At 46.4% G+C, this 122,128-nt stretch overlaps 1 protein-coding gene across 1 annotated transcript; it reads right to left on the bottom strand.

The window, feature by feature from the left end:
* Positions 1 to 4,140: 4,140 nt before the first annotated feature.
* ddah1 (dimethylarginine dimethylaminohydrolase 1) lies at positions 4,141 to 46,178 on the bottom strand. The gene is made up of 6 exons (XM_078561888.1): positions 46,113 to 46,178; positions 42,754 to 42,853; positions 39,633 to 39,706; positions 32,818 to 32,937; positions 8,182 to 8,325; positions 4,141 to 5,080 (listed from the first exon to the last, which is right to left on the bottom strand). Exons 1-6 carry the CDS (start codon positions 46,176 to 46,178, stop codon positions 4,970 to 4,972), a joined length of 615 nt encoding a protein of 204 aa, XP_078418014.1. The 3' UTR covers positions 4,141 to 4,969.
* Positions 46,179 to 122,128: the final 75,950 nt, after the last annotated feature.

Genomic DNA, 122,128 nt, shown 5'->3' with positions numbered 1-122,128 from the left:
AGCTGGGCTCAAAAGGCAGGGAGCAGTAAGGAGGGAATTCCAGGGTTTAGGGCCTAGGCAACTGAGGGGACGGCCACCAATGGTGGAGCAATTAAAATCAAGGATGATAAAGAGGCCAGAATTAGATGAGCACAGATATCTCAAAAGGCTGTGGGGCTGGAAGAGATTAAAGAAAGAGAGGGGAAAAATCATGGCGGGATTTGAAAACAAGGACAAGTATTCCAAAATCAAGATGTTGCTTGATTGGGAGCCAATAATGTAGGTCAGTGAGCGGAGGGGCAAGAGGTGAATGGGACTTGGTGTGAGTTAGAACCACAGGCAGCAGAGGGTTCGATCACCTCAGGTTTACGGAGGCTAGAATGAGGGACACCAGCCAGGAGTAGGTTGGAATAGTCAAGTCTAGAGGTAACAAAGACAGGAATGAGGGTTTCTGCAGTGGATAGGCTAAGGCAAGTGTGAGGCTGGCGAAATTACAGAGGTGGGAATAGGTGGAAATGACAGGTTTCAATGTAAGGCGCATTTGACAAAGTTGTGAAATGTCCCTAAGCATTTTTCCAGATGAAGGTTAATAGACACCGAGTTAGAGCTGGAAGATTGGCAAAGCTCTTCAAATAGAGGTTTGGGCAGGGCCTTTAGGTCAGCAAGCGGGGGGCGGGGCCTGCTCACCAACACGTAAAATGGGGCGGGATGAAGTTGGGTGGAACTCCCAACGTCACCCCGCGTCATTTCAGTTTTCCGGTCGGCTGGGGGGGGGCAGCCGAATCAGCTGTGCATCTGCCGACCTGTCAACGGCCTATTGAGGCCATTGACGAAGTACTTAACGTAATTAATGGACCTGCCCGTCCAACCTTAAGGACAGCAGGCAGCCAGGCCGGGAGCCCTGGCGGGCTTAAGAAAAAGCATGAAACCTCATCCACGGGTGGGATGAGGTTTCATGAGGGTTTTCAAATTTTTTATAAAGGGTGGACTGAAAGTGATGGACATGTCCCAACTCAGGTGGCAGTATCACATGAGGGGACATGTCAGGGAAATTTTGTATTTGTCTCTGTAGCATTTTTAAATTTGGAGCCGATCTCCCTGAGGCAGCACTTAGCCTCAGGGAGACCAGTGCGCTCTTTCAGGTGCATGTGCAAAAGGGCACACTCCTGGCTGAAGGAATCCTCCCCCTGCCCACACAGGGAGCGCACAGCACTTCCTGGCGGACGTCACGCTGGGCGGGCCTTAATTGGCCCGCTCATGTAAAATGGTAGCGCGCCCCCGATTAGGGGCGCCGATCGGGGGTGTGCCTGCCCGCACCCACTCCTGCAATTCCACCCCCGACGGGGGGGAAAATTCTTCCCTATGAGTAATATTTCTACGAAAATACAAAATTGATGGGAACGAAAAGAGCAGATGATCCATAAAACTAAGGCAATGGCACTAGGTCATAATGCTCAACTGGGGAGCCTGTGCAGGCACGATGGGCCCAATGGCCTCCTTCTGTGCCATTAAGATTCTGTGATTCTGAAAACCTTTCAACCACAGGGTGTGCCCAAACCACATGGCCAAAATCCTGGAACTCCCTCCCTAACAGCACTGTGGGTGTACCTACACCACATGGACTGAAACAGTTCAGAAAGGCAGCTCACCACCACCTTCTCAAAGGCAACTAATGCTGACCCAGCCAGCGACACCCATGTCCTGTGAAAGAAAAAGTTTAAAAATACCATCATGGCTGGAACCTCATGATTAGACACACCCCACCCCACCCCCATTAGTCACACACCCACAACACCCCCCATTCCCCAATAGACACCCCCCCACCCCACCCCCATTCCCCATTAGTCACACCCCCACAACACCCCCCATTCGCCAGTAGACACCCCCCACCACAACCCCTATTCCCATTAGACACACCCCTTTCCCACCCCCATTCCCCATTAGACACATCCCCCCACAACCCCTATTCCCCATTAGACACACCCCTATCCCACCCCCATTCCCCATTAGACACACCCCCCACAACCCCTATTCCCCATTAGACACACCCCTATCCCACCCCCCATTAGACACACCCCTATCCCACCCCCATTCCCCATTAGACACCCCCCACCACAACCCCTATTCCCCATTAGACACACCCCTTTCCCACCCCCATTAGACACATCCCCCCACAACCCCTATTCCCCATTAGACACACCCCTTTCCCACCCCCATTCCCCATTAGACACATCCCCCCACAACCCCTATTCCCCATTAGACACACCCCTATCCCACCCCCATTCCCCATTAGACACACCCCCCACAACCCCTATTCCCATTAGACACACCCCTATCCCACCCCCCATTCCCCATTAGACACACCCCTATCCCACCCCCATTAGACACACCCCCCACAACCCCTATTCCCATTAGACACACCCCTATCCCACCCCCTATTCCCCATTAGACACACCCCTATCCCACCCCCATTCCCCATTAGACACACCCCCCACAACCCCTATACCCCATTAGACACACCCCTATCCCACCCCCATTCCCGATTAGACACACCCCCCACAACCCCTATTCCCATTAGACACACCCCTATCCCACCCCCCATTAGACACACCCCTATCCCACCCCCATTCCCCATTAGACACACCCCCCACAACCCCTATTCCCATTAGACACACCCCTATCCCACCCCCTATTCCCCATTAGACACACCCCTATCCCACCCCCATTCCCCATTAGACACACCCCCCACAACCCCTATTCCCATTAGACACACCCCTATCCTACCCCCAATTCCCCATTAGACACACCCCTATCCCACCCCCATTCTCCATTAGACACATCCCCCCACAACCCCTATTCCCCATTAGACACACCCCTATCCCACCCCACCATTCCCCATTAGACACATCCCCCCCACAACCCCTATTCCCATTAGACACACCCCTATCCCACCCCCATTTCCCATTAGACACACCCCTATCCCACCCCCATTCCCCATTAGACACACCCCTATCCCACCCCCCCCATTCCCCATTAGACACACCCTACTTGCCAACCAATCAGCATTCTCTTCATATACAGTATAAATTGCTGTTTTCCCCTTATATTGGTATATCTTGTGAAGTGTCCTGATGAGTGCAAGGCGTAAAGCTTCAACATGTCTCTTTCTTCAGCAATATGTTAACTATATAGAAATTTGGCTGTACATTTTCACCACAAACAACCTTTGAAACAATCAGTGACACCACCCGACATGTAGAAAGTGTCCAAAAATGCCTGCAAAGAAATTGCAAGATATAGCTGATTGACAAAGGAAAGCTGCTTCAATATCATTCACAACTTATGGGGAGATTACAGCTGAGAACCTCATCAAATGGCCATAGAACAAATAACTGCAAAGAGCAAATTCTACTTTATGATATTTGAACATTTGAAGAAATTACATCAAATCTCACATTCTTCAATGTAAACAGATTATTGTTAATAAAGCACCTCTGTTAAAATATCTGAGGGAGGAATTTGGTCCAGTCATCTAGTGGATACATCAGCAACAATAATTTCTGCCTTGCTTCTATGGAATTCATTGGTTTGCAGAGCAGTAATACAAGTACTTCTGATTTTTAAAATTTATACCTGTTTTTCTTTCTCCCTTAAAATATATCAAAACGGTGTGGTTTCTCTCTCATTAAAAACTGACGTCTGAAATTAAAAGTACGAGACCTTTTTATTTAAGATTGGTTGAGCAGAAACCTGTTGATTGTCACATGAAATAAACATGAAATTCAGTAAAAGGTTATTACAGAAAAAGCCCATACAAAAGCTGTGCATCTTCTTTGATAATTTTCCTTGGCAATATTTGAAGTATTTAAATGCCTTTTAAAATATATTAAAATGCAGCAATAAGTTCACTGTTAAAAGGGTGTTTGAAGAATCTGAAGCGATTGCTGTACATGGAAGGTAAAAGTGGCTAACAGAGGTGTTAAATGCATGGATGTGATGTCAAAGTCATTAGAAAACGCAACACAATTTGAAGGGTTTTCCTTGTAAAATGGCAGCACGTTTGCAATGATGCGTTGAAAGTATATTTGTTTGAAATTATGAATATGGCACAAGGTTTAAATACTGATTGTTGCAAGTAAAATGGACTAAACACATTGGATGTAGCATTGATAATGACTTTTATTTAATTTATATGAAGCAGATGAAAAACACATCAAGCAATCAAGTTTGGTAAGAGTACTGATAATGCTTTGTGGTGATTTTTTTTTTTGAGACCAAACTGAATGCACTGATGCCTTTGGCACAAACGCCTGGGCAAATAAGCTAGACTAACTTAAGCAAAACCATCATCCCAAGAAAAGTCTAAAGCAAATGGAACTGAGTCATTTAGGATTATTCAACAATGCAGGTCGACGCAACTTCAAAGCATGTGCTGCTGTGGAATGGGGGAAAAGGAGGCACTCTTAGGCATGCAGGTGCCAAAGCGTTGTATTACAATATTGATGCTACTAAATATTAACTAGCAATTGTGTCGCTCAATGGAAAGAGAGGTTAAGGAAGCTGCCTACAGAACCAACAATAAAAGAAAACTAACCCACACTTATAAAACAATTAACTGCTGGATCTAAATAAAAATTGCATTAATTCTTATATGATTAAATTCACCCTTTTAACACCTGAATATATAAACACAGACACAAACACATATATATATATTTATATCTATATATATATATATCCTGCTTGTCAGAGTTCTACAGCAGTTCACCACAGTAAAGAAAGTTATACATGGTTTGAATCACAAGGTGGCAATATAGGACTGTCTGATCTCTGTCTTAATAAAAATAGGATCCATAGCACAGTGGAAGTTAAGGGTCTAGGACCAACATAAAGATAGGGTAGCTTTTCAGAATAGGCTCAGTTACGTAATAATCACATTATTGCCAATCAAAAGAAATATTTTTTTTTTAAAAAAAACGAGCCTCATATTTCAAGCCCTTTTGTTAAGAAGAACAGAGCAGCAGGTAAGACCTCCGTCAACTTTGGCCAGTTCAGAGTTGGAAACTGGAATCAGCATGTAGTCCTTGAGTTTTTCAAACACCTGGGAGAGAGAAAGAGGTTATTACAATTGCCTGTTTAAAGTCTGCTCTAAATCACGCACCTGCTAGTTATATTGCTGAAAAGAGAATCATGTTGCCAAAGCTTTTTGTCTCGCACTCATCAGGCCAAACACAGGAAGTCAACTTGCCAACCAATCAGCCCCCTTTTCTCCTGCAGTATAAATTGTTTGAAGTTTGGCGTTTTATGTTTGTCCTGGTGAGTCCAAGGTGAAAAACTTCAGCAACATGCCTCTCTTTTCAATAATATTCAAGTTCTGTATTGCCAGTTATTCTCTTGATATTTTTTTTTTAAATCACCGCCTAGCAATGACTTGTTTGAGAACTCTCAAGGCTGAAACAGGAACATGTTTCTTGGCCCCCCCCAAGTGATTTTAGACATTATCAAGTCTGCTTCAGTGAATACAATGAAACATTTCAGTCACACTGCCTCAAAATCGTTCTTGAATTCCCTGCCCCCACCCAAAAATTCTCACCTATTAGTTGTGTTTAACTCTGATCAATAGTCAGTTCGACCACATCACCTGCAGATTTCACACGGCCATCACTTCTTGTGGGTATTTCCAAATGACCTCTCAGCTGAGAAAGAACGGGCATTTTACACAGAGCCTTCACAACGAGAGGACACCTCAAAGCATTTTTGAAGTGTGGTCACTGTTGTAATGTAGGTAACATTGCAGCCAATTTGCACACAGCAAGCTCCCACAAATAGCAGTGAGATAATGAATTATAATCTGCTTTAGGTGACATTGATTATGGGATTGGCCAGGACACCAGGGAGAACTCCCCTGCTCTGCTTCAACATGGTGCCCATTTGATCTTTTACATCCACCCCAGTGGGCAGATGTGGCCTCGATTTAACATCTCGTCCGAAAGATGGCACCTCTGACAGTGCAGTGCTCCCTCAGTGCTAGGCTGGGCGTGTCTGCCTAGATCACGTACTCAATTCTCTGGACTGGGACTCTAATCGACACCTTATAAAAGCAAAATACTGCGGGTGCTGGAAATCTGAAATAAAAACAGAAAATGCTGGAAAAACTTGGCCGGTCTGGCAGCATCTGTGGCGAGAGAAACGGAGGGCAGGATTTTGCCGTTAGTGAGCAGGGGGCGGGGCCCGCTCGCTGATGCGTAAAATGACGTGGGATGAGGTCAGGTGGAACCCCCGGTGTCACCGCGCCCCATTTAAATTTTCAGGAAGGCGGGGGTGCAGCAAAATCAGCTGTGGGGCCCACCGACCTGTCAGTGGCCAATTGAGGCCATTGACAGGATCATTTAAACAATTAAAGGACCTGCCCGTCCAACCTTAAGGTTGGCGCGTCGGCCAGGAGCCCCGGCAGGGAATAGAAAAAACATGAAACCCCATCCAGCGACAGGATGAGGTTTCATGCAGGGTTTTAAACAGTTTAATAAAGTTATTCTGTAAATTATGAACATGCCCCAGCTCATGTGACATGTTAGGGAATTTTTTTTTCTATTTTTAATCTTTTTAAAAGTGTCAGCGATCTCCCTGAGGCTGCACTTAGCCTCAGGGAGACGTGCGCTCTTTCGTGCACATGTGTGAAAGAGCACACTCTTGCTTTTGGGGAATCCCTCCCGCCTGCACAGGGAGCGCATAGCGCTTCCCGCCGGACGTCACGCTGAGCGGGCCTTAATTGGCCCACCCACGTAAAATGGTGGCGGGGTCCGTTTCTCCAGCGGGGATCGGCTCCCCGCCCGCCGGAGATTGGGTCGGGCCCGCCCGCCCGACAGACAGAAAATTCTGCCCAGAGTTAACATTTCAAGTCGAGTGCCTTTTATTCTGTTTCTTTCCACAGACGCTGCCTGACAACTGAGTTTTTCCAGCATTTTTTTAATTTTGTTTTTATTTCTAATCAACACCTTGTTAGTCAAGGGGTGAGGACACTACCAACTGAGCCTGGGCTGACGTGTATGAAATAGGACGAGGGTGCAAGTGGAAATTACCAAAGAGTAAATCTGCAACAGATCTGAAGAAAAACATGTTTATTCACGGTGGTAAATGATTAATAACCTCCTAAACAATTCAATCGAAATGAAAAGCACTTGAGTGATTCAAAATGGCATGGCTGGTTGGACGGGCGATTTTTAAACAGCTAAATGGCTGCTCTCCCTCGCTAACTTTCATTTATGTTTGCAAGAATCACATCTCGGCTTCTGACTTTGTAATTAAAAATTAAATTATAATTCCACACATCTATATTTGTGTTCCATGGCGCTGGAGCAGCGATGTGTTAATAACGTTCCTGTTACCCCGTGGGCTTTGATTTTCAGGACATGTTTATTCACAAAGAAAAATTGACCCAATTCTCCTGATTCTTACATTAACAAAACAGGATTTCAGCATTACTCAAAGCTGCCACCATTTAAGTTGAAATCAAAATATTAAATGCAGAAAATAAACTGCGCAATCTCCAGTATTTGAACAGGAGGAGAAAAATGTTCACTTCATCCAAAATTCCCCAATTCTGAAGGGTGTCATCCAAAGACTTTACTGGCTGTGTAGTTTTAGTATTTTTTTTTGCATTTATACCAAGCATTTGAAGCATTTTTTCTTATTACTGAATTCATGGGCCATCAGCCATCCTCCAAGGTTAGGGTGTGGGTTTCAGTTGGATAGTTCTTTCAAAGAGGGGCTGAGAGGACTCTTTCTGCGCTGCAAGACTCTATGATTCTAAGTGCTGGATAAACTTAATCGCTGCTTCGTAACTTAATTAAACTTCACTGTCTCTCAGTGGTGCAAACAGGCTATAATAGCAACTTTCAAAAGGGAATTGGATAAACCCTTGAAAGGGGGAATGTGCAGGGCTCCGAGGAAAGAGCACGGGGAGTGGGACTAATTGGATAGGTCTTTCAAAGAGCCAGCACAGCTATGATGGGCTGAATGACCTTCCTCTGTGCTGTGCGATTTCATGATTTCAATTTGGCAGTGTCTGCGCCATGGGCTTGTCCCTAGACTTTAGGTTCTTAATAATAAGGACAATAAAGAACAGCAAGTCAAAGTTCCTTGCATGAAAAAAAAATTGCTGTAAAATGAAGCTCACTCAAATAAAGCCAGTGCCTGGTTTACCTTTGCACTCTCGGGGAACTCCTCAGGGGGCCGATGCAGCAGAACATGCCCCTTATTTGGTATGTTGAGGTAAACACAGTTTGCAGCTTGATCATCTGGCAGTGTAAGCTTGTCGTAACGATGCTCACTCATCTCCTGCATGATCTGTTGTGTAAAAGAAGTTAAATCAAACTCAACTATCTAACCCAACAGAACCACAGTTAATTGGCTCGATTAGCAGTGATGCCATTTCCTTTATTTGCATCATCTGACAGGATCAGGATAAGATCTTCCAGTCTGCTCAGCAATTTAATGAGATCATGGTCGATCATATATCCAACTGGCGACAATCGGACACATTTCTCTTTTCCTCATACAGAGAGAAAAATGATAATGATATATGCATGTTTGTCATAAATGTAAGGCAGAGATTACAAAGTATTTACAGCACAGAAACAGGCCATTCAGCCCAACTGGTCCGTGCTGGTGCTTATTCTCCACACAATTCTCCTCCCACCCCCTTTCAGCTCACCCTATCGACATATCCTTCTATCCCTTTCTCCCTCATGTGTTTATCCAGTTTCCCCTTAAATATATCTATACTAATTCACATCAACCACTCCCTGTGGTAGCGAGTTCCACATTCTCACCACTCTCTGGGTAAAGATGTTTCTCCTGAGTTCCCTAATGGGTTTAGTAGTAGCTCCTAGCGCTGGTCTCACTTTACATTTAAGAATGTAACAGAGCTCTTGAGAGTCACAATTCAGTAAGGTTTGATATTTCATTACGATATATAGCATCCATTTTTACGTTCTCTACCCTTCTTACTACAACACTGCCATTCTGCTATCTGAATGGCTATTCTGCTATCTCACACTGCTATTATTTAGACACTTAGAAGCTTTTATTTATGGAGATACACCTTACAAACATGCGCCTCCAAACCCAGCTCCTGCAATTTCAGTAATATAAAAGCAACATGCTTTTGGATGCTTGAAATCCAAAATAAAAACAGAAAATGTTGGAAATACTCATCTGTGGAGAGAGAAACAGAGTTAAAGTTTCAAGTCAAATATGACCCTTCTTCAGAACAGGAGGGTAGAAATGTTGAAATGGGGTAGAAAGCAGGAAGATCAAAAGAGAAAGCCTGGAATAGGGTAAAGGGTGGGAGAGGTTAAGTGACAAAGATGTCATGGAACAAAAGGCAAAGGGAGTGGTAATGGTTGTAGTAAAGAAACAAAGCATTTGTCCAGAGTGAGTGTGAATGCCAGAATAATGAACAGCTCTGTCCGAAAGCAAAGACGTGAAAAACATGATTCAAACTGATGCATGGCAAAACAAAACAGAATCAAAACAGAGGACAGAGTTCATGATCTGAAACTGTTGAGTCCTGTTGGCTGGAAAGTGCTGAATCAGAAGATGAGGTGCTGTTCCTCATGCTTGTGTTCAGCTTCACTGGAACATTGCAGCAGACCGAGGACAGAGATGCCAGCATGAGAGTGAAATAAAAGGGCAAACAACCGGAAGCTAGGGGTCACGCTTACAGACTGGAACCCACAGTTTCTGTCTGCGCCTATTTATTGGAGCACAAGTTAATGCCCACCACCAAAATACAATTAAATACAATTCAGCCATGACAATGAACAGAATAACCATGTTGATAATTATTTGACCTGCTGGGATTATTTTATGCCTCCATTGAATCTCTCATTTTGAATAAGCAAAATTGCTATTTTCTTTTAATATACAAAAAGACCACAATAAATGGTTGTCGTCTCCATGCCAAGTTATTCTTTTTTGAGTAAATATTATACTCAGTATTACTTTTCTTGTCTATCGTAGCGCTGTGGGAGCTTTACAAACCCAAACTGCATCTTTTGGAAGTTTCAAATGACTGGAGAAGCTGGGGTTGCTCTCTTTAGGTTAAGGGGTGATTTAATAAAGGCAAACAAAATCCTGAAGGGCCTTGACAAGCGTAGGTAAGGAAAATTGTTTCCAGGGGGCACAGATTTAAGATGATCATTGAAAGAACCAGTGGGAGATGACGAGTAATTATGCAGCAAGTTGCTGTGATCTGGAACGCGCTGCCTGAAAGGATGGTAGAAACAGATTCAATAATAACTTTCAAAAGAGAATTGGATAAAGATTTTAAAAGGAAAGAATCATCTGCAGGACCCTGGGGAAAGAGCAGGGTATGGGACTGATTGGATAACTCTTTCAAAGAGCTGGCACAGACACAATGGGCCGAATGACCTCCTTCTGTGCTGTCTCATTTAATGATTCTATAACCACTGTGATAAAACAGCAGAGAGAAGACTTTCAGTTGAAACACTCTAGGTTGTTGATAATTCCCAAAATCCTACATTCCAATTTCAGGATTACTCTGCTTGCTAATTGGTTATTTTCTATTTTTGTTACCTCACCAACCATATTGCAGCCCCTAAATATTCACCACCATCACATGGCACCCAAATAATTCACAGCTCTTATATATATCAGAAAGAATGCAATCAGCCAGGGTTCCTGATTCTATTCAGATCATATTTTGTGCGGAGAGATATCAGGTGAAAAGATGATAACTTCAGTTTCTTTGCTTTTAGCCAATTTGTAGCTTGATAATTATCTAGGCCCATGTGAAAGGGAACTAGATAAATGCTTGAAGGGGAAAAAGTGCAGGTCCATGGGGAAAGGGCAGGGGAGTGGGACTAAATGGATAGTTTTGTCAAAGAGCGAGCAGACGCACAATGGGCACTATGGCCCCCCTTTGTATGGTACCGTTCTTTGATTCTTTGAGGAGTAATTGCTTGGCAAAAGGATGGAATGAAAGAATGAAAAGGAGTGAAAACAGAAGAACATAATGCACCGAAAGATGAGCAAAACATAGGCTGGCATTTTCTGCGCCTGATCTGTTTGGTGGCGAGATTGGAGATACTCACGAGAAGGCCCTGGGCGCGTTTCCCAGTGATGTGAATCCAGGAAATGATTGTCCCCCTCCCCTCGTCAACGCTGGGCCCTGTTTCCTGCCCTCGAATGCCAGGAACTTGATTTGAAAGTGTTTACGTCTCATTATTGTGGCCACATGCCGGAAGCCCCTACCCAGGCGTCAAATTTAAAGCCCGCGTCGGCGTGATTTTGCGATGGCGTGCACCTGGCGACCTGAGCTTCGAGGGGGACTCAGAATTGAGCGCACACGACTTTGCACAGCACTCGCGATGATCCCAATGCGAGGAAGCGGCTCCACGGATTCGGTGGGTCGCAGGCAAGTCTCCAATAGCAGCCTCTTTGTGGCTGGCTTGTGGTGCCAAGGCAAGGGTGACAGTGCCGGGGGGGCGGAGGGGGGGGTGGGGGGGGAGAGAAACTTGGGGCAAGGGCATGAGTGAAAGGGGGTGCCATGGCAGCACAGACTGAAGTTTGAGCACAAACACAGGCTGGGGAATGGAGGGGGAATGAAAACAGCCGGGCAAGTGCCAAAACATGTCAAAGATAGCACTCCTTCACAGCTGAGTGCATTTAGCTTGAGCTCAGTTGACATGCTCGGAGTCAGCCTAGGCAAGCAACTGTGCCCACACAAGCAGCACTAATTCCTGACAGGGCCAATGATTTGCTCCAGTACTGTTAACCCCTCGTGCGCGCACTTCAAGCTCGAATGATGGTGCTGCAGAACCAGTGGGCAACTGGGCAAACTTGAGGATGCCCTTGGGAAAGGTGCCCATCGAACACTGACGGAGGGGGGCGCTCCTGGTCCCTTGCATTATCTTCCAGTTGACATTGAAAAGTGCCCTCGTGGTCCAAGTAAAACCGTGAAGCCTTGGAGTCCAGATTAGGACAATGCCTGCCCCTGAGGTGAGAGTTCAGGATGCGGTCAAGTGGCTGAAGCTGTCACCAGTTGGTCATGTGGTGTGAGGGGGGGGGGGGGGGGGGGTGGCGCTGGGTGTGGGCACGGTGACCCAGCATGGGCACTAAATACTGGGCATCCATGTGGCTGCCTGGACTCTCTGGCATGTGTGAAGGGGCCCCGAGAGGCAGCCACAGGTGATGACTTGACCAAGAGCGGCCCTTAGGAGACAATTACTGACCCTGGTGCCTCTCTCTTTGATACTGCAGTGAGGAGACCATCAGGAACATGGAGCCCAGTGATCTTGCTGTCTGCCTCATTGCTTATAGGCAGGAGAGAAGAAGGAGAAGAATGAAACAGAGGCACCTGGCTCACCAAAGGAGGAGCAGAACCCTGAAGACCAAGGGACAACTTGGCCTTCTCTGCACACAGAGGATGAACCCCGGAGAGCCGTCATTCATAGGCGGATCACTGGACCCAGGGTCTAAAGATGGTGAATGTACTATCTGCAGATGAGCGAGAACCACTGACACCTGCACATGTCAAGGGAACTGGTCATTCACATATGCCACCTTCTGCAGGATTTGGCACCACGGGGACGCAGAGGGCATCCATTGCCATTGGCAGTTACAGTTATCGCCGCGCTCAATTTCTACAGCAGTGGCTCCTTCCAGAGATCCACTGAGGACCTTTGCGTGATCTCGAAAGCCTCCACCCACAAACGTACCCAGGAGGTCACAGACGCCATTTTTTCCAAGGCACACACCTTTGTCAACTTCGACAGGGATCAGGTGAGCCAGGAAGCGAGAGCGCTGGGATTTGCTGAGATTTCCGATTCCCACAGGTGCAGGGTACTATCCACTGCACTCGTGGCTCTTAAATCTCCCCGGCAACAAGCAGTCCAGACTGTGAACCGCAAAGGCTTCCACTGTCTCAATGTTGAGCTGGTCTGTGACCATAACAAACGGATCATGCAGGCGTGTGCAAGATACCCCAGAGGCATCAACGACTCAAACATACTCAGCAGGTCTCAGACCCCTGACATCCTCCAGGGGTCACACAGGCAGCAGGGCTGGCTCCTCGGGGGTAAGGGAATCCCTGCGAAGGACGTGGCTGATGATGCCCGTGTGCCGGCCTCAGACTCTTGGTGAGAGAAGGTACGATGAGGCTCATGCCACAACCCGGAGTTTGGTTGAGCACACCACTGGCATCCTGAAAATGAGGTTCAGGCGCTTGGGCAGATCTGGCACCCCAGAGGGTGTCACGCATCACAGTGGCTTACTGCGCACTACACAACCCGGCGATGCAAAGTGGGGGGACAATCTGGATGATGAGGAGATGCAAGAGCTGCATGTCTCCTCCGATTAGGAAGAAGTCGAAGGGGATGAGGGTGAAGAGGTCCTGGAAGGTGAGGGTGCAGGTGATGAGGCCACTGCGCTGGCCAGACGAGGCAGGCATGCTCGTGAGGCCCTCATTGCCACAAGATTCCAGGAGGATGATGGTAAGATGCAGCGAGGACATCCCTGAGTTCTTCACATTGCATCTGGAAACAGCTGTCTGACTGAGTGCAGTGCGCATACGCTCTGTGAAGAGGCTCACATCATCGAGACGCTGCGGAGATACAGCGGCCACATGGGCTTTAAGACAGGCTTCATCACCTGTTCCCTTCAGCACCACACTTTCACCTGTCAGGAATGGTGTTGAGATGGGGGGGCAGCCCTGCCTCTAAGATGCTGAGAGCACACAGAGAACATCCCGGAGCCCAGACATTCCTGCAGCAAACACAGGCCACATGGAGGTGCCGGCATCACTAATCTGGAGAGTGACTTTGCAGCCGGACAATCACTGTGCTCAAAGGATTACACACTGCACTGGGGAGAGGCCCTGGACTGTGACACTAGCCTTCATTTTGTGCAGGAAGCAAGATTTCACATCTGAGTGACATGAACACTACTCATCATAACAAGGAGCCATAGGCAAGGAGACATTCTTGGGAGTTAATGTACAATAGTGAACATTAGGTACAGGTGATTAACACCCATGCCCATGTTATGCAGCGAAATCTTCTTGACCTTCCTAACCCTGCCGCTACGTCTTGATGCTCCCCCTGACGGTGGAGGTGGAGGTGGCCTGCTGATGGCCAAGTCTTGTTGTCTGTGAGGACCTTGGCAGGCGTCCTCTGGAGGGCCGAGACCTGGAGGACCCAGCCTCTTTTTTGGGGTCTTGTTGTGTGGCTGTGTCACCCTCCTTGGCCTGAGGAGCTGGAGCTGCTGAGGTCACAGGAAGCGGGGACTTGGATGGGCCGGACACTCCGAGAGTCACCTGGATGGATGGGCTGTGCACCTGCTGATCCTCCTCCCGCTGGGTGCCCAAAGGCCTCTGGCTGACTCCTTGAGTGGAAGGGGCAGCTGGAGTGAGCTCGAGATCCTCCCCTGCCCCCACGTTGACACTGATGTACGCCAGCAAGTGCATCAGCCCGTGCAGCGGTGCAGGACTGATGTCCTAGGCCAGGGTCTCCATGGCGGCCGCCATCCTGCCAGTATTGACCTTGGTGCGTTGGCAATGCCGGCGCTATCACCTCAGACCGAAGGCAGACTGACTCCTCCATCGTGCCTTGCAATCTGAGGAGTGCAGCGGATATCCCTTCCTGATGTCCCCGAACTTGTCTTTACAGCTCCAGAAACTGAGGTATGACCGAGTCTAGAGGCTCCTCATCTGACTGAGACTCAGCAAATTTCTGGTCTCCAGCAGTTATCTGAGTGCCGGGGACCTGGGAAGTCCCTGCCTCCGCCTGCTGTGGATCAGACTGTGCGATCTGCTCACCAGATTGTGACCCCGAGGCTACTCTAGAATTAGGTCCCACCAAGGTGTGTGTCTCTGTGCTGGTGGGGGGTGTGGGTGAGTGCCGTGATGGGTCTTCAATGTTGGTGTCTGTGGGTTACTCTTCTGTAGTGTCCTCAGGGCTGGCGTCGAGGGCCTGGCTCATGCACCCCCTTGGCTGCTTCCCAGATGTGCCTGCAAAAGCCAGGAGAAATAATGAGTGCATGGCAGGGGACTGTGAAACAGGGGAACTGACCCTCACTTGGTTGAGCACTGCTGACATCACCGTCAGCACAGGAACGGTCCAGATCATCATTGGCTCTGTTTTCAAAGTCTGTAGGGACAATGATGTCAGGCATTCCTCTATCAGTCTGTGACCTCTCCCTTTCATTGTGTGCCAGCTTATCCTGCATGAATACAGATGGAGTGTGTATTAGCAGGACGCCTGCCAGGCCAGATCATAAGGTTGCCTGGCAAGTGCGAGTGGTGGGTGGTGCCATGGGCAGGATGAGGATATGATCTGCAGGACAGATAAAAGTGTGTGAGAGAGAGTGAATGGTAATGCCTCTTTAATAAAAGTTACAATAGTCCCAGAGGCTGCTCTCTCATTAGAGAGACGATTGGTGGTGAGTTGAATCTGGGGGTCAGCACACCTCAGGCGAGGAGCAAGGTTAAGAAGGCCTCGGATGGTACAGGAATTGAACCCGCACTGTTGGCATCACTCTGCATCACCAACCAACTGTCCAGCCAACTGAGCTAACTTGAACTGGCAGTGAGTGAGATCCCTGTGGGTGTGTGGTGGGTGTGCGAGTTGAGAGGGATGAAGAAAGTGACTTACCCTGGGGGAACGGAGGAGAATCATCCATCCTCTTTCGGCACTGGGTGGCTGCCCTCTTTCACAGGGCGTTGGTGCTGCCACCACCTCCCATGCTGGATTTTTCACCTTGGATGAGGTTCTTCACCCAAAGCGGGGGGTAGAACACATCGGGGCAGGCCTCCACTGCATCGAGTGGGCACCCGAGGGAGGCATCACTAAACCTGGGGGAGGGCAGCACGTTTCCTCCCTTTGGCAGCCATCAGTTCCCAGCAGCTTCCTAACCCTTGAAGAGAGCTCGTTCTGTGCAATGGCGGCATTTAAATACGTCGCCCAGGTTACTGAAGCTCCGAGGTCATGGCGGGACGGGCGAATCAGAGGCCACCCCCTGTCCCCGCCCCCCCTCCACTCCTCTCCCAGCGACCTGGCCTAAAACCCGGGCATCTCAACGTTTTAAAAAACCTGGTGCAAGATACGGCGGGTAAAACAGCCACTGCCATTGGCTGCTCAGATGCCGATTCCCCCACTCGATATCTGTCTTGGCCGATTTCAGGGGCCATTCCGCCCATAGACAAAGGGCTGTATCCTCCTGTGGGCTTCAGGACCCCGACATTGGGACCAAATGGAGGTCCCAAGCCTCCACTTGCTGGCAAAGCGTGGCACAGGGACATTCTCGGAGTTCGTTGCTTCCGGCCTCGCTGTCCAATCCAGGAGGTGGGCGCCAACGAGGCAGGACAGGAGCCAAGAGGACATTTCATCACGGAGGCTCCCTCGGAAACAAGTATAAAATTAAAAACCAAAAGGGGCCAAGCAGTCAGGCCCCTCTGGGTGGGGCAATGGGGCCACGGGCAAGGCTTCCCTGCCAATGGCCCAGCGCCATCGGGAGGCCGTGTCCATGAAGCTGGTAGCCTCCCCCATGTGACGTGGGGCCTGCAGCACGGACAAAATGTCGGCAGGCCAGGAGAAACTGCCCTTTAATTATTTAAACTGGCTGCTGATCCACACCCTGGGCCTGTCGATGGGAACTTCCCTGGCAACGGGACTGTTGCGGGATGGCTCTCTGGTATTTTCCCAAAGCCCCTGGGTTGGGAAATTTCAGTCCCGAGATTCTCATTGGGGGTAATAGCCCTTTGCTGTCACTGTCCACAGCCACACTTGGTAAATACTGAACTGGTTAATGTTATTTTCATTGACAGGAACTGATAAATGTTGTCATAAAGGAGTTTCCCATTATTTGAAAGGAGATAATTTATCAAGATATGAACAAGGAGCAGGTGTAGGCCATTCAGCCCCTCGAGCCTGCTCCGCCATTTAATAGGATCATGGCTGATCTGATAATAACCAGAAATCTGCATCCCACCTGCCCCCGATAACCTATCATCCCCTTGCTTACCAAGAATCTATCCACCTATGCCTTAAAAATACTCAAAGACTCTGCTTCCACCGCCTTTACAGGAAGAGAGTTCCAAAGACTCATGACTCTGTGTGAAAAAAATTCTCCTCATCTCCGTCTTAAATGGAAGACCCCTTATTTTTAAACAGCGACCCCTAGTTCTAGATTCTCCTACAGGAGAAAACATCTTCTCCACATCCATCCTGTCAAGACCCCCTCAAAAGTAAGGAAGGCTAATTTTTATCAAACTAATTTAAAATTTCAGTTAGACAAGGGGTATTCAGGACTCCAGAGCCAACCATGGCTAAATGCAGTTAAGATACAGATCTTATCAAGATTGAACTGAATGGTGGAACAGGCAGGGGGGCTGAATATCCTCCCCTTGCCCTTTACAAAAGGACAGACTACTGGTTCCCCTATATCTATCCGACTAGCTACATCCTCAAAAAACAAATTTGTCAAGCAGGATTTCCATTTTGTAAAGCCATATTGACTTTGCTTGATCATACTGCACTTTTCTAAGTGCATTGTTAAGACTTCCTTAGTCACAGATCCCAGCATTTTCCCCATGACGGATACCAGGGTAACTGACCTGTTCTCTCTCTCCCTCCTTTCTTGAAAAGCGGTGTTCCATTTGTTAACTTCCAATCCACTGGGGCTGTTCTACAATCTAGGGAATTTTGGAAAATCATAGCCAGAGCATCCATTGTCTCTGCAGTTATCTCCTTTCGAACCCGAGGACGTAAACCATCAGGTCCTGAGGGTTTGCCAGATTTTAGTCCTTTAAGTTTCTCCAGTACGTTTTCTCTGCTAATATTAATTACCTTAAGCTCCTCACTCTTATTAGCTTCTTGGTTTCCTCTCTATTTCTGGTATATAACTTGTATCTTTTACTGTGTCTCTGCCATTGAAGGAAGTGAGAGTAGAAATTGCAGGGGCACTGGCCATAATATTTCAGTCTTCCCTAGACTCAGGGGAGGTGCCAGAGGTCTGGAGAATTGCAAACATTACGTCCTTGTTCAAAAAAAGGTTGTAAGGATAAGCCCAGCAATTACAGGCCAGTCAGTTTAACTTCAGTGGTGGGGAAGCTTCTAGAAACAATTATTTGGGATAGAGTTAGTAGTCACATGGAAAAATGTAGGTTGATTAGGAAGAGCCAGCATAGATTTCTAAAGGGGGAATTGTGTTTAACTAACTTGCTGGAGTTTTTTGAAGATGTAACAGAGAGTGTAGATGAGGGTAAAGCTGTTGATGTGGTGTACATGGACTTTCAAAAGGCCTCCGCTGCAGTGCCACACAACTTACTTGTGAGAAAAGTTCTAGCTCATGGAATAAAAGGGACAATATCAACCTGGATAAAAAATTGGCTGAGTAATAGGAGACAGTGGGTAATGGTTAATGGATATTTTTCAGGCTGGAGGAAGGTTTGTGGTGGAGTTCCCCAGGGGTCGGTATTGGGCACTTGCTTTTCCTGATAGTATATTAATGATCTAGATCTTGATGCTCCGGGGACAATTTCAAAGTTTGCGGATGATATGAAACTTGGAAACATTGTAAACTGTGAGGAGGACAGTCTAGAACTTCAAAAGGACATAGGGAAGTTGGGCAAATAGGTAGCAGATGAAGTTCAATGTGGAGAAGTGTGAGGTGATACATTTTAGTAGGAAGAACATGGACAGACAATATAAAATAAGGGGTACAATTCTTAAGGGTATGCAGGAGCAGAAAGACCTGGATGTATATGTGCATAGATCATAGAGGTGGCAGGACAGGTGGAGAGAGCAGTTAATAAAGCATTTGGTATGCTAAGCTTTATTAATAGGGGCATTTATAAAAGACACTTGTTAGACTTCAGCTGGAATATTGTCATAGTCATAGAGGCATAGAGGTCTACAGCATAGAAAAAGGCCCTTTGGCCCATCGAGTCTGCACCGGTCAAACAAGTACCTAACTATTCTAATCCCATTTTCCAGCACTAGGCCCATAGCCTTGTATGCCATGGCATCGCAAGTGCACATCCAAATACTTCTTAAATGTTATGAGGGTTTCTGCTTCTACCACCCTTTCAGGATACTATAGAAAGGATGTGAACGCACTGGAGAGAGTGCAGAAAGGATTACGAGAATGGTTCAGGGATGAGAAACTTCAGTTACAAAGATAGATTGGAGAGGTTGGAACTGTTCTCCTCGGAGAGAAGAAAGCTAAGAGGAGATTTGATAGAGGTGTTCAAAATCATGAGGAGGCTGGACAGAGTACAGTCATAGAGTTTTACAGCACAGAAAGAGGCCCTTCAGCCAGTCATCAAGCCCCTATTTACTCCAATCCCATTGTCCAACACTTAGCCCATAGCCTTGTATGCTATGGCTTGTAGATGGGGAGAAATTGTTCCTGCTCGTCAAGGGATTAAGAACGAGAGGGCACAGGTTTAAAATGATTTGCAAAAGAAGCAAATGCGATGTGAGAAAAAACTTTTCCACATAGCAAATGGTTTGAGTCTGGAATGCACTGCCTGGAAGTGTGGTGGAGGCAGGTTCAATTGAGGCATTCAAGAGGGCATTAGATGATTATGTGAATAGAAACAATGTGCAGGGATACGGTGAATAGGCAGGAGAATGGTGCTAAGTCATAATGCCCAGTTGAAGAGCTGGTGCAGACATGATGGGCTGAATGGCCTCCTGCGTCATAACAATTCTGCGATTTCCTCATTCCCTTTGATGATTTCTTTGTCTCTTGCCTCAAAGGGACCAATGGCTCCCTCAATTTTTGTTTAATCAGTACATTGGGGGTGCTATTCTGGGTGCTTCCCATTCTGGGAATGAAGGAAGGCAGGTGCATAAAGGCTAAAAAATTGATGGGGGGAAAATTCTCCCAGGAAGTTTGCTTGCGTGCTTATAAGCTGCTCCAATATTCCACCAGCCTGTTCATACAGCAGGAACCTTTGCTGACCCCCTCCAATGGAATACACAGGGACACTGGCCACACCCCCAGCTTAAAATTGCAAGATTTCAGCAATTGCACAGGTTAGGGAATTTGTGGTAGCGTTTTCTTAAAAATTTACTCATTGATTCATGGGGTCTGAGCATCGCTGGCAAGGCCAACATTATTGTCCCTTTTTAATTGCCCTGGAGAAGGTGGGGTGAGCCACCAAGTTGAATACAGCCAAGTAGTTTGCTCGGCCATTTCAGAGGGCAGTTAACAGTCAACCACGCTGTTGTGGGTCTGGAGTCACAAGTAGGCCAGACCAGGTAAGGAGGGCAGATTTCCTTCCCTAAAGGACACTAGTGAACCAGATGGGTTTTTACAACAATCAATGATAGTTTCAAGGTGACCATTACTGAGACTACTTTTTATTCCAGTTTTTATTTCATTAAAATTAGGGATGGACAATAAATGCCGGCCTAGACAGTGATGCCCACATCCTGTGAAAGAATTAAGAAAACTGAATTTCAATTCCCCAGTTGCTATGGTGGGATTTGGACTCACATCTTTGGACCATTACTCCAGGCCTCTGGATTACCAGAGCAGCAACTACGCTACCATACTCACACTGTTAGGTGCTCAACACGTCTTAAAAGCTCCCACATATCACAAAATATTTAATTTGCTAAGAAACCGACCAGGCATTTAAATAGTCCAGTGTGGTTTTAATTACTCACAGCTGGCAGACTGGACACTCTTATTGAAATTTCCTATTTTCTGATGATAAACCCATTTTCATCTTTACTATTAACATTTCACCAGGAATTGAGCTGGTACATGAAAGGTTTTGGGCTGGATGTTCACCGAGTCAGGATCACTAGGGAGCCCTTTAAAAATACCGACCCGGACCCGATTTCGAGATTCCTGTGGTTTCCGATTTTCGTGAGTGCCTCTCTAGGGGGTGGGCTGGCTCAGGTCAAAAGCCCACACCCTGTACTCCTGACCTGGCTGGTTCCATTGTCGGGATAGGCATGTTCCAGTGCTCACCGCTTTTCATGGAGTTGGGCGAGGTTTCAATGAGTCGTGGTTCACAGCACCTCAGAGATGTCATGAACCTTAGACTGCATGAGGGGACCTTTTAAAAGGTAAGTTCCAAAGGTCCCTCTCATGCCTCCCCATGCCAAGGTATGTCCACCGCCCACCCACCCCTTCTTTATCTTGTGTAAATAAACATTGCGACATTGACAGCAGTGATAAGAGGACCAGAGCTCGCAATCAAACAAGGTTTTCACTGGGGCTCAGGTGTTTTAGCAGAGTAATGGATTTCTGGGCTCTCAGCCAAGCTTCATTATGTATTGTAATAAAAGCAGAAGATGCTGGAAAAACTCAGCAGGTCTGGCAGCATTTGTGGAGAGAGGAACAGAGTTAATGTTTCGAGTCCATACGATTCTCCTTCAGAGCTGAAGAGAGGTAGAAATGTAATGGGTTTTATATTGTTGGGGAGAGCAGGTGGAGAAAGATAGAAGGCCAGGGATAGGTGGGAGCTCAGGAGAGATTTGACAAAGATGTCATGCACACGAGACAAAAGGAGTGTTAATGGTAGTGCTAAAGACTAAAGAAGGTGCTAATAGTGGCATAAAGCTAAGATAGCAGAATGTTTTCCTGGCTGAGAGCCCAGACACCTTACAATCATTGAAAGTTGATGGACATGCAGAATTGTACTCGAACACAATCTGTAACCTCATGGCCTGGCATATCCCTCACTCTACCATTACCATCAAACCAGGGGATCAACCCTGGTTCAATGAAGAGTGCAGGAGGGCATGCCAGGAGCAACACCAGGCATACCTAAAAATGAGGTGTCAATCTGGTGAAGCTATAATGCAGGATTACTTGCGTGTCAAACAGCATGAGCATCAAGTGATAATCAGGGCTAACAACCAACGGATCAGATCTAAGCTCTGCAGTGCTGCCACATCCAGTCACGAATGGTGGTGGACAATTGAACAACTCACTGGTGGAGGAGGCTCCAAAAATATTCCCATCCTCAATGACAGAGGAGCCCAGCACATCAGTGCAAAAGACAAGGCTGAAGCATTTGCAACAATATTCAGCCAGAAGTGCTGAGTGGATGATCCATCTCGGCCTCCTCTGGAGTTCCCCAGCATCACAGATGCCAGTCTCCAGCTAATTCGATTCACTCCACGTGATATCAAAAAATGGCTGAAGGCACTGAATACTGCAAATGCTATGGGCCCTGACAATACTCCGGCAATAGTGCTGAAGACTTGTGCTCCAGAACTTACTGCACCCCTAGCCAAGCTGTTTCAGTACAGCTACAACACTGGCATCTACCCAGCTATGTGGAAAATTGCCCAGGTATGCCCAGTACACAAAAAGCAGGACAAATCCAACCCGGCCAATTACCGCCCCATCAGTCTACTCTCAATCATCAGTAAAGTAATGGAAGGGGTCATCCACAGTGCTATCAAGCGGCACTTGCTTAGCAATAACCTGCTCACTGACACCCAATTTGGGTTCCGCCAGGGCCACTCAGCTCCTGACCTCATTACAGCCCAAGTTAACATACATGGACAAAAGAGCTGAACTTCCGAGGTGAGGTGTGAGTGACTGCCCTTGACATCAAGGCTGCATTTGACATCAAGGAGCCCTCGCAAAACTGGAGTCAATGGTAATCAAGGGGAAAACTCTCTGCTGATTGGAGTCATACCTGGCACAAAGGAAGATGGTTGTGGTTGTTGGAGGTCAGTCATCTCAGCTCCAGGACATCACTGCAGAAGTTCCTCAGGGGAGTGTCCTCGGCCCAATCATCTTCAGCTGCTTCATCAATGACCTTCCTTCCATCATAAGGTCAGAAGTGGGGATGTTCGCTGATGATTGTACAATGTTCAGCACCATTTGCAACTCCTCAAATACTGAAGCAGTCCATGTCCAAATGCAGAAAGACCTGGACAACATTCAGGCTTGGGCTGACAAGTGGCAAGTAACATTCATGCCACACAAGTGCCAGGTAATGACCATCTCCAACAAGAGAGAATCCAACCATCGTCACTTGATGTTCAATGGCATTACCATCACTGAATCCTCCACTATCAACATCCTGCGGGTTACCATCAACCAGAAACTGAACTGGACTAGCCATATAAATACTGTGGCCAGAAGGGCAGGTCAGAAGCTAGGAATCATGCAATGAGTAACTCACCTTTTCACTCCCCAAAGCCTGTCCACCATCTACAAGGCATAAGTCAGGGTTGTGATGGAATATTCTTCACTTGACTGGATGAGTGCAGCTCCAACAACACTCAAGAAACTCAACACCATCCAGAACAAAGCAGTCCACTTGATTGGCACCCCATCCACAAACATTCACTCCCTCCACTACCTACGCACAGTGTCAGCAGTGTGTACCACCTACTAGATGCACTGCAGGAACTCACCAAGGCTCCTTAGGCAGCACCTTCCAAACCCATGACCACTTACATCTGGAAGGACAAGGGCAGCATATAGATGGGGACACCACTAAGTTCTCCTCCAAGTCAATCACCATCCTGACTTGGAAATATATTGCCATTTCTTTACTGTCGCTGGGTCAAAATCCTGGAACTCCCTCCCTAACAGCACTGTGGGTGTACCTACACCACTTGGACCACGGTTCAAAAAGGCAGCTCACCACCACCTTCTGAAGGGCAACTAGGGATGGGCAATAAATGCTGGCCCAGCCAGGGAAGCCCACATCCTGAGGATGAATAAAAAAAAAAATCTAGTTCAGATGGGGTGTTTTCACATGGCGTAGTCGTGTGGATGGACTTGACAGGCAGGTTCTGGCAAATGTGCCACACATGAAGATACCAGGTGTTGTTGTTTTTGGTGTTGGCATCCGCTGCCAAGCCGCTGTAACCACTGGTCATTGCAGTGGTGCTCACCAGCCCACAGGAGCCTCACCAGCATAGATTTCAAGCGCATCTTAGATGCGATTACTCAATTGCCACAAAACAGTAACTTTATTCATGATCCCCCCCGCCCCACCCCCCCAACCCATCCCCCACCCCGGAAATAGACAAAGAAGATGTCAGATTCTTAAGTTACTCTTTTTGGTGGGGAGGTGATGGTGATGGAATGAGGGAAGTGGCCAGGCTGAGCCAAGGGAAATCTGGTCACCTTATATCAGGTTTCCACTTCTTAGTCTATTGGTGTGAACTGTACTGCCTGATATCTGAGAGTGTTTGACCTGACGGTAATGATTAAGAACAAAGGCATGTACATTTCTACCGAATCTTTTCACACATCTGAGAAGTGTGCATCAGGTACAACGAATAAACTGCTTTCAACCTTTTTGGGAAATAAATTGCTTCCCCCTCACCCCCCCGCCCCCCTCCTCCTCACCCACCCCCTGCCACCCCTCCAAGTGCAGTTGCTGTTATTTAGGTAAAGCAAGGTAGAGTAAATCTTTTCCACAGGTTACACTGCTGACTTCAATGATTTACTAGCAGATGGATTGAAGATGACAGCTGGTGATGAGGTTTACATACCAATCATGTTTTAATATGTTGTGGAGCAGGAGGAGGTAAGAGCTGCGACAGAATTGGGAAGTGGAAAATTCAAGCAGATAAATAGGAACGAGGCCGAATTTATGTTTTTCACCTGGTCCCTACTGGCTTAATTTGTCTGTAATTCCTGCTATCTCTTTACCACAAGTAGTGACTGCATCTCTGTCTGAAGCACAGCTGTACTCACAGGTCCCCTCTCAAACTGTGTGCAATAGGAACAGGAGAAGGGCATTCAGCCCCTTAAACCCATTCTGTCATTCAGTTTGCTCATGGTTGATCCATATCTTAACTCCGCCTACCCGCCTTAGACTCTGTGACTTCTAAAACCTTATCCTAACAAAAATCTATAAATCTCAACTTTCATTTGATCCCCAGCATCAGCAGTTTTTTGAGGGAGAGAGTTCCAGATTTCCGCTCCCCTGTACTTCCTGACATCATCCTCGAATGGACCGGCTCTCATTTTAACATTCTGCCCCCTTGTTCTGGACTCCACCCACCGCCCCCCAACCCACCACCCCCACCAACCCCCAACCACCAACCACCCCACCACCAGAGGAAATAGTTTCTCTCCATCGACCCTATCAAATCCTTCAATTGTCTTAAACGCTTCAATTGGATCACCCCTGAATCTTCCATATTCAGGGAAATACAATCCTAATCTAAAATTGATCCTCATAATTTAATCCTTTTAGTCAATCATGGTGAATCTGCTCTGCACTCCCTTCACTACCAGTATCTCCTTCTGGTATCAGTGCGGTGAACAGAACTGAACCCAGTTACTCCAGATGGGGTCTGACCAGAGTTCTATATAAATGTAACTTCCACCTCTTTGTTTTCCTGCCCTCTTAAGGTAAAGGCCAACATTTCATTCGCCATTTTAATTGTTGTAATTATTGTAAGTTTCCCTCTGTGACTTTCTTATCAGTTATCTCATCGAAACCTACAAAATACTTAAAGGAATAGACAGCGTAGATGCAGGTAAGACATTTCCCCTGGTTGGGGAGTCTAGAACCAGGAGACACAATTTCAAAACAAGGGGAAGCCACTGAGGACCGAGATGAGGAGAAATTTCTTCACTCAGAGGTTGTGAATCTTTGGGATTCTCTACCCCAGGGGCTGTGGAAGCTCAGTCATTGAGTGTGTTTAAAGCAGAGTTTGACAGATTTCTAAATCCCAATAACATTAAGGGATATGGGGATAGTGTGGGGAAAAGGCATTGAAGTGGATTGATTTTTTTATTCTTTCATGGGATGTGGGCGTCACTGGCTGGGCCAGCATTTGTTCCCCATCTCTAGTTGCCCTTGAGAAGGTGGTGGTGAGCTGCCTTCTTGAACTGCGGCAGTCCACGTGGTGTAGGTGCACCCACAGTGCTGTTAGGGAGGGAGTCCCAGGATTTTGACCCAGCGACAGTGAAGGAACGGCGATATATTTCCAGGTCAGGGTGGTGAGTGGCTTGGAGGGGAACTTGCAGGTGGTGGTGTCCCCATCTATCTGCTGCCCTTGTCCTTTTAGATGGTAGTGGTCGTGGGTTTGGAAGGTGCTGTTTAAGGAGCCTTGGTGAATTCCTGCATGATTGTATTGAATGGTGTAGCAGGCTCGACAGGCTGAATGGCCTACTCCTGCTCCTATGTTCCTATACACAGGGTGAGGTAACTCTCAGATTCATCCTTCTTGTTGCTTCCCTGAACTCACAGCTGTGCATCAACTAAGAAGAATAATGAGGAGATAAAAGCAAAATACTGCGGATGCTGGAAATCTGAAATGAAAACAGAAAATGTTGGAAAATCTCAGCAGCTCTAACAGCATCCGATGTTTCTGTTTTTAAGGAGGTGTTGGTCATGGGAAACTGTTACAGCAAAGGACCCATGCTGTTAGAGTACTTAGCCTTTATTTATCTTTAATTGCAAAGCTAGGTGAAGGTTCATAGTGCAGGCTAATACTACAACTGGAAGGAGCTGAGGAGAAGGTAGGATGAATTAACAGTGGTTAAAAGTGAATAAGTTAATGTTGGTTAAACCACACCAAATTTCTGTTTAAAAAGTTGTGTAGGTTTTTAAGAGAGATTCTGAGGGAGGAGCCTCAATGGGCTGAATGGCCTCCTTCTATGCCATAATGATTCTGTAGTGACTGCCTGGTCCCATTCTAGAAAACTTCCTCCGCATCCTTTCCAAGCCCTTGACATCCTTCCTAAAGTGTGGTGCTCAGAATTGGACACAATAATGTGTTGGGAGGCTGGGGATTGGGGCTGGGGGGGGGAGTGAAAAAGTGGAATACAATAATATTTAATTATATTGGTTAAATTAATTAATATTAAATTATGTGGCTAATACAAAATCTAAATCTCACATTAGCTTCTCAGTTAGATTGGGATGTATTCATTAAGAGTTCCAAAGAAACTATTTGTGCTAATCTTTCTTGATATGTTGTGATTTTTGTTTGTGGAGTCTCAACAGTTCCTCAATGACAGACAGTAGACGTGACAATATCTCTAGAAAGATTTTTCCATGGCTTAATTGACTTTAACGGAGGTGGTAGAGGTTACAGAATGTGAAGGGAGCTGGTCTGAACTAGAGTCTGGGTCCAAATTAATCAAAAGCATGAGATGATGACCAAAGTTCCAATTTTTACATCCCATACACCATCAATATTCTCAGAAAATGCTGGAAAAACTCAACAGGTCGAACAGCATCTGTGGAGAGAGAAACAGAGTTAACGTTTTGAGCCTATATGACTCTTCTTCAGAGCTGAAGAGAAGTAAAAATGTGATGAAATTTATGCTGTTTAAATAGGGGGGGAGGGTGGTGGAACAGGTGAAGCTGGATAGAAGGCCAGTGATAGGTGAGGGCAAAGGAGAGATTGACAAAGACGTTCATGACATCTGAAGGCTCGAAACATTAACTCTGTTTCTCTCTCCACAGAGTTTTTCCAACATTTTCTCTTTTTGTTTCAGGTTTCCAGCATCCACAATATTTTGCCTTTAGCATCAATATTCTGTCAGCAAATCTGTCAATGCCACCATTATGCTGAAGCTTTGACTTTTCATTCATAATCTACCAGAACCGGGGTATTGTTCTGACACCTGCAAAAATGAAACAGAAAAGCTAAGGATCCTTGAGTGAATTTCGGAGTTAAAGCCCGCAAATTAAATTTAGAAATGGCTAGCTGCCTTACCATTTCCAGGAACAAGCGGACTTCTAGGCAGCTCACATGAATGGCACCTGTTAATCGTGTGCGCCAAGTGGGTCATCTCCTTTTAGGCAGCAGTAGAGTTTAAAAATAAATCAAGAGCAAGCAAGTCACCAATATGCTGAGGGGCTTTGCAGTGGTCAATTATATGTTGGCAAAGCAAAAACAAAAATACCTGGAAAAACTCAGCAGGTCTGGCAGCATCGGCGGAGAAGAGCAAAGTTGACATTTCGAGTCCTCATGACCCTTCAACAGAACTAAGTAGAAATAGGAAAGGGGTGAAATATAAACTGGCTTAAGGTGAGGGGGGGTGGTGTTGTTGGGACAAGCAGCCAGTGATAGGAGGAGATAACCAAAAGATGTCACAGACAAAAGAACAAAGAGGTGTTGAAGGTGGTGATATTATCTAAAAGAATGTGCTAATTAAGAGTGGGGAGCAGGATAAGCAAGGTAGCTCTAATGGGGGTGGGGTGAAATTAACCATGAGTGGAATACATTTAAAAATAATGGAAATAGGTGGGAAAAGAAAAATCTATATAAATTATTGGAAAAAACAAAAGGGAGGGGGAAGAAACGGAAAGGGGGTGGGGATGGAGGAGGGATTTCAAGATCTAAAGTTGTTGAACTCAATATTCAGTCCGGAAGGCTGTAAAGTGCCTAGTCGGAAGATGAGGTGCTCTTCCTCCAGTTTGCGTTGAGCTTCACTGGAACAATGCAGCAAGCCAAGGACAGACATGTGGGCAAGACAGCAGGGTGGAGTGTTAAAATGGCAAGCAACAGGGAGGTTTGGGTCATGTTTGCGGACAGACCGAAGGTGTTCTGCAAAGCGGTCACCCAGTCTGCGTTTGGTCTCTCCAATGTAGAGGAAACCGCATTGGGAGCAATGAATGCAGTAGACTAAGTTAGGGGAAATGCAAGTGAAATGCTGCTTCACTTGAAAGGAGTGTTTGGGCCCTTGGATGGTGAGGAGAGAGGAAGTGAAGGGGCAGGTGTTGCATATTTTGCGTTTGCATGGGGAGGTGCTGTAGGTGGGGGTTGAGGAGTAGGGGGTGATGGAGGAGTGGACCAGGGTGTCACGGAGGGAACGATCCCTACGGAATGCCGCCGGGGGGGGTGAAGGGAAGATGTGTTTGTATATTGGCAAAGGCCTGGAGCAGGTCTGCTTTTCCACAGCTGAATAGTGGTATGAGTAATTAAACATGAAAAGGAAAAAATAATTATCATTATAATACACAGCAAATGTCTATGTTTGGGTCTGGATTAACAACAACAACGTAACATAATAAAGGCTTGAGGGGCCATATGGCCTGCTCCTGCTTGTCAATCCAATTCTAGGCCTGATGGTGAAGCATGAAACTAGACACTAATACTTTTCATGATAGTTTGTTTATTTACAGAATCTAGTATTACATATGTCTGCTTCCTACCTATGACCCCAGTTCCCAGCAGTCTCTCTTTATACTTGCTCCAGGTACTTAATTAACCCACGCCCTTCACCTGTGCATCTTAACAATATAACCAACAAAACCATTAACACTTCTCCTGCTTCTTATGTTTTTAAAATATTCCCCTAGGAGCGCTATAAAACAAAATTCAACATCGAGCCACATAAGGAGGTAGCAGGGCAGGTGACCAAAAGCTTGTAGACCAAAGCCTGTACTTTTCTTTGTCTGTACTTTTCTTTGTCTGTACTTTACTTTGTTCTTTCAAGTTTTTTACGCAGAGGGTAGTGAGTGTCTGGAATTCGCTGCCAGAGGAGGTGGTGGAAGCAGGAACGATAGTGGTGTTTAAGAGGCAGCTTGACAAATACATGAGTTGGATGGGAATAGAGGGATACGGACCCCGGAACTGCAAAATGTTTTAGTTGACGGGCAATATGATCGGCGCAGGCTTGGAGGGCCGAAGGGCCTGTTACTGTGCTGTACTTTTCTTTGTTCTTTGTTCTCTTGGTTCTTAAAAGAGGTAGGTTTTGAGGAGCATCTTTAAGGAGGAGAGCAAGATGGAGGGCTTTCCATTCCCCCCTCCCTGAAGCTGGATCCCTCGATCAGGCACGAGCAACAAGGATCCCCTCCCTGGAAGGCCACAAACAAACACGACAGGGTTTATTTTCAGTCCCCTGGGTGGCCGCCCACCCACTGTTGGGCGATTACCAGCGGTGGTGGGATGAGGCCATTAATTGGACCTAAATTGGTGGAGGGGCGGGAACTCCGTCCATGTGTCTTCCCACCACGGACTTAATCGGGTGGATGCAGGAAGGCAATGGGGTCCCCACCCACCACCCTGACTAAATGCTCCTGCACCACCTAACCTGCCAAGGGAGAGGGTATTAAATTCCACCCTACCTAATTTCTTCCCATCTCAACTAATTGAATTGTTGGCGGGTTATTGCCACCTGATCCAGCAAATGTGTGTCAGTGCATTAGTGAACTGTCTAAGGCTTTAAGCTAAGCCTGATCCCATCTTCACCTGATGCTCAAACATCTGTACTTCCAACTGGGATTACTGTGATCAATGATGAGGAACGGGAGCCCTGGCTGATTTCCCTCTCTCTGCTGAACAGGGGCACGAACCATTGGGTCTAAACTGAAGTCAATGAACTCCGCAGCCACTCCAAATGAACTGGGGAACATTCTGGGGTCAATCGCTGGCTAAGTTGCACACTATCTTTAACAGCTGACATTGGGATTCTGACAAATTTGCGGGGCTGAAAGAGAGGGGAAAAATTCCCGCAACTAGTTAGACTTTCTATTCTCAAGCTGCCATGTTTCAGAGTCAGGAGATTAACAGAGGATTCTGCTTCCTGTAGGCTGAAACATTTCCAGCACAGATACAGCAGCTGAGCGCATATCTAACAAGCACTCTTGGGAGCTTAATTGCGTCACACATCAATATTCAGTGCCTCCGTGGTGCTGTTGGGAAGGTCCATTAACTAAGAGTAAAAAATCGACACAAGAAAAAAAAAACGCAGCCCAAAACGAATTAAGAATCGATAGGACCTCATTAGTATGGCCCCAGATACATTAACAAAATCACAGAAGACAAGTGCACTACACCTGCCCAGTCCCATTAGGTTCAAAATTGTAGCATTATCAATTTATATTCCAAGCCAAGCCTAGCCGCCGACTGCTAGTACAATTTTCTAATTGTGGTTTCAGCTGACTTTTCACGCAACAAAGACTCGTGTAAGATGTTGCTTCATTGCACAGCTGCTCAAAGCGCTTTCCTTATTTAAAACCAGTTTTTTCCCGTCGTTGGATAAAACATTGTCCTACTTACAGTCACTTGGTCGTACACTACATGAATGTCACTGGAAAGAGAGAGATATGTTGCTGAAGCTTTTCATCTTGCACTCATCAGGACAAATGCAAGAATGCCAAATTTCAAAAATCAAATCACATCTAAACAGTGGCGTGTGCCTTTGGTTATTCGTAACAGGTGGACTACAGACTGTGCTCAACCAGCCAGCTCTTGCAAAACCCAAAATAAAACGCCTACTGTTAGTTGTGATTCCGTGATTGGGCTGCACTTGCTGAACAATTCTAAGTGCGCTAATAGCCACGCGAACAACCAATTTAAGCTAAGCACGTGCTCAAAGTGACATACATTCATTCACAGTGACCCATTCTCTGCAAACAAAAGAAATAGTTTCAATCCTTGTGCCTTTTTTTGAATTATTGGGGATCTTGGCGGGGGGCCCCAAGTTCTCTGCTGATTTTACTATGGCAACGCCTCAGCCAGAGTCAAATTGCCAACCAATCAGCACCCTGTAGTATAAATTGGTGTGATTGTTTAAAATTTGGTATTCTTATGTTTGTCCTGATGAGTCCAAATGGAATGCTTTGGCAACATGTCTCTCTTTTCAGCAATATTGTCATTTTTATTTTTCTACCTATATTGTATTTGTCTTTGTTCCTTTGCATGATACATTGCTGTACCCCTGAGCTGAATCTTACCAGGTCTCTAGGGACAGGCTCAGTAGTGGGATGGGGCGAGCATGTAAAATGGTGAGGGAAGGCAAGGGGTGCAGTGTTCATCGTCTTCCTTTTGCCATGGCGTTTTACCAATGATGGGGGATAATGGAGGATGCCTCCCAATCAGAGCCCAATTGTGCCACTTAAGTAGCCATTTAATAGCCCGTTCCTGCCACCACTGGATGTTACTTGTGGGGTTGAGGCCTCCACTGTGTGGGGAGACTGCCTGGTGAACCCTCCCTGCAGGGCTCATGGGCAGGTGCTCCTAATCGGGCACTCTATGGCCCACAAAAGAGTTCCTCTGGGGGCAGTGGTTTTCCCTACAGCAACAGACCCCCCCCCAGCCCCCCCTCCTCTGGCTGCCCCCGGCCCACCTGACTGGCCCTAGATACCTCAGACCTCACTTACCTCTATGCAGGGGCAGCAACCTTCCATGTTGTCCTCTCAGCTGAGCGCAGTTCCAGTCATGGCCACCATTCCTGGTGGCACTGCTGAGCTCCCGGCCCTCCGACTGGTTGACAGCTCTTGAGGGCGGGTCACCATCCTTTAGAGGGAGGGGAGTCCCTGTGATAACTAATTAGTTGGACCAGAAATGCGGCTGGGAGTCCCACAAAAGGTCAAAGTGGGGTTGCCCCTGGCTTTTGGGCCTGTTGTCAGGCTCCCTGATGCCCTGAGTAAATTCTGGCCCAGTTGTGCAAGATTCAAATTTGTTGGGGACTCTCAATTATCTGCCACTGTCCTTAGTGAAGGAAACATCCTTATTGTGGCACAGAATCCAAGTGCCTCTGCAGTTTATTAGACAGAAGGAATGATCTTACATTTATATTGCGTCTTTCCTGGCCCCAGGATCGTCCATGGTGATTATGGCCAATGAAATACCTTTGAATTGTTGTCACTATTACAAAACTGGAAAATCAGAGCCAGTCCATTCAGGGGAGAAGTTAGGAAATGCTTCTTCACACAAGGGGTGTTAGAAGTGCAGATCTTTCTCCCATAATTAATAACTGTAAACTCTAGATTTTGGCTGCACCTGGGGAATTAAGGGACATGGAGGCAAGGTTTGTAAATGGGTTAGGGTCAGCACTGATCTCAATGAATGACCATATAGGCTAAAGGGGCTGAATGGAGTCTTGCTGTTCCTTGCTACGTACCTTCAGTGCTTTCTGAGCATGCTCGCTGGAGCCAATAGCGATCAGCCCGGGACCAGCCATAGTGCAGTAACTCTTCAAGTGCAAAGTACCTGTGACAGTGACTTTGGAAACAGCATAGTCCTGCATGGAAGAAAATAACAATGGAGTTTATATTGTATAGAATGCTGAGTCAAATCCTCCAAAACTATAGCTAATTGTGTATAAGCAGGTTTATTTTCACCAACTGCTTTAAGATAGATTTTTGCCTCCAATTTTCTCTTCAATGTGTTGATTTTTCTTTCTTTGCTATGGGTGACTTCAATCTTCTGGTGCTGTATCCTTTCTTTCATCATGGCTCAGAGAGTGAGGGTGTCAGCAGAGTAGTTAGTGTAGGGGAAAGTGGGGAAATATCACAGCCAACACCCACACACTAACACACAGACCCACACACCAACCCATACACCCACACACCAACACACAGACCCACACACCAACACACAGACCCACACACCAACACACAGACCCACACACCAACCCATACACCCACACACCAACCCATACACCCACACACCAACCCATACACCCACACACCAACACACAGACCCACACACCAACCCATACACCCACACACCAACCCATACACCCACACACCAACACACAGACCCACACACCAACCCATACACCCACACACCAACCCATACACCCACACACCAATACACAGAACTACACACCAACACACAGACCCACACACCAACACACAGACCCACACACCAACCCATACACCCACACACCAACACACAGACCCACACACCAACCCATACACCCACACACCAACCCATACACCCACGCACCAACACACAGACCCACACACCAACCCATACACCCACACACCAACCCATACACCCACACAAAAACACACAGACCCACACACCAACACACAGACTCACACACCAACACACAGACCCACACACCAACCCATACACCCACACACCAACCCATACACCCACACACTAACACACTGACCCACACACCAACCCATACACCCACACACTAACACACAGACCCACACACCAACCCATACACCCACACACCAACACACAGGCCCACACACCAACCCATACACCCACATACCAACACACAGACCCACACACCAACACACAGGCCCACACACCATCACACAGACCCACACCCCAACCCATACACCCACACACACACACACACACGCACAGACCCACACACACACCCACCCACACACCAACCCATATACCCACACACACAGACACACAAACACACATCCAACCACACACCAACCCATATACCCACACACACAGACACACACACACACACCCACACACCAACACATACACCCACACACCAACACACAGACCCACACACCAACACATACACCCACACACCAACACACAGACCCACACACCAACCCATACACCCACACACCAACACACAGACCCACACACCAACCCATACACCCACACACCAACACATACACCCACACACCAACACACAGACCCACACACCAACCCATACACCCACACACCAACACACAGACCCACACACCAACCCATACACCCACACACCAACACATACACCCACACACCAACACACAGACCCACACACCAACCCATACACCCACACACTAACACACAGACCCACACCAACACACAGACCCACACGCCAACTCATACACCCACAAAGCAACACGCAGACCCACACACCAACCCATACACACACACACCAACACACAGACCCACACACCAACCCATACACCCACACACCAACACACAGACCCACACACCAACCCATACACCCACACACCAACACACAGACCCACACACCAACACACAGACCCACACACCAATCCATACACCCACACACCAACACATAGGCCCACACACCAACCCACCCACACACACACAGCCCCACACACACAGCCCCACACACCAACCCACAGATCCACACACCAACCCATATAGCCACACACCAACCCACACACCGACCCACATGCCAAGACACACACCAACACACACACCAACACGCCCACAAATCAACACACACACCCACACACACATCAACTCACATACACCCACACACCAATACGCACACACACCCACATTAACTCACACACACCCATGCAAGCATCAACTCACACACTCCCACACACCAACATGCACACACACACCCACCCACCCACACACCAACATACACTAACCAACACACGCACAGGTAACCACACACTCAACAACACCATTCCACCCCCCACACCATTCCTCCCCACACCAACATATCAACCCACACACACACACCAATCCACAACGCCCTTCCTAACCAACACGCACAAACTAACACAAGCTAACTCACCACATATGCCAACAAACCTAATCACTCCCACACAAGCACCCAGGCACCAGCAGGAATTATTGGATAGTTACCAACAGTGGGAATGATTGTTGAATTTGGCTGTGGAATTATCCCATGTGACCCCCCCACCTGCCACATCAAAGTGCCAACCTGGACAGTGAACATCAGCGGACAGGTCAACACTGAGAAAGGAAGCGGAACCACAGCCAAGAATCTGTGCCCAACTGACCTGGAGAGGGTTTTGATAGAGTAGATCGGGAGAAATTATTTCCACAGACAGAGGACCCAGATTGGAGGGAAGTGGCAAAGGAGCTGGAGGGATCGGGAAGGCGCTGCCTGAAAGGGCGGCGGAAGCAGATTCAATAATAACTTTCAAAATTGGATAACTGCTAGAATAGAAAAGCGATATCTGCAGGGCTAAGGTGGGGGGAAGAGGAGGGGTAGTGGGACTAACTGGAGAGTGCTTTCAAAAAGTCAGCACAAGGATGAATGAGCTCCTTCTGTACTATAAGATTCTATGATGATAGAGAAACTGACTGGATTCATGTGTACCTGACGGCAGGTCACTGAATTGTTATAGTGAGCGTGAAAACTGGTTGACTCATCCTTAACAGGACAACTGCTGACCCTGGTCTGAGAATTGAATCTCTGGCTGGGGTATTGCTTTATGTGACACTGGGCTGTGCCTTCAAACCATTGAGCCATCAAGAAAGCTTATGCCACTTTCAAATAATAGAAGCGCAGAATCACAGAATTGTTACAGGGTGGGAACCTCTCTGAACTCCGCGTAGCCCTGCACATTCTCCCTTTTCAAATAATAATCCAATTCCTGTTTGCAATGCTCCAATTGAACCTGCTTCCACCGCACTCTCAGGCAGTGCATTCCAGACCTTAACCATTCGCGGCGTGAAAAAGCTTTTTCTCACGTCGATTGTTTCACCAGTGGGAACAGGTTCTCCCTATCTGCTCTGCCCAGACCCCTCGTGATTTTGACAACCTCTATCAAATCTCCTCCCAGCCTTCTTTTCTCCAAGGAAAATACTCCCAACCTCTCCAATCTATCCTCATAACTGAAGTTCCCTGCAACCGTTCTTGTGAATCTTTTCTGCACTGCACTTAAATTCGACCTTTTCCTACATGCTTCACCATATCCATATATAGTATTACACAGGACAAATGGCACAGAAACAGGTCCCTTGGCCTAACAGGTCCATGCCAGTGTTTATACTCCACATGAGCCTCCTCCCATCCCTCTTCATCTCACCATATCAGCATATCCTTCTGTTCCTTTCTCTTGCATGTTCTCATCCAAATTCCACTTAAATGTGGACCCTCTCAGCAGCCTCCAGTATTCTCCCTCCACCTGGACCCCTCCCTCTGGATTCTTACCTGCTCTTGATCTTTTCATTGAGAACTGTCAGCGTGACATCAGTCGTCTCAATTTCTTTGCTCCTCTCATTCACTCTAATCTGTCTCTCTCTGAACTTGCTGCACTCCGTTCTCTCAGATCCAACCCTGACTTTATCCTCAAACCCGCTGACAAGGGTGGTGCTGTTGTTGTCTGGCGCACTGGCCTCTACCTCGCAGAGGCTGAGCGTCAACTCGCAGACACTTCTTCCTTTCCCCCATGGACCATGACCCCACCACTGAACATCAAGCCATTGTTTCCAGGACTGTCACTGACTTCATCTCCTCTGGAGATCTTCCCTCCACAGCTTCCAACCTCACAGTCTCCCAACCTCGGACGGCCCACTTCTACCTCCTACCCAAAATCCACAAACAGGACTGTCCCAGTACACCCACCGTGTCAGCCTGTTCCTGCCCCACGGAACTCATTTCTTCCTATCTTGACTCCGTTCTCTCTCCCCTTGTCCAGTCTCTTCCCACCTACATCCGTGATTCTTCTGATTCCCTACGTCATATCAACAATTTCCAGTTCCCTGGCCCTAACTCCTTTTCACCACGGACATCCAATCCCTCTACACCTCCATCCCCCACCGGGATGGTCTGAGGGCTCTCCGCTTCTTCCTTGAACAGAGGCCCGAACAATCCCCATCCACCACTACTCTCCTCCGCCTGGCTGAACTTGTTCTCACACTGAATAATTTCTCCTTAAACTTGTCTCACTTCCTTTAAATAAAAGGTGTGGCTATGGGTACCCGCATGGGCACCAGCTATGCCTGTCTCTTTATGGGGTATGTGGAACAATCCTTGTTCCAGTCCTACTCCAGCCCCCTCCCACAACTCTTTCTCTGGTACATCAGTGACTATTTCAGTGCTGCTTCATGCTCTCGTCTGGACCTGGAAAAATTCATCAGTTTTGCTTCCAATTTCCACATCTCCATCACCTTCACATGGTCTATCTCTGACATGTCTCTCTCCTTCCTTGACCTCTCTGTCTCCATTTCTGGTGATAGACTGTCCACCAGTATTCATTACAAGCCCACCGACTTCCACAGCTACCTCGACTACAGCTCCTCACACCCCGCTTCCTGTAAGGACTCCATCCCATTCTCTCAGTTCCTTCGCCTCCGTCGCATCTGTTCTGATGATGCCACTTTCAAAAACAGTTCCTCTGACATGTCTTCCTTTTTCCTTAACCGAAGTTTCCCACCCACTGTAGTTGACAGAGCCCTCAACTGTGTCTGACCCATCTCCCCCACCTTTGCCCTCACACCTTCCCCTCCCCCCCACAGAACCATGATAGGGACCCCTTTGTCCTCAGTTTTCACCCCTCCAGCCTCCGCATTCAAAGGATCATCCTCCGCCATTTCCACCAACTCCAGCATGATACCACCACCAAACACATCTTCCCCTCAACCCCCTGTCAGCATTCCATAGGGACCATTCCCTCTGTGACACCTGGTCCACTCCTCCAACACCTCCAACTGCTCATCCCCTTCCCACGGCACGTTCCCATGTAATCGCAGAAGGTGCAACACCTGCCCCTTTACCTCCTCCCTCCTCATCATCCAAGGGCCCAAACACTCCTTTCAGGTGAAGCAGCACTGCACTTGCACCTCCTCCAATTTAGTCTACTACATTCGTTGCTCCCAATGCGGTTTCCTCTACATTGGAGAGACCAAACGCAGACTGGGTGACTGCTTTGCAGAACACCTTCGGTCTGTCCGCAAGCATGACCCAGACCTCCCTGTCGCTTGCCATTTCAACACACCACCCTGCTCTCATTCCCACATGTCCATCCTTGGCCTGCTGCAATGTTCCAGTGAAGCCTAATGCAAACTGGAGGAACAGCACCTCATCTTCCGACTAGGCACTTTACAGCCTTCTGGATTTAACAAATTTTGTCTCTCAGAGGGTTGTGCGACTTTGGAACTCTCTGCCTCAGAAGGTGGCGGAGGCGGGGTCATTGAATATTTTTTAAGGCGGAGGTAGATAGGTTCTTGTTAGGCAAGGGAATCAAAGGTTATCAGGATTAGATGGGAATGCGGAAATCGAAACACAAACAGATCAGCCATGATCTTATTGAGTGGCGGAGCAGGCTCGAGGGGCCGAATAGTCTACTCCTGTTCCTATTTCTTATGTTCTTAACATTGAGTTCAACAACTTCAGACCATGAACCCTGTTCTCCATTTTGATCTTTTTTTCTAAGCCTGTCGTGAAGCTATTAATGTATATTATTGGAAATTATTTTTCTTTTAAAAATAGAGGTTTAGTCTGTGGGTGTGTCTTAATTGGATTAAAGACAGCTAGACTGGGTGCTTTGATGTGTACTAGTTTTGATATGTAAGAGAGGTAGGGAACATTTGCATTTTGTTGAATAGAACATTTAAGAAGGCGAGTGAAATCTGGCACCTAGCTAGCGGAGACCAAGCAATATGTTTATGTTACTAATAAAATTGGTACTATGAAAGGGGTTTTATTGTTAGAAGAGGTGGAGTTCAAAGGGGTGGTGTAGTGGTAACGTCGCTGGACTAGTAATCCAGAGACCCAGCTAATTTATTTTCTTATTATTCATTCAAGGGACGTGGGCTTCGCTGGCTGGGCCAGCATTTATTGCCCATCCCTAATTGCCCTTGAGAAGGTGATGGGTTCAAATCCCACCATGGCAGCTGGTGGAATTTAAACCCAGTTAATAAATCTGGAATATAAAGCTGACCTCAATGATAATGAGCATGAAACTATCTTTGACTGTTGTAAAAACTGTTGTGGTTCACTAATGCCCTTTAGGGAAGGAAATCTGCCATCCTTACCTGGTCTGGCCTATATGTGACCCCAGACCTACTGGCAATGTGGTTGTCTCTTAACTGCAAGGTCAGTTCAAGGACAATTAGGGATGAACAACAGCGACGCCCACATCCCATAAAAGAACTTAAAAAAGCAAAAAAAATCTTCTTTACATCTACCCTCCCCTTCATAACGTGAACACCTCTATCAGGTCAGCCTCCTCTTATGTAGACGCATCATAAATTTATATGAAAAAAAAAATTCACACTCACCTTAAAAACATCAGCCAGAATTTCAGCACCACGTTGATTGGTTCTCTTTGAAAGACCCACAAAGAATTCTTTACCTGAGTGCAAATAAGGCCAAAAAATATTTTGTTGGAATTGTATCGGTCACAGTCGAATATGGCATTGTTACAGCAGGAATGGTACTGTTCCTTCTGCCGCTGGTACTAACAAGCTCCACACTGTGTTGCCCTCTTCCTACCCTCCAAATAGCCTTTACCGCAAGGGGGTCGGACTATAAAAGTAGGGAAGTCTTGCCACAACTATACAGGGCATTGGTGAGACCACACCTGGAGTGCTGTGTACGGTTTTGGTCACCTTACTTAAGGTGGGATATACTTGCATTGGAAGCAGTTCAGTGAAGGTTCACTCAGCTGATTCCCGGGATGAAGGGGTTGTCCTATGAGGAAAGGTTGAGCACATTGGGCCTAAACGCATTGGTGTTTAAAAGAATGAGAGGTGATCTTATTGAAATTTGTAAGATTCTGAGTGGGGCTTGACAGGTGGATGTGAGAGGACGTTTCCTCTCCTAGGGGATCCAGAACTAGGGGTCACTGTTTAAAAATGAGGAGCACCCCCCCCCATTTAAGACGGCGATGAGGAGGAATTTCTTATCTCAGAGGGTGGTCAGTCTGTGGAATTCTCTTGCTCAGAGAGCAGTGGAGGCCGGGTCATTGAATATATTCAAGGCCGAGTTAGACAGATTTTTGACAAGGGAGTCAAGGATAATGGGGGGCAGGCAGGAAAGTGGAGTTAAGGCCACATCAGATCAGCCATGATCTTGGTGAATGGTGGAGCAGGCCCGAGGGGTCGAATGGCCTACTCCTGCCCCTATTTCTTAGGTTCTTATGCTTTTATAATCTTAAATCTCTACCATCTGGGTGGATTTGCCAACTCTCTAGGATTGTCCTGGAGTCCCAGGAATTGAAGGTTCATCTTCAGGACACATTGTGAGCAAATACGGAAGAAAATTTATCAGAGAATTCAAAGAAAATTGATTCCCCCCTCCCTCCCCCATTTTCTTTGAACACTTTTGTTTATTGGTTGGGGATGGGGTGAGGGGGTGGGCAGAGGCAGGACACTCTTTGATTGAGTCAATAATCAGCCAATCGGGTAATGAATATGTTTACCAATTAGCCATGGGAAGGTTGGACTTTGCGAAGGCAGAAGTGTCTGGCGACCAATGGTGGGAGTGTTTGGAGGCTGGCTGCTTGGTGACAGGAGGTCATGTGATGAAACCCCCAAGAATGCGTCCAGCCAGAGTTGACGATCCTAACCACCAATAATATCAAAGATCTGATTTTTGGGGGAGGGGAGGGAAGTGGGGTGGTGGGGGTGGGGTGGGCGGGGTGTGGGGAGAGATTGCCCAAGGACAGCAGTTAGAGGGGGTGGGAAAAGCTCATCAATTTGTTCGTGGTCTTCCAATGCGCTAAGCAAGTGCGTATCAGAGGCAGAGGGAAAATGCAAGGAGAGGAAATCCTGGGGCAATGGCTCTTCCAAAACTCAATCGTCTGCAGCACCCTGCCCAATTTGTAGCAGAACCTTCCGGGTGCAGATCGGCCTTAACTGTCTCCTACATACCCACCGCAACCCTACCAGTCACCCCCGATGATGAACACGGTCATCTTCACCTCAAAAAACTGCACAAGGTCTTCCAATGGGCGCATTGATTAAAAATAAACTGGGAGAGCTTTGCTTGGCAGTTACACGTCTTCGCCCCAGGATCAATATGAAAGCACCTCATCATTAACAGAATTATAGCCAAGTATGTAGCAACTTATTACAGTAATGAGATTCATAAAGATAGCTAGATCAAGCAAACTGCAAACTGTCAAGAGTCTGTAAAGATAAAGTTGTCAGATTACTTAAATACGTGTGAAAACAATGTTCCAGGCTATATCACAGTAATTAACAAATGCTTCCCTCAATACTATTCACAGAATAACAACATTACATTTGGTGCAGTTGTTAAACCTAACACATGGCAATAATGAGCTAATGCACTTGATACGCTTTTCAAGTACAGGTTAAAGGTTAATGCCGGTGTTTAACAAAAAAGGTTCCCTCTTGTCACCTTTGGTTCTTTTGCCAATCATCTTAAATCTGTGGTTCCTGGTTATCATCCTCTCAGCCACTGGAAACACTTTTGAATAACTAAACTCTACTCTTGAATAACTGTACTACAACGATGATCATTTACAGAACTGCCCCATTTAATTACATCCTTGTAACTCAAACCCGAGTTGTTAATGACCTTTTTTATCGAGCTGCATTTGAGTTTTCTCAGGGCGATGGGTCCTTTTATATATATAGAATAATGATAAAAACACACAGACACACACACACACACACACACGCACACAGGATATATATATCCTCCCACTCTGTCACCATTAGCACCTCCTTTAGCCAGTACCGCCATTATTAACAACCCTTTGACCTTTTGTTTATGACATCTTTGTCAATCTCTCCTTTGCCTCCACCTATCGCTGGCCCTCTATCCAGCTTCACCTATCCCACTCCCCCTTAAAAGTATATAATTTCTACTTCCCTTTAGCTCTGAAGAAGAGTCATATGGACTCGAAACATTAGCTCTGTCTTTCTCTCCACAGATGCTGTCAGACCTGCTGAGTTTTCCCACCATTTTTTGTTTTTGTTTCAGATTTCCAGTATTTTGCCTGTAAGCAGGCTGTTTCACCAGCCTGGAGGGTCTTAGAACTAGGGAGCATTGTCTCAGGGTAAAGGGAAGGCTGTTTAAGACTGAGATGAGAAGTTATTTCTTCACTTAGAAGGTTATGAATCTTTGAAGTTCTCTACCCCAGAGAGCAGTGGGCTGTCGGTCATTGATAATATTTAAGATTAAGATCAGTAGATGTTTGGATACTGAGGGAATGAAGGGACATGGGGTTTGGGCAGGAAGGTGGTATAGAAGGTCAACCATTATTGGATGGCAGAGCAGGTTCTGTATGGCCTACTCCTGCTCCTATTTCTTATTCTCTTATGTAATAGTACCAGCAACTGACACAGTATTTAGTGACAGACACTGCGAGTGTTCATGCCAATTGCTCACTGCTTGACAACTATCTGAATATATAAGACACGCATGTACCTGTAAAGAGGATATCGCCACCATCAAGAGTTGCTGCCTCATCTGTCATTTCAACGACATTAAGCTGAAGGTCTTCCAGAGTCTTCTTTACAGCTTCCACCTATTAAGAAAACAAAATGTTGGGTCTCAAATGACATCGAAGATAGAATGCAGAAACAGGCTGACTGGTCCATGCTAGTGTTCATACTCCACATGAGCCTCCTCCCATCCCTCTTCATCTAACCCTATAAACATAACATTTCACTCTCATGTACTTGTCCTGTTTCCCCTTAAATCTGTACTGTTTGCCTCAACCATGTTCGAATCCAGAAAGCCAGTTGGTGACAGATAGAACTGGAACCAACTATTACTCAGTCTAACAATTATTTGCAGAGTGAAACGATGCAAGCGTGCATCTCCTAATGCAACCACATCACAGTTTCGGTAAGTATCTCTTTATGTGTTCAAGTGAAACCCCCAATTGATGCCCTCTATACCCATATAATTAAACACAATTGATACGCTATTAACAAATTACTTCCTGTGGTAGTGCTTTCCTTCCGCTTTCTCACCGCTCTCTGAGTAAAGAAGATTCTCATGAATTCCCTACTGGATTTACAAGTGATGCTCTTATACTTATAATCCTTTCCATCCATATCAATCAAGATAGATGAAGGAGAGCTACAGAAAAGCTGTGATGGTGGAACTGCTCGATGAGCTGCATGACCGACTCCTCTGCCTAATGTTCCAATGAAGGATTCAATTACAATGAATTCTGACCAAAAAAAAAAAGCAACAAAATAAAATAGAAGTGCAATGATTTGTGGAAGTTGTCAAGGACAAATTTAACACGGATGAGTGGAGTTATTTTAGCTCGCTCACCAGGAAATCCTTTGCACCACCACTTACCAAAAGCACACCTGTCAGGTGAATTGCCCCTGTGTGTAACAGGCAGATTCAGTGCCTCGTAATCAATCTGCTCCTAACTATTATGTGCGGCTCGCTTGGCCTGGCCGCCCAATGAATGTTCTTTGTGTTCAAAGACATGATCACATTCTTGCTTTGTTTTTGCCAACATCTGCTACAATACGAAGGCTTTATAGTGGCTGTATTTCTGCTAAAATTTTGATGGCTATCATTGTTCACTCTGCTTGAAAGCTGACTAAATTGTGTTATAGCGAGTTAATGTACATTGCTGCTTCACAGATAGACCTCCTTGCTTTTTTTTAATTCATTTATGGTATGTAGGCGTCACTGGCTAGACCAGCATTTATTGCTCATCCCTAAATGCCCTTGAGAAGGTGGTGGTGAGCTGCCTTCTTGAACCGCTGCAGTCCCTGTGGTGTAGGTACACCCACAGCGCTGTTAGGGAGGGATTTCCAGGATTTCAACCCAGAGACAGTGAAGGAACGGCCGATATATTTCCAAGTCAGGATGGTGAGTGACTTGGAGGGGAACTTCCAGGTGGTGGTGTTCCCATGTGTCTGTTGCCCTTGTTCTTCTAGATGGTAGTGGTCGTGGGTTTGGAAAGTGCTGTCTAAGGAGACTTGGTGAATTTCTGCGGTGCATCTTGTAGATGGTACACACTGCTGCTACTGTGCGTCGGTGGTGGAGGGAGTGAATGTTTGTGGATGTGGTGCCAAACAAGCGGGCTGCTTTGTCCTGGATGGTGTCGAGCTTCTTGAGTGTTGTAGGAGCTGCACTCATCCAGGCAAGTGGGGAGTATTCCATCACACTCTTGACTTGTGCCTTGTCGATGGTGGACAGGCTTCGGGGAGTCAGGAAGTGAGTTACTCGCTGCAGGATTCCTAGCCTCTGACCTAACATCTGGCCCTACTGAGCTTCACTCATTAAACTTTCTTCGGCAGCACCTTCCAAGCCTGCGGACTCTACAATTACTGACTTCTACCACTAGAAGAACAAGGCCACCAGACGCATGGGAACACCACCGCCTGGAGGTTCCCCTCCAAGCCACGCACCATCCTGACTTGGAAATATATCGCCGTTCCTTCACTATCACTGGGTCGAAATCCTGGAACTCCCTCCCTAACAGCAATGTGGGTGTACCTACACCGTATGGACTACAGCGGAACAAGGCAGCAATTGCACTACTAACTTTTCATAGGGCAATTAGGAATGGGCACCAAATACTGGCCTAGCCAGCGACGTCTACAAACAGAGTAAATTATGTTGTAATGAGGGGCAAGTTGGCTAAGGTAGATTGGGAAAAGATATGATGGTACATAAGCAATGGCAAACAGTTAAAGAATTAATTCATAATTTGTAACAAATATACAATCCCTTAAGGATTATAAACCCCACAGGAAATGTGATCCAACCACAGCAAACAAGAGAAGTTAGAGATAGTATTAGATTAAAGCAGAGCTTCACAGAATCACAGTGCAGAAGAGGCCCCTCGGCCCATCGAGTCTGCACCTGCCACACATTTTTCCTGTTGTGACTCAATTTTAATGCTTCGCGCTTAGTGTGACCCCAGAGTGAAAACTGGGGCAGACTGGGGGTGGGTGGGGGGTGCGGGGGGAGAATTGTTGAGCGGGTGTTCAACAGCAGGGAAACAGGCACAATAAAAACAACAAAGACACCTAATAATTCTATTGGGTTGGCGTCAGCGATTGGACCTCAGAGCTCGTTGGATTAGGCCACACCCACAGGCAAAAAAACAAAACCGCGCATATTTAAAGGGGCCTCGCAGCTGATCACAGGACAGTCAAATCTGAGTCTCCGATTGCTGCCATTGCTGCCTCCGAGTTCACGATCCCAATTGCTCATCCTACAGCACCACTGGGGGGGGTCATGACCCACAGTTTGGGAACCCCTAGATTGTTGGAAGACCCTTACAACATTGCCAGAAAGAATAGTGGACCCGAGGGTTGGGAGAGTTTTATAATTCAGCGACAGACAACCAAGAAATTAATAAAGAAAGAAAAGAGACCAAGAGTAAACTCTCAAGAGACATAAAAACAAATTATAAAAGCTGCTATAGGTTTGTAAATAGGAGGAGATTAAAATGTACATGGGCTCCTTAGAATCAGCAATGGAAGAAATAATAATTGTGAGTAAGAAATTGGCAGAGACATTAAACAAATGCTTTAGGGCTTTGCGGTAGAAGACACAAATACATTTTGGAAATAATGGCAAGCCAACAGCCTAGTGGGAATGAGGAACTTGGAGAAATTAGCATTAGTAAGGAAATAGAACCGGAGAAATTAATGGGACTAAAGGTGGACAAATCCCCTGGAACTGATGGCCTACACCCGAGGCTTTTTAAAAGAGGCGGCTGCAAAGATGGTGGATGCACTGGGTTTAGTCTTCCAGAATTCCCGAGGGCAGGATTTTACATCCCGCGGGCGGGTGGGTACGTGCTCGAACCGATCGGGCGTAAAATAGTTTGCGATGACGTCGTCGGGCGAGTGTCCCAACGTCATCTCGTACTTGCGCAATATTTCGGTTAGCGGGCGTGCGCGAGAGACGGCAGTGAGTCCGCCAACAATTAAGACCATAAGACATAGGAGCAGAAATTAGGCCATTCGGCCCATCAAGTCTGCTCCGCCATTCAATCTTGGCTGATAAGTTTCTCAACCCCATTCTCCTGCCTTCTCCCCGTAACCTTTGATCCCCTTACCAATCAAGAACCTATCTATCTCAGTCTTAAATACACTCAATGACCTGGCCTCCACAGCCTTCTGTGGCAATGAATTCCATAGATTCACCATACTTTTTTGGTCCCCTCTTTTATCAAGGACCCAGATGCCCTGTTGCTCTTGCTGGTCTGTTATTGGCTCGCACTTACAGGAAGTTACAGGGAAAAATATTTTGACTTGAAAGTTGCTGGAAAAAGTCTAACAGGGCACACCGTGACGTGCAAATTCTGGCCCTTTATTTTTGCCACATAATTATAACCACTCTCCAAAAATCTGTGTACAGTTCTGGCCACCAAATTACAGGAAGGATGCGATCGCATTAGAGAGAGTACAGAAGCGATTTATAAGAGGGGAGACTAGAACTAGGGTCACTGTTTAAAAATAAGGGGTCTCCCATTTACGACAGAGATGAGAGGAATTTTTTTTCTCTCAGCAGGTCGCGAATCTTTGGAACTCTTTTCCCCGGAGAGTGGTGGTGACAGACAGGGTCGTTGAATATTTTTAAGGCAGAGGTAGATAGATTCTTGACTAAAAAAGGAGTCTAAAGGTTATCGGGGGGTAGGCGGAATGTGGATTTGAGGCCACAATCAGGTTAGCCATGATCTTATTGAATGGCAGAGCAGGCTTGAGGGGCTGAATGGCCCACTCCTGTTCCAAATTCTTATGTTCGTGTGTCTTTAGGAATGGAGAATTTTAGGCCTGAGGAAAGATTGGATAGGCCGAGATAAAAGCTAAATACTGCGGATGCTGGAAAACCGAAATAAAAACAGAAAATGCTGGAAATATTCAGCAGGTCTAACAGCCTCTGTGGAGGGAGAAACGAGAGTTAACATTTCGCTTCTTCAGAGCTAAAGAGACTCTCTCCGCAGATGCTGTCAGACCAGCTGGGTTTTTCCCGGCATTTTCTGTTTTTATTTTGGATAGGCTGGGTTTGCTTCCCTTGTCGGAGAGGAGGCCGAGGGCAGACTTAGCTGAGCTGCAGAAAATTAAGATGGGCCTAGATAGAGTGGATTGGAAGGGCCTATTTCCCTTAGCAGAGATGTCAATAGCCAAAGGGGATAGATTTAAAGTAAAAGCAAAATACTGCGGATGCTGGAAATCTGAAATAAAAACAGAAGGTGCTGAAGAAGGGTCATACAAGACTCGAAATGTTAACAATAGGTTTAAAATAATTGACAGGATTATAGGACATTTGAGGAGTAATTGTTTTCACCCAGAGGGTGGTGGGGATCGGGAGCTCGCTGCCTGAAAGGGTGGGAGAGGCAGAAACCCTCGTTACATTAAAAAAAAACCCACTAAGTTCCGTAACCTACAGGAGTACGGACCAAGAGCTAGAACGTGGGATAATGGCGCATAACCCATTTTCATCCAGCACAGAGATGATGGGCCGAAGGGTCTCCTCCTGTGCCTTAATTTCTTTTCTATGTTTCTGATTAAAAAGCGCCCCTGGATCGTCCATCTCACCTAGAGAACATTAAATACCTCACTCGCGGAAGCTCAGTGAGTGGTTAAATTTAAGTGAATAACCCAATTTACAGAAACAGGGGTGGAGGTGATGGGCTGAGGTTGGAGAGGGCTGACAAGGGTGTTACCTCGGAGGGGTCAGCCAGATTCGGGATAGATACAGGGAATGAAGTGATTAAGAAAATGGCAAATCTTTTCCCGGGTATCTTTTAAGCTGAGCGCCCACCGTGACTCAGATATTCACCCACAATGAATTCTGTGTTGCTTTTCTTTTCTTGAGCAGCTCTCATTAAACTGCTGACTTCCGGCCCATAAAGAAGGTTAATTAACCACAAACTGGAAACGCATCCTGCTCCCCCAGCCCTCCAGCCTGCCCCCACCAGCCCATGGCCTCAATGTGTCAGATAATGTAGGATAACGTGTGGGTGGCTGACATGACTCACGAACCGAAGATTACGAACTGATTGCTCGGAGGGTATTTCTGCTCAGCATATGGGTCGCTGTTCTGTGCCATTTGAAACTGCAATGTTGCCAGGCCTTCCAACATTGCAACCACGTACACTGCACACACGGGCCAGGATATAACTCTCGTCGGGTGGGCGCAGGCCTGACCCGAACGAGCGTAAAATGGCGTCATCGCGCGCCCGCGCAATATTCCGGTCAGCGGGCACGCGTGTGGGAGTTGGCAGGGCGCCCGCCGACAAAAAACAGGCCTAGTAAGGTTTAATCGAACGTTATTTCTCGCTGCCCATCCAACCTTAGGGTCGGCGGGTGGGGGGGGCAGGTGAAAAGGCCAAGCGGCCTTTGCACTTTTTAGGAAACCTCACCCACGGGCGGGATGAGGTTTCCAACAGCGATTAAAAAAATGAAAGGTAAATTTTAACATTTCGCTTTTTTAATACCTTAGAACTCTTTATTTTTAATTTTCAAAGCTCCTCATCTCCCTGAGGCACTGGGCTTTTCCAGTGCGCCCCCCAACCGTGTGAAGTTAGCGATTGACCTCCTCCCCCACCCCCTCCCCCCTCCAACACAGGCAGCGCTGAAGCGCGCGTTTCACGCCGGGCAGGCAGTCATTGACCCACCAGCGTGAAATCGCAGTCCGGTCCCGATGGTGGGCAGTGGTCGTCTTTCTGGCCCCGCCCACTCGCCACCACTGAGCCCGCCCGACGAGGGGGAACTCCTGGCCACGGGCTTTTTCATGCTTTTCGGCAAATACTTTGATACAATTTACAAAACTATACCACATCTTTAACACAGTCCTCGAGATGGTGCAGAGGAGATTTTACAGAACGGTTCGAGGGATTTTAGCTACAAGGCTCGGTTGGAGGAAGCTGGGGCTGGTCTCCTTGGAACAAAGGGGATCGAGGGGAGATTTGATACCAGGTTATGGGCAAAATACTGCGGATGCTGGAAAACTGAAGCAAAAACAGAAAATGCTGGGAAAACTCAGCAGGTCTGACAGCATCTGTGGAGAGAAAGACAAAATTAACGTTTTGAGTCCGAATGACTCTTCTTCAGAGCTCTGAAGAAGGATCATATGGACTCGAAACGTTAACTCTATCTTTCTCCCTTGATACCAGCTTATGATAGGTTTAGACAAGGGGGACAAAGGAAGGCGCTTCCCATTAGCTGATAGTACAAGGACTCGGGGACCCAGATTTAAGGTTTTGGGCAAAAGATACAGAGAGAATGTGAGGAAGAACTTTTCTTTACGTAGTGAGTGGTAATGACCTGGAACCCACTGCCCATGAGGGTGGTGGAGGAGGAGAGGATTAATAATTTCAGAAGGGAATTGGATGGGTGCTTGAGGGGAATAAACGTGTAGGGCTACGGGGGTAGAGCAGGGCAATGGGGCTGTGGGGATCACTATATAGACAGCTGGCATGGACTTGATGGGCCGAGTGACCTCCTTCTGTGCCGTAATGGCTCAGTGGGCTGGATTTTTGTGGTGTTGGGGAGGACTCGCAGAGCTTTAGCAGTGGCAGGCGAGAGGGACCCGGATGCAGAAGTTCCACCTCCATTTCCAACAGATCCAATTTTTGGCAGCAGGGGACGGGCAGGGTGTAATTCACACAGGCGAGAAACCCAAACTCAGCAGGGTCAATTGAACTTAGTGCTGCATTCTGGGAGACATAGTGGGAGTCACAAATTGATGGAGTAGGCACAAACACCTTTGGAGGGTGGATAAAGTCGGTTTAAGTGTCATGATCTGAAGGCTTTTTCAAAAATCTTGTTAGCTTGAAAAAAAAAACATATTTAAACATCTATAAGGGAGGGTTGCCTGGAAAGTATACTTGTGGGTTTGACCAAGTAGAGAGTTTATGGGGGAGTATTTTGAAAGACTAACATTAATTGTATAACTGTAATCTTGTGTGCTTAAGGTTTCTTTTTTTTGTTTTTAAAACTTTTACTTTTAATTTTTAAAAATCTAAAAGTGTTACTAGACCTCTTACTGCTGAGATTGGTACGTCTTCCTCTTGTCTTCAGAATACAAAAAAAAGGTTGTGGCCCATAAGCCAAGTTTCCCTCTGGGATTTTGTTTGCGCGGCAATTAACATTGACTGTGGTCACACCACTGTGCTGGTGCCAGTGTGACAGTGCTGGTGCTAATGTGACAGTGCTGGTGCCAGTGTGACAGTGCTAGTGCCAGTGTGACAGTGCTGGTGCCAGTGTGACAGTGCTGGTGCCAGTGTGACAGTGCTGGTGCCAGTGTGACAGTGCTAGTGCCAGTGTGACAGTGCTGGTGCCAGTGTGACAGTGCTGGTGCCAGTGTGTAACTGCACAATGGTCTTGATTCAGGTAAAGGACAGAGGACTGACGGATTGCCAGCACTTGATGAGTCTCTCGTAAACTGTGGAGAATAAAAGCTATTTGATTCCAATCAATCAGACCTGACCAGTTACACAGCAAAGCAATGTTCATTTCCGTGTGAAGCAGCTGCAGAGTGTAGAATTATTGGCCCAGATCTTCCAGGTTCCAGACTGTTGGAGACCGGACATACCCTAACGATACCAATGGGACCCCTCGGAAGTCTGAACGCGCCAAGTCCATGGGAATCGCCTAGGAAGTCTGAACTTCCAATGGGCAATTTCCCTGCTCCCCGGGACTTTCTGAAAAAACCTCCAACTTTAAGTTAGAGTCAGAGACTTCGGGTGGTTCCAACTTAAATTACCTGGATAGTTACCCAGGAAATCTTAGACAGAAAATAACCTAGTCAAACTCCTGGGTAACTATACAACTGATCCCCCAATCACTCACTGCCCCACCCTCAACTCCCCCCTCAAACTCCTGACTCTCCTGACCCAACCTGACTAGCCCCCCGCCAGCTGACTACCCCTGACCCCTCCCACACCCCCTGATCCTTGCTTACCTTCTTTCCGCAGCTATTCGAAGAAGCTTTGGTACATTTAAGCTCTTTACTTAGCAGAAAAAGGCAGCTAGTGCCATTAAAAGTGGGTGTGGCTTGTCTCTTCCCCCCCCACCACCCCCCCCGACAATCCAACACTAGAATGAGCAGATCCATTTCAGGGATGCTCCATGTTTCTGGAGAAGCCGGGATCGGAGGTCTTGGCCAGAAATGTGGCGCTTGGGCGTGGTGCAGAAAAGTAGGAGTGGATTGACAATCCGATGGTGATTACCACTCCTTGGAAAATTCCGGCCATAGAATTATACAGCACAGGAGGAGGCCATTCGGCCCATTGAGTCTGTGCAGGGTTTTTTTTTTGAAGAGTAATCCAATTTTTCCCACTAACCCCCACCTCTTTCCCCATATCCCTACAATATTTCCTCCTTGAAGTAGTTATCCAATTCCTTTTTGAGGTCTGCTAATAAATCTGCATCCTCTACCTTATCAGGCAGTGGATTCTAAATCCTAACCACTTGTTGTTTAAAATCATTTTTCCTTGTGTCACCTCTGGTTCTTCTGCCAATCATCACAAATCTGTGCTGCTGAGAAAGAGAACTTTTCATCTTGCATTTATCAGGACACTTTGCAAGAATACCGGTATAAGTGACCTTGCAAAGTGTCCTGATGAGTGCAAGACGAAAATCTTCAACATGTCCCTTTTTTCAGCAAATACTCAAGTTCTGTCCTACCAAACGACTATAAATCTGTGCCTTCTGGTTATCAAAATATCAATCATTGGAAACAGTTCCTCCTTATTCACTCTATCTAAATCCTTCATGATTTTGAACACCTCTATCAAATCTCCTCTTAACCTCCTCTGCTCTAAGGGGAACAATCCCAGCTTCTCCAGTCTCCCCACAGAACTCTAGTCCCTCATCTTATAACCATTCTCTTCTGTTCCCTCTCTCAAAAGCCTTCACAATCTTCCTCCATTACATACGAACATAACGAACATATGAACAAGGAGCAGGAGTAGGCCATTCAGCCCCTCGAGCCTGCTCCGCCATTTAATAAGATCATGGCTGATCTGATAGTAACCTGAAATCTGCATCCCACCTACCCCTGATAACCGATCGCCCCCTTGCTTACCAAGAATCTATCCAACTCTGCCTTAAAAATATTCAAAGACTCTGCTTCCACCGCCTTTTCAGGAAGAGAGTTCCAAAGACTCAAGACCCTCTGAGTGAAAAAATTTCACCTCATCTCTGTTTTAAATTTCCGAGCCCTTATTCTTAAACAGTTACCCCTAGTTCTAGATTCCTCCACAAGAAGAAACATCTTCTCCACGTCTACCCTGTCAAGACCCCTCAGGATCTTATATGTTTCAATTAAGTTGCCTCTTACTCTTCTAAACTCCAACAAATACAAGCCTAATCTGTCCAACCTTTCCTCATAAGACAACTCACCCATTCCAGGTATTAATCTGGTAAACCTTCTCTGAGCTGTTTCCAATGCATTTGCATCCTTCCTTAAATAAGGTGACCAATACTGTACACAGTACTCCAGATGTGGTCGCCCAAGTGCCCTGTACAACTGAAGCATAACCTCCCTACTTTTGTATTCAATTCCCCTCATAATAAATGATAACATTCTATTAGCTTTCCTAATTACATACAGGCCTTTTGTGATTCATGCACTAGGACACCCAGATCCCTCTGCACCTCAGAGCTCTGCAATCTCTCATCATTTAGATAATTTATTCTTCCTGCCAAAATGGACAATTTCACATTTTCTCACATTATGCTCCATTTGCCAGATCTTTGCCCACTCACTTAACCTATATATATATATGTTTGTAACCTCCTTATGTCCTCTTCACAACTTACTTTCCTACCTATCTTTGTGTCATCAGCAAATTTGGTAACCATCCCTTCAATCCCTTCATCCAAGTCACTTATATAGATTATAAACAGTTGAGGTCCCAGCATTGATCCCTGTGGCACACCACTCGTTACATCTTGCCAACCTGAAAAAGACGCATTTATGCCTACTCTCTGCTTCCTGTTAGCCAGCCAGTCTTCTATCTATACCTATTATGTGGCATTATGTGCACCAGTGTGCAATGATACAGCCTACCCAAATCTGAGTTTAAGAACCCACGAAGAGAACATTGGAACTTGGGAGTATAGTGTAAGAATAAGAGGTCTCCTTTTTAAGACGGAGATGAGGAGATTTTTTTTCTCAGAGGGTCATTAGTCTGTGGAATTCTGTTCCCCAGAAATCAGGGGAGGCTGGATCATTGAATGCATTCAAGGCTGAGTTAGAGAGATTTTTGATAGACAAAGGAGTTAAGGTTTATAGGGGTCGGACAGGAAAGTGGAATTGAGACCACAACCAAATCAGCCATGATCTTATGGAATGGCGGAGTGGGCTTGAAGGGCTGAATGATCTATCCCTGCTCCTAAGACCTATGTTCTAATGTTCCTAAGTTCCTATGTAGGACCATTGCAGTCCACCTGGCCATGTACCAGTGTCTACAAAATGTTATATCCCACAACGCCTGTCATACTTCTCCACACCATTTCTCAGGGGCTTATCCAATTCTCTTTTGGCCTCATTGATGCGCTTAGCTTCTGAGAGGTGGGGAAAGAGAAAAACAAACTTGTCTTATTTTGAAGAGGCACAAACTTGTGCATCACCCCTCCTCAGTCCCTCACTGTGAGAGTATCTTCACCGCACAGGCTGCAGCGGTTCAGGAAGGTCCACCTTTTCAAGGGATGGGCAACAAATGCTGGCCTCACTCACATCCCCAGAATGAAAAGAAGATCAAAGGAAGACTCATCGAGCGAGCTTGATTATTAAGGAGACCAAGTGATGTAATGAGTGAATGAATAAAGAAAATACTCCTGAGTTACTGGCCGAAGCTTATACCTACTCATTTCAGAGAGTAATACAGTACCGACTGTAGCCTTAAGCTAGTACATGAAACAATCTAAAATGAGAGTGTAATGCTAAATTCACTAAAAAAAAACTAATTCTCAATTACCCGAGGTGATAATTACCAATAAGTAGAAAGCTGACAAATGTATGCACAGCATGGTAGAAGCAAAGACTATTGGAAGTAACTGTGTGCAGATTGGGGATTGATTATCTGCAGAGAGCAGGAGAACATCTTTATCTCCATTAATCTAGACAAGCCTAAGATCCAGATAAGCTTAAAATGTTCCTGCATAGATTTTCAGCTAGGGTTTTCCATGCACAAGCTCACTGAGTCGTTTTGGAAGCGGTCTCTTTACAAATACAGGATGATCAACTGAAAGGTAGCACTTGGGTCTCTTCTATTTATCTGAGCATGCACACTTAGGCCAGGAATCAACTCCACTTATTATCATTCAAACTGTGCAATGTCCCAGAATATAACAGACAAAATGGTTGCTGTTTGTTGCTTCCATCGCTGGCTTCACTCAGAATTGCTTTGAAAATATGATAAAAAAGCAATGAAAATCTTCTTGGGCCTTTTTCTTAATAAGATCATAATAGGAGCAGCAGGAGGCCATTCAGCCCCTCGAGCCCGTTCCACCATTCGACAAAGTCATGGCCGATCTGACTGTGGCCTTAACTTCTCACACTGGATATTCTTCTTATTCTGTTGGAGCCAATATTTATCCCTCACATCACATCTGCTCACTCATTATGCTGTTTGTGGGAGCTTGCTGTGTGCAAATTGGTTTCCCACATTCCTACACTTCAAAGGCACTTCCTTGACTGTAAAGCATTTTAGGAGATCAAGAGGTTAATGCAACAATGCCATCGTCTAGAGATGAACAATCAATGCCAGCCTTGCCAACAGTCCCCACATCCAGAAAACGAATGAACAAAAATGTAAAGGACGTTAATCCCAGAATGTCGCGTGATGACGTGCGGGTTTCTTCAGAGCAAGACAATTTGCAAATCGCAGAGTCAAACTGCTGCGCAATCTATTTTGCTGCGACCTGCAAACAGCTGATCTGTTTGTTATTAATAGCTTCCCATCTGACGAAAGGTCATCGACCTGAAACGCTGGGCTGAACTTTACCGTTTTCGGTGGGGTGAGGGAGATAGAGCGGAAAGTGAGCGGTCTGCTCGCTCCTGACCGCACCCTCGCCGTCTCAGTACGGCGGGTCAAGCAATCGGGTGGCCAATTAGCAGCGTGACTGAGGGGAGGGGGGCTCCGTGCCCAATCAGGAGTCTAGGCCGGGACGTCATGTGGGAGAGGGGTTACGCTGTGAACAGGAAGTCAGTCACGGCCACCAGTTTAAAGGCCCCCCTTGCCCTCTCAATCTCTCCTTATTTCTTATGGCGGGCCCCCCGTCAGTGAGAACTGAAGTCGAAGAACATACAAACACCGCCGCCCTCACCAGCAGACTCTGCTGCTATGTGCAGCCCATGGTCTCATTGACAGACCCTTTCCTTCTGCCCTTGTACCCACCTCCCCCCCATCCCTGCGGAATAGCACTCCCAAACATTTTCCCATCTGATGGTGGGGGAGATGGTAGCGTAGTGGCAATATCGCTGAACTAAAAATCCAGAGGTCCGGGGTAAATGTTCTGGGGGCAAGGGTTCAAATCCCACCACAGCAGCTGGTGGAATTTAAATTCGATTAATAAAATCTGGATTATAAAGCTGGTCTTGGTAATGGTGACCAATAAACTAGCATCAATTGTTGTAAAAACCCATCTGGTTCACTAATGCCCCTTTAAGGGAAGGAAATCTGCTGTCCTTACCTGGTCTGGCCTACTTGTGACTCCAGTCCCACAGCAATGTGGTTGACTCCTAACTGCCCCCTGAAATGGCCGAGCAAGCCACTCGGTTGCGTCAAATTGTGGGTTCAAATCCTATCATGGCAGCCAATAGAATTTAAACTCAGTTAATAAATCTGGAATGGAAAGCTAGCCTTGGTGATGGTGACCATGAAACCATTGGTTGTTAAAAACCCATCTGGTTCATCCCCTTTAGATGGAAATCTGCTGGCCTGGCCTGGCCTGGCCTGGCCTACATGTGACTCCAGACCCACAGCAATGTGGTTGACCTTTAAGTGCCCCCTCTGAAATGGCCTAGCGAGCCACTCAAGGGCAATTAGGGATGGACAACAAATGCTGGCCTTGCCAGCGGTGCCCACGCCCTATGAAAAAATAAAGGAAAAAACGTCCAAAAAATGGAACAGGCAACAAAAAAAATCGCAGACAACTGGGTCATTGAGAAGCTCAGCGGCTTGTTAATCACAAATTTCAAAATGGCGGGCAGGCTTCTGATTTCCGCACGCGCTCTCCGTCTGTAATATCAGAGACTGGCGCGATGACGTGGATAGCCAAACTGAAGTCATCACCACATATTTTACATACTTGTGGGGGGGCGGGGTGTGGCCCACCCAATCTCTGGCAGCAAATCCCAGCCCATTTCTCTCTTCACAGATGCTGCCAGATCTGCTGAGTATTTCCAGCATTTTCCGTCTTTATTTCATATTTGTGGTGCCTGCTGTTTGAGAGAGAAATGAAATGTGGACCATATCACATTGATTTAATTTAAATTTAATCTCCTCAGGTCCCGCATGATTTGCTGGGAGGCATCTTTTGTTGTTTCGAGTTCCTGCATCAAATTTGAATTAGTCACAGGCACTTGGTACGATTAGTACAGCAAATTTAAGTTCAATAGGCCAGTCTACCGGTCCGTGGCTAGTTCCTCTTGGAGCTGTTCAAAGATCAATGGAGAAAGTGGGGAGCTGAAAGGACATTTTTTCCCTTGCTTCAGACAGCTAAGGAAGGCAGCTCTCAGCTAACAACAGCCATTTGCAATTAGTTTTTTTTTTATTCGTTTATGGGATGTGGGCATCACCAGCCAGGCCAGCATTTATTACCCATCCTTAGTTGCCCCTAGTTCACAGGGTATTTAAGAGTCAACCACATTGCTGTGGGTATGGAGCCACATGTAGGCCAGACCAGGTAAGGACAGCAGAGTTCCTTCCCTAAAGGACATTAGTGAACGAGATGGGTTTTCCCAACAACCAACAATGGTTTCAAGGTCATCATTAGACTTTTAATTGCAGATTTTTTGTAGAATTCAAATTCAAATTCCACCATCTGTCGTGGCAGGATTCAAACCCAGGACCCCAGAACATTACCATTCCTAATCCAGTGACAATACCACTATGCCATTGCCTCCCTGAAGCTCCCTTAGCACCCTTAGCACAGTAAAACATTCCAAGGTGCTTCAGGGAAGTATAATCAGACAAATTCCGAGGCACAAAAAGAGTTATTAGGTCTAGAGGTAGGCTTTAAGGAGTGGTTCAAAGGGGGGGAATGAGACAAAGAGGCTTAGATTTATCTCTGCATTGTTCCGACAGAATCTCTTGCGCCTTCACAATTTTAATTGTCCGACCATTGGAGGCCCTGCCTTCAGTGGCCCAGGCCCTAAGCTCTGGAATTCCCGCCGTTAAACCACACCCTCTCTCTACCTTTCTCTCTTCTTTTAAGATATTCCTTAAAACTTACCTCCTTCACTAAGCTTTTGGACATCTGCCCTATCATCTTATGGGGCTGGGTGTACGTAAATTTGCATGATAATGCTCCTGTGAAAGGCCCTGGGATGTTTTATTACAATAAAGGCGTTACATAGATAAAAGTTATTGTTGGGCAGGAGGTACAGGTTGCCACATCCCAGTTTCCCAACATCCCCACAGAACGAAGAACAAAGAAAGAACAAAGAAAAGTACAGCACAGGAACAGGCCCTTCGGCCCTCCAAACCTGCGCCGATCATATTGCCCGTCAACTAAAACATTTTGCACTTCCGGGGTCCGTATCCCTCTATTCCCATCCTATTCTTGTATTTGTCAAGCTGCCTCTTAAACCCCACTATCGTACCTGCTTCCACCACCTCCTCTGGCAGCGAATTCCAGACACTCACTACCCTCTGCGTAAAAAACTTGCCCCGCACATCTCCTCTATAGTTTTCTCCTCTCACCCTAAATCTATGTCCCCTAGTAATTGACTCTTCCACCCTGGGAAAAAGCTTCTGACTATCTACTCTGTCCATGAAACAATGGTATCTCCTCTGAAGTGGGGGCTGATATTAAAACCTCCACTAGAGAATTTTTATTCTATCGTACACACTTCTTTTAGTGCGGTGCTTAATTTTAGGTGAACTCATTAACCCCTTCAAAACAAATGGATCGAGCACTTTTCTACATAAGCGTGCAGAAGAATCTGATACCAATGTCTTAACCAATGGATTAAATATTCATACAGATAATGTTCAAACCCTTCACGTTTTTAAGGGCACTAGGTGCTAAACTTGATGGGGGGCACAGGAAAATAGCAGATCATTGACAGACTCTGCAGGCTCTCTGGCTGGAGACAACAATTAATACTTTACAATTGCTCATTTGAATATTGCTGAAAAGAGAGACATGTTGCCAAAGTTTTGCATCCAGCACTCACCAGGACAAATACAAGAGTGTCAAATTACAAACAATCACAACAATTTATACTAGAGGAGAAAAGGGTGTTGATTGGTTTGCCAATTGACTCTGATTGGCTGAGGCGTTGTCATGGAGAAAGCAACTGGGAAGTATAGGGTCTCAAAGCTCCCAGATAATTTGAAAAAGGTGCAAAGCTTGAATATATTCCTTTTGTTTGCAGAGAACGGGTCCCTACATAAGAAAGCAGAAATTGATTGGCACCCCATCCACAAACATTCACTCCCTCCATCACTGACGCACAATAGCAGCAGTGTGTACCATGTACAAGGTGCACTGCAGGGAGTCACCAAGGGTCCATAGACATACCTTCCAAACCCACGACGACTACCGTCTAGGGGGACAAGGGCAGCAGATACATGAAAAAACCACCACCTGGAAGCTCCCCTCCAAGCCATTCACCATCCTGACTTGCAAATATATCACCTTTCCTTCACTATCACTGGGTCAGAATCCTGAAACTCCCTCCCTGACAGCACTCTGGGTGTACCTACACCATCTGGACTGCAGTGGTTCAAGAAGGTAGCTCACCACATCAAGGTCAATTTGGAATGGGCAATAAATGCAGGCCTAGCCAGTGATGCCCACTCCCCATGAATGAATAAAAAAAAATGAGCCACTCTATGAGCTTAACTGGTTATCTTAAATTGGTTGTTAGTGTAGCTATTAGCGCACTCGGGATTGATCTGCAAGTGCTGCCCAATCACGGAATCACATCTATCAGCAGACATTTTCTTTTGGATTTTGCAAGCACAGGCTGGTTGAGTACAATCTGTACTCTGCCCATTATGAGCAACTGAGGGAACATGTTGGTTGATTTGATCAGTCAATCACTGGGACATACGGCCTACCTGCCTGGCATCACACCAGCACTGAAATTCATTTCCTCATTTCTCCAAATATCGATCCAACTGTCCCTTAAATGTTCCAACACTATATGCCAGCACTTTCGCTTCAGGCAGTCTATTTCACTCACTCGTCACTCTTTGTGCAAAGCATTTAGATCTAAGACTCAGGGTTATTAGAAAAACTTGATATAGCACATTTTATAACCTCAGAGTATCCAGAAGTTACCACAAATAGTAGTTGCTGTGAACAGTACAGATACATTTAAGGGAAAGCTAGAGAAATGCATGAGGGAGAAATTAATGGAAGGATATGTTGATAAAGTAATTTGTAGAGGGGTTGGAGGAGGTACATACAAACATACGCACAAGGAGCAGGAGTAAGCCATTCAGCCCATCGTGCCTGCACCGCCATTTAATAAGATCTGATCAGATAGTCACCTGAAATCTGCATCCCACCTACTGCCAATAACCTATCACTCCCTTGTTTACCAAGAATCTATCCACCTCTGCCATAAAAATATTCGAAGACTCTGCTTCCACCACCTTTTCAGGAAGAGAGTTTCAAAGACTAACGACCCTGTGAGAGAAAAAAATTCACCTCATCTCTGTTTTAAATGAGTGACCCCTTATTTTTAAACAGTGACCTCTAGTTCTAGATTGTTCCACAAGAAGAAACATCCTCTCCACATCCACCCTGTCAAGACCCCTCAGGATCTTATATGATGCAATCAAGTCACCTCTTACTCTTCTAAGCTCCAACAAATACAAGCCTAGCCTGTCCAACCTTTCCTCATAAGACAACCCACCCATTCCAGGTGTTTGTCTGATAAACCTTCTCTGAACTGCTTCCAACTCAGCTTATCCCACACCCCTGCCTTTCATAAGAATATGAGAAATAGGAGCAGGAGTAGACCATACGGCCCATCGAGCCTGTTCCACCATTCAATATAATCATGGCTGATCTTGGGCTTCAATTCTACTTTCCTGATCAATCCGCATATCCCTTAATTCCCTGAGAGACCAAAACTCTGTCTACCCCAGCCTTAAATGTATTCAACGATGGAGCATCTACAACCCTCTGGGTTAGAGAATTCCAAAGATTCACAGCACTTTGAGTGAAGTAATTTCTGCTCATCTCAGCCCTAAATAATCATCCCCTTGCCCTCAGACCGTGCCCCCATGTTTTAGATTCCCCAACCAGTGGAAACAATCCCTCAGCGTCCGCCCTATCAAGCCCTTTCAGAATTTTGTATGTTTCAATGCAATCACCCCTTTATTCTGCTAAGCTGCAGAGGGTATATGCCCAACTTACTCAGCCTCTCATCATGAGACAACCCCCTCATCCCGGGACCAATTGAGTGAAACTTCACTGTACCGCCTCCAATGCAAGTATATCCTTTCTTAAGCATGGAGACCAAAACTGTGCAGAGTATTCCAGATGTGGCCTCACCGAAACCCTGTGTAATTGTAGCAAGACTTCTTTATCCCTCTACTCCAATCCTCTTGCAATAAAGGTCACCATGCCATTTGCCTTCCTAATTGCTCGCTGCACCTGCATGCGAACTTTCTGCATTCCTTGAACAAGCACACCCGAGTCTCTTTAAACATCAATGCTTACAAGTTTAACATCTTTTAAAAAGTATTTGACTTTTCTATCCCCACCACCCCCCCCAGCCCTACAACTCTTTTCTCTTCAGATAATTATCCTTTTGAAGCCACGATTGAATCTGCCTCCACTGCAGGTTATGCTGATGGACTGAGAAGAGAGCTGGGAGGAGGCTCATGTGGAATGCCCGCCAGTCAGGCTAATAGCCTATTTCTGAGCTGTAAAATTCTGTTCTCAAAGGGACAAAACTCTCACTGATCAGGCAGGGTTCTGACAGTTCTGTCATGGCTGTCTCCTATTGCCTTTCACATACATAAAAGAATCCATGGAGATTAGTGTCACTGGGGCCTTTTTTTCCTTATCTGTTAGTACCCGGGCCATTGTAGTCTCTTAAGCATGTCTAAATGACCCACACATTACTCATAGCTCTTAAGTGTTTTTTCTGATGCTTTAAGTATTGATCCCCTAAGTAGTGTGACTATCAGTTTCAGTGACAGGTCATTATTTTAGAATTTGAAAGGAGCACATATAGGTCCAAGAAGACTGATTTATGGAAATTAATTCATTTTCTTCAGAGGGAAAAAAAATCATAAATGAGGCATGTCCAGCATAAAATCAGTTTCTGAAAATGCAATCGCTTTTGAAAAATTCTTTCATGGGACATGGGCACCGCTGGCAAGGCCAGCACTTGTTGCCCATCCCTAATTGCTCTTGAGTGGCTTGCTAGGCTATTTCAGAGAAGAGTCAACCACATTGCTGAGCATCTGGAGCCACATGTTGGCCTAGACCAAGAAAGGATGGCAGATCTCCTTCTCTAAAGGACATCAGTGAACCAGGAGAGGTTTTACAACAATTGACAATGGTTTCATGGTCACCAATACTGAGAACTAGCTTTATATCCAGATCTGTTAATTGAATTCAAATTCCCCCAGTTTCCATGGTGGGATTTGAACCCATGTCCCCAGAGCATTAGACTGAGCCTCTGGATTACTACTATGTCACCATCTCCCCCTAAATTTCAAATGTGGTTGTTTGGGGGGGGGGCTACCTTTCTGTTTTTTTTGTAGAATGTTTCTGATAACATCAGGAACAACAGTTCTGATGTTAAAGCCATGTTGTCTATCGTAGTGGCGAGCTATACTATGGCAGCGCAACCTCTCATTCTGCGCCCGTGGATATCAAGATCATAACTTCCATGGTATGTGTGAAAAGCAAACAGCAGATGCTGAAGATCTGAAGTAGAAATAGAAGCTGTCAGATATCTTAAACAGGAATAAGTATTTAAGCAATTTCCTTTTCAAAGTTGCTGTTGAATCTATTTCCACCACCCTTTCAGGCAGGGCATTCCAGATCACAATACATGGCAGTGTCAAAAAAAAATCATGTTGCCTCTGATTCTTTTACCAGTTGCCTTAAATCCATATCCTCCAGTTAAAAACCCTTCTGCCACACGAAACAGTTCCTCCATATTTACTCTATCAAAACCCTTCTTTTTACTGTGAACACCTCTATTAAATCTCCCCTTAACCTTCTCTGCTCTAAGGAGAGCGATCCCAGCTTCTCCAGTTTCTCCACATTATCTGGAGTCCCTCACCCCTGGTCCCATTCTAACAAACCTCCAAGGCCCTGACATCCATCCCAAAGTGTAGGGCCTGGATTTGGACACAGTCCTCCAGCTGGTGTCTAACCAGTAATTTATAAAGGTTTATCATTACTTTTTTTGCCTTTGTGTTCTATGGCGTCTATTAATAAAACCAACATGCTTTTTGTTAAAAACAAAAACAAAATTACCTGGAAATACTCAGCAGTCAATGAGGACTCGAAACGTCAACTCTTTTCTTCTCCGCCGATGCTGCCAGACCTGCTGAGTTTTTCCAGGTAATTCTGCTTTTGTTTTGGATTTCCAGCATCCGCAGTAGTTTTTTGTTTTTATGCTTTTTGTTAAACTGTCTTTGCAACTTTTCCTGCCACCCTCAAAGATTATCTACATCCAACCCCAGTTGCAAAGGAACAAGTGATGTGCCCCGTCCAACTGATGAGCTGAAGCACAAAAATACAGACAATTGATATCCCAGAAGAGTCATACGGACTCGAAACGTTGGCTGTGTTCCTCTCCGGCAATGCTGCCAGACCCGCTGAGTTTTTCCAGGTGTTTTTATTTTTGTTTTGGATATCTCACACACCGTTGGGTTTGATATCCAAGAATGTGCTGTTCAAGTTAGATGAACAGGGGTGGACGGAGGCTGGTGCAGCACAGACCATTTGGGCTGAATGGCCTGTTTCTATGACGTAGCCTTAGCGTAACTATGTAACAGTGTACCCTGCTGGCATTATCTTCACACAAGGCCTTCATTCCCTAGAATTTAGGAGAATGTGAGGCGGCCTAATTGGAACGTATAAAATTCTTAAGGTGATTGACAGGGTAGGTACTGAGAAAACGTTTCCCCAGTCTGAGGAATCTCGAACACAGGGGCACAGCTTCAGAATGAGGGGTCGGCCATTCAGGACTGGGAAGAAAAACTGCTTCACTCATACGGTTGTGGACCTTTGGAATTCTCCCTCCTGTGAGAGCTGCGGGTGCTCTGTCATTGAGTATATCCAAGACAGAGGTGGGGAGATTTTTTGGCACTAAGAGAATTAAGGGAAATGAAGAGCGGGTGAGAAAGTGGAGTTTTTGAGGTAGAAAATCAGGTATGATCTTATTATTATGGTAGGAGCAGGCTCGAAGGGCCAAATGGCCTGTTCCAGTGCCTATTTCTAACGCTGTTATGTTTATAGGGGAGCAGGGCTGAAGCTGAGTTTGAATTGAAAAGCACTGGTGCACAATCGGGGCTGTGCACACAGGCTTATGTAAAATACAATCCTTCTCTTCTAGGGTGGGTGTTAATATTGTAACTCAGTGCAAAATGTACTCCGGAATTTCCTCACTGCTTTTCCCAAACTGTCACCACAGCATCACTGGAAACCAATGTTTCCTGGCTTCTGCTGAAGTTATGGCATCAGTTTGGAAGAATTCCTGAGGAAACTGCCGGCAAAAATATTTAATTCCTAACATACTTTTATGACATTCGTTTTACTGTATAGTATACAAAGGGTTAAAGTAGTTCTAACTCTTTTCCACTTGACACAACAGAGCCACACATTCTTTTGAGACACTGGCCCTCATACATTACACTTTTGTGAACATGATATTCCATTGTTGTGTGTGCTGGACCAGGAGTTAAAGTGTTTACACTAACTTATCATGGCTCTAAATTGTGAAGGGCCAAGATACGATGGGACAGAATTTGCAGTGGAAGTAAATCAGATTGTACTGGCCGTTATTTTGATGTACCCATGCCTGTTTAATCTCAAATGATATTTTCTACTGTGGGCGAATGACATTTTGACCTGTTAACAGGGCAGTGAGGATAACCGGGCATCTGGGACGCGAGTGAAGAGGGCACAGAAACCTCCTTAACCTCAGTTTTGTTTAATTAATTTGTTTAATTTAAATGGTATTTACCACTTTTCAGAGCAGACAGGCAGCCAGAAGGGGGATGCCATGGAAAGCAGCCCCTGAGGTCTGGATTATATTCTGGGACGGATGGGATTACTGTGGTTTACTATCCCATTGAAGGAAGTACATAGCAATCCAACATTCCGCTGTCTTTCTTGCTGTGATCACAAGAGTTTAGCAAGTTGAGAGAAAGCCCAAATTGCCGTGGGTACAAGCCTAAGGCACTCCAAGGGAGTTTATCATCTGCTGTTAAACGACATCTGTGGTTTTCCAGCTCTTCTGAGTCAGAGCACATCTTGCTTCATGTTGGGGAAATAAAACTATGCCCAGCTTCGATTTTGGAGCTTACGCATTCTTTAATAATAGAACCCAGATAAGTTAGTCAATTCGCTATTGAAGAAATAAAGAGTTACAGAACAGAGCAGAGTTACATCCCCTCCTACGGGGAGGATATGGCATAGTGGTATTGTCGCTGGCCTAGTAATCCAGAGACTCAGGGTAATGCTAGGGACCAGGGTTTGAATCCCACCATGGCAGGTGGTGGAATTTGAATTCAATTAAAAAAAAAATCTAGAATGGAATGATTGTCGTAAAAACCCAGGAAATCTGCTGTTCTTACCTGGTCTGGCCTACATGTAACTCCAGACCCACAGCAAAGTGGTTGACTCTTAATTGCCCTCTGAAATAGCCTAGCAAGCCACTCCGTTGTATCAAACTGCTACACAGCTCCAAAAAAAGGAATGAAACCGGATGGACCAACCTAGGCACCAGAAATGCCAACTGGAAACTCAGCCCTGTCAACTCTGCAAAGCCCTTACTAACATTTGGGGAGAGCTGTCTCACAGACTAGCCAAGCAACAGGCTGACATAAGCACCCTCACGGGATCATATTTACAGATAAAGTCCCAGAAACCATCATCACCATCCCTGGGTGTGTCCTGTTCCACCAGCAGGACAGACCCAGCATGGTTGGTGGCACAGTGGTGTACAGTCAGGAGGGAGTTGCCCTGGGAGTCCTCAACATCGACTCCAGAACCCATGAAGTCTCATGGCATCAGGTCAAACATGGGCAAGGAAATCTCCTGCTGACTACCATGTACTGCCCTCCCTCAGCTGTTGAATCAGTGCTCCTCCATGTTGAACAGAGGAAACACTGAGGGTGGCAAGGGCACAGAATGTACTCTGCGTGGGGGACTTCAATGTCCATCACCAAGAGTGGTTCGGCAGCACCACTGCTGGCCGAGTTCTAAAGGACATAGCTGCTAGACTGGGTCAGAGGCAGGTGGTGAGGGAAAAACACACTTGGCCTCATCCTCACTGTGGTAAAGTGAGGTACCCTGTCTCTTTAAGACAATGCAAGTGTACTGATCATGTGACAGCACTGACGAATCACTGTACAGAGTGGGCAACTGGGAATGGTAAGTCTCGTTCTGGAGGTTTCTGATTGAGTAGGTATGAACTGGTGTTCTGCCCTGTGTCTCAATAAATGTTTATTCGTACATTAGTCTCTCCCCGTTATTGATTGCAAGCAGCAACTGAAGAGAACATAGGAAGACGTGCAGTTAGAGTTCGGTTGGCCAACAAATCCATTTACCCAAGACATAAAACTCATCGACCTGCCTGCCACAGATACATCTATCCATGACAGTATCGGTAGGAGTGACCACCGCACAGTCATCGTGGAGACAAAGTCCGGCCTTCACATTGTGTTGTGTGGCGCTACCACCGTGCTAAATGGGATAGATTTCAAACAGATCTAGCAACTCAAGACTGAGGCACTGTGGGCCATCAGCAGCAGCAGAATTGTACTCGAACACAACCTGTAACCTCATGGCCCAGCATATCCCCCACTCTACCATTACCATCAAGCCAGGGCATCAACCCTAGTTCAATGAAGAGTGCAGGAGGGCATGCCAGGAGCAGCACCAGGCATACCTAAAAATCAGATGTCAACCTGGTGAAGCAATAACACAGGACTACTTACGTGCCAAACAGCATAAGCAGCAAGTGCTAGACAGAGCTAAGAGGCTCCACAGCCAACGGATCAGATCTAAGCCCTGCAGTCCTGCCACATCCAGTTGTGAATGGTGGTGGACAATTAAACAACTCACTGGAGGAGGAGACTCCACAACTATCCCCATTCTCAATGATGGAGGAGCCCAGCACATCAGTGCAAAAGATAAGGCTGAAGCATTTGCAATAAAGCCAGCCAGAAGTGCCAAGTGGATGATCCATCTCAGCCTCCTCTGGAGGTCCCCAGCAACACAGATGCCAGTCTTCAGCCAATTTGATTCACTCCACGTGCTATCATAAGGGGGAGGAGATGGTGTAGTGGCATTGTCGCTGGACTGGTAATCCAGAGACCAGGGTAATTCTTTGAGGACCAGGGTTCAAATCCCACCACAGCAGATGGTGGAATTTGAATTCAATAAAAATATGGAATTGAAAGTGTACAAGATTCTGAGGGGTATGGATAGGGAGCAGCTGTTCCCCTTAGTTGAAGGGTCAGTCACAAGGGGCTATAAGTTTAAGGTGAGGGGCAGGAGGTTTAGGGGGGATTTGAGGAAAAACCTTTTTACCCAGAGGGTGGTGATGGTCTGGAATGCGCTGCCTGGGAGGGTGGTGGAGGCGGGTTGCCTCACATCCTCTAAAAAGTACCTGGATGAGCACTTGGCACGTCATAACATTCAAGGCTATGGGCCAAGTGCTGGTAAACGGGGTTAGGTAGGTAGGTCAGGTGTTTCTCACGTGTCGGTGCAGACTCGATGGGCCGAAGGGCCTCTTCTGCACTGTGATTCTGTGAAAGTCTAGAAATCATTGTCGATTGTTGGAAATCTGCTGTCTTTACCTGGATGACAATGTGGTTGACTCTTAAATGCCCTCTGAACAAGGGCAGTAAATGCTGGCCTACTCAGTGATGCCCCCAAATCCCATGCATGAATTTAAAATAAAAGAAATGGCTGAAGTCACTGGATAGCGCAAAGGCTATGGGACCTGACAGTATACCGGCAAGCTATTCTAGTACAGTTATAACACTAGCAACTACCCGGCTATGTGGAAAATTGCCCAAGTATGTCCTGTACACAAAAAGCAGGACAAATTCAACCCAATTACTGCCCCATCAGTCTACTCTCCATGGAATGGAAGGGGTCTTCAACAGTGCTATTAAGCGGCACTTGCTTAGCAATAACCTGCTCACTGACGCTCAGTTTGGGTTCTGCCAGGGCCACTCAGCTCCTGACCTCATTGCAGCCTTGGTTCAAACATGGACCAAAGAGCTGAACTCCCGAGGTGAGAGGAGAGTGACTGCCCTTGACATTAAGGCAGCATTTGACCAAGTGTGGCATCAAGGAGCCCTAGCAAAACTGGAGTCAATGGGAATCAGGGGGGAAACTCTCTGCTGGTTGAAGTCATACCTAGCGCAAAGGAATATGTTGTGGTTGTTGGAGGTCCAGGACATCACTGCAGGAGTTCCTCAGGGTAGTGTCCTTGGCCCAACCATCTTTAGCTGCTTCATCATTGACTTTCCTTCCATCATAAGGTCAGAAATGGGCATGTTCGCTGATGATTGCACAATGTTCAGCACCATTTGCAGTCCATGTCCAAATGCAGCAAGACCTGGACAATATCCAGGCTTGGGCTGACAAGTGGCAAGTAACATTCGCGCCACACAAGTGCCAGGAAATGACCATCTCCAACAAAAGAGAACCCAACCATCGCCCCTTGACATTCAATGGCATTACTATCACTGAATCCCTCACGATCAACATCCTGGGGTCACCATTGATCAGAAACTGAACTGGACCAGCCATATAAATACTGTGGCTACGAGAGCAGGTCAGAGGCTAGGAATCCTGCGGCGAGTAACTCACCCCCTGACTTTCCAAAGCCTGTCCACCATCTACAAGGCACAAGTCAGGAGTGTGATGGAATACTCTCCACTTGACTGGATGAGTCCAGCTCCCACAACACTCAAGAAGCTAGACATCGTCCAGGACAAAGCACAACCACAAACATTTACTCCCTTCATCACTGACGCACAGTAGCAGCAGAGTGTACCAGATACAAGACGCACTGCAGGAAGTCACCAAGGCTCCTTCGGCAGCACCTTCCAAATCCATGACCACTACCATCTAGAAGGACAAGGGCAGCAGACACATGGGAACACCACCACCTGGAAGTTCCCCTCCAAGTCACTCACCATCCTGAATTGGAAACATATCGCCGTTCCTTCACTGTCGCTGGGTAAAAATCCTGGAATTACCTCCCTAACAGCACTGTAGATGTACCTACACCACAGGGACTGCAGCGTTTCAAGAAGGCAGCTCACCACCACCTTCTCAAGGGCAATTAGACATGGGCAGTAAATGCTGGCCCAGCCAGTGAAGCCCACATCCCATAAATTAATTTTAAAAAAGCAGGTTATGTTAATGCTTTTTGCCACCAAGCATTTTAACAGGGCCTGTAGCACGAATCTAATGCACAGAATGAGTTAAATAACATGCCATCTAGATGCAGGAGTTCAAATCCCACCATTGCACTTGGTGGAAATTGAATTCAAATAGTGAAAAACCTGGAATATAAAGCTAGTCTCAGTTATAGTTTCATGCTCGCTCTCATCAATTGTCATTAACACCCAGGTAAAAGCAAAATACTGCAGATACTGGAAATCTGAAATAAAAACAGAAAATGCTACAAAAACTCATCAGGTCTGGCAGCATCTCAGGCTGCAGAGGAGTCATACAAACTCAAAACGTTAAGTCTGTTTCCCTCCCCACGGATATGCAGCCAGACCTGCTGAGTTTTTGTAGTGTTTTCTGTTTTTACGTCATGAAATCCCATCTGGTTCACTAATGCCCTTTAGGGAGGGAAATCTGCCCTCCTTCCCTGGTCTGGCCTACATGTGACTCCAGACTTGCAGCAATATGGCTGAATCTGAACTGCCTGGCAAGCCATTCAACTCAAGGGCAATTAGGGATGGGCAATAAATTCTGGCCTTGCTAGTGACCCCCTGAAAAAAAATAAAGAATTTAACTAAATAGAAATAAGAAATACTCCTGAAATCCCCACCTCTTTCTTCACAGAAACACCCAGTTCTAAAAATTGGAAAGAATAAACTGCAACTCCGAAGAACCTTATCAACTCAACAGATCAAAGCTTAATGTTTCACCCGGTCTTTGAAATGTAACGGGGCTCTGTGTATTCTGGAAAAATAATGAAATAAAACCATTTCCCATCACAACAAAGTGGCTGGGGAAGTGGTTAACGATTTTGAATTTAATTCCTCCTGCCGACATTCCAAAGCGCCTTTAATAAGTTAGTGTTTAAAATGTACAGTGACGATTAAGTCATTGTTAATTCATTATGGCTGTGCTGAAAACTAACCCACTGTCAGCATCAGAGCGCCACTGAGTACATTAGCTCAGGTATCAATTAAAACTATCAATTATTAATAAAACGCGTAAATAGCACTTTACTCAAATATTGTAACCTCAGTTGGTATTTTGCCCAACAGATTCTTCCTCTGGGGCTGGGGTTTTTTTTTGGATTGTGCGTTTCAAGGGCGTTCTGCAGCTGTGATTTGACCTCATCTTCCGACTTTCCTCCCTCGCTGTGTTATTTCTGAAAACAAAGTCGCAGCTTCATCAGAGGCCCCGTGAAATTTTAGACGCGCAGTGGAGGTGTGGCGACCTGCCAAACATTTCAGACCCTCGCAAGGCTGGTCAAAGTTCAGTGTCCTCAGACACAAAATTTTCAAAAATGCAATGCAAGCAGAAAACTCGGTTTGAAGTGTAGCCTCCTATATTTGTCATTTCCTCTTTTCCCCTTTAAGGTCTTTCTTGTTAAAACACCCTTTGAAGACATGTCCCAAATACATTTATTTTTTTTAAAAAAAAATTTGTACAGTAAATACATTCTGCATTCGTCATTCACAAAGTCTCAAAATGCCTAGATGTTGGACTTATATGGAGTGCAGGTGGCTGACTGACGCAGCAAGGTGGGGATTTTGGAATTCTGTAGACTTTCTACTGTGACAATACCAATTTGCAGACACCTTCCAAAGCACTTCGCCTCTGTGACCTGGTGAGGGAGTGCCATCCTGCAGGTGAGAATAAATGATGGCACCAAACATCCATTTGGGTAACGTAAAAGATGTCTTGACACGATTCGACGAGTAACGGGGGAAGTTCCTTTGGTTTTAACCTTCAGTTACGCACAATACCAAGAACCGATAATAATTATCAGCTTACCACATTTTGTCTGCGGGGCTTTGGTGTGCAACAATTGTCTGCCCTTTTCGCCTAAATAGCTACAGCGATTACACATCAGAAGTAATTATTGGGCTTTGATGGCAATATTTAAATACAAGTTCATCCTCTCTTCTTGGTAAAGTTGAGAATACGCCTTTCCTGAACTTCCTCCAGTAAACTCCCTGTGATTTGCCAGTATATTTATGTAATAAACTACCTTATGGGGCAAGCATGCTGGAAAAGGTTGCACTCATAAATAAAAAAAAATGCTATGCTGGTGATGTTATTTTCTTGAATGGCTGCCAAAAAAAAAAAATGCCTTTTAGTTACTCAACTAAATTCCAGAACCGTGTGATGCACTTTTTCTGACAGCAGATGGAATAATTTTTTCCAACTCTTTCAAATCTGGATTCAAGCCACATTTTATACAGTACGTATCAGGAAAGAATTGCAGAATGTAGTTTTCTTTCCTCTGTGAATTCTCTCATTCTCCTCAAGATGTTGGTTGTAACTGGGATATGGTTTCACGGGTACAATTCGCGCCTTTGGTATTTTGCCAAAGACGCTGCTCTTTGACTAAGAGCCTAGTTGGCTATCCTTGTGGCTGAGTCTGATCCTGTTCTCTCCCTCGTTACACACTGGCGCTTTCAGCAGAGATGCTCAATAGTGATCGGGAGCAGGAACCCAGGCTTATTTATTTTTTCCCCTGTCTCCCCAGCCCAAGACACTGAGACCAATTGTCCCTGCCCAGCTCTTCTTGCTTCACCCAATTGAGGTCAGCTGACAGCACAGTCCTGGGACATCCTGACTTGTATCCCAGTACCAGTGCTAGCTTTTGGTGCTGTAATGATTAACAGAAAAAAAAAAGTACAATGAGACGTAATTCTCACATACTCTGAAGAAAACAGCACAAATTGGGCATTAAGTTGAGGCCACAGTACAGGAACAGGCCATTTGGCCAAGCTGGTTTAAATTGGTGTTTACGCTTCACATGTGCCTCACCCCACCCTCCTACAACTCGCCCTATCAGCATATCCTTCTATTCCTTTCTCCTTCATGAGTTATCTAGCTTTCTCTAAAATGCATCTATACTATCCATCCCCACGACTCCTCTCACCACTCACTACTCCGTGGTAAAGAAGTTCTTCCTGTATTTATCAATGAATTTAATAGTGATTATCTTATACTTATGGCCCTCGGTTCTGCTCTCCTCCACAACTGGAAACATCTCTTCTTCTACCCTATCAAATCTTTTCATAATCCTGAAGACCTCTATCAGCTCATTCCTCAATCTGGTCTTTCCTCTCAGTCTTTCCTGATAGTTACATCCTCTGAGTTAGAGTCAGAGGGGAGAGTTTTCTCCCCGTCAGGCTGGTGGTTCGGGAGCGGGCGTGGGTGGGCGCGCAGCCGATCACTGCCCGCGATTGGCTGCGTGCTGCCATTTTATGTGGGCGGGCCAATTAAGGTCCACCCAGCGTGACGCACACCCGGAAGTGCTGAGAGCAAAAACCTCCCTGAGGCACAGAGCTGCCTCAGGGAGATAAGTTTGAAATAAAGAAGAAAATATTATTCAGACATGTCCCCTCATGTGACAGTGTCACATGAGCTAGGGCATGTCCATGAATTTAAATAAAAGCTTTTATTTAATTTATGAAGCCTTCATGAAACTTCATCCCGCCCGATGAGGATGAGGTTTCATGATAAATGCGAAGGCCGCCTGGGCTCTTCGCCTGCCTGACAACTTTAAGGTTGGACGGGCAGCCCAGACAACCAGCTTAATTACATTATTAACGGCCGTAATAGGCCTTTGACAGCTCAGCGGGTACGCAGCCGACTCTGGTGCGCGCCCACCAAACTGAAGATCGGAATGACGCCCGGTGACATCGGGACACACGCCTGACATCACCGCGTGTCATCTTACATGTCAGTGAGCATGGCCCACCCCCGCTCGCCGACTAGAAGATTCAGGCCATAGAGTTATACAGCACAGAAACAGGCCCTTCAGCCCATCATGTCCGTGCCGGCCATCAAGCCCCTATCTATTCTAATCCTATTTTCCAGTACTTGGCCCGTAGCCCTGTATGTTTCGGTGTTTCAAGTGCTCATCCAAATACTTCTTAAATGTTGTGAGGGTTCCTACCACCCCCTCAGGCAGTTGTTCCGATTCCAATCACCCTCTGGGTGAAAACATTTTTCCTCAAATCCCCTCTAAATCTCCTGCCCCTTACCTTAAATCTTTGTCCCCTGGTTATTGACACCTCCGCTAAGGGGAAACGTTTCTTCCTATCTACCCTATCTATGCCCCTCATAATTTTGTATACCTCTATCAGGCTCCCCTTCAGCCTTCTCTGCTCTAAAGAAAACAACCCTAGCCTATCCAGTCTCTCTTCATAGCTGAAACGCTCCAGCCCCGGGAACATCCTGGTGAATCTCCTCTGCACCCTCTCCAGTGCAATCACATCCTTCCTATAATGTGGTGACCAAAACTGCTCACAGTACTCCAGCTGTGGCCTGACTAGTGTTGTATATAGCTTCAATACAACCTCCCTGCTCTTATATTCTATGCCTCGGCTAATAAAGGCAAGTATCCCATAAGTCTTCTTAACCACCTTATCTACTTGTGCTGCTGCCTTCAGGGATCTATGGACATGTACACCAAGGTCCCTCTGATCCTCTGTACTTCCTAGGGACCTACCATTCATTGTGTATTCCCTTGCTGTGTTAGTCCTCCCAAAATGTATCACCTCACGCTTCTCAGGATTAAATTCCATTTGCCACTGCTCTGCCCAGCTTACCAGCCCATCCTTATAATCCTGTAATCCAAGGCTTCCCTCCTCACTATTTACGACACCAATTTTCGTGTCATCTGCGAACTTACTGATTGTACCTCCTATATTCATGTCTAAATTATTAATGCACACTACAAACAGCAAGGGTCCCAGCACCGATCCCTGTGGTACACCACTCATCAAAAGCTTCCAATCACAAGAACAACCTTTGACCATCACCCTCTGCTTCCTGCCACTAAGCCAATTTTGGAAGCAATTTGCCAAATTTTAAGCCCGCTAAAACCACTAATACCTCCTCCCTTTCAATGCTAATTTGTTCAAGTATATCACAGTCCCCCTCCCTGATTTCTACACCTACATCGAACTTCTCCATAGTGAACACAGATGAAAAGTAATCATTCAAAACCTCACCTACGTCCTCCAGCTCCACGCACAGATTGCCACTTTGGTCCCTAATGGGCCCTACTCTTTCCCTGATTATCCTCTTGCCCTTAATATATTTATAAAATGCCTTGGGATTTTCCTTTATCTTGCCTGGAGTGTTTTTTCATGCCCCCTCTTCGTTCTCCTAATTACTTTTTTAAGTGCCTCCCCTACACTTTCTATTCTCCACTAGGGCTTCTGCTGTTTTCAGCCTCTATATCTACCATAAGCCTCCTTTTTTGCCCCTTATCCAATCCTCTATATCCCTTGACATTCAGGGTTCCCTGGACTTGTTGGCTCCACCCTTCATCTTTATGGGAACATGTTGGCCCTGAACTCTCACTATTTCCTTTTTGAGTGACTCCCACTGCTCTGATGTAGACTTTCCTACAAGTAGCTGCTCCCAGTCTATTTTGGCCAGATCCTGTGTTATCATATTGAAATCGGCCTTCCCCCAATTCAGGACCTTTATTTCCAGCCCATATTTGTCCTTTTCCATAACTACCTTACATCTTAGAGTTATGGTCACTATTCCGAAATGCTCCCACACTGACACTTCTACCACTTGCCTGGCTCCATTCCCTAAGATTAGGTCCAGTACCGCCCCTTCTCTTGTAGGACTTGCTACATGCTGGCTCAAAAAAGCTCTCCTGAATGCACTTTAAGAATTCCACCCCCTCTAAGCCTTTCACACTAAGATTATCCTGGTTAATACTGGGGAAGTTGAAATCCCCTACTGTTATTACTGTATTATTTTTACACTTCTCTGAGATTTGTCTACACATCTGCTCCTCTTTCTTCCCCTGACCGTTTGGAGGCAAAGTGATTGCCCCCTCTTTGTTTTTAAGTTCTACCCATATGGCCTCATTTCAGGGACCTTCTAAGAAGAACTTTACTGCAGTAATTGACTCCTTGATCGATAGTGCAATGCCACCTCCTCTTTTACACCCCCACCACCCCCACCCCCCACACCCCCACCCCAGCCCTGTCATGCCTGAAGATTCTATACCCTGGAATATTGAGCTGCCAGTCCTGCCCTTCCCTCAACTATGTCTCTGTGATAGCTACAACATCAAATTGCCATTTGTTAATCAACACCCTCAATTCACCTGCCTCACTTGTAAGGCTCCTTGTGTTAAAATAGATGTAATCCAGCCTTGCATTATTCCCTTTTGCCTTAACAGGTCTATATTTGCTCTGCCTTCCAGGCTGACTTAATTTCTTTTCTATGTTTGGCTGTGCATCACCTCCTACTGTAACTCTAATCTGTATCCCATCCCCCTACCAAATTAGTTTAAACCCCCTTCCCCAGCAGCTCTGGCAAACCTCCCCACAAGGATGTTGGTCCCAAATTGGTTCAAGTGCAACACATCCGACTTGTCCTGGCCCCACCTTTACCAGAAACAGACCCAGTGACCCAGGAAACTAAAGCCCTCCCTCCTGCACCATCTCTTCAGCCACACATTCATCCTCTCTGTCCTCCTATTCCTATACTCACTAGCACATGGCACAGGGAATAATCCAGAGATTACAACCTTTGAGGTCCTGCTTTTTAATCTGCTACCTAGCTCCCTAAATTCTTGTTGCAGGACCTCATCCCTCTTTCTACCTCGAACTCTGACTGTTCACCCTCCCCTTTCAGAATGCCCTCCAGCCATTCTGTGACATCCTTGACCCTGGAACCAGGGAGGCAACACACCATCCTGGGGTCAAGTCTACGGCCACAGAAGTGCCAGTCTGCACCCCTCACTATTGAGTCTCCTACCACTATTGCTCTTGTGCTCTTACCCCTGCCCACCTGTGCAGCTGTGCCACCCATAGTGCTGTGAACTTGGCCCTGGCTGCACCCTCCAGAGGAACCTTCACCCTCACTGTTTTCCAACACAGAAAAACGGTTCTTGAGTGAGATGCACTCTGGGGCTTTCCTGACTACCTGCCTGCCTCCCTTCTTCTGACTGGAGGTCACCCGTTCCCTCTGACTGCACTTCCTTAAGCTGCAGAGTGACCACATCTAACCACATGCTACCCTCATAACCCTCAGCCTCGCGGATGCACCGCTCCGTCTCCAGCTGATGCTCAATCTCCGAAACCCATTGCTCAAGCTGGTCAAGCCAGTGACACTTCCTGCACACGTGGTCATCCAGACTGCAAGGCGTGTCTAAGAATTCCCACCTGATGCAGGCCGTACAGCACACTCTTTAGTTTTCCTTTAAAAAAAACAAATGCTGAGACTCTGACCTTCTGTAATGTTACTTTAAAATGGAGAAAAACAACTTACCCACTACCTACCAATCAGGTCTCTCCCTTGTCCTGACGTCACTCGTTTTGAATTCCAGAGCCACTGAGTGTCTGGGTGAGAACCGGCTCCCTCACAGGTAAACTCCGCTCCCTCACAGGTAAAATCCGCTCCCTCACAGGTAAACTCCGCTCCCTCACAGGTAAACTCCGCTCCCTCACAGGTAAACTTCGCTCCCTCACAGGTAAACTCCGCTCCCTCACAGGTAAACTCCGCTCCCTCACAGGTAAACTCCGCTCCACTCTTTATACAGCTGCTCCGCTCCCTCACAGGTAAACTCCGCTCCCTCACAGGTAAAATCCGCTCCCTCACAGGTAAACTCCGCTCCCTCACAGGTAAACTCCGCTCCCTCACAGGTAAACTTCGCTCCCTCACAGGTAAACTCCGCTCCCTCACAGGTAAACTCCGCTCCCTCACAGGTAAACTCCGCTCCACTCTTTATACAGCTGCTCCGCTCCCTCACAGGTAAACTCCACTCTTTGTACAGCCGCTCTGATCTTGCTTTTTTTTGTTGTTTAACCTTTGTTTTTTATTTAATTTCCCCCTATCCTCAAGTTACTAAGTGAATAATAATCAACAAGTGATAGTTACTCAGCTGCTAATTTAAATCTAAAACAAAGCTAAAAGCTGAAATGCTCACTAGCCAATCACCTGCCTGCTCTCCTGTGACGTCCCTCTGTTTTTTCAGTGTTGGTTTGAATCGCTGTTTGGGGGCCTCTGTCTCTCTCGCCCGCTCTTTATTCACTCTCTGTGCTGTTTTCACCCAGGGCCGCTTTCGCTCCTGCCATTGATCTGAAATCATCTTTGCGAATCTTTCTGCACCTTCTCCAGTGCCTCTATTTCCTGATATATATAAATGACCTAGATCTTGGTGTGCAGGGGACAATTTCAAAGTTTGCAGATGACACAAAACTTGGGAGAATTGTAAACTGTGAGGAGGACAGTGTAGATCTTCAAAAGGACATTGACACATTGGTGGGGTGGGCAGATAGGTGGCAGATGAAGTTCAATGCAGGGAAGTGTGAGGTGATGCTCTTTGGTACAAAGAACATGGAGAGACAGTACAAAATAAAGGATATAATTCTAAAGGGTGTGCAGGAGCAGAGAGACCTGGGTGTATATGTACATAAGTCATTAAAGGTGGTAGGACAGGTAGAGAGAGCTGTTTCTAAAGCATACAGTATTCTAGGCTTCATTGATCAGGGCATAGAGTACAAGAGCAGGGAGGTTATGATGAACTTATAAAAGGCACCGGTTAGATCTCAGCTGGAGTATTGTGTACAGTTCTGGGCACCACACTATAGGAAGGATGTGAACGCATTGGAGAGAGTGCAGAAGAGGTTTACAAGAATGTTTCCAGGAATGAGACACTTCAGTTATGAGGAAAGATTGGAGAAGTTGGGACTGTTTTCCTTGGAGAGGAGAAGGCTAAGAGGAGACTTGATAGAAGTTTTCGAAATCATGAGCGGCCTGGACAGAGTAGAGAGGGAGAAGCTGTTCCTACTCGTAAACGGATCGAGAACCAGAGGGCACAGTTTTAAAGTGTTTTGCAAAAGAAGCAAATGTGAGGTGTGAAAATATTTTTTTCACACAGCGAGTAGTTAGGGTTTGGAATGCACTGCCTGGAAGTGTGGTGGAGGCAGGTTCAATTGAGGCATTCAAGAGGGCATTGGATGGTTATTTAAATAGAAACAATGTGCAGGGTTACGGGGAAAAGGCAGGAGACTGCCGCTAAGTTAAAATGCTCAGAGAGCCGGTGCCGACATGATGGGCCGAATGGCCTCCTTCTGCACTGTAACAATTCTGTGATATCCTTTTCATCGTGTAGAGCTACGCACAGTACTCGGAACTATACACAGTAGGAATGTGAGAGTCTTGTAAAGAAAACAACCTTCATCAGACTCGTTCATACCAATGTCCATTTTATCAAGGGGCCTCTCATTGGCTGTCCAAAGTGCCTGCCTCTTTCAGAGCAAGAGGTTCCTTTTAATATGGAAATTGGGGGGGGGTCACATGGGGTAAATAGGAACAGCTGATCGCCACTTTAGGTTGCAACTGGTTGGAGCCTAAACTGACGATGGAACTGGAGAAGCAGTTACAGATAAGTATATCGGACTGCACCACCATGACCCATATCCTCCATGATCATGATCCCCTCCCCCCCCTCATTATATATGTATATAGGTTTGGTTTTATACCATGTGATTAAGGGTTTGGCTTCCAGTTAACACAGCCCGTAGACTTATACTGCAGCTGGAAATAGTGAAACTGTCAAGATTCTCAAAATTCTTTCAGGGTATGACTAACATTTAGTAAGAAAAGGCTTTGTTAGCAAGGGAAGCATCTGTTGTTATCAAGGAATGCTGAACAGGGGTTCAATTGTTGGCTAAAAGGGTCACCTATAGCACAAAGGAAAAAGACAATGGTCAAAGATCAGCCAGAAAACAGAAGAGTAAGTTCTTTTACAGAATGGGACTGTACAATTCGAGGAGAGGGACAAGAACAAAAGAATTGATGAAGGTTATGTTCCCGATCCAAATTGAAAGTGGGCAATGTCATTTATTTCTCTGTGTGACTATTGCTCAAGACATCAAGGCCTGAGTTTTCACGTGGACCAAGAGGGTCTCCGGCTTAGCTGAAATGGCACAGGAGCCCCAATTCCTGAAGTCCCACCCCCCGAAGCCGGCACCCACCATTTCTTTTGTTTTCTTGGGTTTTTTTGTAGAAACAGCCGGGATGGAGTCCTGGATCACTCCGGCAGGCCTTTTACACAGCCTACCTCAGCACGTGGCCGCCCCTGAGCTGTTTCCGGGGGCGCTGGGCCTGGTTCCAGTTGTCACCCATGCCCTCCAGAGCAGGAAACGTGACCACCCGGGGTCACTTTCTCCCGAGTCGGCTTTTTGTGGAGCTGGGAATTCCTGACCGGAAGAGTGAAAATCCAGGCCTTAGTGTGTGTCAGCAAAGATTCTTTGCAACCAAGAGCCTTCCCCCCAACCTATCTCGCTGCTGGCTCCCACACAGATCCTGGTGACCTCAATACACAAGCTTCACCATTTGGCACCTCCACAGTTCACCTGCCAGTCTTAAGTTATTCACCACAACAACCCTTGCATGTAGCTTCTTTTTCCCTTTGTCCTTTTATGGGATGTTGGCATCATTGGGAAAGCCAGCATTTGTTGCCCATCCCTAATTGCCCTTGAACTGAGTGGCTTGCTAGGCCATTTTAGAGGGGCAGTTACAAGTCAACCACATTGCTGTATCTGGAGTCACATGTAGGCCAGACCAGGTAAGGACAGTAGATTTCCTTCCTACATCAGCGCACCAGATGGGTTTTTAAACAATAATCATTACTGAGACTAGCTTTATAATTCCAGATTTATTAATTGAATTTAAATTCCACCAGCTGCTGTGGTAGGATTTTGAACCCATGACCCCAGGGCTGGGTTACTAGTCCAGTGACATTACCGCTATGCCACCTTCTCCCTTCAAAACGTGTAGTGAAATTATAAACATGTTCCCTATACTTTATTACGCAAAGCAGAGGAAATCTTCCATCAGTACCATCTTATAAAACTACTGGTAAACGAGATACAACCCTGCTCTCTGAAGAGGGACACAGAAAATAATCTTCCAGTTGAATCGTCCTATAGAAGGCTGAGTAAATACCACCATGATATTCTGCTTATTAAAAGTTATCATCCACTCACTGCCTAATATCTTGCTGGGAGCAAGTGTTTGTCTTTTCTTTCATTAAAGAAACCAGTTGGATCGTTTCATTATTAATTCATCTACTACCTTCAACCGAGGAACAGTTTACATAATAACCAGACATGAGATCATCAGTCAGAGCGGCAAATGGAATCCAATCCTCCAAACAGTTCTAAAAAGGTTATTGTACAATTAAATGGCAAATATGTGGGACTCAAATATGCGCAGAAGATGGAAAAAAAAAAATCTCCTGTTAGTCTTGGATGCAGTAACTAACAGACATCGTGTTTGATGCCATGACAACAGATTGACGTTTTGCTGTTGAGTGCAACTTTATGGAGCCACATGAAACCAGCCACTACTACCACCACCATGTTCCATGAGGAAAGAGAGCAGCAGTTACATGTATGTGTACGTGTATGTGTAGAATTAAATACACGTACTTATACATACAGACAGGCACGTCCACGTATATCGTTTCAACCAGCATTGGGCAATTCATTGAAATAAATATAAAATAAACAGAACACAGCCCATTAGTGAGCTCATGCACAACTGAGGATCAGCACAAGTGGGCTGGCAGCATTTAAAGAAAAACAGATGAAGAAATAGTAACCCTGCTTTGCTTATTGTGAAGAATTAACCAAGAGACATCCCTTTTACATGTGAAGCATTCACAGTAAACGCAAGGAGTTTTTTTTTTGACGCTTTCGTGAGCAAACACGGGGCGAACTGTCCACGGTGAGATCTGCATATATGACACTATAACAAAATGGTTTCATTGCAATTATAATTAACACAGTTCCTTCATTAGGAAACTACACTCCCATCTTCAAAGCTCACACAAAATAAAAATTCAAACAAAAATGGCAATTTTGAATCAGAGATTAATGTGGTTGCAGACCTTCAGTACCCCTCAGTGGGGAAACCCACCTGCAGGGGACAAAGGGACAGGAGGAGGCCATTCAGCCCCTCAAGACTGTTCTACCATTCATTTCGATCATGGCTGAACTGTATCTTAATTTCATTTACTCACTATAGTCCCCCAAGCCTGATAACATTTACACAATAAATATTTACCATTCTCAGTTTTGGAATTTTCAATTGACCCCCAGCCTCAAGAGCTTTTGTGGGCAGTACAGAGGGGTTAGCAGGGGGGGGTGGAAGAGTTCCAGATTTCCACTCCCCTTTGAAGAAGTGTTCCCTGACATCAGTTTAAGTTTGAGTTTAAATTTCACCAGATGCGATGGTGGGATTTGAACCCATGTCCCCAGAGCATCAGCCCGGATCTCAGTATTACTCATCCAGTGACATTACCACTAAGCCACCACCTCCTCTAAACGAGTCTAATCAGAGCTTCATACAATTGTAGCCAAACTGCCAATCCTGTACAGTCCCTTTGCGTGAAAGGCCAACATTCCACAAGCATTTTTCATTATATTTTGTACCTGCTTTCAGGGACCTTTGTACTTGGACCCTAACTCTCTTTGCTCCTCCAAACTTCCTAGTTTCTCACCATTGAGAAACGACTCTGATAATATCGCTCTTGGGTCCAATGTGGACAACCCCACAATAAACTCCACCTGCCAGTTTGGCCCACTCACAGCGTCTATCAATGTCCCTTTGCAACTTGCTGCTGCCATTTACATGACTTTACAGCGTCAACTAACGTGGTATCTGAGACATATCACTCTGAACCTGGCTTTGGATGTCGATCACACGTAGAATTGGGGAAAACTGTGGTTTGAAAATGCCCTTTTCTTTATCATGGCCTACCCCTCCCCTGACTCTACCAGCACCTCGCCTTAGTTGCTATTCCTCATAGGTGCCAAGTGCCGACGTGCTATGGAAGGCCACCTGGCCAAACCTAGACCTTTCCTCATTTCAAGTCTACCTGTGCGCAAAACAGATGAACTATTACTCTGAGCAGCCCAAAAGCTAGCTTAGTTATACATATCCAAAACAGCAACATCTGGTGTTCGGGCTGAGCACTTCCATGAGCTATGAAGAGCAAGGTGCAAGAGCAGGAAATCTCAAGATAATTACGATTTTAGGAGAGCGTTTGCCTAACCTCGAGCCATTTGTCCAGAAGTTACAGAAGAGAAGCTGGGTCTGTTCTTCTTGGAGCAGGGAAGGTTAAGGGGAAGATTGGATGGAGGTGTTCAAAATCTTAAGGGGTTTTGAGAAGATAAATAAGGAGGAGCTGTTTCCACCAGCAGGTGGGATGTGATCCGTAGGACACAAATTTAAGGTTTTAAGGGGGAGAAGAAAAGTGGGTAGAAACATGAAAACATTCAGGGAGGGAACTCCAGAGCTTAGAACCCAAACTGCACAACCACCAAGAGTGGAGCGATTAAAATCGGAGATGCTGAAGAAGCCAGAATTAGAGGAGCGCAGAGATCACAGAGGACTGTGGGGCTGGAGCAGATTATAGAGATAGAGAGGGGTGAGGGAGGCCGTGGAGGGATTTGAAAACAAGGGGGAGAATTTTAACATTGAGACGGCGTTTAGCTGGGAGCCAGTGTAGGTCAGTTAGTGCAGGGGTGATGAGCAAGCAGGAGAGTCAGGACATGGACGGCAGAGTCTTTTATGACTTTAAGTTGGCGTTGCTTTTTGTGGAGCCTTCAAGTGTGCAAATCAGCTGTCGCGTTTCCTATCCTACAACAGTGACTACGCTTTTATTGGCCGTGAGGTGCTTTCAGATGTCCCAAGATGTACGAAAGACGTAAGAGAAATACAAGCTTCCTTTCACAAGGAGTAGTTGAAATGAATAGCATTAACTAAGCTGAAGGAGATTTCATAACTGGTCAGCCCATCAAACCAACTTCTCCAAAATAACCGCCCAGTCTCATTTCCTTATACATTTTGATGTTTCTCCCCAAACAGTCACTCATTTCCCTTTTAAAAACTGATCTTCCGACATTATTTCCGGTAGGACCATATCATAGTTACCAACTCTATTTACAAAATTCTCCAGCCCTCTCCCTCCATACTATCAGTTCTCATGAATGATAAAACAAAGTGGGGGGGTGGAGAGTTCAGATGAAAGGTTGTTGATTTCAAAATGAACTCTGTTTCTCTCTTCACTGCCAAAACTGATGAAGTTTGTCCAGCATTTCCTGTCTTTGTTTCAGATTTCCAGCAACTGTTGCATTTCGCTTCTGTGTCAAAGAAGAGCAGTCGGCCTATTTTGCCACTGACTCATCGGTCATGGGAAGTGGCGATAAAGCACCAGGAAGTACTGTGGACAGAAGCAAGGTTACTGAGGGAACTCGCATTTATGCAGCATGATGTCACATCTTCTGGACATCCCAGAGCTTTTCGCAATCGGAGAAATGAAACCGACTCAAGTAACCGAGCTTTTCCATTCTTTCTTCATCTCATCCCGGATATCATCGACTTCATCCAATTGTAACACCCTTTGCTATTAACCTCAACACAACCAAGGCCAGGATTTTATGCCCCCCCCACCAACCCCCTGCCCCGGGGCGTGTCTCCCCCCTCCCCATGGCCACCCCCCCACTCCGGTGGACGTGTTGAGCCATTTGAATCTCCATCCAATTTGGCGGGACTGTTATATCCCCGCCGGGCAGCGGGGGCTGTAAAATCCTGGCCCACATTTCGTGAATACTCTCTCTGGTCGCCTACATTGTTTTCTGGGCCACTTTTGCTGCTTTGTGTAATTGTTTTGGCTCTAATTCTTCATCATGCAATCCTCTTTAACGCTGATACTTTTGAAAGCGTTTATACCCGTGGAATGTGGGTGTCCCAGGCATTTATGATCCTTTTTTAGCCGCTCTTGAGGTAACTGAGTAATGCTGGGGCCTCCCCCCACTCCACGGCTAAATCAATAATTGCCTGGTCTCATTTGGTTTTAAGACCTGCTCCTTTGGATAACAATCTTAAAGTAATTTCAGAAAATCTATTTCCTCTCCTGCTGCTTTCCCAATCTGTATGCAAATTAAAATCTTCCAGCATGACAGCATTTTTATCCTCACACGCTTTCCTGCCTTGGGCATACAAACATTCCTCTCGTGTCTTCCGTCAGCAAACCTCTCCAGGAGAAACAAGCTTGCATTCAGATAGCGCCTTACACAGCCACAGGATGTCCCAAGCCACCCTCCCAGCCAACAGAGCATCTTTCGCTTGCCTCGGGGGGCAAAGGTTAGGAGTTTTGACAGAGGTGTGCAAAATCATGAAGGACTTTGATAGGTTTTTAAAACTCTTTTATGGGAGGTGGGCTGTCACTGGCAAAAGGCCAGCACTTGTTGCCCATCCCTAGTTACTCCTCGACTGAGTGGCTATTTCAGAGGGCAATTAAGAATCAACCCGCGTTACTGTGGGTCTGGAGTCACCTGTAGGCCGGACCAGGTAAAAGACAGGTTTCCTTCCCTTCACAACAATCGATGACAGTTGTCACGGTTACCATTACCCTAGGCTAGCCTTTTAGGTTATAATTAATGGAATTTAAAATTCCATCAGGTGCCAAATGACAGCATTAGCCTGGGCCTCGAGATCACCAGCCCAGTGACAATACCACTATTGCCCCTCAGTAAATTGCAAGGAACAATTTCCGATGGCAAAAGATTTGGTGACCGGGGGACATAGATTTAAGGCGACTGCGCGACAGAAGAACCAGGGGTGATAAGATCAAACATTTTTACTCAGGAGGTTGTGTGATTCACTGCTTGAAGTTTTTTTAAAAATTCGTTCATGGGATGCGGGTGTCGCTGGCTAGGCCAGTATTTATTGTCCATCCCTAATTTCCCTTGAGAAGGTGGTGGTGAGTTACCTTGCAGCCCGTGTGGTGTAGGTACACCCAAGGTGCTCTTTGGGAGGGAGTTCCAGCGACAGTGAAGGAGCAGCGATATAGTTCCAAGTCAGGATGGTGGTGTGGCTCGGAGGGGGACTTGCAGGAGGTGTTGTTCGATGTTCCTACGACCCGATTATTGGGAGGAGATTAACATTACCGTTCAAAAGGAAATGGGATAAATATTTTGAAAAATGATTACAGAAGGATTGGGGGAAAAGAGCTGGTGAGTGGGACTTACTGGATAACTCTATCAAAGAGCCAGCCAAGTACAGGATGGGCCAAATGGCCTCCTTCTGTGCTGCCTGCTTTTCACCATCGTAGGAGACATGGCAGACAATATTGTCCAGGGCACGAGGCGAACTCCTTCTCACCTCCTCAGATAGTCCATGGGCAGAATGTTTTGTCCCACAGACGGGAGTAAAATAGCGCGCGATGACGTTGGGCAAGAGTCCCGACATCATCGCGCACTCTCACGATCGTTCAGTCGGAGGACACGGGCGAGAGGCAGCAGTGCTCCCGCAGACAATTAAGAGGCCTACTAAGGCCCTTAAGTAATTAATTAAGTTGCATTTCTCGCGGCCCCGCTCAACCGTTCGGTGGACGGGCGGGCGAATAGGCCGGGCGGCCTTTGCATTTTTAAGGGAACCTCATCCTCGGGCTTTCTCCAAAAGCAAGAAAAATTTTTAACACCCTTTTTCACATGTCCCTCTTCGTGTGACTGAGTCACAAGCAGGGACGTGTTTATATCATATGTAAAATATTTATTTTTCATTTTTAAATCCTTTAGCTCCCTGAGGCAGCGCTGTGCCTTCAGGGAGCTGTCAGTGCACTCTTCCCCCATCCCCCCGCACATGCGCACACTTCAGCGCCCGCACTCTTCCCGCCCCCACCCCGGCAGTGCTGAGGCTCTTGGCACCCAGGCCAAATTGGCCAACCGGCGTGAAATTGCGGCCGGAGCCCGATCGTGGGCGGCGGTCAGTCTCACGCCTGTTCCCGCTTGTCACACTCGCCCGACGAAGGGAAAAATACCCCCATCCCCCCTCCCACCACCATGGAATTTTTTTTACATCCACCTGGGAGGACAGGTAGGCCCTGGGTTTAACATCTTGTCTGACCTACAGTGTAGCACTCCCTCAGTACTGAACTCAGCTTAACAAGATGTTGTGTTCAAGTCTCTGGAGAAAGACCTGAACTCAGGACCCTCGAAGCGAGAGGACTATTACTGAGCCACAGCTGACACTTTAACACACCCAGCACGACTTCACTTGTGTTCCTGTTCCTTAGTTCCTCTAGTCATTCCACCATTGACATCAGGAGAGTCTAAACCATTGTTTTATCTCCACCTATTTCCATTATTTTTAGATGTATTTCCAATCATTGTTTTATCTCCACCTTTTAGCCTATTTCGATCCCTTCCCCTCACCCCACCCCCACTAGGGCCATCTGCCACTTGCTCATCCTGCTTTCTACCCTTAATGTCACCATTAGCACATTCCTTTAGCTAATATCACCACCATCAACACCCCTTTGACCTTTTGTCTATGACATCTTTGTCAATCTCTTCTTTGCCTCCACCTATCACTGGCCCTCTATCCAGCTCTACCTGTCCCACCCCCCCCTAACAGCTTATATTTCACCTCATTTCTATATTTCCTCAGTTCTGATGAAGAGTCATATGTACTCGAAACGTTAACTGTGTTCCTCTCCGCAGATGCTGTCAGACCTGCTGAGTTTTTCCAGCTATTTTTGTTTTTGTTTCAGACTTCCAGCATCCGTAGTATTTTGCTTTTATCTTTTTAGTCTAAACTTCTGTCCTTGCGAGAGCCGTGGAATCTCTCAGTTTATAAATTAAATTCCACTGATTTGCAAACTTCCCAAACATCCAGTACAAACAGATCCCGATGTTTGTATTAAGGACTTATCCACCCACGAGGAATAATGATCAAAGTCATCGAGTCACTAAGTGTTACAGCGCTGAGGGAGGCCTTTGGGCCCATCGTGTCTGCCCTGGCTCTCCGATAATAATTTACAAACATGCAGGCTCACATCGTCTCGAAAGGTCAAAGAAATTAAAGGAAAATAAACTTCCAAGAAACTCAAGAATGCCAAATTTCAAACAATCATAATAAATTTATACAACAGGAGAAAAGGGAGCTGATTGGTTGGCAAGTCGACTCTGATTGGCCGAGGTGTAGCCATGGAGAAAGCAATGGGAAACTATGGTCAGGATTTTCTACTCCGGGGCCTATGTCCGGTGAGGGGAGCAGGAACTCGGAGAGACCCCTGTCGGAGGGTGAGCAGGCCGAATCTGCACTTCTCACCGAATTAATTATGCAGCCAGGGGTGTGGCATCGCATCGCGTGGCTGGGCGAGCAGGAAGCCACATGGGCCCGCGGTCATATCCGGGAACCGTGTTGAAAAGGCACTCGGACTGCCCATCACTCATCGCACCAGGAGCCCAGGGCCTAGACACGGCGGCCGGGAAATGGCAAGCTCCAGCCCCACGGTTCAGAGCTGCCTCCCCGGAGACTCTCCCCTGGGCCGGGGAGGAACTGGAGGGACGCCCTCTTCCCCAGAAACGGGAGCAAGAGGCCCAGGCGCCTCACCACACACCGGCCCGGGAGGAGGTCGCTAGGGTGGTCAATGCCGTAGCTCTGCCAAGGAGGAAACAAATGAACGATTTACTCCGTGCCGGCAGGGTAAGTGAACCCTCTACTCTCCGTAGTCACCTCACCATTCTCTGAATCGGTCCAGGGATGTGTGCATCAATGGCGAGGCCAGCATGGGTACTGCCCATCCCTAAAAGCCCTTCACAAGGTGCTGGGGAGCTGCCTTATTGCCTCACTGCAGTCCATATGGTCTGCTGGTACGGAGATAACTGCGGGTTGCTGACCCAGCCGCGTTGTGTGTGTGTGTGTGTGTGTGTGTGTTTTGGGGGTGTCGGGGTGTTGGAGTAGAGGGCAACTTGCAGATGCTGCTGTTGCCAAGCCCCTGTTGCCCTTGTCCTTCTAGCAACTTGAGCTCGTGGTCTGGATGGTGCTGCCAAAGTACCCTCGGTACATCTGTCATGCAGTGCACACAACTGCCAATGGTGAGTGGTGGAGGGACTCAATGCTGAGGGCGCTGGCTGGAGGGGAGCCAAGTGGCTGCATAGTCCTGGATGTCCAGCTTCTCAAGTGCTGCCGGAGCCACACTTCCCCAGGCAGTAAGCCCTCAAACCCCTCACTTGTGCCCTGCACATGGTGGACGGGCTTTGGGGATACACAAGGTCACTTATTAGGCACAGAATTAGTTGTGTGTGACCTGCCGCTGTGTAAGAAGTGCTCACCATCCACCCACCTATCATCACAGCAGGCGTGAGGGGGGGGAGGAGGTGGGAGGGAGTTTGCCCGACATCCGGCCCCTCAGGGGCTGCCGCGCTGGCAGGGGAGGGGCGTCACCGTAACCATGGTGACGGTGACGGTGAGGCCGGCCTCCCCCAGCCATCCGGTGAGGATGAAATACTCAATCTCTGCAACTGGAAACCCGAGGGTGAGGCTCTGTGCAATGTTGGGGGGGGCAGCTTAGGCAGTCACTCATTCTCCCCTCTCTCCGTTCCAGGTAGCAGCAGGAAGAGGGGGAGGTCAGGCCCTTCATCAGGCCAGACATCAGCCCCCCCGCCAGACATCAGCCCCCCGCCAGACATCGGCCCCCCGCCAGACATCAGCCCCGCCCCAGACATCACCCCGCCCCAGACATCAGCCCCCCTGCCAAACATCAGCCTCACCCCAGACATCAGCCCCCCGCCAGACATCAACCCCCCGCCAGACATCAACCCCCCGCCAGACATCAGCCCCGCCCCAGACATCAGCCCCCCGCCAGACATCAACCCCCCGCCAGACATCGGCCCCCCGCCAGACATCGGCCCCGCCCCAGACATCGGCCCCGCCCCAGACATCAGCTCCACGCCAGACATCAGCCCCGCCCCAGACATCAGCCCCGTGCCAGGCCGCGTGGGACCTCGGAAGAGGACAAGGATGACAGTTTTTCACCTGTCGGACCGTCACAGTGTGTTCACCCGCACCCTCCACCAGCCCAGAGGCACTCACCTCTTTTGGCTCGTAAATGTAGTTTAGGCTCAGGCTGACACCCTGTTGGTCACCTCAAGGACACGTCCGCAGCAGGAGGAGGCCGTGGCTCGGAGGACTGCTGCAGAAGAGGCGTCTGCTAAGTCTGAGTCGGATGGTGAGCCTCTGGAAGGGGTCATGTGGATGATGCTGGAGCATCGGCAAGATGCAGGGGAACACCAGACAGAGGTGTCAGAGGCCCTCGACGGAGTGGCACGCGGGGCAGAGGAGTGTGTCTGCCTGCTCTCTGATGTACCGGCTCCAACACGTGAGTGCATTGACATCTCCCTGGGGAGGATGGTGGGCGCCATGGAGACCCTGGTCCAGCAGAGCCCCCAGTTTCTGCCAGAGATGTGCTCAGGCCTGCACCCCATCACTGTAGCTATGGGCGAGCGTTCGCAATAGCTTCGCAAGAGGAGGACAGGGCACCTCAGCGCCCTCCTCCAGCTGCCCTTTCTCCTCAAGGAGTCAGGGAGAGACCCTCAGACACCCAACAGGAGGAGGGGCATCAGGCGGACATGCCTGGGGCTTCCACCCTTGACCCTCCAAGGGTGTCCAGGCTTTCCCGACTTCCCTCTGCCTGTGACCCCATCAGCTCCAGCCTCTGAGACTGCCGAGGGTTTAACCTGGCCCTGCAGCAGGAGACCCAGAGTAGGGTGGGGCCCTTCAGGGCTCGGGCCTCCATAGGACCGCCCGCCAAAGTCATCAGGGACAAGAGGGCATTGTGGTCAGCAGGCTGCCTCCAGCTCTGCTGCGGAGGTTGGAGAGGCACCTCGATGTAGTGGTAGGGTAAGGAAAATTCAGAAGTATTAAGCTCACTCTGGTTGCGCAGGCGTGGAACCATTGTCAATAGTTGTTGCACCTTTAATGATTGCACCTGACAGAGGTGTCCTGGGTTTTTATTGCTGCTGCTGATGCTATTACCTGTGCACACCTCCTCCCCACCTATCTATGTCCCCCTGAATCGTGCCTGTGCACGGAGACGTTGCTCTTTGCCAAGGCCCTTGCGAGAAGCCTCCCAGTCACATTGTTCCTTTTCCCTCCTCTGCCTTCCTGAGTATATAGAGGGACCTCCCCACTCTCAGGGTAGATTATTCAGCCTCCCCTTCAGTTGCCCAGCTGAGTTGACCTTCAGCTCCGCCCACCTGATGACCCTCCTCCCAAGATGCATTTCTTCAGCTGGACATTGAGGGTGTGGGCTCAGTGCTGGGCCTTCACAAGTGGATGGTGCGTGTGACTTTTAATACTGTATCCAACATCTTCTACCCTCCTCCTGTAACCCAACACCCCACCCCCGCCGGCAGTGTTACCTTCACCCTCCCATCTGTGACCCTTGAACTCACGCCCATCACTCTCCAGCCCATCACCGTCACCCTTCCACTGCCTTCCCTCCCCGATGAGCCCACACCTGTCACGGTCCCTGTGCCGACCCTGATTCTGCCCCACTCCTGAGATCCGTGTACATCTCCATGTCCCCTCCAACCACCCAGACCGGCCCCACACAAACCCCCACAGATAATCCCTTACAGCATCCCCCCAGCCCCACCCTAATGCATCCCCACAGCCCCCTCTAACAGTTATAGTGCCCTCCCACCATCAGTACCCTCGGTTTGTCCCCCAACATTCCACCATCGACCCCCCCCCCTTCAAACTCCCCCCCTCCCACCTTCAAAGCTCCCAGGTTTCCCACACCCCCTGCACTGTTCTGTTTTCATCCCCCCCACCGCCCCCCTGCACAAGGCTCCATGATTTCTTCCACCCCCTCCTTTGCCTCCACCCCCTTTTTAATTACATCAGGGGACAATGGAAAGACAAAAGAAAAAGGAAATAATTATACTGCCTGATTGTACTGGTTCCTGGAAGATTTTATGCTTGTGGTTTGAAAAAGTTAAAAGTATAACGTAACCAGTGCAGATTTCAAGCATATTTCAGGCCGTTGACAATTACAGTGGAATCTCTGTTCAGTGACATATTGGAAACCTGACGTGTAGAAGTTGATGTCTTGAAGTATCTGGTTGTTTGGTGACAAATTCTTGCATTGGGTTGGTTTCCACTGGCACCAATAACTATCTGACCACCGTTGATCACTATTCCATTATTCATATTCCAATTATCCTCCCCCACACCCCCCGATCATCTTTCCAGGATTTCACAGGATAAATCCAGCAAGTTACGTTATTGGAGCTGCAGTATCTGTTTTCTGACACTGGGTGATGCTATAGAGCACGTCCACTCATGCTGGGGGCTAAAAACCTCAAATAATAATCAATAATTTGAAGGAAGCCAACCTAACAGCTCAACAAAGTGGTAAGTTAGTTCAAAAAAATTTGTATTATTCAATTTCGTGCATTAAGCAACTTTTGTTTCCAAACCAGTGAGCGAGGAGGCTCTGCTGGACCTGGTTCTTGGGAATGAGGTGGGCCCAAGTGGATCAAGTGTCAGTAAGGGAACATTTAGGAAAGAGTGATCATTGTACCGCAAGGTTTAGGCTGACTATGGAAAAGGACAAGGAACAACCCGGAGTAAGAATAATTAAGAATAGCCAACTTGAATGGGGTAGGGACAGACTTGTGCCGAATTAATTGGTATCAAAAGTTTGGCTGGAAAAACGAAAGCTGAGCAAGGGGTGACCTTCAAAGAAGAGATCATTCAGGCACAGACAAGGTATATTCCCTCGAAAGGGAAACATAGAGCAAACAAATCCAGGGCTCCATGGATGTCAAAAGAGGTAGATAAGATAAAGAAGAAAAAGTACACTAATGACAGGTGTCAGGAAAATAAACACAATTGAGAACCAGACTGAATATAGATGGTTCAGATGGGAGGTTACAAAGCAAATAAGAGAAGCAAAGCGAAGGTATGAAAAGAGACTGGCAGTGAACGTAAAAGGAAATCCCAGTCTTCTCTCAACAACAAATAGTAAAGGGGTGGTAAAAGGAAGGAGTAGGGCCAATTAGGGACCAAAAGGGAGGTTTGCACATGGAGGAAGGGGAATAGCTGAGGTACTTTGTATCTGCCTTTACCAAGGAAAGAGATGCTACCCAGGCCATGGTGAAAGTGGAGGAAATTCAGACACTAGGGCCAGGATTTTACGCCCTTTCCCACCCGGCAGGATATTATAGTCTCGCCGAACTGAATGGAGATTTAAATGGCTCGCTGCATCCACCAGGGGGAGACATATCGTGGCGGGTCTGTAAAATCCTGGCCTAGGAGATTTAAAATTGATCAGAGGGGGTTATTGGAAAGGCTGCCTTATACTTACAGATGACAAGGCACTGGGACCGGATGAGATGCATCCAAGGACACTGAGGGAAGTGAGAGTGGAATTTGTGGAGGCAATGGCCATAATCTTCCTTAGACTCAGGGGTGACGCCAAAAGACTGGAGAATTGTAAATGTTATACTTTTGAAGAACGTAGTGAGGCAAAAGACGGGAAATTACAGGCCGATTACCCTGACCTCGGTCGTTGGTAAGATTTTAGAGTCCATTATTAAGGATGAGATTTCAGAATACTTGGAAGTGCATGGTAAAATCGGGCAAAGTCAGCATGGTTTCATCAAGGGGAGGTCATGCCTGACAAATCTGTTAGAATTCTTTGAGGAGGTAATGAGTAGGTTAGACAAAGGAGAGCCAATGGATGTTATCTACTTGGACTTCCAGAAGGCCTTTGACAAGGTGCCGCACAGGAGGCTGCTCAGTAAGATAAGAGCCCACAATGTTAGAGGCAAGGTACTAGCATGGATAGAAGATTGGCTGTCTGGCAGGAGGCAGAGAGTGGGGATAAGGGGGTCCTTCTCAGGATGGCGGCCAGTGACTAGAGGAGTCCCACAGGGGTCAGTGTTGGGACCACAACTTTTCACTTTATACATTAATGATCTAGATGAAGGAACTGAGGGCATTCTGGCTAAGTTTGCAGATGATACAAAGATAGGTGGAGGGACAGGTAGTATTGAGGAGGCCGGGAGGCTGCAGAAGGATTTGGACAGGTTAGGAGAATGGGCAAAGAAGTGGCAGATGGAATACAACGTGGGTAAGTGTGAGGTCATGCACTTTGGTAGGAAGAATAGAGGCATAGACTATTTTCTAAATGGGGAGAGAATTCAGAAATCTGGAGTGCAAAGGGACTTGGGAGTCCTAGTCCAGGATTCTCTTAAGGTTAACTTGCAGGTTGAGTCAGTAGTTAGGAAAGCAAATGCAATGTTGGCATTTATTTCGAGAGGACTAGAATAGGGATGTGCTGCTGAGGCTTTATAAGGCTCTGGTCAGACCACATTTAGAATATTGTGAGCAATTTGGGGCCCCATATCTCAGGAAGGATGTTATGGCCCTGGAGAGGGTCCAGAGGAGGTTCACGAGAATGATCCCAGAATGAGAGGCTTAACATATGAGGAACGTTTGAGGACTCTGGGTCTATACTTGATGGAGTTTAGAAGGATGAGGGGGGATCTGATTGAAACTTACAGAATACTGAAAGGCCTGGATAGAGTGGACGTGGGGAAGATGATTCCATTAGTAGGAGGGACTAGGACCCGAGGGCACAGCCTCAGAGTAAAGGGAAGACCTTTTAGAACAGAGGTGAGGAGAAACTTCTTTAGCCAGAGAGTGGTGAATCTATGGAATTCATTGTCACAGAAGGCTGTGGAGGCCAGGTCATTGAGTGTATTTAAGACAGAGATAGATAGGTTCTTGATTGGTAAGGGGATCAAAGGTTACGGGGAGAAGGTGGGAGAATGGGGTTGAGAAACTTATCAGCCATGATTAAATGACGGAGCAGACTCGATGGGCCGAATGGCCTAATTTCTGCTCCTATGTCTTATGGTCTTATAGGGAGTGTAGAAATACAAATTTCTGTTGAATGCAAATTCGAATGAGTCTAATGTCCACTTCCCTGGTTTTTCATGAAACCATTTGGTTTAAGAATATTTCGTGTAGTTCAAACTGCACCCCGTGAATGAATAAAAAATACACCAATCTTTGAGGATAAAGAAGGATGCTCTTTATGTATATTTGTACTGGCCACCAGGAGGAACCTAAGGATAGCTATACTCTCAGACTGTCAATTCCTTATCTTAGAGGAAGTGCTTTACCTCTGGTATCTGATTTAAGATTACAACAGAGTGAGTAGGGAAAAACCAGCAGAGTTCCATTTGGCACTTTAATGCAGACAGACACTAAAGCACTGGTCTGGGTGCGGTTGAGGATGGTGGGAGGGGTGAGAGGGGTGAGGGGAGGGTAGGGAGCGCTTGATTAAAATAAAGAGGCAAATAATAGCAAAGAAGTGAAAATGAGGTAAAGAAACCAAGTTAGACCACACATGAAAACCAAAGCATTCATTTATCAAATCAAGTTATCCTCAAAAGCTAGTTTTGGCTTGAAACCACCACATTCCAGAGTGGTTTTGTCCATCAGCTCATTCCTCTCCTGATCTCATCAGTTCTTTCAACAGATAGAAGCCAGATTACAACAATGTTGTTAAATTTCATCCTTTCTCGAGCAGTGACTTAATTTCCTGGTTAAATTGATAAAACAGGTCTCCCAAGGTACAGCAAGGTTTAAATGCAATAACAAATTAATACATTCATTTGCTCTCTACCTGTTATTTTCTGGGCATCCCTATTCGATCCTGAGACGAGCTTCTGATCCATTAACTCTCTCCATTAACAAGGACGTCTTATTTCCACCTCGTGGCGTCACCCAACTCCACCTCGTCAACAGCTCATCGGCTACTGAAACCCTCATCTCTGCCTTTGTTACCTGTGGACTCGACTATTCCAGTGCTCTCCTGGTGGACCTCCTACTTTGCACCCACCATAACCTTTAGCTCATCCAGAATTCTGCAGCCTGTATCTTAATCGCTCCTGTTCACCCATCACACCCACATGCTCAGTGACCTACATTGGCTCCCAGTCTGGCAATGCCTTGATTTTAAGATCCTCTTTCTTGTGTTCGACACCCCCCCCAAGGCCTCACGCCCACCTCTGTAACCTCCTCAAGCCCTACAATCTTACTAGGTCTCCGCTCTCCCCTCATTCTGGCTTCTTGTGCATTCTTAATTATAACAGCTCCATCGTTGGTGGCCGTGCCTTCAGCTGCCTGTGCCTTAAGCTCTGAAATTTCCTCCCTAAACCTCTCCGCCTCTCTCTTCTCCTTTAAGACATTGCGTAAAAACAGCCTCTTTGACCAACCTGTTGCTCACCTATCCTAATATCGCCCCATGTGGCTTGGTTATCAGATTTTGCTTGATAAACACTCCTGCGAAGCACCTAAAATGTACTAAAACATCCCCATTACCTAATTCCACGTTCATACATTTGCAATTTATTTTTTGTAGAAGCCCGATCTGTGAGGCAGCATCTGTTGGTGTTGTAATTCTGATCCAGAGGCTCGTGTACCACCCACTGAGACAAGCCAACACTTATCTTGATCAAAAATAAAAGCGAAAAACTGCGGATGCTGGAAATTGAAAACAAAAACAAAAATACCTGGAAAAACTCAGCAGGTCTGGCAGTATCCGTGGAAACGTTAACTGTGCTCATCGAAACGTTAACTGTGCTCCCTTCTGGAGGCTGCCAGACCTGCGGAGTTTTTCCAGGTATTTTTGTTTTTGTTTACTTATTTTGATCAGTGAGGGACAGTGACCAAGCCACCGATTCACTGCCTCTTTTGCTGCAATCAGATCATTGCTACATCTGACCTTGAAGTTAGCAGATAAACCAGCATACGATAGGGAAGTGCATTCGTATGTGAGGAGCTGTAGTCGAGGTAGCTGTGGGAGTCGGTAGGCTTGTAATGGATATTGGTGGACAGTCTATCACCAGAAATTGAGACAGAGAGGTCAAGGAAGGGAAGAGAAGTGTCAGAGATGGACCATGTGAAGATGATGGAGGGGTGGAGATCGGAAGCAAAATTAATAAATTTTTCCAGGTCCCGACGAGAGCATGAAGCAGCACCGTCGGGACCTGGAAAAATTTATTAATTTTGCTTCCAATCTCCACCCCTCCATCATCTTCACATGGTCCATCTCTGACACTTCTCTTCCCTTCCTTGACCTCTCTGTCTCAATTTCTGATGATAGACTGTCCACCAATATCCATTACAAGCCTACTGACTCCCACAGCTACCTCGACTACAGCTCCTCACACCCCGCTTCCTGTAAAGACTCCATCCCATTCTCTCAGTTCCTTCGCCTCCGTCGCATCTGTTCTGATGACGCTACCTTCAAAAACAGCTCCTCTGACATGTCCTCCTTCTTCCTTAACCGAGGTTTTCCATCCACGGTCGTTGACAGGGCCCTCAACCGTGTCCGGCCCATATCCCGCGCATCCTCCCTCACGCCTTCTCCTCCTTCCCAGAAACATGATAGGGTCCCCCTTGTCCTCACTTATCACCCCACCAGCCTCCGCATTCAAAGGATCATCCTCCGCCATTTCCGCCAACTCCAGCATGATGCCACCACCAAACACATCTTCCCTTCACCCCCCTTGACGGCATTCCGTAGGGATCGTTCCCTCCGGGACACCCTGGTCCACTCCTCCATCACCCCCTACTCCTCGACCCCCACTTATGGCACCTCCCCATGCCCACGCAGAAGATGCAACACCTGCCCCTTCACTTCCTCTCTCCTCACCGTCCAAGGGCCCAAACACTCCTTTCAAGTGAAGCAGCATTTCACTTGCATTTCCCCTAACTTAGTCTACTGCATTCGTTGCTCCCAATGCGGTCTCTTCTACATTGGAGAGACCAAACGCAAACTGGGCGACCGTTTTGCGGAACACCTGCGGTCTGTCCGCAAGAAAGACCCAAACCTCCCTGTCGCTTGCCATTTTAACACTCCACCCTGTTCTCTTGCCCACATGTCTGTCCTTGGCTTGCTGCATTGTTCCAGTGAAGCCCAACGCAAACTGGAGGAACAGCACCTCATCTTCCGACTAGGCACTTTACAGCCCTCCGGGCTGAATATTGAATTCAACAACTTTAGATCTTAAACTCCCCCTCCCCCCATCCCCACCCCGTTTCTTTCCCCCCCCCCCGCTATTTTTTCAATAATTTATATAGATTCTTCTTTCCCCACCTATTTCCATTATTTTTAAATCTAAAACTAAAACCTCTAGTCTTTCCACCCCACCCCCACTAGAGCTGTACTTTGAATATCCTGTCTTCCATTCTTAATTAGCACTTTTCTCAGACAAAGACCACCACCTTCAACACCTCTTTGACCCTTTTGTCTGTGACATCTTTTGATTATCTGCTCATCTCCACAATCATCACACCACACCCTCAATGTGTCTCTTCCCCCCACCCCCCCCACCCACCTTAAACCAATTTATATTTCCCCTTTCTTCTAACTATGCTCCAGTTCTGCCGAAGGGCCATGAAGGCTCGAAACGTTAACTGATCTCTTCTCCGCCGATGCTGCCAGACTTGCTGAGTTTTTCCAGGTAATTCTGTTTTTGTTTTGGATTTCCAGCATCCGCAGTAGCTTTTAGCTTTTTGTTTTTAACTATATTCTAACCTCCTGTCAAGAAATTGAGAATTTCAAGCGAGAATTGCACCACCAAAAGATGTTGCCTCACAGACTTGGCTTCTACAAAAAATAAATTGCAAATGCATGAGTGTGGAATTAGGTAATTGGGACATTTTACTACATTATAGGTGCTATATAAATGCAAGCTTTTTGGGTAATTATTGACCAAAGAGGTTTTATGAATTTTCTTTGACCACAAGCTCATCTTTAAATACATCTAGGGCAACGAATTCTGCAGAATTACCTTTTTTGCGCGCTAAAATGCGAGAGTCATTACACGCAAAAATTTGAATACGGATCTCTCCTCTGAGTCCAGTCAAAGTCCAGCTGGTGCAGGAGAATGTCAGCTCGTGGTAGAGAACTTAATTCCGTTTGGCGAGTGGGTCTTTATTTACTTTGAACTCTCGGTCACAATAGCAGTATTTCTCACAACGTCATCCAGTTAATGGGAGCATCGGGCCTGCCTGTTAAAGAGATAAAACAGAGACTCCACGAGCTCTGCCAAACTTGCAAATCAACACTCCGAGTGGAGTCCAAAGAGTAACGTAATGTAAGAGTAATGTTATAGTAATGTTTGGAGAATGTATGATGATTGCTCCAGCATGCTACTTCATGAGTATCTTTTAAGGCAACACACTTTAGACTTAGATCATGTACAGGGTACAATTCTGCTGAATAGGCTCTAATGTTGACAGCAGATTCCCTACCAGCCAGCAGTGAGTATATCCCATTAACCACTTAGCCATTCACTTTTTGAGACAAGCCTCCATAGGACAGAAGTAGTTGCTGGATTTCCTGAAGCTCTTAGTTCTGTCTAGACAGTTGTACTTTCACTTCTTTTCTTGCAGTTGACAGGAATATAGAATGGTTGCTTCTTAAACGAGGTTAACATGCTTAGTGGGAAAGACGAAGTGTAAATTGTGCCCCAGCTGTCAGATCAGAGAGAAGGAACTTGTGTTTCTAATACTGCCTTTCAGGAGCCCAGGACAGTCCAAAGAGCTGTAAAGGTTTTTGAAGTGTTGTAATATAGAAAAGGACTTAAAACAGTCTTCATAAAGAACAGCTCCCACAAACAGCAATTACTAATGACAAGATGATCTATCTTGGTGAAGTTGGCTGAGGGACAAATATATGCCTTGTCACCCTGCCCTTCTTCAGAATACCACCACATTCACATTCACCTGAGAGGACAGGCGGTGCCTCAGTTTAACATCTCAGCTGATAGGCAGTGCCTCCAACAGTGCAGCACTCCCTCAGTGCTGTACTTAAGTGTCAGCTGGTTAATGTGCTCAAAACCCTGACATGGGACTTGAACCCAAAGCCTTCTGATGCAGAGGCTCACGTACCACCCACTGAGACAAGCCAACACTTAACAAAAACAGAAATAGCTGGAAAAACTCAGCAGGTCTGGCAGCATCGGCGGAGAAGAGCAAAGTTGACGTTTCGAGTCCTCATGACCCTTCAACAGAACTCTTCTCCGCCGATGCTGCCAGACCTGCTGAGTTTTTCCAGGTATTTCTGTTTTTGTTTTGGATTTCCAGCATCTGCAGTTTTTTTGTTTTTATCTCAGGCCAACACTTATTTTGATCAGTGAGGGCCAGTAACCAAGCCACCAATTCACTGCCTCTTTTGCTGCAATCAGATCATTGCTACATCTGTCCTTGAGGTTAGCAGATAAACCAACATACGATAGAGAAATGCATTCGTATGTGCAACACTATATTCTAACCTCCTGTCAGGAAGTTGGGAATTTCAAACAAGATTTACAACACGAAATGATGTTGCCTCACAGATCTGGCTTCTATAAAAAATAAATTACAAATGTATGATTGTGGAATTAAGCAATTGCCTTACAAGAAATGCAGAAAAGGAGAGGCTATTAAAATCTCCAGAACACAAAATAGGACAGAGTGTTTGGATAGGGCTAGGGATCTAACTTCAAGCACATCAGATAATTTTTTATCTACCTGGACTTCCAGAAGGCCTTTGACAAGGTGCCGCACAGGAGGCTGCCCAGTAAGATAAGAGCCCATGGTGTTAGAGGCAAGGTACTAGCATGGATAGAAGATTGACTGTCTGGCACGAGGCAGAGAGTGGGGATAAGGGGGTCCTTCTCAGGATGGCGGCCGGTGACTAGTGGAGTTCCGCAGGGGTCAGTGTTGGGACCACAACTTTTCTCTTTATACATTAATGATCTAGATTGAAGGAACTGAGAGCATTCTGGCTAAGTTTGCAGATGATACAAAGATAGGTGGAGGGACAGGTAGTATTGAGGAGGCGGGGAGGCTGCAGAAGGATTTGGACAGGTTAGGAGAATGGGCAAAGAAGTGGCAGATGGAATACAACGTGGGGAAGTGTGAGATCATGCACTTTGGTAGGAAAAATAAAGGCATAGACTATTTTCTAAATGGGAAGAGAATTCAGAAATCTGGAGTGCAAAGGAACTTGGGAGTCCTAGTCCAGGATTCTCTTAAGGGTAACTTGCAGGTTGAGTCAGTAGTTAGGAAGGCAAATGCAATGTTGGCATTTATTTCGAGAGGATTAGAATATAAAAGCAGGGATGTGTTGCTGAGGCTTTATAAGGCTCTGGTCAGACCACATTTAGAATATTGTGAGCAATGTTGGGCCCCGTATCTCAGGGAGGATGTTCTGGCCCTGGAGAGGGTCCAGAGGAGGTTCACGAGAACGATCCCAGGAACGAAAAGCTTAACATATGAGGAACGTTTGAGGACTCTGGGTCTATACTCGATGGAGTTTAGAAGGATGAGGGGGGATCTGATTGAAACTCACAGAATACTGAAAGGCCTGGATAGAGTGGACGTGGGGAAGATGTTTCCATTAGTAGGAGAGACTAGGACCTGAGGGCACAGCCTCAGAGTAAAGGGAAGACCTTTTAGAACAGAGATGAGGAGAAACTTCTTTAGCCAGAGAGTGGTGAATCTATGGAATTCATTGCCACAGAAGGCTGTGGAGGCCAGGTCATTGAGTGTATTTAAGACCGAGATAGATAGGTTCTTGATTGGTAAGGGGATCAAAGGTTACGAGGAGAAGACGGGAGAATGGGGTTGAGAAACTTATCAGCCATGATTGAATGGCAGAGCAGACTCGATGGGCCGAATGGCCTAATTTCTGCTCCGATGACTTCTGGTCAAACTTCCTTAATTCCATACATGTTGCAACTTTGTCCTAGTTTCAGTAAAAGACGGCAAACTCCTCTCGTTTGTCACTGAATGCAGCCTCGTATGGTTTGAAAGATGCCGTGTGGGTACCCTGTACCTGTTGTAACCCCTGAGCACTTCATTTCATCAATAACTTCGCCATTTCTTATTTCAGATGAAGCACTCTGGAGTGTACTGTACACAGGTCTAGTCCCCGTATTCTAAATATGATGTGCCAGCATCAAAGAAAGTACAAAAAATATTTACAATGATGATACTGGAATTATTGAAAGGACATATTTAACAGGAAGGATTGAATGGGCTGCGGTTTTTTTGCTTCTAGAAAGGCAAAGACTGAGGGGGGTCCGGATAGAAGTCTTTAAGATTATGAAGGGATTTAATAGGATAGACATAGAGATGATGTTTCCACTTGTCAAGGAGTGAAAACTAGACGCCAGAATATAAGATAGTCAGGAACTCAGGAGAAACTTCTTTACCCAGAGACTGATGACAATGTGGAACTCGCTCCCACAGGGAGTGACTGAGGTGAATAATAAAGCTACATTTAAGGGGAAGCTGGATAAACACATGATGGAGAAAGGAATAGAAGGATATGCTGATGGGGTGAGATGAAGAGGGGTGGGAGGAGGCTCACGTAGAACACCAACACCAGCATGGACCAGTTGGGCTGAATGGCCTGTTTCTGTGCTGAACACTTGACACATCTCAATATCAACTGTAATAAGGAGAGAGAGAGAGAGGGGACAGACAGACAGACTATATGCGTAAATCATTTTCCCTTTCTGTGGGCTAGGAGTTAATGGGAAATTGCTGTTTTTCTGTTCCCCTTCATAGCTAAAAATAATATCTTTCAGGATTGACCCTGCTTCTGGAAAATTAACTCTTGTCACTTCATTATAGATTGTCTGCTTATTTGGTTTATATGCTATTCCCATCTCTTTGTTTTCTAAATATTGCCTGTCACGATCGTATTACATAACCCACAATCTTCACTGCAAGGTGTCAGTGAAGATTGCAGGATATATTAGCTGTCCCACTTACTGATGCTCTTCCCAACACTGGTATTGTTATTGCAAATGAGAATTGCAGCTCATCGGATGTGTGTGTCAGCAAGTCACAGTGAATAGCAGTTTCACCTCTAGCACAGGTGTTGATTGGTTCAAGATCCTGCTACAGTTAACATAGGAACATAGGAACAGGAGTAGGCCATTCAGCCCCTCGAGCCTGCTCCACCATTCAGCTAGATCATGGCTGATCATCTACCTCAGTGCCACTCTCCTGCATTACCCCCATATCCCTTGATGTTATTAGTACCTATTTCTGTCCTGAACATGCTCAATGATTGAACTTCCACAGCCCTCTAGGGCAGATAATTCCAAAGACTCACTGCCCTCTGAGTGAAGAAATTCCTCCTCATCTCAGTCTTAAATGGCCTACCCCTTATTCTGAGACTGTGTTCCCTGGTTCTAGACTCCCCTCCAGGGGAAACATCCTTCCTGCATCTACCCTTTCGAGCCCTGTAAGAATTTTGTATGTTTCAATGCGATCACCTCTCATTCTTCTAAACGCTAGAGAATACAGGCCCAGTCTCCTCAATCTCTCCTCATAGGACAATCCCTCCATCCCAGCTTTTAAGAGTCTTTGGAATTCTCTACCACGGAGGGCTGTGGAAGTTCAATCAATGAGCATATTCAAGACAGAAATCGATAGATTTCTGGAGAGTAATAACATCAAGGGATAGGGGGATAGCGTGCGAAAGTGGTGTTGAGGTAGATGATCAAACATGATCTAGCTGAATGGTGGGCTAAGTGACCTATTCCTACTCTTACGTTCCTATGCCTTTAAGGCAGTTTTAAGATTATAAAATTCTGAGAGGGCTTGACAGGGAAGATGCTGAGTAGTTCTTTCCCCTGGCAGGAGGGTCTAGAATTTAGGGGTATAGTCTCAGCATTAGGGATTGGCCACTTTGGGCTGAGATGAGGAGAAACTTCTTCACTCGGACGGTTGCGAATCTTTGGGAATTCTCTATCCCAGAGTGCTGTGGATACTCCGTCCTTTAGTATATTTAAGGCTGAGATCAATAGATTTTTGTACACTCAGGGATTGAACGTAGAGTTGAGGCCACAATGAGATCAGCCATGATCTTATTGAATGCCGGAGCAGGCTCGAGGGGCCGAATGGCCTACTCCTGCTCCTAACTCGTATGTTGGTATCTATGAATCAAAGAACGTGGGGGTAGGAAGGGAAAGTGGAATCAATGTAGAAGTTCAATAGTAGAGTAGGGGCTGAATGGCCTGCTCCTATTAATTATGTTCTTATAATCCCCAATATAGTATTTAAGTGTTGTACTAAGGGAGTGCTACCTTGTCACGAATGATGTTCTTTGAATGAGACGGGCTGTATGGTCCACTCCAGCTCCTACTTCTTGTGTTCTTGTGTGTGGTTTGGTTTTTCCCATTATCAAGAAGAAATTAGATAAATACTTGAAGGTATTTTCTTTAATATAAATAGGGTTACAGGGATAGATCAGGGATGTGGATAGCTCCACCAAAAAGAGTTGGCACAGACACAATGGGCCGAATGTCTCCCATTGCGCTGGAACAGTTTGTGAAACACTTGAGCGATGAGTGGGAAGTACCCAAATGACCCCAAACCTCGGAACTCCTTTTGCCTTCGTTCTCTTACAAATCATCAGATTTTACAACACTGCAGGGGACAATTTGACCTATTGTGCTTCTGTCAGTTTTCTGAAAGTACGATCCACTTAGTCACGTTCCCCTGCATTGGCCAACTCCCTTTTTATTTTTCAAATAGTGATCTGCCACCCTTTTAAAAGCCAGTATTATGGATTCAGTTTCCGCCACTACATCTAGTAGTTTATTTCACATCCTAACAGCATCACAGAAAAGGAAAAACATCTTCCAACTTCACCTTTCACTCTGTTAATGGTGATCTTAGATTTCTGCCTGGTAGTCACAACAACAACTTGCATTTGTACAGCGCCTTTAACATAGTAAAACACCCCAACGTGCTACACAGGACCGTTATCACGCAGAATTGGACACAGACATATCAAGAGATATCAGGGCAGGTGATCAAAATCTCAGTCAAAACATTAGTTTTTAACGGAGCGTCTTAAAGGAAGAGAGGGAGGGAGAGAGATAGGGCGGCGGAGAGGATGACAGAGGGAATTCCAGAGCTTGAGGCTTGGGCAGCTGAAGGTATGGCCGCCACTGGTGGGGTGATTAAAATTGGGGATGAGCTTTTGCTCCTCCCAACTCCAAGGTTTTTAAAAAAAACATCTCTCCTTTTAGGGCTTTTTGAGCATCATTCCTGTTCACAGTTACCGGGACCAGCTGGGAAAGTCACAAACAGGTTCCCCACTCAGTCCAGCAGCTAAAATAGCAAAAGCAGCCCGATGACATCATCACACCGGAATCTCTGTTAATTGTATCCCATTGAGGTTAAATACATACAGGTGGAGGACATTGATTGGATGGTTACTTCAACACAGGCACTTACTGACTCGGGAGCAGAGTGGAGTCAGGAGATCTATACCTGTAACGTTTTACTCTGTGAATAAATTTATTCCAGTTCATAGCACCCTCGCCTTTGAATCAGAGGGTTGTGGGTTCATGTCCCACTCCCGGAAACCAAGAACTGTGATTGTACTCGAATGAGTTGCAATCTGTGACTGTTGATAACTCGAAAGAGTTTCACACTGGCTCTGATTTCTTCCTTCACCAATTGCCTATCAGGAGTATGACAATCTGTATTTTGAAAGAAGGGTGTGCTTGCTGCATGCTGGGAGGAGCAAGTTAAAAATTAGGGACAGGATGGATACAGTAGCATCAGGGTTCTATTATTGGACTAGTGAGCCTGAGGCCCGGGAAAGTCAAAACAGGGTGTCAATTAATCAACATTGTTCGAGTCACAATGAACAGCACGTACATTGTAAAGATGAGGATTGCTTGTATTCTATGACTGACTTGCACCAAAATCAGACCAATGATGTTGAGGAAATCCTGCTCTAAAAGGATATGATTTTAATTTCTCTCAATAAAGCTGTTTAATTCGTACAGTAACACAACCTAAACGGCTTCCATCTGACCTGGCTAGAAATCCAACTCTGATTTTCATGCCTCTCTTCCCTGTAATTGTCACAAAAGTGGGTGCAGCATGAATTAAGATGATACACTGAGTGTGCTGGGCAGCTGTAATAAACAGAGATCAAAAATGGCAAGCGAGATTGCACTCTTGAAAAACAGTTTGGGTTCTGCCAGGGTCACTCAGCTCCTGACCTCATTACAGACGTAGTTCAAACATGGACAAAAGAGCTGAACACCCGAGGTGAGTTGAGAGTGACTGCCCTTGACATCAAGGCTGCATTTGACCAAGTGGCATCAAGGAGCCCTAGCAAAACTGGAGTCAATGGGAATTGGGGGAAAACTCTCCATTGGTTCAGTCATACCTAGCACAAAGGAAGATGGTTGTGGTTGTTGGAAGTCAATCATCTCAGCTCCAGGATATCACTGCGAGAGTTCCTCAGGGTAGTGTCCTAGGCCCAACCATCTTTAGCTGCTACATCAATGACCTTCCTTTCATCATAAGGTCAGAAGAGGGGATGTTCGCTGATGATTGCACAATGTTCAGCGTTATTCGTGACTCCTCAGGTACTGAAGCAGTCCATGTCCAAATGCAGCAAGACCTGGACAATATCCATGCTTGGGCTGATAAATGGCAAGTAACATTCATGCCACACAAGTGCCAGGTAAAGACCATCTCCAACCAGAGAGAATCCAACCATCACCCCTTGACATTCAATGGCATTACTATCGCTGAATCCCCCACTATCAACATCCTGGGGTTACCATTGACCAGAAACTGAACTGGACTATAAATACTGTGGCTACAAGAGCAGGTCAGAGGCTAGGAATCCTGCAGCGAATAACTCACCTCCTGACTCCCCAAAGCCTGTCCACCATCTACAAGACACAAGTCAGGAGTGTGATGGATTATTCTCCACTTGCCTGGATGAGTGTAGCTCTCACAATGCTCTAGAACCTTGACACCTTCCAGGACAAAGCAGCCACTTGATTTGCACCCCATCCACCACCTCCAACATTTGCTCCCTTCACCACGGACACACAATCTACCATCTACAAGATGCACTGCAGCAACTCACCAAGGGTCCTTCAACAGCACCTTCCAAATCCATGAGCTCTACCATCTAGATGGACAAGGGCAACAAATGCATGGGAACACCACCACCTGCAAGGCCCCTCCATCCACGCACCACCCTGACTTGGAAATATATCGCCGTTCCTTCACTGTCACTGATCAAAATCCTGGAGCTCCCTCCCTAACAGCACTGTGGGTGTACCTACACCCCATAGACTGCAGCGGTTCAAGAAGGTAGCTCACCACCACCTTCTCAAAGCAATTAGGGATGGGGAATGAATGCTGGTCCAGTCAGCGACACCTATAACCTGTGAAAGAATATAAAGAAGATCCCTGTGTTCCTCCAATTCTGGCCTTTTGTAGACCCCCCGATTTTAATCTCTCTACCATTGGTGGTTGTGCCTTCAGCTGCCCGGGCCCTAAACTCTGGAATTCCTTTCCTGAACCCCTCCATCTCTCTAACTCTTCCTTCAAGAGGTTGCTGAAAATCTACCTCTTTGTTTGACAAAACCTTTGGTCATCTGCCCTAATATTTCCTTTATCTGGTTTGGTGTCAAACTTTGCCTGATGTGAAGCATCTCGGGCTGTTTCACCACATTGAAGGTGATATATAAATGCCAGTTGCTGTGATTAAGATTCCATAATAGCAATAGTGTGAGGAACGGAGGTTTGGCTTGTACCAGTGGAGCTCCGACAGCATTGCAAATGATGGATACAATATTTCCTGATGATGGGATAATCAATGTAACAGATAGTACATTGTGAATTGCTAACAATTATAAAAGCAGATGAGGTTTTCAAAAAGATTTTGGCCAATTTGATTGCGTCGTTTGTGAGTTGCTATTGTTAAGGGTTTGAATGAATGAAAGAAATTATGCGAAAGTATAAGAAAACAAAACCCATATGAGGGTCAGCAATTGTCCTCCAAGTCACTCACCATCCTGACTTGGAAATATATCGCCGTTCCTTCACTGTCGCTGGGTCAAAATCCTGGAACTCCCTCCCTAATAGCACTGTGGGTGTACCTACACTACATGGACTGCAGCGGTTCAAGAAGACAGCTCACCACCACCTTCTCAAGGGCAATTGGAGGTGGGCAATAAATGCTGGTCCAGCCAGTGACGTGCAGAGCCCATAAATGAATAAAAAAGGGTATCATTTTTTCCCTTCAATTTTCTTTTGAAGATAGATTCAGTGTTCTTCACACAGGGATTTTGGGGAGGGGAAGGGGAATGGGAGTGAATATCAAATAATATTTGACACTGAATCGCATAAGGTCAAAGGGGTAGTTTTTATGGGGTATCTTAAAAGAGGAAAGAGAGATTCAGAGAGCTTTAGTGAGGATTAGGCCCTTGGCAGCACAAGTAGAGTGATTAAAATTGGGGACATCCAAGAGGCCAGAATTAGAAACAAGCTATTCTGTCCAATTGGTCCACGCCAGTGTTCATACTCCACAAGAGTCTGTTCCTCTATCTTACACGATGAGCATATCCTTCTATTCCTCTCTTCCTCCTGTGCTTTCCCCATAAATGCACCTGAATGAACCTTCTCCATTTTGGTTGGTCACAGGCCAGCGTCTCCCATGAGTTGGTGGGGATGTTTGACCTCTTCAGGAATGTTTTTGAGGACATTCCTAAAGCATTTCTGATGTCCTCCTGGGAGTCGCCTGCCAAGACCCAGTTCTGAGTAGAACAGTTGCTTTGGAGTCTGATGTCAGGCATACGACCGACATGTCCCACCCAGCGGGGCTGGTTTTGGGTGATTAGTGCCTCGATGCTGGGTGTGTTGCCTGGAAGAGGACGCTGCTGTTGGACCACCTTTCTTACCACCGGGGAATCTTGCAAATCACTGCCGGTGGTACTTCCCCAGTGCTTTGAGCTGCTTGTTATAGGTTGTCCAAGTTTCTGAAGCAAATAGTACCTCCGGGATCACTGCCAAAGTGAAGTTGGCTCGATCGGGAGGAGCACTGAGCACATTAAGAGACTTCATTGGGAACATGCTGTCGGGAAGATATAATCATTTTCATAATGTTATGGGAATTTATTGTGAAGCAGAGTAATAGCGGGGTCTGTGTCTACGGGGAGGACCTTTCCCTCATCGGGCAGGACCGGACAGGGAGCCGACTGCCGCCCGCGATCGGGGCTGGACCGTGATTTCACGCCGCCCAGCGTCGAACCTGAACGGCAGCGCTCGGTGCTGCCTGTGTTGCGGGGTTTGAGGGGGAGGGTGGGGTGAAGGAGGGCGACCACACAACTTGGTGCATGTGTGCGGGTGCATGCTGGGATAGTGGCTTGTACCAGTGGAGTACCTTGGCAGCTAACAGGCACAGAGCTTCCTCAGGAAGATGAACAGTTTTAAAACATCAAAAATAAAGATTTTAAAAATGTTATAAAACATGTTCCTTCATGTGACCCTGTCACATGAGCCAGGGACATGTTATAAATGAAATGTAAAACTTTGTTATTTTTTATTTGCTGTTGGAAACCTCATCCCGCCTGTAGATGAGGTTTCCTAAAAAAAAAAATCCAAAGGCCGCTTGGCCTTTTCGCCTAATCGCCAACCGTAAGGTTGGACGGGCAGCGAAAAATTTGTTTCAATTACCATATTAATGGCCTTAATAAGCCTTTTAACTGTCGGCAGGCCTGATGCCGACTCAGGCGCGCACCCGCCAAACGAAATATCGTGCGAGTGTGCAATGACATTGGGACGTTCGCCCAGTGTCAGAGCGTGTCATTGTACACTTGGTCAGGTAGGGCATGCGCCCACCCGATGAGCTAAAAATTCTGGCCTACGTGTATATGTCTGTGTGTGTATGTGTGTGTGTGTGTGTGTATGTGTGTGTATATGTGTGTGTGTATATGTCTGTGTGTATATGTGTGTGTGTATATGTGTGTGTGTATATGTGTGTGTGTATATGTCTGTGTGTATATGTGTGTGTATATGTGTGTGTGTATATGTGTGTGTGTATATGTGTGTGTGTATATGTGTGTGTGTGTATGTGTGTGTGTATGTGTGTGTACATGTGTGTGTATATGTGTGTATTTGTGTGTGTATATGTGTGTGTATATGTGTGTGTATATGTGTGTGTATATGTGTGTGTATATGTGTGTGTGTCTATGTGTGTGTGTATATGTGTGTGTGTGTGTATATATGTGTGTATTTGTGTGTGTATATGTGTGTGTATATGTCTGTGTGTATATGTGTGTGTGTCTATGTGTGTGTGTCTATGTGTGTGTATATGTCTGTGTGTATATGTCTGTGTATATGTCTGTGTGTATATGTGTGTGTGTTTGTGTGTGTGTATATGTGTGTGTGTATATGTGTGTGTGTATATGTCTGTGTGTATATGTCTGTGTGTATATGTGTGTGTGTATATGTCTGTGTGTATATGTGTGTGTGTATATGTCTGTGTGTATATGTGTGTGTGTATATGTGTGTGTGTATATGTGTGTGTGTATATGTCTGTGTGTATATGTGTGTATATGTGTGTGTGTATATGTCTGTGTGTATATGTGTGTGTGTATATGTGTGTGTGACTTAATTCAATTAAAGGCAGCTGGTCTGAGGGCTTTGATGCCTCAGAAGATAAGCAAGGTTTGAAATGTTAAGTGGGTAAACAGGGGTGTAAAGGGAACATTTGCATTTTTAAGTAAACCAGACTAGCTTTAATTCAAGAGAGGGTGTGAAATGTTGCACCTCGCCAGGAGAGGTGAAGAAACAGTGGGCAGAATTTCTCAACCCGCAGGCAGGGGCACGCCCGACCTGAATGGGAGTGGAATAGTGCAGCGATGACGTCAGGTGAGCACCCCGGCATCATCGCGCGCACTCACGATCTTTCAGTTAGCGGGTGCACACAAGAGGCAGCAGTGCACCCGCCAACAATTAAGAGGCCTATTAAAGCCCCTACGTAATTGATAAATTTGGATTTTCCCTGCCCGCTTAACCGTTTGGTTGGCGGGCAGGCTAATGCATCAGGTGGTCTTTGCATTTTTGACGAAACCTCATCCACGGGCAGGATGAGGTTTCCAACACTTACTAAATAAAAATTTTTAGAACTCATATTTCACATGATCCTGTTCATGTGACAGAGTCACATGTGGAGACATGTTTTCCTGATTTTTAAAATCTTTATTTGTCATGTTAAAGATCTTCAGCTCCCTGAGGCAGCTCTGTGCCTTCAGAGAGTTTTCACTGAGTGCAACCCCGCGCATGCGCACACCTCGGCGCTCGCGCTCCTCCCGTCTCCACCCCGGCAGTGTTGAGGTTATCGGCATGGGTTTCACGCTGGCTGCCCGTTAATTGGCCAGCCAGTGTGAAATCACGGTCGGGACCCGATCATGGGAGGTGGACCGTTGTGCAACTGCGCCTGGGCCCGCCTGCCCAACAAGAGGAAAATTCTCCCCAGTGTGTTTACTTTTCCCAAAGATTACTGGTAAAATCGGTACTATGATAGATTGTATTATTAGAGACGTAAATTCCAAAGACATCGTGAAACAATGGGAATTTGCATTCAAAGGAGAAAATATGTATAAAGGAGAGAAGGCTGTGTGTAAAAGTAGACATTCTAAGATCTAACAAGTGTAAAAAACCTCCAGCATCTAAGCCTCAAGCTGCTGTCTACAAAGAACTGAAGTTAAGAAATCTCACTTTGAATTTGACTGTTTCAGGGTGTTGTGTGTTACTTTACCTGAGTCTTTTAAAATCTGTGTGTCTTACTGTTGTCTTAATGGAAGTGTAACTGGGAGTTAGATTAACAAGGGGATTTAGAAGCTAGAAGTAATTCGTAGATCTAGGTGTGTACTTAAAATCCATTTCTTCTTTTAATGAAGGTTTAATTTAGTTTTGTAAGAAGCCTATAAGACTCAGTGGTCTTATCACTACTGAATTCAAGGCAGGCATCTCGAAATTTATACAAATTGCAAAGCAGTTGTGGCAGTTGTTTCAAGTTTCCCTTTGGGATTTCGCAAGCTCAGCATTTACCATTGGCTGTGCCGTAACAGTGCAGAGGCAAAGTCAAGGCATCAGAATGATGCCTGTGTCTATGTCTGTGACTCCAAATAGCCCGCCTACCCAACCTTCCAACCACCACCTGCCCTGCATTGTGCTGGCATAGGCTGCAGATCTTGCACTGGACCTTATCAGCCATCTCCCAACCCATTGAACTGGAGTGGAAGCAAGTCACCCTCAGTCTCGAGGGACTGCTTAAGAGGAGAGGATTGCAGCTACTTTATTCACCTCCATGTGGCAGTGAGTTCCACATTCTAAACACTCCCTGAATAAAGAAGTTAGGAAAGTTGGCTCACGCTCCTGAGGATGAAATTTTCAAAGACAGGCTGGCCGAGGGGAAAAGAAGAAACACACCCAATTTCTGAGGAGTTTGAGAAAACTACACTTCTCCAAGTCAGGAATCTTGGATCAGTTTATAAACAGGAGCTCATACAGCAACTCCCATTTATTGAATTAATAGCATAAAAGTGCAACAACTCAAAGTTCAGAGCATGGCTCTAACTGCAAAGCAGGGAAAAAAAAAACACATCCTATTACTCAATGTCTTTGGAGTCAGCAGCTGTCAGGAATGTCACAATCTCTGGGCCACTGGAGTTGGTTGGCAATATACATTCTGTCCAATGATGCCAGCGCCACTAGAAACAGAACAACATCCTAATTAAAAGAAAACAAACCCACAAAGGATAATGCTTTTGGATGCCATAAAATTCACCTATCTGCATGCTCCGTTATATAACATTTGGAAATTCCTTTCTCGCTTATTTTTTTTAAGGAATAGTTTCTTCGCAAAGCTTTTTAATCGGGATTTTTGTGGATGTGTGTATTTGGGATTTGTTTGTATTCTTTAGTACTTGTAGTTTTTGGGCTTTCGTTACGAGGAAGTTTTACTATTATCGGATTAAAAAATTCATTCACAAGATGCAGGCATTGTGGCAAAACCAACATTTATTTGCCTTAATTGCCCTTGGTGATGAGCTGTCTTCTTGAATGCAGCTGAGTGGCTTACTCAGCCACTTGAGAGGGCAGTTAAGAGGCAACCACATTGCTGTGGGTCTGGAGTCACATGTAGGCCAGACCGGGTAAGAATGGCAGATTTCCTTCCCCTAAAGGACATTAGTGAACCTGATGGGTTTTTTTATGACAATTCAGTGGTTTCATTGGCACCAATACACAGATGCATTACCTGGGTATTAGAATAAAGCAGGCTAAAATTAGGATCACTGAATGGACAAGATGAATTGGCACAGCAAGCACAAGTCTATGAATATTTAAATCATGCCAAGCTTCCCCAAGGACTCCCATGTACACATTGCAATAAGATGAACACAATGTATTAGAACCAAATATTTGCATGTCATGAAGAATCTTTGGCAGACAATATTGGCAAGAGTAACAGGTACATGGCCACATTTATCTTGTCAATTTGCATTTTACCACAACATGTTTCTTATTTTATTGCTCATTAAATTTAAGGCAGAAGGTGATGACAGCCTGTGTAAGACCTTGATTTGCACATTGAGGCAGCCCAACGCCCATTTCTGGCAGCCACTCTGGACAGCTAAACATTTATACAGCACAGACCTTACTCGTTCTGGCCTACATGTGACTCCAGACCCCCAGCAATGTGGCTGACTCTTAACTGCTCCTCTGAAATGGCCGAGCAAGCCACCCAGTTCAAGGGCAATTAGGGATGGGCAACAAATGCTGGTCTTGCCAGTGACACCCACATCCCGTGAAAGGATAAAGAGCAAAAAACAAAGGCGGCAGATAGATGGGAACACCGCCACCTGGAAGTTCCCCTCCAAGCTACTCACCATCCTGACTTGGAAATATATCGCCATTCCTTCACTGTCGCTGGGTCAAAATCCTGGAACTCCCTCCCTAACAGCACTGTGGGTGTACCTACACCACATGGACTGCAGCAGTCCAAGAAGGCAGCTCACCACCACCTTCTCAAGGGCAATTAGGGATGGGCAATAAATGCTGGCCCAGCCAGTGAAGCCCACATCCCGTGAATGAATAAAAACAAAAATTCCTCTCAAAGATAGCCACTTTAACGTCCTCATTTTAACACTGCTAGTTATATAAAATGCTATACAAATGCAAATTATTTCTTCTTTCTATTAATATAAGAACATAAGAAACAGGAAAACAAAGGAAATAGAAACAGGAGTAGGCTATTCCGCCCTTTATGTCTGCTCAGCTATTCAACATGATCACGGGGCTGAGTTTCTATCTCAACTCCATCTCCCCACACTATCTCCATACCCCTTAACTCCCTCAGTATCCAAAAATCCATCTCTGATTTGAATATACTAAACAAGCGAGCATTCACAGCTCTCTGAGGTAGAGTTATTCAAAAACTCACAACTGTCTGAGTGAAGAAGTTTCTCTTCATCTCAGTCCTAAATGGCCAGCCCCTTATTCTAAAACTTTGAGCCCTAGTCCTACACTCTCCAGTCAGTGGAGACATCCTCCCAATATCTACCTTGTCAGGCCCCTTCAGAACACTATTCATTTTAATCAGATCACTTCGCAGTCTTCTAAACGCTGGGGAATATTGGCCTAGTCTACTCAATAACCTTCACATCTCACTAAATGTATTTCATTCTATCGTTAGTCACAGAACATTCTGAACAAGACAGCAACTTCTCCCTCAGGCACTTTTTCTTAACATCACATTAATAAATTCAATAGCGACCATAGTATAGTTCTTTTACAAAATGTACAAAGCTGACAGGGATGTAAAGAAGAGCTTGTCCTTCAAGCCTGCTCGACACATTGATGGTTGGAGCACCACTGCTTATACCTCTACTGTCCCCTTCCACAATCATGTTATTTCCTGGGAGAGGCAAAAAATAAAGAAAAGAAAAACCCAGGACTAGTAAGAGGGAAAAAAAATCCCCGTGAAACTTCTCTCCAACTCCCTCAAATGATCAAAACCAGTCCTGGAGATCAGATAGAACTTTTTTAGCTTTTGAGGCATCAAGGTGAATGGGCCGGGGTCCACTGTACAGGACACCAACAAAGTTAAGAGTGAAGGCACATGAATGAACAAGTAGAGGCTTTCCCATGTCTAATGACAGGTAAGACAGACACTTGAGCACATGCTTATGTCCATTTCCATGGCCTGAAGCCAGAGCTTGAGGGCTACTACTCTGCATCAAGCATGGCTGACCAGGAGACTCTCCCATTCTTACTACCTGCCATAGGCAGGTGTTAGGGGGATTTACAGGCTGATAATCAACCTGTTTGGCCACATTATGAAAGCATGTTCCTTGGCCATTGAATGAGGTGTCAGCTGTGGCTCAGTTCATAGCACCCTCACCTTTGAATCAGAGGGTTGTGGGTTCATGTCCCACTCCCGGAAACCAAGAACTGTGATTGTACTTGAAAGAGTTGCAATCTGTGACTGTTGATAACTCGAAAGAGTTTCCTTGGCCATTGAATCCTGGAGTGGGTCTTGAACCCAGAGCTTCTGGCTCAGAGGCAGGGATACTAACCACTGCACCACAAATAAGTGATGCTTGGGTGCCACATGTTTCACAGGGGTCTAATTCAACAATAGGTTGTGGAAATGAATGAAGATGAACGGAGAAGGAAGTGGAGGGTCAGTGATACAGAATATTCAGGCCATTCAGCCCACTGATCCATGCTGGTGTTTATGCTCCACACGACTCTCCTTCTACCTTTCCTCATCTGACTATTCTATTGTTGGATTAGACCCATAACCTGACTCTGAGGAAACACCGTATAGTTTTGCAGGTGGATATTCAGAAGGTGAATATTCTCAAGGCCAATTAGAGATGGGCCTTGAAATGCAGGCCTAGACAGTGATGCCCACAGCCCAAGAATGAATATATTTTCTAAAAATCAGAACGCTGGAAAACTCAAGACGGAAAGGGAGTTGGTTGGAAGGTGGGCGGAGGGGTGGTAGTGAAGGCGGTGGGGGTGGGGGTAGGGGGGTTGGTGTTTATGATTGTTTGACACCAGCTCCACCATCAGCATCAGCAAATGCAGAAATAACATGACTGCTGTATCAACTACTTCTCCGCAAATCCCACCTTGAAGCCACTGGAAATGGGACGGGTGATTTTGAAACCATCACGATCACTGATCTTGGTCACCTAGAGCAGGAGGAGCCAATTCTTGACTTGAGTTGGAATTTAGGAAGAAGAGCAAGACAAGGAAAGTGAAGGAGCACTTGATAAGGGACAGAGATGCTAGTGAAAGAGATGAGCAGCTGGATACGAAAGCCCGTGAGTTGGCAAGCTTGGGTCTTAGCTGGTGACTTATGAAGAAAGGATGAACTTTTGAGAGTCCTGGACAAAATTAGGTAAGTTAAATAAAAGTTACTGAAGAGAAGTATATAACATGAAAACAAAACCTGAAAGGGTTTACATGTGGAAGGTACTCAGCAGTTCAGGGTAAGATCAAAGGCAGCAGCAAACTGAGTTAACTCATTTACAGCATCGTTCCCAAGAAAGAAATACTACAGCAGAATCCTTTTTCTGTTATAGCCCTTTCTCTGGCAACTTACATCTGCACTTTATTAAAAGAATAGATCGGGAAAAATGCTAAATGTCTGATCTAAGAAGTCAAAAGCAGAGAAACCAGGAAACCAACTAGACTATCTGTTTCAAGCTCTTATGCCAGGCCAAGAACATTCTGTCAAGGGACATTTAAAACAAATTACTACAGCTCGGTTGGGTTCCCTGGTAAATATATTAACTGAAAAAATGACTGTCATAAACATTGAAAAAATACTGAAAGATGTTTGGAGGAACTTGCAGCTAATGGAATCAATCGAGTTATAAACTTGCGGTAACATATATTGGCGAAGTTTTCCCCCTCCCTCCCTTCCCACTGCCTGACCCACCCTCCCACAAACCACCCCTAGTGGACTGCCAATCAAGTGTCCTGCTGGTAACCTGCCACTAATATTGGGTAGTCCGAGAGTTTGGGGGGGGGCGTTGCGATCTCTTTGCTCCCATTTTGAACTCTTGTGCATTGCTGATTTCCTTTGCTCCTCCCATCGGTGGGCATTCCTTCAGCTAACCTTCCTTTATTCCAAACCACTGGAATTCCCTCCCCCAGCCTTTCTGCCTCTTTCTCCTCCTTTGACCAAACCTTGCATCTGACTGAGTATCTCGCCTGACGTGGCTCGGGTGTTAAATTCTATTGGGTAAGGCCCCTGTGAAACACCCGGGAAAACTTCACCATGTTAAAAGGCGCTGTATCAATGCAAGTGGTTGTTGAATGACCCAGGGGGTCAGAAGCAAGTGGATTGGGAGGTGAGATCCGACATCCCGAGGGGTATGGGGGCAGCGAGTGGTAGCAACCCTGTCTGGCTTTGTCAAATCTGCGAAAGTGGAGTTAACAAGAAGAACTTACCTTAGAAAGATTCCTCAGCCCAGAGGTCAGTCCTGCAATAGCCGTCAGGCTCCTGTGTGTAAATTTAAACTTTCCATTTTATATGGGGCCAATCACTCAACTCACCGGGGGAAGCCCTTTGGCACAGCCACGGCTACAGAACCAACGTTGGGTTCATTGGCCCCCCGCTGCCAGCCCCAAATGCTGTGCCCAGCCAATCACACTCCAACACCCCCCGCACCATCACCCCAAATCCTTACAGTGCAGGTGAACCTTTTCCATCCGCCAGGTGGCCTGAAAAAGTGAGGAGACAACATTTTCCACAATTGTGTGTCTAAGGTTTGCGAGTGCATCTCCCAATTCCTTTTGGCAGCTTATATTAATCATCCAGTAACGACAGATGACAGCTTAGTGTGAAGCCAGGCCTGACGGACATGCACAACAATGGCTGCTTTCCTGCCTTTTGCCTAATATGGACACAAGATGATACTCTCGCTCATCTGTGTTTCTGAACATATTTCCTGCAGCTGCTCTAAAAGTCTGATAAACCCAGACCCCGGTGCAGAAACATTTAGGTTCCTCCGTGGGGTCTGAACAAAGATTTGCTGGTGTGTGTGTGTGTGTGTGTAAATCTCGGGGCAAAGGCGATGCTATCGGTGCTATTAAAAAAACAAAAGTTGTGCAGTAAGAAACTCAGACTCAAGCCGTCGGCCTGACTCTTGCCTCTGGAGTCAGAAAGCTGTGGGGTACAGAACTGCAGGAATGTGAGCACATAAACCCCAGAAAGAAAGAAAGTAGGGAAGAGCTTGTATTTTATATCTCAGGGTGGCCCCAAAGCACTTTACAGTCAATTAAATATTGTCTGAATTATAGTCACTGCTGAAATGTAGTGAGCATAGCAGCCAATATGAGCTCAGCAAAATCCCACTCGTGGAACAGACCAGATCATCTTTTTTTTACGAGAACAAGTACATTCCAATGAGGAGCAGGAGGAGGCCATTCAGCCCCTCGAGCCTGTTCCACCATTCGATAAGATCATGATCAACTTCACTTCCCTGCTCGACCCCGCTTAGCCTTGTCTCCCTTGTCGATCAAAACTCTAATTAAGCCTTGAGCACGGCTGAAAAAGAAAAAGAGACTTTTTTTTGTCAAAGCTTTTTTTTGACCGTTGAGTGCCAATCGTTGTTTGAGATTTAAACCAGGCAGCTTGACTCTGATTGGTCAAAGCATTGCTCTGAGGAATGAACCAGCGAATGGCTGTCACTTATTTTGTTTAGCTGAAACAGGCGCAGTGTGTGTACATGTTCTTTCTGTCTGCAAAGAACAGGGCCCTGTGTATTAATATATGCAGCTTCCTGTCCACACAAATGCACCACATTGCAAGCCTGACTGACAATCTTAAATTGGTTGTCAACCTAATTCTTAGCACATGGAGGATTATTTAGCAAATGCTGTCCAACTGTGGAATCACATCTAATATTGGACACAGTGTTTTGCAAGCACGGGCTGGTTGGATACAGTCTGCACCCTGCCTGTTGCGAACAGTGGAAGGGACATGCTGTTTGATATGATCTGCCAGGATTGTCAGTCACCATCAACTGGTGCATTCTCCATGGCAATACCTCTATCAATCTGAGTCTACTCGCCAGCCAATCAGCACTCTCCTCTCATGTGGTATAAATTGTTGTTCCATTTGCATTTGGTATTCTTGCGAATTGTCCTGATGAGTGCAAGATGAAAAGTTTCAACAAAAAAAAGTCTCTTTTTTTCAACAATGTTCAAATTGATAACCCAGCCGCCACTGTTGGGGGATGAGAATTTCAAACGCTAACAACCCTCTGAGAGAGAAAAAAATTCTCCTCTTCTCTGTCTTAAATGGGAGACTCCTAATTTTTAAGCTGCGTCTCAAGTTCTAGATTCCCCCACACAAGGGGAAACATCCTTTCAGCGTCCATCCTGTAAAGGTGGCCCTAAAATTCCTCAGGTGGCCCTCCCATCCGGTTCCCACCTGCCCCAACCTCTCTGCAAGTTTACGCTAGGATGGACGAGGCCTGGGCTGGCCAATTATTGACCACTTAAGGGCCGTTTCCTGCCCAGCCTCAATTTTCAGGCTGGCAAGAAGAGTTTAGGGGGCGTGAGGAAGCCCGAAAAGTGACCCTTGGGAGGGAGAGGGGTTGTGTGGGGGCACCTCCACCAGCAGCTGTTTTTTAACATCAGGCGCCACTCCCCTCTCTCCCAAAGGGACTAGCCTCTGCAGGTCCCCAGCTCCACCTCCCCCACCCCCCCGACTGTGCTCTCCCCGAGACCCCCAAAACTTAACTGGTCCTGAACGCCCAGGATTTAGTCTCTGAGGGCCGCTTGCAGTCCCAGTCTTGTCCACTGCAGCTTTGGGCACTGCTGAGACTAGAGAGCTGTCAGCCAAGCAGATTGGCTGGTTACTCCCTGAGGCGGGGCTTCCTTCCGAGGGAGGGGCTAAAGTCCCGCCAATAGCCAATTAATGTTCATTGGAGCATTAAATAGATGCAGGGCAGGGGGTATCGATGGGGGTGTGTTTGTCGCTGACTCCTCAGATGGTGGGATGGGAAACCCCACCATCCTAAAAATCCTGGCCCATATGTTTCAGTGAGATCACCTCTCATTCTCCTAAACTTAGTCCAATGGGTATAGGCCCAAGATAACCCCTTCATATCAGGAAATCAATTGCGTTACCCTCCTCTGAACAGCTTCTAATGCAGGTGTTAGTTAACAGATAGACAATGGCCAGAATACCCAGGGAGGACCTTCCCAGCTCTTTTTTTGAAGTATGGTCGCGAGATGTTTTTCTATTTACACGAGAGATCAGACAGGGCCTCAGTTTAATGGCTCATCTGAAAGACGGCACCTCCAACAGTGCAGCCCTCCCTCAGTACGGTACTGCAGTGTCAGCTTGTACTCGGGTCCTGGGATGGGACTCAAACCCACCTGACTCAAAGGTAGGAATGCTGCCAATTGAGCCACGGCTGACACAAACATATTCTTTCCCACTGTTGGGGAAGGAATGACTCTCCAGAGTTAGGTGTGTGTTATCCATCAATTCCAACATCTAGCTGCTCTCCCAGGTACAGCAAACACTAAAATTGCAATATCAGGGAGCACTCACTGAGGGACTAGCAATCAGTTTGCTCTTTGTGTGTTTGTCTGTTGTAACACAAACACAGACAAACAGACAGGCAGACCACTACTGTTGAGGCAGGGGGTCAATTAGAAATTTCAAAACTGGGATTGACATGCTTCTGTTAGGTAAAGGTATTGGAGTTATGAAACAAAGGTGGGTAGATGGAATTAATATACAAATCAGCCATGATCCGACTGAATTGTGAAACAGGTTCGATGGGTCAAACACTCCTCGTTCCGACAATTTAGATGCTAAGTGACTACCTCTGCACTTTTAGTGATTCCTTTTCCTCAGGGTTTAATGTTATTAGGATAATAATAAAGCTTCTCCTAACATCAAAGCGGATTTATTGCTGTAATATTGGTTTTTGCTTCATTATCATATTGCAAATGTAGAAAATTGCCTGGTGCAGGACTTCCACTGGCTCTGAGGAAGAGGTCAGTTGATGTGATTGTGTTTGCTGTGCTCTGGAATATGAACCATTTGAAACAGATTGAGACAATGATCTGTATATTGCACTGTTTTGGCTGCTCATTACACTTGCCCCCTACCCCATCCCCTCCCCCCACCCCCCCCCATCGTTCGCAGGCTCCCTGGAGCGTGGCCGTGTGTAGTGGAGTTTGCTGTCAGCAGGGCAGACACATGGCACAGTGCCTTCCACAGGACATTCTGAGATGTATGCTGACAGGGCGAGCATTGTGAGCATCACCTTAACTAGGTCCCACTGAAGGACTGTTAACGAACACACCAACTAGTAGCAGCGGCTCTGAGACAACGAACGCCGATTTGTACAACCTCATCAACCAGCACAATTCCTGCACCGCAGCAACTCACCAAGACTCCTTCGACAGCACCTTCCAAACCCACACCCTCTACCACCTAGAAGGACAAGGGCAGCAGATAGATGGGAACACCACCACCTGCAAGCTCCCCTCTAAGTCACTCGCCATTCTGACTTGGAAATATATCACCGTTCCTTCACTGTCGCTGGGTCAAAATCCTGGAACTCCCTCCCTAACAGCACTGTGGGTGTACCTACACCACATGGACTGCAGCGGTTCAAGAAGGCAGCTCACCACCGCCTTCTCAAGGGGCAATTAGGGATGGGCAACAAATGCTGGGCCCAGCCAGCGAAGCCCACATTAAAAAATCTGCAGAATGTTGCCATTTCAAATAGAGAGGCTGGGGTGAGGCCATTTTGTTGTGGGGGAGGCTTGTTCCAGGTGAATTAAACCCAGAACCAGCGGGAAAAACAATCATGGAAAACACAACAGTGAGTTGGTTTCAGATATAATTTATTTACATTTAAATTTCCCCAATCTTTTGCAGTTTTTGGGCTATTCTGCCAGTACGACACTGATACCACTGATAGTGCAAACTCATATGTGCAGGTAAAGAGTTTTACAGGAGTAGAAACAGCCCAAACCAGCCTCGGAGTGATTCTTCCATCATGGATTCTGCCCACGACAAACTGTTGCCCTGAAACAATCGCTGCCCCTACCCTAATATCATCGAAAGGTTACAGCGCAGAGGAGGCCATTCAGCCTGTCATGTCTGTGCTGGCTCTCTGCAAGAGCGGCCAGGATTTCACAGGGGCACTGTGGACCCCCCCCCGGACGCCGAGGTTAAAAAGTCAGAGACGAGCCGGCCCACCATAGCGATGGCTGCCTCTCAGCAATCTAACGCCCAGAGCAGCATTAACTGCTTTAAGTCAAAACTCCTGCCCCTATCTCAGGAAGGAATCCCACCTTTGAGAGCCACCAGCCAATTGGATGTAGTCCCAACGGTGCTCTCCAGGGGTGGTGGGAATACAGGCAGCCCCAATGAAAAGTAAGTCCAGGGTATCACTGAGGCCAGGCTGGTAGGCCCTGGTAAGGGGTGGGGGAAGGGGGGGTGGTGGTGAAGGGGGGTGGGGGTGGGTTTCAGAGGCCATGAGGGGAAAGTAAAAGGGAAGTATGATCTTGGGATGGGGGTGCCTCCTATAGGCACAGGGGACCCGTAGAGGACATTTCCACCACCCCCCCTCCCCCCCTTTGCCAGGCTACCCGCTTGGCATGGGCCTGCTCCTGCCACAGGTAAAATACCAATGGGGGTGGGATGAGGCCCTTAAGTGGCCATTAACTGGGATCAACTGTTTTCAACTGGTCCCAAATTCCTTCCTCTGGGCTGGCTAAACTGTTCTTTCCTCCTGGGTTTTTACTCTCTGCCTCTACTTACGAAGTCCAGGATCCCGTGTGCCTTTTAAACCACTTTCTCAACCTGTCCCGCCACCTTCAACAATTTTGCACATATACCCCAAGGTCCCTCTGCTCTTAACCACCTCCCCCCCACCCCTTTAGAATTGTATCCTTTATTTTCTATTGCCCCTGCTGAAACTCTGTTACCTCAAAAACCCCAATCAAGCTCATTAAACATGATTTGCCTTTAACTAATCTGTGCTGGCTTTCCTTAACTGATCCACATTTGTCCAAGCAACTGATCATTTTTTCCCAGATTTTCATTTCTCAAAGCTTTCCCACCACCAAGGTTAAACTGGCTGACCTGGGGTTTTATGGTATATCCTGATGCCCTTTCCTGAACAATTCTCCAGTTCTCTGCCACCACCCCTCTATCTAAGGAGGATTTGAAGATTCTGGACAGTGCCTCTGCCATTTCC

This window comes from Cetorhinus maximus, chromosome 17 (genome assembly GCF_964194155.1).
Source record: "Cetorhinus maximus chromosome 17, sCetMax3.hap1.1, whole genome shotgun sequence".
In the NCBI taxonomy this organism is placed as follows: domain Eukaryota; kingdom Metazoa; phylum Chordata; class Chondrichthyes; order Lamniformes; family Cetorhinidae; genus Cetorhinus; species Cetorhinus maximus.
This window is presented reverse-complemented; position numbering and strand designations above follow the sequence as displayed.

Coding starts and splice junctions, on each gene's coding strand:
- ddah1 (XM_078561888.1), bottom strand. CDS start 46,178: ATGACGTTGGGACACTCGCCCGACGACGTCATCGCAAACTATTTTACG. Junction 32,938..39,632: donor TTCTGGCTGATGTTTTTAAG/GTGAGTGTGAAT, acceptor TCTTCCATGCAG/GACTATGCTGTTTCCAAAGT. Junction 8,326..32,817: donor ATGCTCAGAAAGCACTGAAG/GTACGTAGCAAG, acceptor TTTACACAACAG/ATCATGCAGGAGATGAGTGA.